This window comes from Cryptotermes secundus, unplaced genomic scaffold (genome assembly GCF_002891405.2).
Source record: "Cryptotermes secundus unplaced genomic scaffold, Csec_1.0 scaffold519, whole genome shotgun sequence".
Taxonomy (NCBI): Eukaryota; Metazoa; Arthropoda; class Insecta; order Blattodea; family Kalotermitidae; genus Cryptotermes; species Cryptotermes secundus.
Window position 1 is genome coordinate 677,369 of NW_019720169.1, and position 144,179 is coordinate 821,547.

At 37.9% G+C, this 144,179-nt stretch overlaps 11 protein-coding genes across 32 annotated transcripts in view; 6 read left to right on the plus strand and 5 right to left on the minus strand.

Moving 5' to 3' along the window:
- Positions 1-2,747: 2,747 nt before the first annotated feature.
- On the minus strand, positions 2,748-9,668 carry LOC111867657 (transcription termination factor 4, mitochondrial). Of its 5 annotated transcripts, none has more exons than XM_023857697.1 (3): positions 9,635-9,668; positions 5,931-6,695; positions 2,748-3,165 (listed from the first exon to the last, which is right to left on the minus strand). In XM_023857697.1, the coding sequence occupies exons 2-3, from the start codon at positions 6,686-6,688 to the stop codon at positions 2,925-2,927; spliced, it is 999 nt and encodes a 332-aa protein (XP_023713465.1). In that variant the 5' UTR covers positions 6,689-6,695; positions 9,635-9,668; the 3' UTR covers positions 2,748-2,924. The 5 variants fall into 5 exon arrangements, with proteins under 5 accessions (XP_023713465.1, XP_023713457.1, XP_023713482.1 ...); XM_023857689.1 differs by having other exon boundaries at positions 9,568-9,667; XM_023857714.2 differs by lacking the exon at positions 9,635-9,668 and adding an exon at positions 9,459-9,544.
- A 57-nt stretch (positions 9,669-9,725) lies between these two features.
- On the plus strand, positions 9,726-11,955 carry LOC111867676 (RNA-binding protein 7). Its single transcript, XM_023857727.2, has 2 exons — positions 9,726-9,984; positions 10,086-11,955. The coding sequence occupies exons 1-2, from the start codon at positions 9,901-9,903 to the stop codon at positions 10,713-10,715; spliced, it is 714 nt and encodes a 237-aa protein (XP_023713495.1). The 5' UTR covers positions 9,726-9,900; the 3' UTR covers positions 10,716-11,955.
- An 8,174-nt stretch (positions 11,956-20,129) lies between these two features.
- Positions 20,130-36,792, plus strand: LOC111867437 (serine/threonine-protein kinase grp). 4 transcript variants are annotated; one of them, XM_023857317.2, is made up of 8 exons: positions 20,130-20,265; positions 20,861-21,002; positions 23,637-23,879; positions 25,840-25,958; positions 29,371-29,561; positions 34,586-34,900; positions 35,876-36,035; positions 36,148-36,792. In XM_023857317.2, the coding sequence occupies exons 3-6, from the start codon at positions 23,835-23,837 to the stop codon at positions 34,840-34,842; spliced, it is 612 nt and encodes a 203-aa protein (XP_023713085.1). In that variant the 5' UTR covers positions 20,130-20,265; positions 20,861-21,002; positions 23,637-23,834; the 3' UTR covers positions 34,843-34,900; positions 35,876-36,035; positions 36,148-36,792. The 4 variants fall into 4 exon arrangements, with proteins under 4 accessions (XP_023713085.1, XP_033608708.1, XP_023713075.1 ...); XM_033752817.1 differs by having other exon boundaries at positions 36,174-36,792; XM_023857307.2 differs by having other exon boundaries at positions 35,876-36,792.
- A 4,440-nt stretch (positions 36,793-41,232) lies between these two features.
- LOC111867652 (histone H2A) lies at positions 41,233-43,739 on the minus strand. Its single transcript, XM_023857675.2, has 3 exons — positions 43,566-43,739; positions 43,002-43,209; positions 41,233-41,625 (listed from the first exon to the last, which is right to left on the minus strand). Exons 1-3 carry the CDS (start codon positions 43,585-43,587, stop codon positions 41,436-41,438), a joined length of 420 nt encoding a protein of 139 aa, XP_023713443.1. The 5' UTR covers positions 43,588-43,739; the 3' UTR covers positions 41,233-41,435.
- Positions 43,740-43,920: 181 nt separating this feature from the next.
- Positions 43,921-65,188, plus strand: LOC111867623 (protein sly1 homolog). Its single transcript, XM_023857627.2, has 14 exons — positions 43,921-44,030; positions 44,196-44,355; positions 44,451-44,664; positions 46,747-46,834; positions 47,404-47,493; positions 48,481-48,707; positions 51,560-51,799; positions 54,529-54,664; positions 56,000-56,187; positions 57,878-57,957; positions 59,132-59,270; positions 61,878-62,087; positions 63,823-63,903; positions 64,381-65,188. Exons 1-14 carry the CDS (start codon positions 44,003-44,005, stop codon positions 64,408-64,410), a joined length of 1,911 nt encoding a protein of 636 aa, XP_023713395.1. The 5' UTR covers positions 43,921-44,002; the 3' UTR covers positions 64,411-65,188.
- Positions 64,463-72,963, plus strand: LOC111867628 (gametocyte-specific factor 1 homolog). 4 transcript variants are annotated; one of them, XM_023857656.2, is made up of 3 exons: positions 64,463-64,549; positions 70,618-71,010; positions 72,531-72,963. In XM_023857656.2, exons 2-3 carry the CDS (start codon positions 70,625-70,627, stop codon positions 72,874-72,876), a joined length of 732 nt encoding a protein of 243 aa, XP_023713424.1. In that variant the 5' UTR covers positions 64,463-64,549; positions 70,618-70,624; the 3' UTR covers positions 72,877-72,963. The 4 variants fall into 4 exon arrangements, with proteins under 4 accessions (XP_023713424.1, XP_023713415.1, XP_023713431.1 ...); XM_023857647.2 differs by lacking the exon at positions 64,463-64,549 and adding an exon at positions 66,452-66,530; XM_023857663.2 differs by lacking the exon at positions 64,463-64,549 and adding an exon at positions 66,885-66,984.
- Positions 72,964-84,782: 11,819 nt separating this feature from the next.
- LOC111867553 (pyridoxal kinase) lies at positions 84,783-92,299 on the minus strand. 2 transcript variants are annotated; one of them, XM_023857537.2, is made up of 7 exons: positions 92,206-92,299; positions 91,836-91,935; positions 90,818-90,961; positions 89,629-89,749; positions 88,016-88,164; positions 86,822-87,010; positions 84,783-85,393 (listed from the first exon to the last, which is right to left on the minus strand). In XM_023857537.2, exons 1-7 carry the CDS (start codon positions 92,293-92,295, stop codon positions 85,284-85,286), a joined length of 903 nt encoding a protein of 300 aa, XP_023713305.1. In that variant the 5' UTR covers positions 92,296-92,299; the 3' UTR covers positions 84,783-85,283. The 2 variants fall into 2 exon arrangements, with proteins under 2 accessions (XP_023713305.1, XP_023713309.1); XM_023857541.2 differs by lacking the exon at positions 92,206-92,299 and adding an exon at positions 92,073-92,173.
- Positions 91,844-116,964, plus strand: LOC111867498 (protein arginine N-methyltransferase 9). Of its 4 annotated transcripts, none has more exons than XM_023857441.2 (11): positions 91,844-91,968; positions 92,565-92,741; positions 98,479-98,605; positions 101,800-102,042; positions 107,193-107,360; positions 108,402-108,651; positions 109,082-109,224; positions 109,888-110,791; positions 111,613-111,908; positions 113,044-113,197; positions 115,399-116,964. In XM_023857441.2, exons 2-11 carry the CDS (start codon positions 92,576-92,578, stop codon positions 115,753-115,755), a joined length of 2,808 nt encoding a protein of 935 aa, XP_023713209.1. In that variant the 5' UTR covers positions 91,844-91,968; positions 92,565-92,575; the 3' UTR covers positions 115,756-116,964. The 4 variants fall into 4 exon arrangements, with proteins under 4 accessions (XP_023713209.1, XP_023713236.1, XP_023713226.1 ...); XM_023857458.2 differs by lacking the exon at positions 91,844-91,968 and adding an exon at positions 92,215-92,299; XM_023857449.1 differs by lacking the exon at positions 91,844-91,968 and adding an exon at positions 92,306-92,462.
- Positions 116,516-123,633, minus strand: LOC111867566. Its single transcript, XM_023857553.2, has 5 exons — positions 123,385-123,633; positions 122,035-122,156; positions 121,036-121,160; positions 117,747-117,823; positions 116,516-117,465 (listed from the first exon to the last, which is right to left on the minus strand). The coding sequence occupies exons 1-5, from the start codon at positions 123,575-123,577 to the stop codon at positions 117,347-117,349; spliced, it is 636 nt and encodes a 211-aa protein (XP_023713321.1). The 5' UTR covers positions 123,578-123,633; the 3' UTR covers positions 116,516-117,346.
- Positions 123,634-123,705: 72 nt separating this feature from the next.
- LOC111867518 (polycomb protein Sfmbt) overlaps positions 123,706-144,179 on the plus strand; it is a 47,634-nt gene continuing 27,160 nt past the window's right edge. The window contains exons 1-3 of one of the 6 annotated variants that reach the window (XM_033752765.1): positions 123,706-123,891; positions 124,253-124,382; positions 140,791-140,927. In XM_033752765.1, the coding sequence (XP_033608656.1) occupies positions 124,295-124,382; positions 140,791-140,927 (225 nt within the window). In that variant the 5' untranslated portion in view covers positions 123,706-123,891; positions 124,253-124,294. Of the gene's footprint in view, positions 123,982-124,252; positions 124,383-139,887; positions 139,950-140,182; positions 140,517-140,790; positions 140,928-144,179 lie in introns of those variants that run through there. The other 5 variants (XM_033752762.1, XM_033752758.1, XM_033752756.1 and 2 more) reach the window with 5 other exon arrangements.
- LOC111867532 (serine hydrolase-like protein) lies at positions 124,708-140,078 on the minus strand. 3 transcript variants are annotated; one of them, XM_023857526.2, is made up of 4 exons: positions 139,484-139,605; positions 137,524-137,661; positions 127,171-127,793; positions 124,708-126,040 (listed from the first exon to the last, which is right to left on the minus strand). In XM_023857526.2, the coding sequence occupies exons 2-4, from the start codon at positions 137,633-137,635 to the stop codon at positions 125,819-125,821; spliced, it is 957 nt and encodes a 318-aa protein (XP_023713294.1). In that variant the 5' UTR covers positions 137,636-137,661; positions 139,484-139,605; the 3' UTR covers positions 124,708-125,818. The 3 variants fall into 3 exon arrangements, with proteins under 3 accessions (XP_023713294.1, XP_023713286.1, XP_023713278.1); XM_023857518.2 differs by lacking the exons at positions 124,708-126,040; positions 127,171-127,793; positions 139,484-139,605 and adding exons at positions 132,812-133,858; positions 139,991-140,078; XM_023857510.2 differs by lacking the exons at positions 124,708-126,040; positions 127,171-127,793 and adding an exon at positions 132,812-133,858.

Here is a 144,179-nt window from a genome sequence, read left to right on the forward strand (position 1 = left end):
ACAACGAAATACTGACTTCTTTTTGCCAGATCTAGTCAATCCAGTGACATTTTTCTCTCTCTTTAAGAACTGCTTATAAGCTGCATCACAGTTTTAAGCATCAAATTTAGGAAAAAAAAATCATACAAATACATTATTTGAAATAATCTTCTTACTCATATTTTATGAGGATGTGTCTCCAGGTGTTAATAGTTGTCACTTCAGTTACATCTGTTGTTTTTTTTTAACTTCTGAATGGATTTTTTTTCTGTGGCTCTACAGCCCCAATTTGGGCCTAGGCCTACCTCATGAAACTCTCCGTTTCACTTCGGTTTACAAGATCTTGCACATTCGGTAGGACTCCTTGGGCGAGTGATCAGCTCGTCGCAAGGGCTCTACCTGTACACAAACGCAGAAAAACGCACACATACATCCATGCCCTGAGTGGGATTCGAACCCACGATCCCGGCTTCCGAGCGAGCGAAGACAGTGCATGCCTCTGAATGGCTTAGCCTCTTCTAAAGCAAAGTTGGAAAACAATGGTGACAAAGCACCTCCTTATTTTAGACCATTTTGAACGGGAATTTTATTAGACAAATATTTTACCTATATAGACTTAATAGATTTAAACACATTATAACAACCGTGACTAGTTTCATTGGTATACCAAACTCAAGGAGAATACTGTACAGTGCTTCTCTCCTGACTGCATCATAAGCTTTGGAGAAGTCTATGAATAGCTCATGTACTGCTTCATCATACTTCCATTTTCTCCAGTATTTGATGAACCCAAAAAATATAATCAGTATTGTATTTATGTCAAAACTCATGGTCCATATTTACATTTAATGATTTCAGATTCTTAAACTCAAACACACTCTCTTTTTTTGATGTGCAAAATATAAGGGCTATTTAAAGAAAATTATGTTCTTGCAACAAAACAACTGTCTTTGGAATTTCATGTACATAAAATTGTAGTACACTACTCAAACAAGTTACCTCAAAATAAATAATAATGAAAATACCGGAATAGCTCAGTCGGTATAGCGACTGGCTACGGGCTCGACGGGTTGGAGTTCGAGTACCGGTAGGGCCAAGAATTTTCACTTCTCCATGTCGTCCATACTGGCTCTGGGCTCCACCCAACATCCTATCCAACTGGTACCGTGGGCTCTTTCCCAAGGGGTAAACCGGCCGGGGCGTGAAACTGACCATTCACCTTCAACTAGTGCCGAGGTAAAGAAAACGTGGGTCTATACATTCACTCCCCCCATACGTCTTCATGGCATAGTACTTAATTAGTTAAGCACAGGGGTAACTCCCCCCCCCCCTTGGCACTACAGCCCCAGTGGGCCTAGGCCTACCTCCATCAACTTCTCCGTTCACTTCGGTTTTACTAGATCTTACACATTCGGTAGGACTCCTTGGGCGGGTGATCAGCTCGTCGCAAGGCCTCTACCTGTACACAAACACAGAAAAACGCACACACACAAACTAAACATCCATGCCCTGAGTGGGATTCGAACCCACGATCCCGGTTTCCAAGCGAGCGAAGACAGTACATGCCTCAGACCGCTCGGCTACCGTGACCGGCGGAATAACTTTACCTTACCTTTATATAATCGATACGTGTCCGTAGGGTGTACATTATTATGTTGGCACCTCAAAATAAATATTTACGGATGCAGATGTTGGTACACCAGGATCCGCAGCTCGTGGACACCTCAACAGTAATCACACAAACCCTCTGCCATCTAGCGGGAAAAGTATTAACCCGGTACGTTCGAATCGTTCGAATTTCCCGCCCGCGCATGAATCCCTAAGTCTGTTGGACTTTTTTCCCCCTTATTTATTTGGCATTCATAATTGCTACAAATGTAACACATCATTAAATACATCATTCTTGAAATCCTTTTGCTAAAGGATTCGAATTGTCGACAACATGTAATCACGCTTTACATGGTTAATCTACAATTAAAATATAACACACACTAATGAAACATAAATAATCAAATGAGGTACAATACGTAAATCGAAATGCATGCCAACCTTATGAGTTCATCAAGAGAATTTTAAGAGTATTACAATAAATCAAGAGTCCTACACATGGCCATGTCGACAGGCACAGCAATTTAAATACTGCAAGCAACCATTTGTTGTTTCCATTGCTGAATAGAGGCTTTGCTATGCTTACTACTGTCCCACTAAGAGGAACTCATACAGTGTATAGAATGGATATAGTACAAATAATTTTAGCCCATGTTTAAACTCTTTAGATCCATCTAATTTTCCTAATTCCAAATTCAGTCTCTTATACCCATACTGATAACAGTTTCTTAAAAGTTCAGAATAGAATGATGTTGACATAATGGTACACGACAGGCACAGCAGGCACTGGTGATGATACCCTGATTTTTACTAAGCACAGCTAAATTTCATATTGGAACTCTGGTATATATTTTGGCTACAGAGAATTCCCAATGCCCATTATTGGGCGGCAGATTTTCAGCATAACAAATATGGCTGGCACTATTCAAATTTGTTTTCATTCAGAAAACTTCAATTATACTTAAATTGCACGATTGGAACAAACGCCTACAATCACACAAAATACTTGTACCTTCAAGAAGGAAATAATTCCTGCATAGCATTCTGTGTAGGTTGCAGCGCAATTAATTTGTCTAATAATGTACTCACATTTCTAATATGGTTGCATGCCATGGACCATTAGTGCATCCCAATATCATTTACGAAAGGAAAGTTGTATATACTCATCCACAGAATATTTTAAGTTTTAATACCTGTCTTCTTGCCTTAGATACAAATTTCTGAGCAATGACACTATCTTCAAATCAGACATGTTACCATCAGTACAGTGGTGTGCCTTCATTTCTGAAAATTTATTGTATTACATTTTATGGTTGTTATTATTATACATAAAGCAATCATTCACCATCGTATAGTTCATCTTCATTTTCACTGTTATCTTCCATGTCTAGTTCTTCCTTGTACATTTCACGAAACACTTCAAGTTCTTCAAGTGTGAGGTCAGGGGCAACTTCTGAAATAAACATCTCATCACTAGTGTCTGTGATATGACTAAGACTTGGATTCTTGCTCCAGGGTTGCTGTCTTTGCTCCACTTTGGTTCCCTTGACCTTTCCTGGTGTCACATAAATACCAGCCCTGTACAAAACATAGATTACAAAATAAATACTGAAAATGTTTTTTTTCCATATAGGTAGAGAAATTTGTTAGCATAAACTTGTTAGGGAAATGGGGAGCAGAATTATAACAGAATTATCAGTGACATATGGCCATTCTTGAGTTCAGTAAAATTTTGTATGCTTGCTGGATGTGATATGAGATAAATATGGAAGTAAACCTTCCCACTTCAAGTGTACAGGTATTTAGAACACATTTCACAACTACTTAAGTACCTCTGGAAACTTTTATGTTAGGACATAAATGAGAATAGGTGATGTGGTCACGTGATACACTGCATGGTCGAAACTGTTTCAGATCTGTAAGGACATTTTAGAACATTCATAGAAATGAAGTCTGGTGGCGTTAAAATGAGAGTTTGCCGTGCAGTGAATGATTGTACTAAAGTGACATAACATTACACTTCTCAGAGGGGCTCAAAACTGACTGAAGTTCAGCGACATGCCATTCCATTCCTCAGTTGGGTCCAAAACTGAATTAAGTGACATGCTATCCTATTTCCCAGGAGGACCCAAAACTGACAGGCAGGCCAAAATCTGACTGAAGTAAAATTATACACTTTCCTATTTCTCATGTGGGCCCAAAAGCAACCAGAGAGGTTGCACTTCACACCCTGAAAACATATAGGGCAGTAAGGGCATAGCTCCATGCATCCATAACCTTGGCACTACATGGAGAGTGGTCAGCTGCATGTCCTGGCTACTTCAAGCCTCAGAAAAAATAGACCATATACGAGGGGGTACCCAAAAGAAACCGAACTTATTTTTTTTTTAACTTATTTATTCAAATTTTAAGCACAGACCTTCAATCCCCTTCAAAGTACTCTCCACTTACACTAATACACTTGTCTAGTCTTTTATTCTATTTTTCAAAACATTGTCTAGATTCATCTTTTGAGATGCTTGACAGCGCCTACGTCGTTTTTTTCCTCCACCTCAGCAACATCAGCAAAACGCTGAAAAAAAGTTTTGATCATTTCGGGACTCTTCTTTCAAAGCACAGCATGCTTCCACGCGACCTTGTTTTTGTTCAGCAGTCAGCAGTCGTGGCACGAATTTCGCAGCCACCCTTTTCATTCCCAAATCTTCTGTCAAAATTCGCTGAACTGAGCTCCAAGTCACTCCCGACAGCTCCATAATTTCTTCAATGGTCCCTCGTCGATCTTCCTTGATGATTTCACGAATTTTTTCAACATTTTCATGTGTTCGGGCCATTGCAAAAACAACGATCACACAGAACAGTTGTCCCTATAAACGCTGCCGAAACTAGTCCTTACCTTCTGAAGCAACGGTAGTCGGCTTATCGACTCAGGAATGTTAGCTCTATGCACTCATAGCGGCAAAACGCAGTACTACAAAAGCTCTGCCCACAAAAAGATTCGTTCGGTTTCTTTTGGGTACCCCATCGTATACTCATCGGTTATAAGGCTGGTTTGGTCTCAGAGCTGATATGGAAGGTGTGGAGAGCAGATAAATATTTTGCCCATTCCAGAAATTGAACCCCGACTGTTTGGTCACCCATTCTGTAGCTTAGTCTCTGTACCAACTGAGATATCCTGACTCCAAGGCACTGAATGGTAGCACACATAAATGGAAAAGGTCAAGGCATTACTCTAATGTTCTGAGATGCAGATGGTTGCTATTTATCAGCATCCTGCTACATGGAAAAGTAACCAGTGTGCGCCTTACTATGACCACATGCTAGAAACATAAAGGCTATTTATAAGAAACTTCCAAAACCAACCAAGCAAACTTTGTACTTCCAGACCGTAAAAAATAATATGTATAATATAAACTCCGTCATAAATGTAACACTTTATTGTAGTTCTTGTCCCCCCTCTTTTACACTACATGTTTGTTGTGTTGTGACGGTCAATAAAGAGTTGAACATTACAATTGATATAGTACCTTACATAACCCATAACACTGTACAATAAAACAACTTTTCATCTGCTGTTAAGAAAATGAGTGATTCTAATAAATTTGAATTTGTTGAATTTCAATTTCAGCTTGAATACTGAGTATCACCGACCACTTTCAAAGAAAAGCATAAAAATTTAACACACAGCAAGGCATGAGATAGATGGCCGGCTATGAAGTGCCAGTTTTGACCAATCACAGCACAACATGTTGACCTCCTGACAATTGTTGAGTGACCTATTAACCAACAGCTGCATTCTTACCACTCTCATAGCCAATGATTTATCAGTTGTTAAGACATTTTCATATTTTTAAAATAACTAATGTAGTTCTGCAAAATGAACTATGGATGAAAGAAAATTTTCAGTAAAATTTTCATAATCTGTGCATAATGTACTGAAATACATCAACTGTTACATCAACAAGAATATCAGTATTAAAGTAATCAATCAACTGCCATGTTTTCCATGGCACAGACTTCATTCCCATAGTTCATTCTTTCAGCATTTTTTAGTCTATAGGCTATTAGCAGTACTGCATTAACTGCAGAGGTTATTCGGTATGAAATACAATGACAATGATTATACACAATGAATTACAAAGGACAGGAGAGCAAGTGGTTCTTAAGGTAGTATCAGAAATCTGTTGAAAAAGACGCTGAGAAACTATGAAAATTTCTCATGGTATATGGTCTCTAGCCACAATTCAAACCAGGTCCTTCCAAAATGCATGTCAGATGCTTTACTGTTTTCAACGTAAAAAATGCTCTAGTATCTACATAACATAATGACTGTACATGATACAAACCTTTGTAAAAATATGTGCCTAGTCTGAATTTCGTCCAAACTACGATTGAACATATAACACTTAGTTAAGTTTTCCTTTTTTGTGTCAATTTTCATAACTTTTTCTACATAATCCAACTTTGCTTCCACATCTTTCCAGTTTGCAAAGAGAACACCAGGGCAGTTTTGTAGCAATTTTACAACATTTTTTCCGCGTGACTTCCCTAATGATAATAACAGTGGTATTCTGCGTGACAGTTCATTTCCAGTAACAGACAGAAAGTGAGGGCAAGCTGCCAGTAGATCCAACACATTGTCATATCCAAGTTGACAATTCATCCACTGTGCCATAGACAAATTTAATTCATTATTTTCCAGCAGTGTAAATAAATATGGATATGCAGCCACCATACTTAAGCAGTGTCTTTGTGTAAATCCGTACAATTTTAATTCCTTGAAACAGTTCTCCCATTGCAATGGTGATCTATTCAATAACTCTGGTGATATATCTAAAGCATTTATTACATCACTAGGTGTAACGCCTTCCTTCACAGTCATTTCTAGTAATGATACTACTCTGGGGTCTTCGAGCCTGTGGATAGTATCCTGCTCTGATGAGTTGCTAACAGCTGTACAGTAATATCTGTGTGATTCTCTTCCCATCATTGAGCTATATCCCAAAATTCTGTCCTTCCATTTTGTGGCATTTGTTCCATTTTGACATGAACAGGTCCTTCTCCATACCAGCAATACAAGTGATGCTCTCCTTAGGCTGTGCATATTTTATCTGGAAAATAACAAATAATTATATTCCTGTTATTGCATTAGCAAGTGTTAATTAGAGTCAGTGAGCAAAGGAATATCCTACATGAAATAAGAAAATGGAAGGCTAATTGGATTGGTCATATCTTGCACAGTAACTGCCTTCTAAAAGAAGTTATTGAAGGATAGATAGAGGGGAGGATAGAAGTGACCAGAAGATGTAAGAAGATGCTGGATGACCTTGGGGACAGAAGAGGATATTCTCATTTGAAGGAGAAAGCTCTAGATCACATTAAGTGGAGGAACTGTTTTGGAAGAGACTGTGGACCTGTCATCTGACAGATTACTGATGAATGAATGAATTGCATTAGCACCACGAAGCCTTCAATGAGGAAAAGACTCACCATCACCATAAGGTAGTGGCCTTGAGACAGGCTGATCGCAACTGTGTATAGGATTAAGAAACTGAAAAAGTGGCCAAGGTCTAGAAAAAAGGACTGGAGGGAGAGAGAGCTACCAGGACCATATCTTAATCAAGCTTCACCCTTCACAAGTATATTTCTCTTAGATCATTTTTGCCTACTTTCCTTATATGAACAAAATAAAATGATGTAATGTTGTATTTCACATTGCAGATATACACTGAGAGTAAGAGGCAATGACTCCCATAGTGGTGGAACTATGCGCGGTGTTAGAATTGGGACAGATAAAATAAATAATCTTAACAAGTTTTTAGTATATAAATATTTATTATAACTGTTGAACATTTTTAAATAGTTTTTAAATTTTACAATGACATAATGGCAAGCAATGAAATAGATTAACATAAATGGAGCACCTGATGATGGCACTATAGTGAAGAAACATGTTGTGAAATAACAAGCGAAACTGAGTGCACTAAAAGACGGACACTGCATACATATCATGGACGAAAATAAAATGAGCTTCAAGAGATCACCTTTCCATCTGAATGTCTGTGTATCCCCTGCTAACTCCAGAACACCAGAATAGTGGAGCCAAAAGAGACAACCATTACAGTACCATGTAAATGTGTGACATGACACCAATAAGCTGGAACAGTGCAGCAAGCAGACCTCAAGTTGAAACATGTGGATGGACATATACACATCTGCAGTCATGGATGCGCATTGTGTAAAGAATGCATAATAATAAGTTAAAGAAATATTTTCTTGCAAGTTCTTGCTCAACACTCATTCATACACAAACCACAGTCACGGGAAAGGAAGTGAAAGGGTTAATAATAGTTCCATTATCTTTGCCATTTGACATTAATTTCATCACAATCTATTTTCTTTCCTTCTCTAAGTCTTAAACACAATCATAAGCATCAGTATATGACAGTTTATAATGCGCTGTTCTGTATACAATATTTCAGAATTCTAAAGCAAAAATTTCTGGTGACAATTAAATAGGTCAGTTGGTATAGCAACGGCCTACAGTCTGGAAGGCCTGGATTCGATTCTTGACGCGCAAGAGATTTTTCTCTTCTCCACAGCATCCAGACTAGCTCTGGGGCCCAACCAGCCTCCTATCTAACAGGTACGAAGGGCTCTTTATTGGGTGGGGTTAAAGTGGCTGGGTTGTGAGGCTGACCACTCACCTCCAACTAGTGCTGAAGTCAAGAATGATGGAACTAAAACTCATCTCTCCCACACAACTTCATGGTGTGGTATTTAATTAATTAAGCACAAGGCAACTTTTACCTTTACCTTATACTTAAATGTTAGAAACATGTTCTGTAGCCACACAGCTTAAAACATACCACTTCTTACATGCAAAACAATTCCTGTGAAGAGGGATGTTATTAATATAGTATTTAAAGCAACACATGAGAAAAATGTGATTACCTTAATTTACAGCAGTATAATAAAACTGAACATGCTCACAGGACGCTTTTACAGGCTAAACAAAAAATATTTTTGTTTGTTACTTTGTTACAGTACTTTTTCAGGAAATGAAAGTGAAGTGTTGAGGCCTTGTAGCACAGGCCCATAACATCAGGGTTAAACTAGTCAGAGTTTGCAAAGATACAAGGAAAATTTCTCTCAAGACTGAGGAAAGGTTTTCAACAAAAATTTGTCAGAATTACCGGGTTCTTGGACTTTGTCCACTGTCCAATATTACAGAAACTAGAGAACACATTTCAGAAACTGGATCTCTTTCCATCATCAGGTGACAGCAGTAAGAAACCTACTCTGCTGGGTCCCTTAGAAAGAGCTAACCTTGTTTATCTAGTTTCTAGAATAGGAGATGTTGGACAAAGTCCAAAAACCCAGTAATTCTGAGTATTATACACCATCACCCTCTAGAATCTACAACAAAATATATTTATTAATTATGAAAATAACCGGTGGCTGCATGTAGCCACAAATAATAATCATTGCATGATATAATCCCAGTCAGTTAATGATGATCCCAATGCTGAGTCAAACAGATCACTGGTAACAAAAAAAACTAATATTTTGGTAATTCTCGGTTCTCATTTAATGGTGATATTCAACATTTCTTCCTGGCATAATCAAACATGGTAACATAAATATACCATCATCACTTTTCTTTTCAGTTCATCATACACAATCTCTAATCCATACCAAGTTACCTAACCTTGAGCGGTGTCTTCGCGCCCGACAATATTATTCTCTAGTGCTACACCAACCTGCTTGGTCCCTAGTGAATATGTCTTTAAATCATTTATCGTTAATTATAAGGATAATATGAATAATGGAAAAATAGTCACTTCGGTATGTGAAACACAAAATGAACATACTATATGCAGTCTTGTACTATGGGCACCTCTGTACGTAAACACGGACCCTCATAGGCTGTAACCATTTTCCAACTAAATTTTGAACTTTAAAAATGAATTCCCTGCTTACCACTCCTTATTTAACTTATTTAGTTGATCTGAGATATCTCCAATGTCTGCAGACATCTACCACTTACTTTAATGACCAACTAAACAGTGGCCCTAACGCCCTACACTGCCCTACACATAACCTGGCAACCCATATGTAAACGTTCGCTTGTAGTTTAGCGGGCGGTGACAGGGAAGAGTGTTTTCCATTTCGCGTTGAGCCATTTAACAATGTGCCGACAACTGCCCTGGGTTCTGCGAAGCTGATCGAGTTCTTGTATTAACGTGTTGATCTTTCATCAAAAATCAGATCATCAGCACTCGTCATAAGTTGGTTTGTCTGTTTTATTTTGCAATGGAAAGAGATTGTAGAACGGTCTGGTGTGGCAATCTGTCGGAGAAAGTTACAGAACCGTTGTTGTACGAGCTGTTTCTTCAGGTACGTTGAATTTCATGATAGTTTGCAGTAATCGTAAATATTGCGATTGCATATTATTAAAATGGAAAATATTGATTAAGCTTTTGTTTTCATTTTTCTAGGCTGGTCCACTGGAAAACGTACGAATACCGAAGGACAGGGATGGAAGACAACGCAACTTTGGCTTCGTTACTTTCAGACATGAGTGTTCAGTGCCCTATTCTGTAGCATTATTTGAAGGAACAGATTTGTTCAACAAGATTTTAATTTTGCAATCAAAAAATGGTACAAACAGTGATGCTCCCCAGAGGGAGGTTGACTTGAATAATTCTTATGCATATGAAAGACAACGTACCCAGTCTGTTCCAATCAATTTTGGAAGTACTTCAGCTGCACCTGCAGGACCAGATTACAATATGTTATTCCATCTCGGACAGCAGATGTTAATTCCAGGGTCTTTGGGTTCAGTGCCGTTCCAGCTGAATCACTATAATTTTACTTCAGACAACAGTCCACCTGTGTATAGAAGTCAGATGAACAGTTCATACTATTTAGGTGGAAATCTTGAAAAAGTGTCCAGAACTAGCTATAACCGTGGGCGCAACAGAAATCACCCTTATGCTCATGGTGGTGGGTCTAGAGGTTATGAAGACAGTCACAGAAGTAAGTCAGATGCTAGCAAATTGCGTGATCACCATCGTGACCATCATGACAGTGAACGTCAGGCGAGTGGCAGAAGACGACGCCGCTAAGGAAAGCATGCATTTCAGAACGTCAAAAGAAATTATAATTAAACTACACTGAAAATAATATGCAAAGCATAGGTACATATTTGAATTGGGGTTTACAAAATATTGTTGATGAAATATTCCAGTTTTATAACTCACTCATTCACCTCCATATTTAACGCAACTGAAAACTGTTCACGGTCCCTCTTTAATTTCAAATAACATTAAAAACACATGAATTGCTAAATGTTTCGGCCTTACTTGGCCATCTTCAGGCAATGGTTCACTTTTTAGAAACCATCACACTACACTAGCTCCTAAGTCAATATATTTCCATGCTGTTGCATGTCATTCACACTAAAAAGTGTTTGTTTGAGAATAAAACTCTCAATTTGGGGTTACTTTCCTTTTGCGGTGTCCATGTTTGTGCTCCTTCGTGTGTAGTGTTGTTATGTATGCTGTACTGGCTTGTAGGTTTTTCCATTCTGTTAGACTAGTTATGTTGTCAAGTGGTTCATGTGTGTGTGTAGTATCTGCACTGATAATAACACTACATCGACATTCTTATGAACTGCACAAATAATACACATAATTCCCACACTGAAAATGGAATGCAGTGAAACTAAATCCAGCAACAAGAAGCACTCTCAAGCAAATATCTTTTAAATGAATGGATGATGATCACAATGAAAATAACATTAAGATATTAATTTTAATTCCAAGTTTAATTAATTTTAATTAGGAAATATGGTGTTACCCATTATACATAACTTTGACATACATTGCAACAGTGTTAGCAAGACAACACTCGCTGATGACAGTATATGGCCAAAACATGTACTGAGGAAGAAGGGTTACTAGATAATAGTTTTGCATTTAAGAGGAAATATGTATGTACAAAAGATATATTAATGCAACAGGATTCTGAAATACAATAAAACAGAACATAATGTGGCGCAAACCATGTAGCTGTTTGTAAATCACAGTTGCAGACTATGAGTCTTGTCAGTTTTTTTTTAAAATAGCAACAGGGAAATACAATCTTATGTATTCAGGAGTATGCATGTGAAGAAACTATTATGGCTAGCGATACTGTCCTCAATTTAAACATACTGATGTGGATATTTTTTCATAATTCTAAGATTCTGCAGTATGTTTTTGATATCTTGTCATGGATGATTGTATGGTTTCAGTTTTTGGAGTTCCACATAGGTCATGTAGGAGTCAAACTTTCAGTAATAAATTGATTCTTCAGCTGCTCTAATTGCAATTGCTTACCATGTATTTGAGGAGCTGGAATAGCACAGTTGGTAGAGTGACTGGCTATGGGCTGGACGGCTGAGGGGTCAGAGTTCTAGTCCTGGTAGGGTTAAGAATTTTCTCTTCTCCACATCTTCCAGACTGGCTCTGGGGCCCACCCAGCCTCCTGTTCAATGGGTATCAGGGGCTCTTTCCCTGGCAGTAAAGCAGCCGGGGTGTGAAGCTGACGAGTCACATCCAACTAGTGCCGAGGTCAAGAAAATGTGGATCTATACATCCACTCCTCAGTATGTCTTCATGGTGTAGCGCTTAATTAGTTAAGCACAGGGACAACTATGCGTTTTAGTTTTATTGTGTATTTGCTTATATAATCTTTTTGCCTTAATTAAGTATGAATTTTTTCCTGTGGTGCAGTTCCATATTGACTTCTCTCTGTATGTTATGTTCTGTGACTGGGATGTCATGTATTTTGTTTGTGTGAAGAGGCAGCATATTTGCTATAGTGACTGGCTATGGGCTGGATGACTGAGGGATCAGATTTTGAGTCCTGGTACGGTCAAGAATTTTGTCTTCTCCACATTGTCTGCGCCAGCTCTGGGTGCATATCGAGGGCTCTTTCTCCAGTAAAGTGTAAAGGGTAAAGTGGCCGGGATGTGAAGCTGACCCCTCACCTCCAGCTGGTGCCGAAGGCCCGAAAATATGGATTTATACATCCACTCCCCTATATGCCTTCATGGGGTACTGCTTAATTAGTTAAGCACATGGAAGGTAAAGAGTAAATTGAAGATACTGGGGTCCACATTTTATGGATATATACTAGATAGTCCAACAGTCCAAGAGATTTTATGTTATTTATTAAAATCTTAAATTGTGACAACAGAAAATCTACATTTGGCAGAGATTTCCAGGCATTATAGTCAATTCTATGTTTATGTTCTACAGGTGGATCTTGAAATTTACATTTGAGATCTAACATGTCAGAGAGATTTGTTTTGGATAAAAAAACGTATGTCCTCAATGTTCATCATGTAAAATTTCGGTAATCAATGTTGCAGAGTTTAAACAATAAATATTTAGCTGTGAGATTTTATTATTTTCCAATTTATTATTATGTGAAATTATAAAATAGATTTTTCCTTGTTTGTAGCAATGATAGAAAGTGAACATACTATACACAGAACTGGGCATATTGCATCTGTGGTTATTATTTCTGTATTCATTATAAGTCACTGCAATTCAAGTAAATATTTATTATCTTTAGAAAAGCCCATTCTAAGCACAGCATACTTATAGTTTTACATGCATTACTTTATCTTTAGAACTTAACTTGTCTTAACTGATTTGTAATTTTAACATGATACTTCCTCTCTTGGGGGCATGTTGTAGCATAGTTGGTTGAGGCACTATGCTACAAGCCGGAAGATCACGGGTTGAAATCCCAATGAAGTCATTGGAATTTTTTCAATTGACCTAATCCTTCCAGCCACATTATGGCCCGGGGGTCGACTAAGCCTCTAACAGAAATGAGTACCAGGAATATTCTTGGGGGTAAAGGGTGGCCAGCAGGTAGGGCTGACAACCTTGCTGCCATCTGTGAGCTGAATGTCTATAAAATGTGCGAACCTCAACATCTCACAACCCTATGGGTCTCCACGGCCTGTTACAGGGATACCTTCACTTTTTTTTTTGCTTTTACTTCCCCTCTCGTGTTATCATCTTTCTAAGACATTGTGAGTGGTTGCAATGGTTGAGATTTAGTTTGTGTTGGTGTATGTTAGATCTGATAACTGAATTAACCGATGTATCAAGGGATTAGGTTTATTTCTTTTTCTTTCTGTGAAACTAATCTCCCATTTTGTTAAATTTGGGATCTTGTTTGCTCCATGTGATTTGGAATTTTAAAATTATTCCTTATTTCTAAGATTGTTCTTATTTATTTTTAAGAACAAATGTAGAATATCAAAGTACACAGATTGAGGTACTCTTTCTCTCTGCAAATGCTGCATAGCTTGGTAAAAAGATGATAAAAATGAAGGGTTACCCAACCATTATTGCCTGTAATATTTATCTTAATAAATGAACAAACCACAAGGAAGGAAGTAAGCTCAGTGCATAGCAATACGGAGACTGCAGATCATGTTGTTGAGTGCAGTAAAGTAAATTAAAGGTATCCCTGTAACAAGCTGTGGATGCCCATAGGGTTGTAAGATGTTGTGGTTCCCATATTTTCTAGACAGTCAGCTCAAAGATGGTGGCAAGGTTGTTAGCCGTACCCCCAAGAATATTTCAAGAATACTCCTGGTACTCATTTCTGTTAAAAGGCTAAGTCAACCACAGAGCCATAGTGTGGCTGGAAGGATTAGGTCAATTGAAAAAATCCAGTGACCTCATCGGGACTTGAACCTGTGACCTTCCGGCTTGCAGCATAGTGTCTCAACCAACAAAACTACCGTGTGCCCCCTTGAGTGCAGTATAAAACTAATTTGTATTGCTAAATAATTCTTTCGAGTAATATGTGATTAAGTCCTACATGATCCTTCCAGTTCTCACAATTCATTATCAACTTTACACTTTGTCACAATGAATTGTACAATATATCTTTGATATGTAAATCTGTGTAGTCAGTCTAAATATGAGTCTTTTGGGGGGGGGGGGTAATTCTGTAAGGTAGTAACACCACAATCATTGTGCTCTGAATACCTTCAGAAGAATATAAATAAACTATTATCCCTCATATGTATTTTGAACACATGGAACCCTTTTCATTATAAAGTTAGTGCTTGCACTTTCGCTATTAAAAGGGGAAGAAAAGTAAAGTAGTTAATGGTTGCTGTCAACATGTGAAACCATTGTTTCCATGTCACTTTGACCCTGCTTCTTTGTAATGGAAACTAATGTCTTCAAGTGTACCTTAACTGTATCCGTTAAACCAGTGGTTCTTATACTGTGTATCACAAAACTCCAATTCCAAAATCAGATTTCCTAAGAAGGCTTTTGAACTAATATGACCAATTTGGAAATTATATTTTTATATTCTGTGTGTAGTTAATAAGCTACATCAATAAGAGTGCTGTGTTTAAGGATGTAATGTAATATTGTCTGGTGAAACCTCACTGACATTCCAGCAGTGCTGAAACATCAGTCATCTTCTGCCAAACTCTTCATAGTTACCACTATTAGAACTTCAAATAAGTGAAACATTATTATTTTACGAGCCATATCCTTACACTGTAATATTTCTTTTTCATTGGCGCTACAGCCCTCATTTGGGCCTAGGCCTACCTCCATGAAACTCTCCGTTTCACTTCGGTTTACTAGGTCTTAGACATACAGTAGGACTCCTTGGGCGGGTGATCAGCTCATCGCAAGGCCTCTGCCTGTACACAAACACAGAAAAATGCACACAAACATCCATGCCCTGAGTGGGATTCGAACCCACGATCCTGGCTTCCGAGCGAGCGAAGACAGTGCATGCCACACCGTAATATACAGGTTATCATTTCATTATCTTGTTTACTTTGATGTTGTATGGAGCAGTAGATGTACTACTACTGCCAATGGCTCTACAGCACAGTTTAGTTCCTGCCTGCTTTCAGGACATGTCTTGTTTAGATTCTCAACTTTGTGAAAATTTTCACAGGATGAGGATGTCTGCTGGATGGCTACAGATTTTCCCATAGCCAAATTAACCTGTTTTAAGGTGCTGGACACTCGCACTTCACCTTATTCCCATCTGCTACACTCAATCCTGCTCTCATGGCCACCTCTTTGAGGTAGGGAGTTCTCATTTTCTGGCAGAGCCTGCTTCGCAAGAGGGCATTTCTCACAAAGTAGATGTGACCTTAAATTTCAGGTACATTTAGCATCGTTGCAGTGTCATTTAGATAATTAATGGTATACCAGAGAAAAATGAAGGATTTTGTGGAGTAAAGTAAAGTTTATATACTTACACATTATTCAGAAATTTGGTACATTTTACAACAAATTCTATATTAATTTCTTTTATGTGTTTCGTGGTACCATCACAATATAACTTTGCCCAAGGTATTGTGATTGTAAAGAGGTTGAGAACCACAGTGTTAAACTAGACTATACACTATAGGCATCAGTGAAAAGAAAAGGTAAAACTATCCTTTTAAGAGACCATGGAAGCCCACTGGATCGTGAAATTTCGAGGCTCCTACATTTTTCTAGACAGTCGGATCACAGATGGGGGTGGTGATGTCAGCCTTAACCGCTGGCTGCCCTTTACCCTGAGGAAGATTCTTGGTACTCATTTTTGTTAAAGGCTGAGTTGACCCCAGGATCATAGTGTGGCTGGAAGGTTAGGTCAATTGAAAAATCCAATGACCTCATTGAGAATCAAACCTGTGACCTACTGGCTTGTAGCATAGTGCCTCAACCAAATGTGCTACTGCTTGCTCCTAAATATAATATAGATAAAGGATCAGAGCCGATTGTTTGTAATTTGCTATTATTTCATAAAATGCTAATGTCATTGATAGCACACTCATACTTTACTATGAGCTACAGCTCATTTTAAGTATACAGTTTTGAAACTTATAACAGGACAAGACAAACATGAGTCTTGTACTAAAGTAGATAAATTAGGAAACACTGGTCTTGTTTGCTGAATAGACAAATTGTTTATGAAGAATGCATATCTGTAAAACTATGAAAGGAAGTCTGAAATTGTGTGCAAATTGGACCATATTTTGGACAGAGCAAGCATGTCCCAGGGAAGTTCCCACATACTGTCTCAGAGCTCATGCAAATGGTTCTGAAGATCGTAAGAAGATGGTGCAGGGCTAAGGAACTATGTGTCAGTCCTGTCAAGAAGAACTTGTGCTCTTCACCAGCAGAAAGAAGGCACACAGAAACTGTTCTGCTAGGTAAGGTAATAGGTCATAGCAGGTCCCTGAAGTCTCTGGGGTTATCCTAGTTGGTACGCTGACTTGGAGGGAACATTTGAAATAAAGGTTCAGTAAAGTTTACTCTTTCTTCTGGTTATGTTGTAGGTCCCTTATAAAACCTGGAGTCTTAAAACCAAGGCTTTAAACAGATGCAATATGGCATACATGTTTATGTGTGCAGCTGTCATGTTGTGGCTGAGGGCTGGTCTGGACATAGTTAGGGCTGAACTTGGTCACATGTAGAGGCTGGCATGTATCACTGGATGTGTGTGTAGCTAATACAGCTATCAGATTTTCATTTGTCTCTCCCAACTTCATTTCATTCACTGAGAAAAGAATCTCAGCTTGCAGGCTCAAGGACACAGTTAGTGGTCTGGTAGGGGTTCACATGTAGGTCGAGCCTGCATCGTTGTTTGGCCAGTGAAATCAGACACTGTTTTTCAGATGAATTGGAAAGAATTATAATAATTACTGCTTTTCAGACTCCTTTAAAGTGGAAATCTATCACCTGAATACTGGTTATCAACTTGGTATATGACACTTCTTTCCAGAGGACTAGTCTGGTATACAGATGGGTGAAAGCTGGCTGGCAGGTCTGGGGCAGGGGTTTCATTTTTTGCAACATCATTTGAGCCTCCCCATAGTATCACCATATCGTCTCTAGTTAGGGAATTAACTTCCTGTTTGCACAGTTGCACATATATTGTATTCTTGCTCCTGTCATCACAGTGCCCCTTACCTAAAATTTCCTGTCCACTCGGTTCAATAATTTGGGTGCATATTCTTTTATATGACTATCTCCCATTAAAATGATTTTATTTTTCCTTAATTCCTTTCTATTTCTATTTATCCGTTTCGTATTTATTCCTTCTAACTGCTTCTGTTGATCACAGTCGCTGGCTATTTCGCTTAGCACTGCACACTGGTTTAAAATTGTAGTTATTTGTTGTGGTTTACCCGCATCATTCCTCGTGTTAAATTTCAATTTCTTGTTGTCTTTTACTATCTGCAATTCATTACTCCTTATATTTCCATTCATATTATACTGATCTGCATTCGTATGATCTCGAGTCGTACTTATGTTAGCATCTCGCTGTATCAGATACATACTTACTTATGGAGCTGAGCCCTTCTGGAGGAGCCGCCAATTCTGCAGCTACTGAAGAATTTCCCAGTATTTTATGGAACCCGAAGGTTCATTACCATTATATTGGGTTTTTGGACTTTATCCATCGTCCTGGTTTTTAAGATAACTAATAAAAACACGACGTTTCGGAAACTGGATCTGTTTCCGTCCTCAGGTGAAGGAAAACACCTATTCTGTTGGGTCCGTTAGAAAGAGCTAGCCTCAATCACTGGACAAACGGATGTCTTCATGTTTTGTGACATCGGTTTGTCCAGTGATTGAGGCTAGCTCTTTCTAACGGACCCAACAGAATAGGTGTTTTCCTTCACCTGAGGACGGAAACAGATCCAGTTTCCGAAACGTCGTGTTTTTATTAGTTATCTTAAAATCCAGGACGATGGATAAAGTCCAAAAACCCAATATATCAGTGTGTTATACACCATCGTCAGAATCCTATAGTAACTACTTGTTCATTACCGTGTTCACAAGAGCCCTCCACTGGTCTCTATCCTGAGCCAGATCAGTCTCATCCATACCATCCCGTCCTATCTCTCTAAGATCCAGTTTAATATTGTCCACCCACCTTGGATCAGATACATATATGTCTTTAATAATTTTATTATCTTGTTAGCTGAACTAAGTTCATGATGTGGTCTTCCTATTCTCTTTCGAGATTCAAGCATTGTATACAATTGTTATTCGTATTCCACTTGCCCGTTAAAACATTATTTTCAAGCGACCCATCATACACTGCTATACCACTCTCTGCCATGATAGCATAAATAAATAAATTAATAAATCCTACTTCAGTTAGTACAAAGATAACAGTATCTTTATATCCTTCAGAGCATAAGAACCGATAAGAACCATCACACATTGAGGATGGAATTTGTTATCTGCAACCATCCCAAGTCCTGCCATAGCTTCTGTACCAGAAAAACCTTTCATGAGTATTTGACTCAAAGGTACAGTGCTTACAGAATGATAAATAAGCATCTGTTTGATGATGCAGACACCAGATAATACCCAAAATGGAATAACTGAGACTAACTACAAGTATGATGCATTGAAGATCTGTACTGGGGCCACCTTGAATGGAATATTCATTGGATTGGCTTCAGTATAAATGTATAAAAGAGAATATGACAATCATATTATATTCTCACCAGGATCAGTTATAGGCCATGGTCCTAATAAATAGATTGATATGGCTGAAAGATAACAACCACTGCCTGAATTGCTGTCAGAAATCTGCAACACCACTAGGCTTCAACTGCGTTTCTCCATTTTAGAACAAAATAAAGTTACTCCACAACATAGTAGTAGCCAGAACTACCCATGACAATATGGCCATTGCATGTTGACACAAAAAGCATTCATAAAATAATTTGTTTTTATCCTCAGTTCTATGAATACCAGTTCCCTTAGAAAAAATACTTCAGGGACCAAGGATCAGCCTATTTTGACAAAACTTTCAATTAAGTAGTGAATATATTTTTCAAATATATGCATGTTACTTTCCACACAAGAAGTGGTTAATATTTATGGCTGTAATACAAATAACTTCAGATAGTGACCTCAACATGTTCAGCCAAACACTCAACAATAAGAGATCTGAAAGTTTGTGACGTTGGTATATTGCTACAAGTATTATATTTTTGGACATTATCCATCGTCTGTCTATTGGACCCAACTGAGTAGGTTTTACCTGAGGATGGGGACAGAATCCAGTCTCCAAAACGTTGTGTTTTCAAAAAGGAACGTGACGGTTTTTATAAAATAGATAAGACGATGGATAATGTCCAAAAATACTATAATACTTGTGATAAACAATATATTGATTGCATTGACTTTAGTAGGCCATCCCAGCTGGTTTGAAAAACAGTCAATTTATACTACTGAAGTCATGCTGTATATATTTATCAGAGTGAGAAATTAGTATTTTCGCACATTCTGTAGACCAATACCAATTTTCTTCGTACTTTGAACACAAACAATATGCTCGACATATTCTAGTTTTTTTTAAGCGTTTACGACTTAGTTTGTTATCTCATAGCCAACTTTCTAGTAAAGTCTTTGACTCCAAGTGTTACAAGAGTCGCCATTTTGCTGGCCTCGGCGCCAAAAAGGTGTAGAGAGTGTAACGGTCGTGTCGTACTGTCGTGAAGCTCGACACGAATTTTGGCTTTCTTGTACCTTCGTTATTATTTTTGCGGGAATAATAACATAGAAGAATTAGAAAAGAATAACTGAACACATAAAGGCAAGAATTTAGGTAATTAGTACATTAATTTATTAGTAAAATTGTATAATGCCCTGAGGCATCTCTTACCCTCTTCTGTCCTAGAAAATCGCGGTATTCATTGTCTTGACAACTACGTGTTTGATGTGACAGCTGACGCTTTCTAGACCATATTTTTAGTCGAGTATCCTATTTATTTGAGTTAAATTACTATAGTATTTGTAAAAGGCGATGTATCTTCATTAATTCGTTGTATTCATGATGCAGCCGAATAGGCCTGTATGTTAATAAAGGGAGTTATAAAAGCGTAACTTTGAACTTTATTTTCGTCCATAACTGAAGTGAATACAATTAGACATGTCAAAAAATAATAGCGAATACATCACATGCCAAAGTCACTTAAAATTTACACAGGGATTTATCTCTATAATATAAAAACCGTTATAAGGAACATAACTAAAAAATACACAAGACCAAACTTGGGCAGTAAAGGTAAATGCCGATATTTTTACCCTGTTTTCTGCCGGTGAATATTGAATGATTTATGAATGAAGTATTCTGGATTACGGTAGTTTGGCTTTAGAGTTAAAAGTTCTAGTACTGGAATTTCTCTGTGTTTCTTTCACAGGTGACCATAAAATCTTTTGGTGGCTAGTGCACCTCTGTACAATATATCAGTACAGGAAGAGGAAACGGATATTTCATACCATCCTGGATTTTGTGGCTTTTTGGAAATTTGTCTAAACCCTGGTTGAAGGTGCTTATGGAAAGTAAGTACTGGATTCATTTCATTTGGCATTCATAATTTCTACAACAGCAACTCTCGGAACAAGTCACATCATTAAATACATCATTCTTGAAATCCTTTTGCCCATATTCATAAAGGATTAGAATTTGTCAACAATGTATAATCTTGCTTTACATGGTTAACATATTAAAATATAACACACTGTCAAACTAGATAAATAGTCAGATTAGGTACAATATATAAATCAAAATGCAAGCCAACCTTATTAGTTCATCAGGATAATTTTTAAGAGTGTTCAATAACTGAAGAGTCCAACATATGACCATGTCAGTCACCAAACACATTAAGATTCTGCAAGCAACCATTTGTTGCAGTTGTTGTAGGCATGAGCAGTTGGTAAAAGGGAATTTGTAAAAAAATGTAGTTGGCTTATGCAGTATGTGTGTGAGGAAGCGGTTACTTAGTGAAATAGTGATACTGTGCAGCATGTATAAAGGCATGTTTTCAGGAAAATATATTGAAAGCCCCTATTTAGTGCAAAGTTCAGTAAAATACGTGCAGCATTTACTGTGTTTTGGACGAAATGTAGGCAACCTGTTACTTCCAGTAGTTAGCAAAAATGTATTCTGTAGTAAGACTTGACTTCACATGACATTTTCACTCAGCAGTTTTTCAGGCATGCTGTTCATGGACATATCACTTGGATGTTATGAATATGGCTAGTTTTTCCCTGTGTAGTAATAGAAAACACATCAGATAGAGTAATAAGCACACACTTAAGGCCATGTAACTAGGAAAACATGTTAAGACAGTGCATGGTATATAACATTTATTATAAACTCACTACACCAATCTTCGGAAATATATGTGTGTGTATATATATATAATATTACTGAGAGAGGTGGGGTTGTATTTACAGTTAAGCCAGAGAGAAAATCTGCCATGGACTCAGGAAACTCTCACAGTTATACCTGACAGATTTGAAGAGGAATATTGCATTTGTCATGTTTATATTCTATGGCCTGAATTTGAGCTATCTGGCTTACGTATTTGTACCATCACATTGCAATTCATTGTAGCTATACTTTGCTTTGAAAATTGAAGTCAATTTTAATACACATACATATATTTCACAAATCCAAAATACAATGGACATGAAACTGGTCACAAGCATAACAAACAAACAAAACAGAAAGACAATACAAAGCTAAACAAATGCTGTAACCAATTATTTATTGTATGCTCCAAAAGTTCAATAATATCCTTTTGTGGTTGTGTTGCAGTGTAGATTAAAAATAGTGATATTTTTATAGGTAAAGTTGTCCCTGTGAGGAACTAATTAAGCACTATGCCCTGAAGGCATATGGGGAAGTAGATGTCTGTATTTATGTTTTCTTGACTTTCACACTGGAGGAAAGCAGTGCCCTATGTATTTCCAGGGTATTTCATGACACTTAAAGTAGCTAGACCAGAAAGCGCCGATTGAATGGGTAGGTGAACAGTAATTTGGAAAGGATTAGGAAGGAAGCAGTAGTGGCCCAAATGAGGTACAATCCCAGAATTTTCCTGGAGGCACAGAAACCATGGCAGGATATCTGATTCCCTGGTTAAGATTTGAGTTGACAACTTCAGACCACAGGTTATGAGCATTACCACTATGTCAACCCATTTAGCTCCTGTATGGAAATATTTGAGAAAAAGTTTGTAGGTAATGTAGACAAGGTTGGAAATTTCTTTTTGCAGCACACCGCATTGCCAGGCTTCAGACATAATATTTTGTCCAAAATTCACATAGCGTTACTGTGCTTATGATGTATGTTTTTCCTGCCGCCGCCCCCCCCCTCCCGGTTATAAATTTTGGACCTCAGGATTGTAAATTTTTATGAATATCTCGTTTGAAAACTGTTTGAACCTAGTAGAAAAATACTTACCTTTGATTATTTGCTTGTCAAGACAGGCTGCCCTGTAGTGGCAGAAATCCTTTGACTCACCTCCACATGGGGTAACATTTAAGTTTCTGAAATGATGTATGATAATAAATTTTCAAAGAAAAATGCAGCTTTCATTATTTTTTTTTAAATATATAATGTGAAATATCAATGTCAACAATTAAACACAATACCAACATGAGACTTAAAGGTTATATTTGTCAGATTTAATGCATAAAATATCTACTTAAGTAACATGCTTCCAGAAAATAAAAGAACAGTAATAATCATAATAGGAATTGGATTAGCTTAGTTGGTATAGCGACTGGGCTATGGGCTGGATGGCTGTGGAGTTAGGGTTTAGTTCCTGGCATGTCCAGACTGGCTCTGAGGCCTACCCATCATGAAGCTGACCACTCACCTCCATCTAAAGCCAAGGTTAAGAGTAGTGGGGCTATACTTCCCCTTCCCCATATGTCTTCATGGTGTGGTCCTTAATTAGTTAATTTCAATAATCATGATAGATTGTAGGATAAGAGATCTGTGCAATAAAGTGAGTGCTCAGTCTTCTTAATTTTTATTTCTTATATATATTAAAACCTGGAATTTAAAGAAAAACTGATTTGGATTTCAGTGTACAGTGCAGCAGATTGTCTTACACATTCTCCCCTTAAGATGGAAAGGAATTAAACCTTTTAAGTTCATTGCTATTTTTTTGCACATAACAGGGTGAAATTGCTGACACACAGAAGTTCAGGAGAGCAAGTCGCATTGAAAGTGAACAAGTTGGAGAAACATTCAGATGCACGAAGCAACGTATATAAATAGGTGTGCATACTGCTAGTTCATCGGAACTCTAGCCATAGTAGAGGGCTCATACCATCTCTCGCGGAACTGGGGGAGCAGTCTTATCAGCTTACATCAGCATGGGTACTACCAGTTTGGAATGTAACGTCTTGGAGTGTGGTCAGGTGTGTAGCACATTGTGTTGCTTGTTAGTTGGTACCAGTCATAGCGATTGTATTACATGGTGTTCGTGTCACTATCATGGCACACCGGCAATCGCACGGAACAATTGATAGTGAGGCCAGGGAAGTAATAGTTAATATTGTAGAGAAGTGCGATGTGGTAAACATTTGTTATTGCTGCTCCCAAAAGCTACGGAACGTGCTGCTGTGTATGCTGGGGTATCTTACGCCACAGTAAAGGACATCAGAAAGGAGGACAAGAAACGAAAGGAAAACGACATCAACAGACAGCTGCAGGCACCAGGGGACAAGAGAAGACAGATTTCTCGCAGTGTTGTGTGTGTAGACTTTGATAAATGCGTTATTAGAAATGAAATTCACAATTTCTATATACAGGAGAAATGAGTGCCCACCCTATCAAACTGACATAAATCAATAACCTGGATGTAACATTTTTTCACATGATCTGTTACACACAAGAATGGCTGAATGTTTGGAATCTGTAATTTCTTATGTTTAGGATGCTAAAGTAAATATATTGACTTCTCATGGATCTGCAGTTACCTGCATATCTTCCTTTGGTTTTTGATGGTGTCTTTCTGAGGGAGGAAATGTGTACAGTGTATTCTCAATTACCTGTGCATGGGTTGTCCGGTTTGTGACTTATCCATGTACATGTTAGGTGTATTGACAGACAACTTTGTAGAGCACCTGTTCCTCATCCATTCTGTATGTGTGAAACAGCTAGAGAACAGCCGGACGGATTTACATTAATTCTGATATTCGAGAGTTTTGCAGAAAGGAAGTTTTCAAGCTATTTCAGCTCACCATTAGATCAGGCAGTTTTAATGAGCACCTCACACGAAGACCTGCAGGTGTGTCTGTGTATCCTATGAAATATTTTTTGAAGGGAAAATGTTTTGACCAGAAGTAGTCAAGAAAAATTAAACATGCAGATAGTCACATCTCTTGAGCACATTTGCAAAGTCTCTATCTAGGTGCAGATCTCGTAAGGGGTTGAATATACTGACTGAGGTTGATGGTACAATTAACCTGTAAAAACTTTCTTTAGCATTCTAGCAACTGACACAGAATCAACTTAGATCCATGTGGCAGGGTCAGAACAGTCCAGTATTTGGGTTATTGTTTCAATCCTGGCAAAAACAAAGGGTTTTCCTCTTCGCAACTGCCCAGGTGGTACATATGGGGGATGGGGGAGGGGGTTGTGTGGAGGTAAAGCAGGGCTGAAGCTGATCATTCATTTCCATCTAATGTAGAAATTAAGAATTCCTGAAGCTGTACCTCCACTCACCCATGTCTTTATGAAGTGTAGGGCAACTTCTGGCTATGCCAACATGTCGTACAGCAATTGTACAAGATTGAGACAGAGTGTTGCATCATAGTGCTGGCTTCATTTTGGGAGGTCCTGTCTTCAGTTCCAGTGTCATAAGTGGGTATCCTGAGGGTTCTCCTCAGTCCTTCCAGGCTGATGTTGGGTAGTGCCTTGAACTAGACGGACCACTTTCATATCCTGTCAAATTCACTTTCTGTCTTATGTGCAGTGAAGTTATATAATGAAGTAAAATTATTTAATTTTCCTCCCCGCCCACAATTTTTAGTGTCTGATTTTTTCTTATGGAGATTGCCTCAAATTCAAATGAGTGTATAGAAATCTTATATTTGGTTTTCAGGTACTGCTTTCTTATATATATGCTGGTGTTTATTACTTTCAGTATCAATACAGTGTACGTTAATACAGAATTCAGTCATCGTTTTTCAAGTTTGTCTCATTTTACATCTGCCATAGCTTATAGAAACCCCATAACAGTTGTGAATTTCACTCATACTCTTTGGTCCTCATATTTGTTCATTCATGATACAGGAATTTGGCAGTTGTTGGTTTTCTGACGTATTTGTGCTTGTGTCTGGAACAGGTATTAACAGCAGTTCAATTTATTTTTAGGAACAGACATTGACAAAGCGTTGTGGGACATTCGCATATATGGCCCCAGAGGTCTTGATGCCGCCATACCATGGCGAACCAGCCAATTTGTGGTCATGTGGTATCAATGTTAACTGGAAGTGAGTACCATTTTAGGTATCTGTAGGACTACTTGGTGGGGGTTGTAAGTGCACTGTTACATGCATGTGGTGCCCAACATATTTTAATAGCCATAAGCATGGTATGACACATTTATCTAGTTCTTGCTCTTATCCTGAAATGTGTATTCAGTCTGTTCAGAATAGCTTATCTCTATAATGAACACAATGGGTTCTAGTGACATGTCCCTTGTTTCTTTGTGCTTTTTATCTCTGCTTTACAAATGCTAGCTAACATCAAAACTATTACAGTTATAAAAGGTGCTACAATGTAGGAACCATGTGACTTTTTTTTTTTATTTTCAATGTATTCCAAATATTTCGTTAAGTTTTGTTTATACCAAGATGGGGCCAACCACTTATTCTGCTGTTTATTTATATGGTTATAATAATAATAATAATGTCCCATCACTTGGGAATCCCAGAGCTCTTAAGGAGAGAGAGAGAGACAGGATTTTGCCAGATGATTGTAAATTGAAAACTTGCAGAGAGAGCTACACGTGATCCCTAAAAAGGCGTACTAGGACTGTTTCCAGAAGTGGCAGAGGTATTGGGAGCGGTGCATCACTGCAGGAGGGGAGTACTCTGAAGGTGATAAGGCTCACTCAGTTGAAGGCATGTCCAAAAAAATAGTTCTGAAAATTTTGAAGAGACCACATATGCAGATCACTCTACTTCTCTCATAACTGTTGTGTATAAGAAAGCAAGACTTATCCCTATGCATGCCACAAGCCAATTAGAACATTGCAGTACATACATATGTTAAAAATTGTCACAGTGGAAGAGATTGGCTTGATGTTAATCACTTCATGTAACATTTCTATCAATAGATAGTATCAGATGTTTTGAGAGAGAAAAAAAAAACAAGCTTTCAGACTGTTATACCTGGGGCCATTTGAAGGTAATCAGAGTAGGAAGTATTGTGTGTGTTCCTTACATCAGCATTTATAACGAAACAGCCTTGACCTTTCTAGCACATAGTCCTGTGGCAGGGCTTGGCAGTAAAAGCGTTTACTTATGAAAGATAATACTGTAATTACTTTGCTTGTAAAGCAGCTGTAGAGAAATAAGTAGAATATGTAGGAACAGAATGTTGGTATTACATTCATAGAACCCTCAGACATTTAGATTCCACTGAGAACGTGATAGGTATGGAAAATCTTGTGCAAGACATGGCTTAAATGAATACTATTAATGTATGTTATACAAAACTCATTAATGATATTGTGTTATTGAATTTTTAATTAATAGTCTTTTATAAAACTGTATAAATTGTATAAGGTTTGCCATTGCTTTTACTACTAAAATTAACTTATTTATTATATTGTATATGTTTATCAGTATTTTATTACAAATGTGTATGCTATTCGATGACAACTGTAATTCTTAGTTGTGACTGTAACTAGGATGATCTCCACATCCGCATGAGAGTGTACTCTTGACAGGATTTATGGAAGGTGAATAAATAAAATGAAATAGCAAGACAGTTTCACAGTCCCATATTGCAGCATGGAACAGTAGCCTAACTAGCTCCAATCTGAAGAAATCTTATACAGAGGCTGTTGATTTTGGATCATTGAAATTTAATGTTAAATGAGGGAAAATATTAAATTGAAAAAAAAAACGTTAAATGGGGGTTTCACTGTACAGTGAAACCCTCATTTAATGCGTCTTTGGGGATCAATGGATTTTGAACACTATTGAGGAAGATAGTAGAAGGAGGAAATTTGATACTGAAATGATTGACTTGTTATCATTGAAGTTCAATGTTAAATAAGGGAAACCCTTAAATTGAGGAATCCTAATTACTGTACTGTATTGAAAGTTTGGAGCGTGTTTTGTGTAAATAGCATTTCAAATTTCCGTTGAGGTTATATGCACAATTTTGAGGATAGCAAGTGAGAGCAGTGGTCCTCTCTTTGGTATCCTAGCTGTAGGTTATGTTGGCTGTTCCTAAAGCTAGTGTACCAAAGTCAGGAACAGTGTTCCTTTCATAACTGGCAGCGGCATCACAGCATGAAGGAATGTTGCACAGTTGCACATTGTGGCTGTATTGGTGTTATATGCACAGTAGCTTTCTTTTTGTATAATTGTGTTCAGGGAAGTTGGTAAGTGTTTAGCTCAGTTTTGTTTGTGCTGGGAATGGACTTTCCTAGATCCCTATTTGCCTATGAAAAATAAATGTTACACATATTATCTCGTGTTGTCATTGGTTTTGTATAATTGCTAAACCTGTCAAGGCATGTTCACTATTGTACAGGGCACCATCTGGCTTTATGTCTCTCTCTTTAAAAGCATGAAAAAACTTGGCCACTGAATGAATTTTCATTAAATTTTATATATCAGAGATCTACTAAAATTTATTTTCACTTTCCAGTTTTGGTAGAAACCAGACCAAGATACCGTTACTTTATGTTAGAGGTCTACATGTTTCTCTGCATGACTTGAGCATAACTGTAAATATTTATCAGAGTGAAAAAGGAAAATTTAAACACAGCCAAGAAAAAGAAACATGTTCTGTATTCAGAATATTTCTGCCATTTGCGAGATAGCTGAAGAATATGGATGCTAGGGACAATTCAAAATAGTACAATGATATCATTTCAAGTGTTGCATGCATGCTGGGCATAACAGTGTTGTCCGACTTTGAGCTTTTCCATTTGGAAGCTGAATCCGAAGACATCACTGAATATTTCTTAATACTACAAAATATCACTACTTAATATAGTTGTACTGGTGTGCCCATACAGAGAAATCTGAACCACAGTTTGTGGAACAGCTTTTATTTTCATGGTTTTTACTTACACTTAAAAGACTGTAGGTTCTTGCACTCACTTGTTTTGCCTCTATAATCTTTGGAACCAGCTTTGTTTTACCATGGTTACTGAAAAATATACGATGGTTACATACTCGTCTTAGTCCCAGTCCTCTTCTTACCGGTATAAGGAACATGACTTGGACCCAAAGCCTGTGCACGTGACAGAATTAAAAGTTTGCCCTTCATATTTACAGAAATCTATTATTATTCCTTCTTAAAAGAGATCATAATGGACAGATATTATGAAGTTTGTGTGGGTGTATGTAATCAGTATTTATATTGTCCATTGATATCACTATTAGACATACATTTGGAGTGGACTGAATGCTGTATCTCAAAATGACTTATGAAAACTTCTTGGATGGAAATTTTCCAGTAGCAGAGTTCATCTCTCACATGTCCTCATCGTACGTGCATAGCCAGAAAGTAAAGTTTTCTTCCTTTCAGGGTCTGAACATGAGAGGCTGTCACGTCACTTTATGGAGACGCAAACTTGGCAATTTGTTAAAGATGGCCTGAAGAGATATATGAAGTTCAAGGAAAGTAACGTAATGTAAATGTTTTATTTTGTTTCAGGTTTACCATGGGATGTAAAGAATACGTGGCATGGAAGGATGGTAAAGCACGACATCTAGAACTATTTATAGAGTTGGGCCATTTGGCCATGGACTTGATACAGAAGATACTTGTACGCATCCCATCTCGCCATGCAAAATTTAGGGCAATTAAGGATCATCAGTGGTGTAACATGTGTTTTGACAAATTAGGTAAGTCCACTAGAATGTATTTAAGTATCTTAATTTTGGATTGTAAGGGGGGGTTACTTTAAATTGCTGATCTTGTAAGATGATAGAGTGTTATTTGGACCAGATTCCAGAGTTTCGTGTTGCATTAATTGGGGCAGATATTCATTAGAATGGACTCCCCCCCCACATTAGCAGCTGAATGCCTTAACTGTGCATAGGAAGGGCATTCAGAATGAACTCTTAGATATCAGTGGTTAGTAAAACTATGTTACTTATGTATAATTTGCCTTCAGAAGTTGTAAAATTTCATTGCTACATTGGGGAATGTGGTTGTGTACTAGTGAATGTGTTGATATACGAGGGGGTACCCAAAAGAAACCGAACTTATTTTTTTTAAACTTATTTATTCAAATTTTAAGCACAAACCTTCAATCCCCTTCAAAGTACTCTCCACTTACACTGATGCACTTGTCTAGTCTTTTATTCCATTTTTCAAAACATTGTCTAAAGTCATCTTTTGAGATGCTTGACAGCGCCTCCGTCATTTTTTCCTTCACCTCAGCAACATCAGTAAAACGCTTTCCTTTCATGTCTCTTTTCATTTGAGGAAACAAAAAAAAAGTTTTGATCATTTCGGGACTCTTCTTTCAAAGCACAGCATGCTTCCACGCGACCTTGTTTTTGTTCAGCAGTCAGCAGTCATGGCATGAATTTCGCAGCCTCCCTTTTCATTCCCAAATCTTCTGTCAAAATTCGCTGAACTGAGCTCCAAGTCACTCCCGACAGCTCCACAATTTCTTCAATGGTCCGTCGTCGATCTTCCTTGATGATTTCACGAATTTTTTCAACATTTTCATGTGTTCGGGCCATGGAAGGACGACCAGAACGAGGTTTGTCATCAATTGACATTTCACCATTTTTGAAACGGGAAAACCACTCAAACACTTGAGTTTTCCCCATAGCATCGTCCTTGTACGCCGTTTTTAACATTTCAAGAGTTTCTGTTCCACTTTTCCCGAGCAAAAAGCAGAATTTCACCTCTGCATGCTGTTCACGAAAATCAGCCATTGCAAAAACGATCACACAAAACAGTTGTCACTATAAACTCTGCTGAAACTAGTCCTTACCTTCTGAAGCAACGGTAGTCGGCTTATCGACTCAGGAATGTTAGCTCTATGCGCTCATAGCGGCAAAACGCGGTACTACAAAAGCTCTGCCCACAAAAAAAATAGTTCGGTTTCTTTTGGGTACCCCATCGTACTTTCTTTTCTCCCCTTGTTCTTGTGTAGATACAAGGCATTATATTTTCCTTACTTAAACTGAAGTCAAGAGTTCCACATTCTTGTGCATAAAACTTAGATTCCAGTCATGTCATAATGTTGCTTTGTATTTAAGAAGCTGTGTTGTGATAATGAAACAGATGTTAAAAATGAAAGGAAAATTAATTAATCATATATCATGGGATCCCATCTGTTGTTCTTATGTTTAAAATGAATTCCTCATTTTGTGCCCAGTTTCAAATGTTTATTATTTTGATCAGCTGGTAATGATTTATTTTGAGGAATTAGTGTTTATATCTGAAGTCAGTAAAAAAGCTATCCCTGTAACAGGCCATGGAGGCCCATAGGGTTGTGAGATGTTGAGGGTCCCACATTATCTAGACAATCAGCTCGCAGATGGCGGTAAGGTTGTCAGCCTTATGCACAGACCACCCTTTACCCACCCCCAGGAAGATTCCTGGTACTCATTTCTGCTAGAGGCTGAGTGAGCCTCAGGGCCATAGTGCGGCTGGAAGGATTAGGTCAGTTTAAGAAATCCACCTCATTGGGACTCAAACCCCTGACCTTCTGGTTTGTAGCATAGTGCCTCAACCAACTACGCTACCACCTGTGTGAAGTTAGTAATCTTGATAAATTTTCTCACATTAATATTTTCCTCAGCTTAATATTCAAATCCATTGCTCCACAAAGAAACCAAGAGTCTCAGTAATATCGTATTTCTTTGTAGTTGAACTGTCCTAAATGTTGCTTAAGTTTACTTTGTAACAGCATTGGGAACACCTCTGTGGTCTAGTGGTCAGAGTTCCTTGCTACAGATCCTGAGGTCCCAGGTTCGATTCCCGGCGCTACCAGATTTTCTGAGAAGTAGTGGGCCTGGAATGGGGTCCACTCAGCATCTTGAGGATAAATGAGGATCTATTTTAAGGAAATAGCGGCTCCAGTCTAGAAAAACGAGATTAACGGCGTTTGGGATTTATTGTGCTGACCATTTGACACCCGTTATCCACAAAAGTTGGCACTTACTTCGCCGACAAGCAGCGGTCTCTCAGTCGGTATAGTTTGCTTGCAGAGTACAGCCCATGGAATTTTCTTTTGTGGGGGGGGGGCATTTGGCAATTTTTTCTTGTGTATGTATTGACTTTTAAGTGTTCAGTTTCTTAACCACAGATATTATCTGTTTTCTTAGTCAGGTACTGAGTGACTCTGAGGAATATTGACACTCAGAGCCACTTGGTATCAGTCTATGGAGACAGAATTTGCGCCATTACTTTATAGTAGGGCATGCAGGTCATCTTCAAAGCATTTGTCTTTTCTTTGGTGATGTAGCCGTATGATTGCTGTAGAAGGTCATAAAGCTAGATTACCAAAGCAAAGACATTGGCTAAATCAGCATTGGAAGAGGATTGATTTAGAGCAGTGAAACATGACAAAGCTGGAGAAGAGAGATGATGCTGCTGTTGTCCTCTCTTTGGTGATCTAGCTGTATGAGTGTGAATTAACATCATAAAGCTAAATTACCGAAGTCAGGAAAACAGTGTAGTCTGCAGATCATTCAGTTCACTTAATATATTGGTATCTGGTAATTCATTGACTTATGAAGAAAGGGCCTTCAAAACCAAATAATGAGGTTGGCTGTGAGGTTCTCACAATGGTGACATTGAAGATTAAAATCTTATGGTTAGTAATGCTGTATAGCCCAGAGAAAGCCAAACGTTTTGGAGGAACATAGAACCTCCATCTTCAGGGTTGAAGAGAAAGCAGAGCAGCCCCTCCCCTCTTTATTCTTCTTTAGAAAGGGGACAATGCTGCATCCATTCCTGGTTCATATGTTTAGTTCTCAGTGCCTCTGTCCCCAAGGTAGAATGGGTCATCCAAGCTGCAATCTTAAGCAACGATAGCCAGAAAATCCCCAGATAACAGAATAAAATTTAATACAACCAAATGAATTAATACAGTAGAATACAATAGAAATACAAACTCTACTTATGATGCCCCAAAACTGACATCGTGTAGTTTTGGGGATCCCTTGTTGTCAACAGCCAGGAGGGAAGAAAATGCCAAAACAAATCTAAATTTTGGGGAGGAAAAAATCTCGAGGTAGAATTCCACCCACCTACCACGTCGATGGCAGGCCACTCCCTCTTACAAAATCCTCACAAGGAATACAAGCACACACTGTTTGGAAAAGTCAAACCAGCCCCCAAAAGAAATATATATGGGGCAATACAAAACCCCAGGCAAGTAAAGTAAAACAATCCTTAAAAACTCCTAAACAGCGATGCTCTAATTCAGCCATGTCAAAGAAAGGGGACACTAGCACTCCACAGCCAGTAGGAGAAAAATGAAACGAAATTTGGACCAACAAAAACTAAACAGAATTTCACTACCTCCCTCGCATACTGCTTGTAATGGAGTAGTCTCCGTCCTCTTTTTCCCTCGCTAGACTAAGCATGCTAGAAACAGTTGGAGGGGAGGGGGATCACATTCTAGAACTCTAGAACACTGAAGGAAGGGTGAAAAGGGGAGGGGGATAGGAAGAGGCTGCTGAAGCAAGCCATCAGTAGTAAGCATTGCTCCAATAATAGCCGATATAGGACACAGACTTGTAAGTCATTCCTCTGAAACTTTGGGCTTTCTCACAACAACTTGGCATTAACCCAGAAGAATGTCCTGTGCCCATCAAATAAGGATCTTTGAGAAAGAACTCAGAGCTTGAAGAAGAAATATTCAGTAGCCTAAACATACGAGAATATTGCAGATGTGAAGATATGTTTTATATATATATATAAAGAGGTACATGTGCATGTGATGGCATACATGAAGCAGCACTGCGGTGCTGTTTGCCTCATTGTTTCATTTGTCACTCTAAGCTGTGGAGCCTGTAAGGTGGCTTAAGGCATAACATGCATTGAAAGGTTCCTAGCACATAATCTGTTGTTTATATAGATGTACTAGCACCTATGCACATACTCAAATGTCTTCCACATAACGCTGCATGTTTGCAACATGATGGTGAGGTATTGTTTTAAAACATAATACTCAGTGAAGTCATTCTTGTGTTCCCAGTTTTATTCTAGCACAATATATGCTGTTTTAAATTTCCTTGTGAAGGTCTTAACTTCATGTTCATATCTGTGTCTTAAACAGATTTAATTGTAGGAATGCACATGAACTCTGTCAGTACCAACATTCCTTCAGTGGTTAGGGAAGTATAACAGTTCAAGGGAGGTGTGGAAGGGTTGACCAGTGAGACTTCTGTCTGAGCCCTATGTACATTTCTGATAAACCTGTAGGAGTGATGTAAAAAAAAAACTCCGTGGTTTTAGTCCACAAGCGAACTATACCGACCAGCAACCGCTGCTTGTCTGTGAAGTTAGTGCCAACTTTAGCGGATAGAGGGTGTCATGTGGTCAGCGCAACGGATCCCCACGGCCATTAATCTTGGTTTTCTAGATCGGAGCCGCCATTTCCTTGAAATAGCTCCTCATTTATCCTCACAAGGCTGAGTGGACCCCTTTCCAGACCCTCCACTTCTCAGAAAATCTGGTACTGCCGTGAATCGAACCCGGCAGGAACTCTGACCACTAGACCACAGAGGCGGTCATAGTAGTGATGTATGTTTTTTAAAATGTTAGAGGGGAACAATCAGTGTGTTAAGATTTTACAGCTTCTGTCCTCTCACATAACTCTCTCCAGTTATTCTTATCATAAGTGACTGCAAGATTTTAATATTGAACATACTTCATTGAGAGAATTGTGTTTCAGGATCACCAAAGATGGGCATTGATTCACCAAAAGATGAGCAGCATAACAAGCGCTTTTGCTCTGGGAGCGAAGTATCTACAGTCTCTGCCCATAGCGCAGCACATGATAGCTGTGCTTTGGATGACTCAGTGGCCAGACTGAGTAGATCTCAGCCACAACCAAGTTTAGAGCAGCACAGTATACTAGTTGAGTGTTGCTGCAGCTATGCAGGAAGAAAAGGGGATATTGTCATTTTCACAGCCAGTGCACCTGAATGATGTGGTGCTGAATTCACAGCTTCATGCTACTCAGCCATCTACACGGACTTCCAGTCAGGTATGTAGTGCTAAGCAGAACTGAATCTGATAAATTTGTTTTTAGAAATGGGTTGAAGTNNNCCCCCCCCCCCCAGAATACTTTCCAAAACTTGGTGCGACGCATGACATGCTTCTGTGTATGTACAAACTATGAGGAAATGATTGAAAAAAAATGGCGTAATCATCGATTTTCACTGATTGCTTGGGCATGCCTGGTGTGCATACAGTTCTCTCCTGTGTCTTACTGAAACACCGGATGCTTAACCATTGTCACTGTTACTTAATGCACAAAGAAACCTGTAGACTTCTCCATCCCTGTGTGCAGCCATCTTGCTTGAAAACAGAGCATGTTTCTTTTCTCATATCTTGCTGTCTACTGGGATTTTTTGGTGTCATTTTGGCACTTTGATTTGCATGTTCATTCAGAACTTTGGTGAGAATAAATTTTACAGATTTGTATTTCAGTATCCTGTTGCAATTGTTCACATTAGCGTCCATTTGTCCACAATCTGTCTAAATTGCAACACTTTTTATTCTACACTTCGATACACTCTTTTTCCAGATACTAGAGTCTTGAAAAAGAGATGAATCTGAACTTTTCCCAAAACCACCAATGTCTACTGATGTAAAGCAGTAGTTAGAATCACAAACAGCTAGTACAACAATTGAAAAAAAAAATTGTAGTTATAGAACACTGAGCCACTTTGCTCTGGTTTTATGATTGCTCCTAAGCAATTTGTAAAGTTTTGCATACTTGTAAAAATCTAAAGCAATCTGAATCCAGTTTTCTTTGGTTGGTTGTGGCATACAGCTATCCTGTAAGTAATCTCAAATCTTGTTGCAAACATCTTGTATAATTGAACTTAATGTTGCTATACCAATCCTGTAGCTAGAGTGCGTCCAGTTGCAAGGTATCTGAAATGAAGAATTGTATACTATTGTACATTCCTAAAAGTTTGTTAAATAAGTAAAGCATTTTACATTTTAATTTCAGCGACAGCTCTGCAAAAGAAATGGAAGAATTTGAGGCTCAGGTTTGTCCGAAAAATTCAAAGAATGAAGGGCAAAAAATCTGGTTCGGGCAGAGAGCCGAAGTCAGAATACACATATTTTGATATCCTTTTGTTCTTGAAACCAGTTGTAACGAACAAAGAGTAAGTGATAATGAAATAATGGAAGTACTGAATACTCTATTTGCTTCATAAACATATCATTTTTCATAGTAAGTGTATTATTAATTCTTTTGCATGTGCTCTCATTTCTTAGAACTACTACTAATATTTCCGATTCAGAAGCACATGAAGAAGTTGAAGAGGAACAAGGTGCTACTTCTACAGAGCTTAGATCAACCCCCTCCCGAAAGGAAAGAAAAAAAAAAAGGATGGAAACAGATGGACAGTGGACAGTGTGTGCCAAGTCATTTCTGAAAGTCTCCGGAGAAAAGCAGTTATGGAGCAAAGAATTCAGGAAGAGTTAGGCGGTGACGAAGACAGACATTTTCTACTCTCTCTCTTATCCTCTCGACAAAAAAAGTGCCTGAGAATATGAAAATGCTTATGAGAACTGAGATTATGCAAGTTGTGATGATGTATATGCAATCTCCCGTTCTACCACCTATCCCGCATACTCATAATCCCTATCAAATTGGACATCATGGCCCACTATACCTCCTAATGAGTATTATACTGGCCCTTCTCACTCTCTTGCCACCCTTCGTCCAGTACACGGTTTTCCACAACCCCATTTCCCTCAGTCCTCTGATGCAACTCCTCCATATTCTGTCGCTGATCTGAGTCCCTCAACCAACACATCGAGCATTATGGAGCGTGAACTTGGTCACTAATTTGTTTCAGAAAGACATAATATAAAATGTAAAGGGACCTATTCTGTTTTCAGAAAAGAATAAAAACACTGATGTAAGTTTTTTTTTCTTTCCCCATTATACATAGCATGAAGGTTTGGATTTCCCCTACCTTAACGTCACTGCTTTTCTCTCCACAGCAGGGATATATCTCATGTTCATGTCTCTCTGATGGAGTGAGAACCTCAAAATGTTGTGTAATTCATCGAAAGACGATATGGACATTCTGAAGTAATTAAAAAATTTTCTTCGTCCTCCCGTAGCTTATGAAACAATATAAAAGTACCCTTCTTCTAATCTCGAGCTAATTATAGGATGAACCTATAAGGTTCGATTACTTTTTGTTTTTCTTATTAATTGCTGGGATTAATAAAATTGCAGCTTCTTCTGGTTCAAGCATGGCTACACTACGCACTACACTGAACTGCTGTCATGCTTTCGGTTATAATTCACTGTTACACACACACACACACACACACACACACTAGTCCTCTCCTGGTAATGCAATTAAAACACAGGAACTAGCACTTCCATTCACTTCAAATATTACACATAAATAAAATCTTCAAATCACACTAAATCCTCACAAGCTGATCACCTGTATCTGTACTCCTAGTTCCAATTAGCTCTTTTCGCCTGCTTCCACCGCTGTTATCTTTTGTAACAAGTAACTACCTTATAAGTGTTCTCATAACTCTTGTCACTCTATCTCACTACTTCCAGTTATAATTCACTCTGAACTTAGAGCTCAAAGCTCTCGTTATATAGCTGTGGCATGGGCCGCATAGGAATCAGTTTTATGGTTGCATAAGGAAGACCACAGAGCGAATGAGTTGTGGTAGGTACCTTGCCAGCCCATTGGCACGCTATTACCTAGCAATGAGCTATAGGCATTTGTTCACTGAGATGCAGCTTCTATTGTTGCAAAATATTCTGTGTTTACAGAGCTGCTGACTGGCAATGCATTGATCAAATCTGTTTATATATATATATATATAATGTGATGTGCTATATGCTGTCCATTGCTTCGCAACAGCTGCAACAGAAATGCACACTTCAGTGATAACGAATACATGGAAATTGTTGAGTTCCCACAGTGACGAATTGAATACCAACAGACCATCGCGTGGGAATATCCGTAACAACAGATGAAACCAAACACTTCTACAAGGTGTTCTGTACTGAGTAAGGCTAGCATTTCCTAAGCAATGGATTGTTTGTTGCATAACAATGGATGAAATTAACCCTTCAATAAGGTGTTCCCTATTCTGTCCGAACGCTGGATATATAAGGGTGTAGCTTCGGCGAGAATTCAGCATCACAAGTTGTCTTCGCAGGAGTGTTCCAGAGTGTACTAACGGTGTAATACTGCTCTAAGTGAATAATTGTATGAGTGTGTGTACAGGTAAGAGTCCAATATAAGAATTTGTTCTGATCCGAAGACCCACGTAATTTATTTGTGTCGAGTCACACAGCCGACACGTTACACTGGTGTCAGAAGTGGGATAGATCGCATTCTTAAAAAGACTTATTGGACCACATCGAATATAATACCACTACATTATGGATATGGAAAACATGGAACTCCTGAGAGCCATGAAAGAAATGCTGGATGCCAGAGCTATACTCGTATATCCAGCGTTCGAACGGAGTAGGGAAGACCTTATCAAAGGGTTAATTTCATCTGTTATTATGGAGTGAGTAGTCACTCATCTGGTGAAGAAATTTCCTATGTGTGACTCAAAGGTTAATTCCCTTTTTAACAAGGGCCTATCACTGGATCATCCTCAAGTCAGTTGAATCCAGCCCCATTTACATATTCCATTTCTTTAAGACCTAATTGAATTTGGTCTCAGAACTTTATTACTGTGAGGCACCTTTGAGGAGGGGAAGTGAAGGGAAACAGGACAGCAGAGTAACTCTTATGAGCCACTACAATGCAGAAACCAGCTGTAGCAGTGAACTGAACTGTCCCCTCACATCTGCTGTAAGAGATTCTGGACTTGTCCTTTCCACATATGAAACCTGTCTTCCACACATGTGCCATAACATTTTACTCGAGCTCTACCATCAGTTCTCAAGTGTGTGTACATTTTATTCTCCCATATGTGCTGTATCCAGCACATCTGATTTTTACTATTTTTAACCCTGATAGTAATTGGTGAAGAGTATACAGTATGTCATTTTCTCCAGCCTACTGTATTATTTCCCATGCCCAAATATTTGTCTTATTTTCAAATTTCACAACTATATCCATATATGTACAGGTGTCTCACTATTATGTGTCATTTTACTGGATGATTTTTGGACATCAGAATAAGTAAAAGAGTTCATATGAATATGTACACCGAAGGCCTTCCTCAAGTTACAGCTATTCTGATATCACTGTCCATTGTCACACCTTAAATACTTAACAAGTTAAATGATTTGTGTAAAAGAAAACAAAAGACCTAACTCCCAGCAAGTGGTGGTTGCTCGGTCAGTATAGTTCGCTTGCGGACTTGAGCCACGGAGTTCGGTTTTTTTAGGTGCTTGCAATTGGCTACATGTTAATGTACACAGAGCTCCTTTCTACTATGGACTGAACTGGCACAGACCTTGGGTTTCAAATATTCCCACACAAAATTGAGCTGATTCAAGTTGGGTGTGCATGTAGGCCAGGAAACTGAAGCTCCACACCCACAACCAATCAAGTGTCCAGGATCATTCTTACAGCCACTGATACACTTTTATGACGTGTAGCATTGTAACATGTGAAGATGCATGTTATAGTTCACAAATGTTAGAAGTGAGGTAATTGTTGCCACTAATGTGATGGTCTATGAGGCATCATGTGTCACAAAATGCACTCCAAACATCTTTTTTTTTTTTTTTTCAAAATATGACAAGCTGACGTTTTCTAGTGGTTGGAACCTTTTAAAGATTACCCTCATGGTGTATATTCACACAAACGTTCTTTAATTATTCTGATATCCAGAATCATCCTGTAAAACATGGCATGAACTTGAGATCCTACATATTACCTGAATCTTTAAGCATGATTTACATCAAACTACTACTCCAGAATCCAAATGACTGCAGATTACTGTTACATGGTACCTAGAACTGCCACACAGTGAGGGTTTAACCTCTTGGCATCAACTTTCAGTGTTCACAGTAATAGGTAAAGTTATCCCGGTGCTTAACTAATTAAGCACTATGCCATTTTACATATGTGATAGAAAGGACATCATGTGATGGAGGGACATCTACGTAGGCCACTTAGAGAGAGATTAAGAATACCAGGCATCTAGAAGGGCACCAATCTGCAGTGAACATTACACTAGCTATCCATATCATTATTCTAAGGCCACGCCATAGCTTAAGCGATTAGTCACTGGCTTCCCACCACTGCGATCTGGGCAAGTGGGATTTGTGATGGACAAAGTGGCGCTGGGGCAGGTTTCCTCCGAGTACTTCGGTTTCCCCTGCCAATCTTCATTCCATCAAATTCTCCACAAATAAGAATATCTAACTAATTCTAAATTGTAATCAACTGTAAACAATTGTAAATTTTAATCTTACTCATATATTAAATTGTTAATATTCAGAATTAACTTGACTTGTCCTATATCATGTACAATGATCTTAAGTGACGAAATAAATCAATCAATCAATCATGAAGGCATACGGGGGAATGGATGTAGAGATCCACATTTTCTTGACCTCAGCACTAACTGGAGGTGAATACAATTAACAATTTATATCACAGCTTTCAAAGCTTGACTCAGTTCTGCATGTACTGGAAGTTTTTATAGTGTTCAGATTGACACTAGCAAATACCAGTGTTTCGGAGGAACATACATTCTCCTTAAGGGTTGATATGTTGAGGTTGGATTGGCCCAGGTGTAAAAAGTGGTGGCTGAGTCCAAAGGAGGAGGTATATAAAATGAGCTTGAACTCAGCCATTGGGAATGGTGTATAGGAAAACAACCCCTTTAAAGGACATGCTGTTTTTTTTGTCACAAGTGGGAAATTGATTTGTGTACATATATATAGAATGGGTTAAGAATAATAGCTTTTTGCAGTGCAGCCAGTGGATGCAGCCATTTTTTGTTTCTTTCATCCAGTATAAAACACCAAACTTGTCACACATTTTCCCATCAACTTTCAATCCTGATGCTAAAACACCATGGGAATACTGGCAGACATGTTTTTAGAGGAAAAGAAAGTACTGGACATAGCCAAGTTGTTATAAAAAATTTCCATCTATAAACAATAGTTTGCAGGTATAACCATATCAAGCATCTGGGCATGTTAACCATCTTTTCTCATAAAATCCACCTTCTTGCCCTTTCACAAAGGAAAAACAGGCTACACAGGATTCACACACCAAGAGTCAGTAATAAAAATATAATTTGACCTTCATAAAAGCATAGGTTACCTTATTTGGGAGTAGAGATACATACTGTGACTTAAAAAGTACAATCTTCACAATGAACAAAATAACAATATTTGTAATTTTCATATTTTATTGAGAAAAGGAAAAACAAACAGTACACAAACTCTTGTAACTGAAACTGTTTGGAATATTCATTCAGTCATACTGTTCATGATTAAGCACTTTCATAGAAAAGGCTGAAAACACTCTATCCATATTCATACAACTGATAAATCCTGATAATGTAACAAAGGGATAATATGAAAAATGCTTTTAATATTCCTGTGATTGTGATTTGGATTTTCCACCCTTGCTTGGGACAGGAGCTTGGCCAGTCTTTTTGGGTAACAGCACAGCCTGGATATTTGGTAACACTCCACCCTGGGCAATGGTTACTCCAGACAATAATTTATTAAGTTCTTCATCATTGCGAATGGCAAGCTGAAGATGGCGTGGTATAATCCTGGTAACAGAAAACATGGCAAGGTACTGTTAAAAAGAGAAAGGTGATAGGTCACTCATTATACGAAGCCTCAGACAAGATGGATATTTGAGGCTCATTAGGGAAAATTCCAAATTATGAGTATGAGGGGTGAGCCATAAAAACCGACCCTCACACTGCTACCTTCAATGGTCTATTGTGCTTCCCCTTTGGATTAACCCTTTATTAATCCTACACTTCGAATGAAATGTAGGACTTTGTTTATGGGGGCGCCACAAAAGTCACTTAGTTTAATGAAGAACTGACCCAGGGGGTGATATCTCAGGTAAGCTATAGCCTCACAATCACATAAGATGTGTGTGGCTGATTCATCTTCTTGTAGGCACTTTTCACAAGTTGGGTCCTCTGTCAAATTCCAAATTAAGTTCAGCTTTAGATTGCTCAACAGCTGCACTGGGCTTTAAATGACAACAGTTGTTCTCAAATTAATCTGTCTTAACAACCTGTGATGATACCACAAATATGTAAAGGTAAGGTAAAACTATCCTTGTAGGAGGCAGTGGAGACCCATACGGTTGGCAGACGTTGAGGCTCCCATATTTTCTAGACAATTGGCTCACAGATGGCGGTGAGCTTGTCAGCCTTACATGCCAGCCACCCTTTACCTCCCATAAGATTCCTGGTACTCATTTCTGAATGGACTCAAGGGCCACAGTGTGGCTGGAAGGATTAGGTCAATTGAAAAAATTCAACGATCCCATTGGGAATTGTACCCACAACCTCCCAGCTTGTACCATAGTGGCTCAACCATGCTACCATGTGCCCCACCACAAATACATACAAATTTTCAATCTAAACATGCAGACACAGTCTATGCACAAAGAATGCTTCTTATGCTTGTAGATATGGTCCAGAGAACTTCTACCCATGAATCAAGCATTAAACAAGAACACCACTGGGGCCCAAAACAGCAGAATGCATGCAAAATAATGACATAGCAAAAGCTTTTTTTATAAACCTTCTCTAGTCTCACTAACCCAAAAAGGAATATATGCAACTATATAAAAAATTCTTATCCTTAATTTTTGTGGCACATAGTAGAAGGAAAAAATGTTCACCTATAGCACAAATTAATGAAATCTCAAAACATCAAATTAAAAGAAAATATAATCTGAATGTCTTACAGTGCAATGAAAATTAACAAGGGAAAATAACTACATTCACCTACTAAATAATCTCCTCAGGATTTTTACTGCAAATACACAAATTACGTGCTCCAGAAAGTAAATCTAATACTTCACATATTAAAAAAAAGAACCAGAATATGAACTTGCATATGGTACATCCCCATACCAGAACAAATTTATCACTTCAGATTAAACACTGTCAAACCATACCTCGTTTTCTTATTGTCTCTTGCAGCATTTCCTGCCAATTCCAAAACTTCAGCAGCCAAATATTCCATAACAGCTGCCAAATAAACTGGTGCACCAGCACCTACTCGTTCTGCATAATTCCCCTTCCGTAGCAATCTATGGATTCTCCCAACAGGAAATTGAAGCCCAGCACGACTGGAGCGGGACTTCGCCTTTCCCTTTGATTTACCTATGCATTTAAAAAATGCACTTTAAAAATGCTTTTCTAGGATTTCGGCTGTTATACACAGTAGCACCCATCTGCCTCCCTTTCTGGAATTTTTAAACGAATCCTCGGAAAGAGCCAGGCACTCCTCCCCAGGAATATTTTGAAAACCCAAATTAAAAGAACGAAATACACAAAACAGTGATATTACCCTTCTACCCTGAATACAAATGGCGGCCCGTGAAAATATTTTTCAGCACCTTAAACACAAGTTATTTGTTTGAAAATTCTTTGGCCGTCCCCTTTGGAAAGTCTTGGGGCCGCGCTCTACAAACCATTGCTTAATTCTGCCATAATCAAGTTGTATTAATTTAACTTACCACCTTTTCCTCGACCAGACATCTTACGAATTTAATAAATGCTGTAGTGAAGAAAATCAAAACTTCTGTAAGCTCTTAACTTGCTGACGCTACAACACTCAAATATCCAGCAGCAGCTCCTTTTCCGCGGGAAAGAGCACTCGCAGCCCTCGCAGCACGAATCTCTAACCAACTGCGGTCAGAAGTCGGTTAAATATTCAGCCAATGACATTCAAGCACAATTCAAAGCATGTTTATGAATTCGCCAACCAGATAATGAACTGTGATTGTCCTGCTCCCTGCTGGTAGGCACTTTTCGAAAGAATCGACTCCGCAAGTGATTCTACTAATCGATTCTATCGAACAATGTCGTAAATGTACGTACACGTCATCTACGTCATTCTATGTAGATTCAATGAAATAGCAATTGCTTGGTGTGAGAGGAGGTTATTATAAACATGGTGACATTAAGAGAAAAACAGATAGGTAAGAAATTATTGCAGCAAAAATTTTAACAAGACGTTGTACTTTAAGCAATTCATTACCTATTTAATAATTTCATATGTGAATTAGCAAGAAAATCAACATAACCTTACCTGTCAGGAATGTCTCATGTCTCTTACATATGTTTACAAGATTTCTTTGTGACAGGTGCATTGAAACAAATGCTGAATCTTAATCAGCCACAGACTAAAACATTAGCAGGAGAACCAGTGTGGAAGATATTAATTTATGATCGCTGTGGTCAAGATATTATATCTCCATTGGTTTCAATTAAAGAGCTGCGAGAACTGGGAGTAACATTACACGTGTAAGTAAGATTTCAGAAATTCAGTTGTGCTGCAGTAAGCCTTGCACATTATTAATTGTACAAATCAGTGTCACTGAGATCCATATTGTTTACAGACAACTTCATTCAGACCGAGATCCAATCCCTGATGTCCCAGCAGTGTATTTCTGTCTTCCAACAGAAGAAAATTTGGGTCGTATTGGACAGGACTTACAGAATAATCTGTATGATACTTACCATCTAAATTTCATCTCTCCCATATCAAGACAGAGGCTTGAAGATTTGGCAGCTGCAGCACTGCAAGCAAATTGTGTGTCACAGATACAGAAGGTAATAGTTTTTAGTTTTTGTATAATGCAGAGTGTAGTGATGACACTGTAATTTATATTGAACAGACTTGCTTGAATCCTGATGTCTTTTAAGCACATTTATTAGCTGTCTAAAGCTGATGATAATTAATATTATCTAGTTATCATTATGCAATTAAGCAGTGTAAAAGTGTCATTATATTCTATAAGGTGTAATACAAGGGGATTATTAGTCTGACAGACAGTGGGTTTCTAATCTTACCAGCATACTATAAAAATTTGCTTTAACTCCATGATAGACTGAAGGAGGCCTCATAACTCAAGGTTGAAAGTTACAGAAAAGCGGTAGACACTGTGAGATCTGAGGTGAATATGAAGGAGATTGTCTTTTGGAATGTGATGCTATATGTTTGCTAGATAGTTAACCAGTGTTTTTAAGTGGCCTCCGTAGTCTAGGGGTAACGTTCCCACCTCATGACTCAAGGTATGCGGGTTCAAATCTGGCGGAAGTCGTGGAATTTTTAAGGGCGGAAAAATTCAGGGAACAAGTCCTCCGGGGGGGGACTTTAAGCTGTGGGTCCCGTGTCATAGATTTACGGCACGTAAAAGATCCTCATGTCTCTAGGAGACCTCTGAGCTAAATTAGGCAGAAAGTTCCTGCCCAAGTAGTTTCCAGTGCCTCTGATAGATGGGGGAAGTATCAGGTACCGAGGATACCTCGTTGGCTGAATGGGGCTGATAGCACGCACCAGTACCGGTAGGGTATGGCAACTGGTAGAATATCAAAGGGGGACGTGCAATAGACTATTAGTTGCGGTGCATGGGGAAACCCACCCCCTCTAATAATAATAATAATAATAATAATAATAATAATAATAATAATAACCAGTGTTTTGGAGGAATCTGCTGCCCCCATCTTTACAACACCTTGCCTTGAAAAGGAACAACAAATACATAAATATGGCATATATAGTTGGTCAAACACTTTTCTGTCTGCTACATGAATGAAACAGGATATTCATACGTTTACCTGTTTGTCCCTAGATACCATGGTGATCCAATTCTGACACAATTAGATACGTTATTAGTAAAATTATGTTATGATAATGTTGTTAGACAATAACAAACCCAAAAGAAATATTTTTCAAAAGACACATTTCTTTGTTTTTATGTCTGTCATTGGTTCTGTTAAATGGAATATAAAAGTAATACGCAAATCACTGACCCACCGTGAACTTTAATTTCAGGGTGATTTCTTGACAACTAAAAGAATGTTATTATTTTATTAACCTATTGTGGAAACAGTGTTTTTGTTCAGCTACAGATGTTTAGGCCTCACTCAGGATGGGCTTGGCTCTTTCAACGGGATCAAGTATGGACAATGGACTCAGTAGTCGTCTGAGTTCTTGGGATCACAGAACATTGTCCCATCTAAGTCAGTACAGATATGAATAAGAAGTGTGTATAGACTGTGATGCTTCTGATAATTTTCAGCAAAGTATGAATATCTGTTTGTGTATAAACAAATCTAATAGTGGGATACTTTATGAGGTCACATTCACATTATCTCCACTTAACCTGTTCAGTATTAAATTTTTCTGTCACAGATTTACCTAATATGCCATTTTTGGGGAACCTAACCTCACATATGACAAGGGTTTACTTTATATGGTTGATTACACAGCACTCTATATGACATATACGAGTATTTATACATGTATGTAAGATTTGAGGCTTTCACAGCGGTGACTATGAAGAAAACAGTCTTCTGGGATTTGGCACCGTGTATATGTGGTGTTAACCGACGTTTCGGAGGAATGTATCGCCTCCATCTTCAGGGTATATTTCCACACAGTCTGCTTTTACCGGTTCTCACGGTCTCTTCGCTTGCAGATTTCTTATATTTTTTCTTCTACCCTGAAGATGGAGGCGATACGTTCCTCCGAAACGTCGGTTAACACCACATATACACGATGCCAAATCCCAGAAGACTGCTTTCTTCATTTATACATGTATATTGTGATTTTCATTAAAAGTGCACAAGTTATCAGCAGTTGTGGACCTAAAAAGATAAGCTGTACTAATATATGTCTGTTATTTATAGGTTTTTGATCAGTACCTGAATTTCATTTCCTTGGAGGATGATATGTTTATCCTGAAACATCAAAATAGTGAAGCCATCTCATATTATGGTTAGTTGCACCTGAATAATAAGTGATAATATGAATAAAAGTGCTGATGACATGCAGACAAGGCAATACATGGAGAGTTTTGACAGGATCTGACTCAATTTCCCACATAAGCATTTAATTCATGTATGTCACTTGTAATTGGTCATGATATGTTAGCCAGTAAAGTGAATAACTAAGCAAGTTGGCCCAAGCAGGAAGACTTTTCACTTGTATTCAGAAGTTGCCTCGTTTGATTTGCAAATGGTACACTGACTATCTGGGCTGAGGATTTTCGTGGTTCTCCTCAGTCCCTCTAGGAAATTTCCAGGATACTGCTACAATTTATGTCATGATCACTTCCTTCCAAATCCTTTCCAACTCATTGTTTGTGAAGCTGACCAGTCACGTTTTGTCCTTCTGATTTTCTTCTCTGATGTATTCAAAGATCGTAAATGTGTCATCTGTACCATCCCCATCTGGGAAGTAAGCAGCTGAACATAATTATTTTTGTGTGTTAATGCTGTGTACAAGATGTTGTTCTGTGTGTTTAATTGATATAAGATACATATTTTTGTCATCATTTGTTTCAGCAATAAACCGGGGTGAAATTAAGGACACAGAAATGGAGACCATTATGGACACAATAGTTGACAGCTTATTCTCAGTATTTGCAACATTAGGTATGTATTTTCTTTATCTAGTATTAACCTGTCCATTGGAGACTTACAAGTAGAAATGATTCATACCATGTCCTGGGCGAAGAAAGAGCAACGTCATACCTCATGGCCTGTATACCATAATGGAATTTGTTTGCATGCTTCAGGTAGTGTTCACTATTATATACAGAAGTTATGTAAATTAATTTATTGATCTTGATTCTGTAATTTTGACAGGAATTTATAGCATGTTGTATAGAAATTCATATGGTTGGAATGTGGTGAGAGTTGTAGTAAAGTAAGGAAGTCCATGAAATTTCAGAATGCCTCCCTGGCACATGTGGGATCACTGCTCTATTGTGTCATATAAACATATAACTGTTAAATTAAGCTGTAGAAGGCCATTTTATTTTTAGGCATAATAATACAAGAATGGTGGATAGTTTGCTTGGATATGTATATATATATATATTGTAGCACAAACTAATTCCTACAAAATCTTCACCTTGAAGTGGCTGATATATCTGTATGATACATTTCTTTAAACATCTTATTACAGTGAATTGTTAGCTATATCAATTCTACTTACAAGAAGCAGCAATTAATATTATAGTTTCTGGGATATGATGCTGTACAGTTTGGTAGATAGGTATCAGCGTTTTTGAGGAAACTGTTGCCTTCATCTTCAGTATAGAAGAATGAGTTACTTTACTACCCTAAAGATGGGAGCATCATATTACTCCAAAACATTTGTGCGTAGCCGCAAAACATATGGTGTAACATCCCAGAAGACTGCAATTTTAATTTTCATTACCATGGAAACTAGTCTCACAAGAAGCAGCAACTGTAGTGAAATGAAGGAAAGGTATTTGGAAGGAAACTGTAAAGTGACAGTTGAGTGAAGCCAACCATTGTAATTAATAACAAGCCGTTATGTAACAAAGGAGACTACACATTCTATAAGAAAGGTTTGTGGGCCACATGCATCCTCTTTAAGATCCAATTTTTCAGGTACTGTTCCGGTGATTAGGAGTCCTCGTGGTAATGCTGCTGAGATGGTTGCAGAGAAACTGGACAAAAAATTACGTGAGAATCTGAGAGACACTCGTAACAGCCTGTTCCTCATGGATGCTGCATCTCAAAGTGGGGGGCATTTTAATTTTCAGCGGCCAGTACTTATTGTCCTGGATCGCAATGTTGATATGGCAACACCCCTTCATCACACATGGACATACCAGGTACAACCAAGAAGACCATACATAATCTGAACACACCACCACAAAAATGTCAAGTCTGTTATATAGGATTTGAGGTTCTCACAGCAGTGTTTGTGAAGAGTACTGTCTTCTGGTATATAATGCTGTGTAGTCTGTTGAAAGTAAACTGATGTTTCGGAGGACAAATATCGCCTCCATCTTCAGGGTTGAAGATCAAGCTGAGCAAGAAACCAGCTTGAAAGCAGGTGACAAGCAGACCAGACGATGACACCTAACAGTGACTTACTCTTTGACACTGAATTTGGAGACGATATGTGTGTTCCTAATCATTGGCTGACTTTCACGGGACTACATGGTATTATATCCCAGAATATAGTGGTCTTCTATTTGTGGGCACTTTGTCTATTAAATATTCCTCAGTAAGTAGACAATGTTCAACATTTTTGCAGGTTAATGAATTAAAGATTTTCATAAATTATTTTGGAGATATTAATATCATATAAGAAACATGCAGGAGTGGAATAATAGAAATTATTTGCTTCTTGTTCAGTTGTGTGTCCTTAAAATGTTATCCCATTGGCCTGTTTAATTTTCCAGTAATCTGCAAGTCAGTGAATGGAATGTTGAATTAATGTTACCAGAACTCTTAGGCTAAGGGCACACGAAAGAAACTGGCAACCACAACGGAACCATGATTTCCAAGAATTGTTATCAGTCTGAGTTGAACACATGTTCGTGAATGGAGCAGCGCAAATTGAGGAAACGGCAACGCAGCATGCAAGAAAACTGAGAAACTCAGTTTCCAGGCAACGGAACATGACAATCTTCTCACAGTTGCGTTGCCCTGTGGTTTCCTAGTATGAGCTGTTTTGTAACACCCTTCAGTGATACATTGTCTGTTAAGATGGCCCAAAATGTTGACAAGGTTGCTAATTTTGTTCCTGTGCAGTTAATTGAGCAAGAGCATGTCATGTGTGACAAATGCCACCCAGACTACGCTAGGCGGGACAAAATAGATTTGGCTTGGGAAAAGATTTCTCATGAGATGAAAGTGTCTGGTATGTGTGTATATGTGTGTGTGTATATATATATATATATATATATGTTATAGGGGGGCACAGTACCATGGTTGAGGCACTATGCTACTAACCGGGAGGTCGCAGGTTCAAGTCCCGATGAGGTCATTGGATTTTTTCAGTTGACCTAATCCTTCCAGCCTCACTATGACCCTGGGGTTGACTCAGCTTCTACCAGAAATCAGTACCAGGAATTAATTAAATAATTTTCCTGGGGAGTAAAGCACGGTTGGTGCATAAGGCTGACAACCTTACCGCCATCTTTGAGCTGATTGTCTAGATAATGTGGACCCTCAATGTCTCACAACCCTATGGGCCTTCATGGCCTGTTACAGGGATACCTTTACTTTTTTTTTATATATGTTACAACGAGAACTTATAATATGATCAAAATACAGAATATGTCTGCTAAAACAATGTAGACAAGTACTACAGTATGACCCGTGCTTTGTGATACAAGTCAGCATTTGGGTTGGTCCTCGTCCTTTACAATTGTCAGCCACATTTAATTAATATAACTCACTGAGATGGAATTGCTCCTGCTAGTGATAATAAGTAATCAGCCAGCTGATTTCAAAGGCGTTGTGTTCTTGACAATTTTTGCCTTCTATCATCATTTTGATTATAGCAAACAGTGTAAAGAAAAAGACGTTTAGCAGTGGTATTGTATTTGTTTTGATACTGCAGAATTTGGATGTCAATAAAAAAATAAACCTTCCTTACCCCAGAGTAATCAGTAGTATTTCTTCTCCTGACACAGCTGCATGGAAATTTGTCTTCGAATTTGAGGTCCAACAAGATCCACTAATAAGGAAAAACTTCTAGTGCCCATTCTGTAAAATGATTTGAACAGTTCTCGATCCTGATTAAGTTCTTTTGAAATATTATAAGCACCTGAGTTTAAATTGTCACGAAAGAAGGGATGCACCCAGTGTTTCCTTTTCTCTTCTTATGCCATCATAACCACTAGCAAAGCATTACAGGATCAGTATTATTATCTGACATTGCAGACGAGAAGTACACAAAATTGGCAGGCAAACACACCCACTTGAGATGATGTGAGCAACTAATTGAACATAAGTTTCCTTGGTGTGCACCTCCTAACCTGGAAATCAGTTGCCTGCTTGAAATTGGCGACATTTCTCAGAAATCGTGGTTGCCAGTTTCCTTGATGTACCCTCGGCCTTATATCTCTTCAAAGACAGATTGTTGACATGTCTGAAATGAACCTTAGAGGTGGTTGTTTGGGAACTAGAAAAGATTGTGTTATGGACAATGATTAAATTTTAATGTATGAAGTTTTATGACTGATATGTAAAGACAGTATCCACTACAGCAGTGGAACATAACTGTTATAAAGTGAACAAAGCACATATAGCATGGATTGAAGGAAGTAAACTGAAATTAAAGTGGGGAATATAGAAAGAGCCCTCTTGAAAGATTAATATATAGGCAGAAAGATAATATTGGGATATCTTGCAGAAACTCAGAATAGGAACAAGTGCTGGGATTTTATTTCAGCTGTGATAAACAGTTAAGCTTTGTATATCTCCTGTAAATGAAGTTAAAAATCAGCCAAAGACATGTCTTTGGGATTAGAAAGAAACCAGATTTTTAGTAGCCATGCAAATAATCTATCATTATTAATGCTTATGACAAGTCTTTGCTCTAAATGTATTGTTCAGAGAAGACACAAGCAAAGACACCTCAAAATGAAGCCTTTTCAGGGGTTCCCTTAGTAAGGTTCACTTCAGGTATTACTCTTAACCTGTTATACGATACTGTTGTCTCTTGCAGGCATTAGCACATGATGTTTTGGATTTGACTCTTAATCGAGTAGTGGTTGAAGAGAATGTAGGTCGTTCTCCAGCCGGTGGTGCCAAAATGAAAACTCGTGCCTGTGACCTGGATTCACGAGACAGGTTCTGGATGGCCCACAAAGGTAGTCCATTTCCCACTGTAGCAGAAGCTATACAGGAAGAGTTGGAACAGTACAGATCATCAGAAGAGGAAGTGAAGAGACTGAAAGCATCAATGGTGGGTGACATGTTACCATTTCACATTTGCGTATGCCCTGCCCTCTGTTATTGTGGGATTGTAAGACATAATTTTTGCTGCTGTGTATATTAGCAGTCAGTTTGTAGTGGTTATGAATAGGAGCACTAGGTGGCAGCAATAAACTGCACTAGCTTAAATTAATATTGCAAAGTCCACCTTTGCCAGAAGAGTTCTTCCTTTGCCTCCAGACAGAAGAACCACTTAATTCATGTTGCTATTTTATCAAATCTTTCAATATAGCTGTCTTTCCCGAACCCTTCAAGTTATAGAGATTTAGCATTTTTGTTACAGAGTTCGTTTATATGGACACACATGCTACATGTGTACAGAAATTGTTTTTCATTGAGTAAATTTTATATTTCAAATAAAATAATGATGTTGATAACCACAGTAATTTCCTGCTGAAATTCATTGGACTTCTTTATAGTGTAAAATACAAAAAGTCAATAATTAAGTTACAAATGGATGTAGAACTTAAACAAATAAGAGTAGTGATTTCAAAAATGCTTTTATTTCTCAACGTAATCTCCCTGTACATTCAGGCACTTGTCCCATTGTTTCACAAGCCCCCTGAAAACCAACAGCATAAAATTCTTTGGGCTGCTCTCGGAACCAGGTGATGACTGGGATCATGAAGGCATACTGCTCACGGCATTCCAGCCTCAAGGACAAACCGTAAATGCTGACTCCTACTGTAACATCCTTGGGAAACTTCGTAAGGCCATTCAGTGGAAGCGACCAAGACTCCTCACCAAAAGCGCGTTGCTCTTTCATGAAAACATGCGTCCCCATACTGCCAACAAGACAAATGAGACGCTGCAAAATTTCAAGTTGGAAGTCCTTGATCATCCTCCATATAGCCCCGACCTTGTTCCAAGCGATTTCCATTTGTTTGGCCCTCTGAAACATCTCTCGACTGAACATTTTCCCGACAATGAAGCTGTAGAAAGGGAAGTCACCAAGTGGTTCCGACAGCAGCCCAAAGAATTTTATGCTGCTGGTTTTCAGGGGCTTGCAAAAGGATGGGACAAGTGCCTCAATGTACAGGGAGATTATGTTGAGAAATGAAAGCATTTTTCAAATCAGTACTCTTTATTTGTTTAAGTTCTATATCCATTTGTAACTTACTTATTGACTTACCCTCGCATGTACACTTTTCTTTATATAGTGTGGTATGGGAGTTGGTAACTGCTTGAAATTTATAAACCCATAGTCAGACTCTTTTCAGAAATGTTGTAGTACGAGTATAACAGTGTGTCCATTTTATTGTTCATTTTTCATAAGAATGAAAATTGATTGGAAGAAGTTGTTGTTTTTGTGATGAATGTGTTGTTGTTTTTGTGATGAATGTGTTATTACAACTGTTTTTTCATGCAAAGTACTCTTCATGATGTGACCACTGTTAGCACACTGTTTGAAAACAAACATTATTAGCTACAGCCTATGGGATAACACTAAAAGGACCATTGGGTACAGTAGAGTCTGCCAAGTCGTTACTGATAATTTCCACCCTTTGGATCTGTTTTAAATGTTTATTTACATTTTAAAGTATACATTGCAAAGTGAAAGTTATATATTATGTCTTCAATTTTTAGCACGATTTTTATGCTGCTGTACTTATATAATGATACCAGGTGTGTTCAGTCTGTCCACTACTATTATATTCTACAAATTTTAAACATTTACAAGCCAGGATAGCTCAGTCGGTATTGTGACTGAGCTACAGGCTGGGCAGCTGTGGAATTTGGGTTTGGTTCCCAGTAGTGGCAAGAGATAATATCCAGACTGGCTCAGGGGGCTACCCAGCCTCCTATACAATGGGTACCGGGAGCTGCTGTTTCTCCGGGGTATAGCAGCAGGGGCGTGAAGCTGACCACTCACCTACATCTAGTTGCGGAGGTTAAGAATGGTGGAACTATGCCTCCACCCCCATACGTCTTCATGGCATGGTGCTTAATAGGTTATGCCCAGAGATAATTTTTCTTTCTTATGCTCTAATATTATTGTCATATGTAGGATGATACATGTGATGAAACAATGGGTTCTAGTTTGGATGATTGGATTTATTAACACTTTGATTATGCACACACTCATAATCACACTTAAATACAGGCAGTACAGCGCTATTGCTGATTTATGCACTTTTGCAGTTCACGGTTGCACACGCACTAGGATTCCGTCTTCCACTAGTTGGCTCCTAGCAACAGGTCTCAACACAAAACTATCACTTCAAATCACTACAAATGTTACACAAAAAATCTTCCAGTCACACTTTACATCCTCACAGACCAACCTCCTGTATTCTTCTGCGATCCTGGCTCCAATTCACGTGGTTCCACCACTACTATTTCTCTCTTGTAACTGACTCAGAGAGCGCACTCCAAGAATGACTAACTGAACCATGACACTCACTTATATAGCTGAGGGACAGACAACACATCATCATAAACAAATGTCACGTGATAGCTACCCACTGTTGTTGTCTGATGTCACCGGCCGCACAGGAAACATGTCACATGACAGCCACATACTGTCGTGTCGTCGCAGCAGGCGTGTTGCATAGTAACATCCCATCAGCAAACATAGAAAACCCTGTTCCTATACTGTTGGCCACATTTGTGTTGCGGGCGTTATCTAGCAATGGGTCTACACGCCACATTATGTTCATATAATTAAAACTCTGAAAGTAATTATTTCTCTTCTGATAGGGGATTGACAATGAGAGTGATGCAGCATTTTCCATGGTAACAGACAACACTGCTCGTCTCACATCAGCTGTCAATTCTCTGCCTCAGCTTCTCGATAAGAAGAGACTTATTGACATGCATACGACTGTTGCATCTGGTGAAATACACTTTTATTTTTTCATGTAGTTTTTACAAACAAAATTATAACAAGTCTTATTTTGCTAAAATTATAGGATCATAAGAATCACATAGGTTGAAAGAAACTCTTAATTTTGTCTTTGGGCTTAATGTTTTATACACATATTTCAGTTTTGAAGGCAAAAATTTGACATTATATATGTGGCTACCCCTCCTAATCTTCATACATTTCTTGTCAATTCAGAACAATCCATTATGCTACCACTATTCAAGGATTTCATCAACCACAATATTAAGCCATAGAAGAGATTGTTGAATTTGTTTAAAATTTGAAGAAGGATTTGTTTAAACTTAAAAAAAATTTAGTTTTGAAGGGATTTATTTTTCAGTTGATGTCTTATAGGCTTTCTCACCATTTAGTGTTTAACCCTGAAGAAGGAAGGACCATGTTCCTCTGAAACATTGGTCTCTGCATACTGGACTATATGATATTAAACCAGGCAGACCAGTCTGAAAACTTAAAGCAGTTTACTTCTGTTCTGAAATGTTTTCATTTATGTATGGGGTCAGTGATTGTTTTCATGGCAGTGAAGATTCATATTGTGGTCTTCTGGTTATGGCACCATGCAGTGTGCAGCGTAGGTATCAGTGTTTCAGAAGGGCATACTGCCTAGAGGTGGACAATTAATTAACACATTCAGGACTGGGGGGGCCAATTGGCCCTCTACGTTTCTATAGCATTGCAGACCGGGCGGGCCAATTGGCCCTTTTCTGACATGTTATATTGCAACTGACTATATCTCGTTGTGTGGCCACGTTGCATCATAACTACTGCGTAGTTGACCTCAGGAATGTTTGCTAGCTTAGCCAGTAACATGATCGCGCTCATTTCCTGTCACACCCTAAAGAAAAACAACCGGTCTGCAATGTGTTAATTTTAATATTCTGAGTGTAAAGAAGTAAATATATTGTTTTTGTAGATGTAAAGCAGGGCAGTTACGACTAGTAGACTGTCAAATGTAAATTTCTGCTGTTGCTAGCTTTGTGTTATTACTTTACTTTAATATGTATTGATGTTCTTCTGTTATCATGCCATATTAAAATGTAGAGGAGTCCCTGATATTAAGTTCTGTAGCCCAGAAACTTAAGGGGACATGAATCATAAAAATATGTGAATTGTGCAGCTGTAAAAACCAAATGAGCCAAGAATGAGAGATTACTGACATATGAATCCTAGCTGCCATACCAGCCATTGACAGAACTCTAACCATTAATGATTCTATCTGAACATTTATTAATGTTCATGTGTACCAAGGAATGGTTTGTCAGTATGTCATGTGTTTTATTTTAATAGCAATCCTGAATTATATCAAATCTCGTAGACTGGACACACTGTTTGAGTTTGAGGAGAAGGTGATGAGTAAAGCTGCCAACCTGGACCGCAGCATCATGGAGCTTCTAACAGATTCAGATGCTGGTAACCCAGAAGACAAGATGAGACTGTTTCTAATTTTCTATATATGTTCACATTCTGTGTCAAAGGTATGAACTGTATGTTTTATTATAATTATTATATTTTAACATAAAGTAGAGGATGTACAAGTTTATGGGCATAAAAACTGAGGCAGTCAAATGATAATTTCATGTCTTGTCCATAGTTAATTTTCTTGTATACATACAAAAGTAAGGGGCACGCGGTAGCATAGTTGGTTGAGGCACTATGCTACAAGCCAGAAGGTTGCGGGTTCAAGTCCCGGTGAGATTATTGGATTTTTTCAGTTGACCTAATCCTTCAAGCTGCACTCTCTCTTTCCCTGCCTGTGTATCATATAAAGGGCGCTCAGCTACTGGTAACATAATCTGCTTGCAGTTAGGGTCGCCTGTTACAATGGGCCCCCATTTCATATTTCTCAGTTAAAAGGGTTCCCTCCTATATTATTAACATAGTCTATATAGCGACTGGTTACGTGCTGGATGACTGAGATGTTGGAGTTTGAGTCCGGGTAGGGTAAAGAATTTTCTCTTCTCCAAATCATCTAGACCAGCTCTGGGGTCCACAGAACCTCCTATCCAATGGGTACTGGGGCTCTGTCCCCGGGCATGAAGCGGCAGGGGTGTAGAGCTGACCACTCACCTCCATATAGTGCCGAGTTCAAGAAAATGTTGATCTATACAGCCACTCATACATATGCGTTCATGACATAGTGCTTAATTTGTTGAGCACAGGGACAACTTTACTTTTACCTTTATACTATTCAGTTTTAATTGTCCCAACCTTATTATCCCACTGTGGGGCACTTGACAGATATAAGAAAAATCCCTTTTAGTGAGACAGCGGTTTATATGGGACTTTAATAGCCAAGAAAGCAATATCCTTAAAACAAATATTGTTGTGATAAACAGACATTGACGTTTAATAGATGTGAATATGGGGACTATGTGGTAGGTGCTGGCATGCAAAGTGAACCAATGGAAGTGATGAAATAGATGATTGAAAACTTGTGTAGATGGCACACAAAACCATAGAAGGTAACGTGATGAAACTTAAGAGCTGTCTTTGCGTTCTTCCATCTGGACGTGGCCTGACCTACCTTCACCTGTGACTATCCTGAGTCATGAATCGTTAATATTGATGTCTCACCTATGCCTGAGTATCCAAAGTGGACTGCTTCCTTCATGTTTTTTAATCAGAATTCTTCATTTTCCATCCCTTCCATGTATGCAACCTGCTCTGTCCATCTAATCCTCCCTAATCCCTCAAGCTGGAATCCTGAGTATGTCCTTACTAGGCTGTGAGGTTCACTGACATTTAAAGACCACTGCAATGTAGCACTAGTGGGCGTTTAAATGCTGGCTTGAGGGGTTAATTTTGTTCACCCTATTAATATCAGATGAAAAATAAAAAATTACAAAACTCTTCTTGCAGTTCTTTCCTCACTTTTATGTACAATTAATTAACCTTTCTGTTTTTAGATAGTTGAGAAGACAAAAGGTTTGTTACTGAATGGCAGCAAATGTTCCCCAGTTTTGTCTTAATGTTTTTGTTATTTTGATTCATAACTGTTGTTCCCAAATATAGAACACCTATCTTTTTTGTCCTTATCCATAATTAAAACATTAAACTGGATACCTCCCACTTGCTGTGATTCTTGAATGTCATAGTCATGATACTTCTTTCATTTATTAATGATTAATGCCAAGATTTCACATTTTGCATGTTTTGTGGTTATAGGATGAGCTCGACCGCTATGCTACTGCTCTGCAAAATGCTGGTTGTGACCTTCAACCACTGTCTTATATCAAGAGGTGGAAGTAAGTATGGAATATGATGAAAACCGCACGTAAGGTTTATTTTGGGAATAGAAGATCTGAACATTATAAACATTTAAATTATTAACCTGGTATCATTGAAACTAAACAATAAATGAAAGAAAACCTAAAACATTAAATGGAGGCAATGTAAGAGTGGAGCTAAAGCTCTGAAATTATGCATAATTGGGTTACCAAAGCAAAGAGTTGTCAAGTTTTAACATGTTGCTTGAAGGTGAGTTATGTAGTAAGTGGGTGCAGCATTTTGTTTGTGTGTACCGTGTGTATACTGTGGGTACTAATAATATTGTGAAGTGGATATGTAAAGTAATATACTGTATAAAGTAAATTGTTTATGAACAAAGCAGTCTTCNTGTGATTGACTCTTTATGTGTTATTTGCAGGAGATGGCGTTAAACATCGACCTCAACGTATCATTCCATAACATGTAGGACTAGAAAGAACTATGAAATTGGGGGAAGTAGATGGTACAAAAACTTACATGACATATGATGAGACATATCAATGAATTATTTCCCTGTTTAAGAGAATAGTATTTGTTAAAATGAGAAATTTAGAAGTGCTTATATAAATACTCCTTTCTAAGTTAATATAATTTTTACATATATGTAACAAAGTGAAGACCTGTGTATCGGATTCTGTGGGTATAGTCATTAGGCATTCAACCATTATATTACAATTTTTTAAACTGAAAGGTTCCATCACCATTACAAGATCTTATGTTTTAGCTGTGTTCTGAGCTGGTTCACATCTTTGGAACCTGTTTCCTTAAGATTAATTGTAATACTGTCTTTCTAACTGTAGTTCTTTCAAGGGGTCTTTTCCTACAAGGTTTTGCAACTGAAGTTTGTACTATATCCTCTGTGTGTTCCTTTCATTCATGACAGTTAAACTAGCAAAATTTAATCACTGTGAGAATGCTGAGTAAACAGTACAATCTCTGAAGCCTCTCTTTGTGTAATTTTATACTTTTTTCTCATAGTTCATCTCATGTAGATCTGTACATTCTCCCAAACAGTGTTATTGATACTTGATATGTTCTTCCCTCACAGCAAAAGTGTTTGGCACCTATATGAAATGAATGCAGATATATGTATTTTAATATTTCTGTTATATGAAACAGTGTCATTTCAGCAATTTACAAAAATTGTTTCAGAGCATATGCCAAGATGGCGGCATCATCAAACCAGTATGTTGGAGGTGGAACCAAGACAGTCGGAATGTTCTCAAAGCTGGTTTCTCAGGGTTCATCCTTTGTTATGGAGGGGGTAAAGAACTTGGTTATCAAGAGACATGTGAGTAGTATATTTTGTTTTTGGATGTACAGCAATCATTGTATACACACACACATGCACGCATGCATGTACACATGCACTCACAAAGTATTGTGACGTGGATGGTGCAACGGAAAGTAGGGGTCACGTGAACTCTGCAGTCTTGCAAGTGACGTCACATACCCCCACTCCTTCCATCAGTGCACAACGCTCGGTAAACACCCCCTCCCCAGTGGTGACGTAACAGAGGAGCAACTGTGTGAGGCAACCAATGCCGCGGTGACATAACAAGGGATACTGCAGTTACCACAGCAGTTAACAACACAGTGCTGCTAGGCAACCTGTAAACACGGTGTCACGCAACAGCGGCACCTATCACGTAACTGTTTTCTGTGTTGTTCGTGCTGAGGCTGAATAAGGAGCAGCAAACACTATTCAGTAGTGAGGATTGAGCCAGTTACGAGTGAGTGAGTTACTAGTGAGTAATGATTAACCAGTCAGTTTCAATCTAGCAGTCGCCGAGTCGGGTTGTATAGAGTGAATGGCAGTGTCTACAGCAGGAGAAGTATTTGTGATACTGCCAATGGCAGGAATTGTGAAATTGTAAATTGTGTAATTGTGAGAGCGAGTGTTCAGTAAATTCACTATATCAAGGCGTGAAGTTATTTGTCACGTTATGCACCAAACATGTGACAGTATATATACAGGGGTTTTTATTTGTTTATGTCTTTACTTTTTTGGGGGGGGGGATCGTAGCGGGGTCCCCACTTAATGTTTCTTGATTTAATGTTCTGTTTCAGTTATAGGTCAAGATAAAGGTAAAAAAGTAAATAATAGTGTATCATAGCATCTGTTACTCATGACTTTTTTATTCCTCTTAGATGAGGTCATATCCTGAAAATCTAACTTACTGATGGAAGCACATCAGTTTCATCAGCAATTTTAAAGCCACCTGAAAATGGCCAATTTTGGTCAAAGCATGAAGTGTGCATACACCAGTGATGTAGAAGAGATTTTAACATTTAAAACTTTTAAAGGTTTAAAAGCAACTTGCATTTGAGACAGCTACAAACTAACAGGGATAAAAAAGTAATATTATCTCTGTACTTAATTATACATAATTAGGCACTATGCCATAAAGGCATGAGGAAGTGGAGGGATAGCTCCACCATTTATAACCTTGGCAATAGATGGAGGTGAGTTAGCTTCACATGCCTGCTGCTTTACCCCCAGGTACAGATCCCGAAGTACCAATTAGATAGGAAGCTGAGTGGGTCCCAGAGCCAGTCTGGACTTGTGGAGAGGAGAGAACCTCTTACCACTGCTGGGAACTAACCATCATCCAGCCCATAACTTAGTCGCCATACCAACTGAGATATCCCAGCTAATTCGATTTATGTGTCAAAAATGTGTTATGCTTCCCCTTTTCCTTCTCCCTGTTAACTGTTCAAATTAATAGTTTCCTAGACATGAAAGATAAGGCTAAAGTTGTATCTGTACTTAACTGAGCAAGTGTAACGCTATGAAGTTGCGTAGGAGAATGAGGTCTAATTCCTCCACTCGTTCTTATCACTGATACTAGACAAAACAAAGTCCAGTTCATGTTTAAACCATTTTATCCGTGGAGAAAAAGATCTTTATAGCTGGTCATTGGATGAGGTGGGCCCCAAAGTCAGTCTGGACATGATGATGAGAAAAATCCCTACCATTGCTGGAAATCAAACTGCAGTTGTCCATCTTAGAGCCAATAACAAGTACTATATAACTTTATTTTTCTGTCACAACACAACAACTAAGGGGTATCAAGGTCAATCCTTAGTTGTTGTGTTGTGAGGGAAAAATAAAGTTATATATTGTAACACAACAGGATGCATGAAATGAAGATAATAAGTACTATTTTTAGTCTTTCTCATATCCTTAATCCTACTGCTGTGATATTTGACAGAAGTAAAACAAGCCTCCATTGATGTTTTAGCATCCTTCTGCTCGTCGTTTAGTATCAAATGTTACTAGTTCCACTTTCCACCATTCGTAAAAAAACACACAGCACAACACAGCAGGAAGAACAACCCACCACTTGGAATATGCATGCACATAGAGGGAACCATACATTAAAAAAATTAATAACTGACTCTACAACAACAGAAGCAGAGCAGTTTTCCTCAACTGTAATTTTAAACAGCTGATGATGACCATAATGTTCAAAGTAGTGAAAAAACTTTAAAAAATTAAAAGGTATATGATGTGCTAAACTTTGAAAATGAATAAATAACTTTTAGTAAGTTTTATAGAATGATGTGTTGCATGTGCGATGGTAGAACCAGTAACATTTGATACTACGCATCCATTACCTTATAGTGCGACATGTTACTGCGTCAACATCAGAACATAATCTTATTTCGCTGCATAATTTGACTCCATTCACTGAGCTATGAAAATACATTTTTATTGCTCTTTCTCACATTTTTACCTCTAAAAAATTGCACTAGTTTATGAAAATGGTGAGTAAATAATATGCAGTGAAAGAGTGAAATTGTAATTTTACTGTAGATGAAAAAGTCAGAAGGTTTGTGTATTCTGTTACCATATTGATACGAAATTAACATTGCTCCATTTTCCCACTCATAGAATTTACCAGTGACAAGAATTGTTGATGAAATAATGGAAATGAAGACTTCACAAGAAACAGAGGATTATCGATATTTTGATCCCAAACAGCTGCGAGTAACAGACAGTTCCCAGATTCCCCGCAACCGGACTCCATTCCAAGAAGCTATTGTATTCATGGTTGGTGGTGGAAATTACATTGAATATCAAAATCTGGTTGATTATACGAAGGTAAGTTTAACAAGTCCAAGCTCCACTTGAAATAAAGAAGTTTAATGATATTTCATATTTAATAATAGGAGTTCCAACAGTGATAGGACATTTAATGGGAGGACACTCTGCTGATGGACACAAATAACAACATAAATGAAATAAATAGATGCTTTGTTCAGCATTGTTTTTTTACATTTTTGAGAATGCCACTCTAAAAGATAAGGTAAAGTTTGTAACTGTCCTCTTCCTTTTTTCTCCTCCTCCATCTACTCTACAGTTGGGCACCACATGATCTTATAACCACGTCAAAAATATCGGGAGTGGTGTGAGGATATAAACAGGAATAATGTTTAGGGTGCGAGCATGGGGATTCCACTCAGGGCTTAATGAGCCTTGCTCCGATGAGAGGTTCTTTCCAAAGAAGTTCCTGGACCACGCTCTACTATACTTCTTTTGGCTTGTTTTGGACTTCATCCATCGTCTGGTATGTAAAAGACAAAAGACCACGATGTTTCGGAGACTGGATCTGTCTCCATCTTCAGGTGGGTGGGGAAGGTCCAGTGATTGAGACTAGCTCTTTCTAACGGGCCCAACTAAGTAGGTTTATCCTTCCCCACCCACCTGAAGACCGAGACAGATCCAGTCTCTAAAACGTCGTCGTCTTTTGTCTTTTACATACCAGACGATGGATGAAGTCCAAAACAAGCCAAAAGAAGTACAGTATACACCGTCAGAATCCTTTCAAGTCCACACTCTGCCTGTATAATGATGAACTTAATTTGCTTTTTTGACAGCACTACACAATATTATACAATAGTCCTTTTAGGCAATATTTAGTTACTCTACTTCACAACTGTATGGTTGTCCACTGGCCATACACAACGATACTACTCAATCCATTGAATACCATGATTACAGTGATTACACTGAATGCTATTATTATTACTACGTGTACACACTCTGATCTTCACTATCCAAAATCAGCCTTTAAATACTCTCGAATGACATGATACATCCATAACCTTCCGCATCAAGATCTTTCTTGAAGCTTTTACACCATTCTACAGTTTGAGAATGTTCTGGAAGTTACTTTAATTGGGCTGGTCGGAGGAGTGACTGATACACGTACTATGCCCGCTATTATGGGATTGTCTCAAGTTGCAGTAGTCCTTATTCCTTGCTACCAGTTCTCAGAATAGTCACAGCAAAACTGAGTATAAGTCACCTTTAGTACAAAATTGGTATTAAGTTCTCAGTATTAATAAAAATTAAAATTTATATTATAGTTGGTAATATTATAAATGAAACCAGTAGGTAATGATCAGACAAGTGCTTAATTGACCCTCTGCTGCGATACTTGACTGGAGTCAAACAAGAATTCATTGCCTTATAGTGCGTGGTGTCTCTGTCTGTCTTTTTTTTTTTTTAATTTTACCTAATTCTTCCAGCCACAATATGGCCCTGGGGTCAACTCAGCTTCTAACAGAAATGAGTATCAGGAATATTCCTGGGGGTAAAGGGTGGAAGGTGTGTAAGGCTGACAACCTTACCACTATCTGTGAGCCAATTGTCTAGAAGATGTGGGAGCCTCAACCTCTCACACCCCTATGGGCCTTCACAGCCTGTTACAGGGACAGCTTTACATTTTTATAATGTTCCATGTTCAGAAAAATGAAAAATCCTACAAGTGTTCCTTACTTGGTGTAGGGACTTGAACAGTTTTTGTTTGATGCATGTTCTCTTTCTTATTTAGGGAAAAGCCGGTGGACCAACCAGTAAGAGAGTTATTTATGGTGCATCGACATTAAATAATGCAAAACAATTCCTTCAGCAAGTAAGTGTCATGTTTTATTTAGCTTATTTACGAATATTTCTGGTGAAGCTTAAGTTCTATACTTGGCTGTAATCTTCAAAGATGTCGCTCAGTATTAAATTAGTTATGGGCTATAGGAATTTTGGAATGATAGTTGTTCATCTTAGAGTGCTAATATACTCTTCATGCAGGGCTACCGAAAGAAATGAATCCCAGTTTCATTATGTTTTCAACGTTAAACCTGGGCACCAAACTTCCCCAGTCACTTTTTATTGTTACATTTCACTATCTCTTAGAGTCAGCAATAACAAATTATGTCAGCAGTGGCGAAAATATTATTGTATCTGAAGGTTATATAGCATTCTTAGTAAGCAGTTTATGATTATACTTATAAAGCAAGTGAAATGCATGGCAAATTTTCATATACTGTATACCTACAGTCTGTGGATGCTTGCATGGAAAGGTTTGAAATGTTGACTTTCTTCTCTCCTTTTGCAGCTCTCTCTGTTGGGGCAAGAACTTCAATGACTTGAGCATCAGCTATGTGTAAAGATAATGTATTCTAAGGGAACTGCATTAAAAGAAATGTGTACAGCCCAAGAAATGTAATGTTGTCAACTTGAGAGTCCTATCATAATATCACATGATGTTACTGCCTGAAATATAAGTAAGGTTTGTTGCTGTAGTGTCAGAGGCATGTGAACATTCCAAATGTAACATGGAAGAATACAGTACTTTGTTATTCATTACAGACATTAGTCATAGTAGGCATTAAACGCTAGTGACACAAACCGTGCTCACAATGAGATTCTTGTTAATATTTAATTCAAGAACTGCTGCATTTTGTCTATGTCCCAAAGTTGAAATAATTAAATAATGGTTACAGCAGTTGTTTTGCCAATATTTCCATTTACTTGTAAAACAGTCCAAGAAAAAACTTGACTTGAAAGTATTTTAACCTCATAGAGATAAAACAAAAAGAGAAAAATCATTGGCAAATTTCTCTTCTTATACTTTTGTTATGGTTAGAGTAGACTTGATTTATAGCTTGGAGAATACACATATAAATACATATATAGTTTGGCAGGGACAGTGAGAAGGCCAAGAAGAAGGTGTGAGGATAATGTTCACGTACTCCTTAGATAAATACATTTTGGTAGCACGAACTGAACTTTATAGTCTGGTAAGTACGAATGTTTCGGGTGAATGATGAGAAAAGCCAAATGTGTGTATTTGGGAAATTCCCATCTTTTTTTCTCTTACCTACGTAACAGCAAAAATTAAATCAACTGTTATCCTGTGTTTTCACATCTCTATTATTCTTACTGCAAAAATATATCAGATGTCTGGATGAAAGTTATCCAAAATAAATAATTTATATCTCAGAAAGTAACTGTCAGACACGTATCCAGTTTATGTCATTGGAAAGGAAAACCATATAAGTTTTTTTTCCTTGCCCAGCTTACACGTATGTGCTGCCACATTTCTGCCACCATGTTAGGAATTACTGGGAGATAGATCAGCAGAAGTTGAACAGCCTCTTGGCCTCCTAGGTCGCCAGATTTAACCCAACTGAATTTTTTCTTGTGGGGTTATGTAAAGAATATTGTCTACCAGGTTAAGATCAATGACCTGCAACACCCAAAAGCCCACATAAGTGACACTGTGGCTATTGTAACACAAAACATGCCTCAAGCAACGTGAAACGATGTCAAATATCATCTGGATATTTGTCATGCCATCATGGGACTCCACGTTGAAGTTCACTGAGAAAGTTATATACTCAGAAAAAACTTTTATAGCTTCCCTATGTAACGGTGTAACCCATAAATGTGTATAATAAAAGCTTTTTGAGATATAATTACTTTATTTTGGATACCTTTCATCTTGACATTATGTACTTCTGGCTAAAACCATCATAATGGCAAGGTATGAAAATACAGAACAGTTTTGATGCTGAACATCAAGTTTGTAGATGTGGGCAGTAAGGATCACTTTCTCTGTCCAGTATATTTGACTCAGATCATCATCATTAACCAGCTATTACACCCATTATTTTTGGATCTGGTAAAGGAGACAAGGAAAGTTCTTTAATTGGAGATACCTGGTCAAGCATTTCGTGGAGCAACAAATAACTAACTTTATGGAGCTGAGCCCTTGAGAAACCATGCCATCATGCAGCTATTCAAGAACTTTCAAGCAGCAGTGTCCATTGCATTTCGGTTAGGTGCTGTATTGATGTAAATGAACAATTAATACTTTAGAGGCACAGGTGAGAAACTTTCACCCCCTAGATATTGATAATAAACCCAGTTCCAAAAAGAAACTTTTGCAGTACAAGAGAGCAGGTTGGAAAATCATATATTGCTATTCCCGTGAATTATGGTTTCGCGGTGGTGGGAGAACAGTATGCAAAAGCCGCTGCTGTGACAGCACGTCTAATTTTATACAATTGCAACAGCTGTGGTGAAATCGAACAGTGGTGAACAGTAATGCTTTTGTGACGTCACGGCGGCCATGTTGCCCATGGGCTGATAAATGTCTGTGCAGAGTAATTTGAGGTTTAGTTCGCAGAGAGGTAGAGAAGTGTTGGAATAGGAAGATCTTAGTGTGGTTTCTCCTGTGGTGAAATACAGGGATTTCTTAAGGTAAAAATTATTACTGGTGTTGGTTTTCCGTATTTGTGCCTTTATTTCTATCTACAAGACGTTGAAAGCAAACTGTAAATATTAAGGTGAAGTAGCTATCCATATAATGAGTAGAATTGATGTTTTTAATATGGTTAATGTAGTTTTACCGAAGGGGAGTTGAAGCCATGTTGGAACATAATTTAAGTTCAATCAGTTTATTTGTTCCGAGAATTCATATTTGGAGATACAACCTCCGGATATAAAACAAGTCAATTACTACATATTAATATAACATACATGAGTCCACAATACTATGAAATTTAATTACCTAGAATCTCGGTTACAACGTTTCGTAACTGATAATACGCAGAGATGACGTCATTACTTTCACTGACGAAAGGAATGACTACCCAAACAAGAATGGAAAACGTGTATATACAGAACTACGAAGCACGTTCTTCAAGTTCATTAAGTATGTTTAAAAAATGGGAATAATAAGATGCATGTTAGTGAAATTCGGCCATTCAGGTACTAGCAAAATTTGTGGAAGCTTGGGATGCATACATCTCATAGAGAGTATGAAAACGAACTAAATTTAATATTCAAAAATATAAATGAATGGTTCAAGGCTAACTTACCGACATTGAATTGCGATAAACCGTATTTTATGCATTTCTCTACCAAGCATAGTAATACAATGGACATACCTATTATTTATAGTAACAGTCAAATTTGAGTTGATATAATTGTAACAGTCAAATTGCTACAACCACAGATAATAAGTTCTTGGGTCTGATGATTGATAATACCCTATCATGGAAAGGACACATTGACAGGCTTATGTCCAAACTGGGTTAAGTAGTATATGCAGGTTGGGCTATGCAGTGTCACTGGTTCTGTTGTTATGTGCGCGTATTTAGGGTGTTGCTTAGAATGGGTCTACATATCACAATACTAATGGGGCACATAAAAATAACGATAATGACACACTTATATTAATAGGGCTAAACGAAACACAAAAGAAAAAGGTAGCGCAAGAAAAGAATAAGAGTGATGTTCTCAAGTAAATGTATTTTACTGTGAACAGTGAAAATGGAAGAACATTGTAATATTTTATCTTAAGAACTAATGCACTGTAGCAATTTCAGAAAATGAACAGTTGCCTGAGGATGGCCAAGTAAGGCCAAAACATGTAGCAGTTTAATTGTAATTTTAATATTATTTCAAATTAAATAGAAATTGTAAATAAAGTAGCATTAAAGGCAGAAGTAAGTGTGTAAAGTGATAACATCAATGCAACAGGATGCTGAAATTCAGCATTATTAATTGCAATTGTTAATGTATCAATGAAAAGAATTCAGAACAGCTAGGAACATTCAGAATGCCAGTGTACACAGAATGCATGTGAAAAATGTGTACAGTCAACTCTCGATTATCCGGGCTAATGGTGGGGATGGAAGTCACGGTTAATCGAAAACCCGGTTAAGCCAAATTTTATTATACGGGCTGGACGACTGTGAAGGGTCGGAGTTCGAGTCCCGGTAGGGTCAAGAATTTTAACTTCTCCAAATCGTCCAGACCGGCTCTGGGGTCCATCCAACCTCCTATCCAATGGGTACCGGGGGCTCTTTCCCCGGGGGTAAAGCGGCCGGGGCGTGAAGCTGACCACTCACCTCCAACTAGTGCCGAGGTCAAGAAAATTTGGATCTATACATCCACTCCCCCACACGCCTTAATGGCGTAGGGCTTAATTCGTTGAGCAGAGGAACAACTTTACCTTTTACCTTTTAATACCTTCATAATACTATAGACCTACCTGTATTTAAATTTATTCATCCTCATTTCTATGTCATCTCATGGCCTATTTAATACTTTCTTTACATTACACTCAGTATGAATTAGTTATTTCAATCACTGTTCAACAACATCCAGCACTTTTTACGGTCACACTTAACACTTAAAATAATTTAATACTGTCTTTTGCTTTTTCGCGGCATTTTCCTTTTTACGGATATCCGTACGAAGCCTACGTAATATTAGCTTGTCACTTAATAAACTGTCCTCTTCACTCTCAAGATAGTCTAGTAAGGATTCCAAATGATTAAGCGCAGCACCATGTGATACTTTCTTACTGGCAACACTGTCCACCTCTTCCTCATTCTCACTTTCTTCCCGCTCTTCTGGCTGCACCCCCATTGAAGTTACGATTTCGTCACTGCTTAACATTTCGAAGCCCGGTTCACACGAGTCACAGTTAAACCACTCTCTTATATTTTCCTCGTTGACTTCTTCACCACCATGAACTTGGTTAGCCACTTTTGTCAATTTTATGGCTATCTCATTTTCACTGAATCCAGTGAATCCATGGATTTCGTCATCTTCATTAGTGATGAAAGGCATCAGTTTCTTCCATGAATTTTTCAATACAGATGGCTTTACTGTATCCCACGCTGTTGAAATCTCGTATATGGCATCTAATACTGAAAAGGACTTCCAGAAACACGTCAGATCATTGCCTTCATCGATGTACTTTTGTAGCAAATTTGATCTGTAGATTCTCTTCATACTTGAGATAACTCCTTGATCCATTGGTTGGATAAGTGCGGTAACATTAGCGGGAAAATATTTCACAAAAATATTTCCATCATCTGACCTCAGGAGACTTTCGTTAGGATGTGAGGGCGCATTGTCAATGAGGAGCACAGCTTTCTCAGGTAGGCCTTGGGATTTTAGATGGTCACGAACTTGAGGCACGAATTTAAAATCAAACCATTCTTTAAATATCGCTCTATTCATCCAAGCTACTTTCTGGTTAAAATAATGGATAGGCAGACTTGAAGCTACTGTTCCTTTAAAAGAGCGTGGTCTTTTCGCTTTGCCGATAACTACTGGTATTAGTTTGTGTGTTCCTGATGCATTAGAACAGCACAAGACTGTCAATCTCTCCTTACTGGATTTGTGACCTGGAGCCTGTCTTTCATTTTGAAATGCCAATGTTCTGGTTGGCAAGCATTTCCAATAAAGACCCGTTTCATCGGCATTATAGATTTGTTCTGGCAGCAGATTTTCACTTTTCACAAAACTATCAAAATTGGTGCAAAATTGATCTGATGCTGACAAGTCCCCTGACAATTTCTCACCTTGAATACTGATTTCTCGTATTCCATGACGCTGCTTGAAACGTGTTAGCCAACCGGAAGAAGCGTCAAAACTCCCTTCTAGTTCAAGTGCTTCGAAAAAATATTTAGCTTGTTTAGCACAAACTGGTCCTGTTATTGTTGTTCCCTGTGCCCTTAGTTGATTAAACCAGGTCAGCATCGCTTTGTCGAGATCATCGTATGTTGATTTCTTCATGGTTTTTCTCTTCTTCATTCCGCTTGAATTAGAAGACGAAGCAAAGGAAATTAACTCATTCTTTTGTTTTTTCAAATCACGAACAGTTTGTTCTCCAATACCGTATTGCATTGCTAATTGTTTAACTACAGCTCCTTTTTCCAGCTGATTGATAATTTCAAGTTTCTGTTGAATACTTAACACAACACGCTTCCTTTTAAACCCCGACATTTTGCTAACGCACTTGAAGATCTATATTAAGAAACTGATACTTACTTTCACAATGCACTCTCACACTGAGATGGTACCGTTAAATAACCTGGGGCGGTGTATTTGTCCTTGAAACTTTCCAAAAATTCTTGCATTCTTTCACCCCCACCCTAGAACATTGTGTTCGCATAACGGGACGAAATAATGCAGAGCTCGGTTCACACTAGTGCGAAAATAGTGTTAAACTCACCATGTGAAACAAAAGTGAATGAATATTAAACAACATATAAACTTAAAAAAAAAAGCCCCGGTTAAGCCGCAAACCGGTTAATCCGCCCCCGGATAATCGAGAGTTGACTGTACTTCCATACAGATTGCACTTATCCAATCTCATTATATTGTAAGCATATACGAGTATCTTATCATTGTCACATACCTTCACTTTTACATGATATATATATATATATATGAGTATTATGTATGTACAGAGATAGGTTTATTGTGTTTCTGGAAGCAAAGGACTTGCACATCATTTAATAGACGTGTGTTTTTAACTTTGCAGGTCAGAAATGCCGATAGAAGATCCTATTGTGCAGTGTCAGTATGATCCAAGCCATAGTGTTCTTAAATCTAGACTGCAGATGCATCTAGTTAAATGTAGCAGGAATCATCCATTGGCAAATAAGGCTATTTGCCCATTCAATGCTGTACATCATGTCGATAAACCAAATTACCAATATCATATCAATAACTGTCCAGACCGACGTGTCATAGAAGGATATAAATATGAACTTGAAGATTCTGAACATGGCGATTTGGCAGAAACTCCATACCATCAGCCTTCCATTCCCCCAGATGAAGACACCTGGGAAGCAGAAACCCCAGTCCCAATGTATAACCCCCAGCAATATGCGGAAGCAGCACCTGTTTTACGCAAGCAATCAGTAGCACCAAAGTAAGTGGACAACTTGAACCTAAGAAAATGTGTTATTTTATAAGAAGTCAAATAATTACATATAATCATGATGAAAAGCTGGAAGCACATACATCAGATGCATAAATAAACATAGAGCATTTATATAGAAAGAACAACCCCCATTTTCACATCTTGGTTGGTTAGAAAAGCAGACCTTTGAGAGGTTCATCCTAGCAGTATCAGCTTAGGCACATGCTAAATCATTTGTCATTGATGATGATTTCAGTTATGTTCCACCTCTGAAGTATAATACATAGAATATTTTTACTGTGTAGACCAGGTCCAGGGCTCTGTGCTTCATGGCGACCAGTACACTGCTTGCCATGAGGCGCATGCAAATTTTGCCAATGAATCAGTATGCCTGATAGCTGATAACATTTGGAATGAAGGGTGAGCAGTGTGGTTCATGCATGGGAGTTTGTCTATGATTTATCAGCAGTTATCAGCTCCATTAGCTGTTTGTTTTCAGTTAAATCAGTGAGCAGTGTCGTACATCATGGTGCAATATACTTTAGAGCAACATGTATTTCTGTGTGTCACCAATGTGAAATACCAATCTTCTAGAAAGTGTCCGTGAAAATTTTTACGTAAATTTTGTGATGAAAAGTTCCCAGCCAATAAGCAATTCATAATTTGCTTAATAAACTTAGAACAACAATACTCTTAATAGACAAGAAAAAAAGAACATAAGCATTGAGGTCTTACTGGGGAGAAGTTAGATAACATAGGGGCCAGACTTGAACATACACCTAGAAAACAACATAAACGTCTAGCTCAAGAGACTGGAGTGTAAAAGTCTAGTGCAAGAACGGCAACACAGTTGCTGAAGCCATCCAGTGAAAGTGGTTGTCTGGTGTGCCATAAGTGCAAGAAGGATTGTTGTACCTGTTTTTTAATGAAACAATTAATTGCGAAAAATATCTTGTGTGTAGAGAGGACAACATATACACCACCACCTGTGATCTGTGAATTGTAACTACTTCATTCCGAATGTTATCAGCCATCAGGCATGATGATTTGTCAGCAAAATTTGTATGCGCCTCATGGCAAGCATCGCACTGGTTGCTGTGAAGTGCAGAGCCATGGACCCAATCTACACAGTAAAACCATTCCCTGCAGTCTGCTTGTACCAGTTCTCACGGTCTCTTCGCTTGTGGATTTCTTATTTTCCTTCTTCCCTGAAGATGGAGGTGATACGTTCCTCTGAAACGTCGGTTAACACCACATCTACATGATGCCACATCCCAGAAGACTGCTTTCTTCATAGTCACCACCGTGAAAACCTCAAATCTTACAAAAGTTTTATTGTTGCAGCCAGTGTACTTGGTTGTTTGTTATATTTTATTACTCAGTTGTTGCTTTTCAGCCCTCTGTAGTTCATCAGAGGAGTCTGCCATTTATACACATAATCTTCTTCATTGGAGGTTGTCTTTGCTGATATACTCAGGTGTGTTTAGATTGAAGATTTTGATTTTTTTGTGTTTATATGTTGTGTACAGATCTGAGAAGAGAGCATTCAGCATGAGAGAAAGGCAGCGCATACAGAATTTAAAGGAAGGAATTACAGAGGATCATCCTTCTGCAGCTTCCAGCTCCCAATCTGGATCTTCAGTCACTGTAGATGGCATTGCACCATTGCGCTTGCCACGTGAGACTTCGCAAGCTCTGCGATTGCTGGATCCCAGCATGGGTCTAGGCCGTGGGATAATTCCTCACAGGACAGAGGAAGCCACACCTGGACACTCATCACTTGCAGAGCATTCTGGTCTGGGACTTGGACGAGGTGCATCTGTTAACGTTGAACTTCCCATGCCAATTGGGATTGGAAGAGGAAAGCCTCTGTAAATTAGTAGTCATGAAAGGCCGCGCCATAGCTCAAGCAGTTAGTTGCTGGCTTCCCACTGCGGCACACCGGGTTCAAACCCGGGTCTGGTCAAGTGGGATTTGTGGTGGACAAAGTGGCGCTGGGGTAGGTTTTCTCCGAGTACTTCGGTTTCCCCTGCCAATCTTCATTCCACCAATTCCATAATCACCCAGGGCAGGCACAATAGACTTGAAAGGATTCTGACAATGGTGTATGCTGTACAGAACTATTAGGCTTATTTATGTCTTCTATATACCAGACGATGGATAGAATCCAAAATATGCCTAATAGTTCTGTACAGGTACAATAGGCCAAATCAGTGGCCGCCGTGCCAAGTGGACCCAACTGGACTCCACCCCCNTCAGGCATGATGATTTGTCAGCAAAATTTGTATGCGCCTCATGGCAAGCATCGCACTGGTTGCTGTGAAGTGCAGAGCCATGGACCCAATCTACACAGTAAAACCATTCCCTGCAGTCTGCTTGTACCAGTTCTCACGGTCTCTTCGCTTGTGGATTTCTTATTTTCCTTCTTCCCTGAAGATGGAGGTGATACGTTCCTCTGAAACGTCGGTTAACACCACATCTACATGATGCCACATCCCAGAAGACTGCTTTCTTCATAGTCACCACCGTGAAAACCTCAAATCTTACAAAAGTTTTATTGTTGCAGCCAGTGTACTTGGTTGTTTGTTATATTTTATTACTCAGTTGTTGCTTTTCAGCCCTCTGTAGTTCATCAGAGGAGTCTGCCATTTATACACATAATCTTCTTCATTGGAGGTTGTCTTTGCTGATATACTCAGGTGTGTTTAGATTGAAGATTTTGATTTTTTTGTGTTTATATGTTGTGTACAGATCTGAGAAGAGAGCATTCAGCATGAGAGAAAGGCAGCGCATACAGAATTTAAAGGAAGGAATTACAGAGGATCATCCTTCTGCAGCTTCCAGCTCCCAATCTGGATCTTCAGTCACTGTAGATGGCATTGCACCATTGCGCTTGCCACGTGAGACTTCGCAAGCTCTGCGATTGCTGGATCCCAGCATGGGTCTAGGCCGTGGGATAATTCCTCACAGGACAGAGGAAGCCACACCTGGACACTCATCACTTGCAGAGCATTCTGGTCTGGGACTTGGACGAGGTGCATCTGTTAACGTTGAACTTCCCATGCCAATTGGGATTGGAAGAGGAAAGCCTCTGTAAATTAGTAGTCATGAAAGGCCGCGCCATAGCTCAAGCAGTTAGTTGCTGGCTTCCCACTGCGGCACACCGGGTTCAAACCCGGGTCTGGTCAAGTGGGATTTGTGGTGGACAAAGTGGCGCTGGGGTAGGTTTTCTCCGAGTACTTCGGTTTCCCCTGCCAATCTTCATTCCACCAATTCCATAATCACCCAGGGCAGGCACAATAGACTTGAAAGGATTCTGACAATGGTGTATGCTGTACAGAACTATTAGGCTTATTTATGTCTTCTATATACCAGACGATGGATAGAATCCAAAATATGCCTAATAGTTCTGTACAGGTACAATAGGCCAAATCAGTGGCCGCCGTGCCAAGTGGACCCAACTGGACTCCACCCCCGACTATGTGAATTAAAAAAAAAGTCACGAACTCTCTCTTACGTTATGTACAGAGTATTCTAAAAAGGCAAATTGCTATCGGGTGCATCATGTTTGTGGTTAGTACACTGTAGTGACAACTTGGGGGGGGGGTTATTGGTATGATGTGGTAATTCAAGAAGTGTTACATGGCAATTATAAGAAGAAATTATTACTAATTGTGTTTCATGTACCCAAAAATAACGAAGGCCTTCACAGCGATACAGGTCATTCGGAATATTTTTAAGAATTCACATAAAATTGTTTTATTTTGCAGTGAATCTGAATCTCCCTTGGAACTTTATGATTGAAATGCGTGTGTAATTAGTGCATTGTTTAATGATATTTTATATTGTGACCCCATTTAGGTCTGGAGATTTCATGAGTGTTACGTTAATTAAGATCTAAAAGTTTGTGGCAGTGGTACATTAATACAAATATTATGTTTTTGGACATTATCCATTGTCCTGTCTTTAGCTATACGGTTCTGGTTATATTTCAAAACACAACGTTTCAGAGACTGCAGTCTGTCTCTGTCTTCAGGTCAAACATACTCAGTTGAGCCAAATCAACAGAGCTACTCCCTATCTCTGGAGCTCTCTGCTAGCTCTCTCGATTGGGCCTAGCTGGGTTTCAGGACTTTTTCCATCGTTCAGAATTCTGGGTAATAGAGGACATGACATTTTGGAAACTGGATCTATTTCTGGATCTGATATTACATGTCTTCAAAATTTTTCCCGTTTCTTCGCATTGGTGCTCATGCACTTGGTTTTGTCAACTAGGTTTCTAACACAAATTTCTAGTTCCTTCTCTATTCTAGTTCCACACATCTGCGTGTATGGTGTGTTAGCTCCCACTGAACTAGCCTAGTCTTATATGTTGAAATAGCTGGGTAAATCTGACAGGAGTTGTCCAATGATTGAGATTAGCTCTTTCTAAGAGGCCCAACTGAGTAGGATGCAAATGGGTATTTACAGTCAAAACTATCAATGGAAGGATTGTTAGATATAAAGCTAGATTAGTGGCTCGGGGTTTCAAGTAGATTCATGGGGTGGACTACACAGAGACATTTAGTCCAGTAGTTCACAAGAAAATGATCAGGACACTTCTAGTTTTCTTCATTGCCTCTAAGTGTAGATGTCCAAGTCTACTGCACCACGTTGCCAATGAAACCAACGGTGCTTTCTTCTTCCTGTCATATGCCTCCTTGATGTCGTCCACGGTGGTGCTACCCAGCGTTATATAATACAGCCTTGACACTCTGTGAGCTTGGAATATCATCTCATTACTAGGGACCAGATTTTTATGCCCTAATAACCCTTTAAATATGTATGCATTTATGCATGAAAACTTCCGAAATATGCACTAAAATATGCATATAAAATTTGTACCAAATATTAAAATTGATTTTACATTATTTTAAGATCAACAAATCAATATTTAAGTTCATTTTATGCAATCACTGAATGTTTCACTTGCAATAAAATGCTATACTTAAATACAAATCATGCAACAAAACCAACATATTTCATTACAAATTTAAAAAGACCAATGGTACTCGCATTTAGCTCTCCGAACATTCAACTTCTCTTCTGTGGCAGTTCACAATTACTAAATGTTTTAGATATTTCATAGTTAGTAGAGTCCTGTTGTCTTGTAAGATGTCTTTATAGTGGGTTAAAACTTCTTTCCACCTCACAGGAACTTAGGGGCACGTGTACAAAAGCCGCTATTTGCTCCACTGTTAGTCATTTTTTACTTGGCAGTTCAGTACGTTTACTGGCTAAAATTGTACACACACGACCATGAGTGAAAATTTGAACATAAAATTAAAAAATATATATTATAAACATTTTAAAAATGAAATATGCAGTATAAATAGAAATCTTCGAAAATATGATGCTTATTCATAAAACGGGCAAAATATGCATTTATATGCACCATCAAACCATGTCCAAAATTTAAGAAATGAAGTAATTCATACATATATCCAAATGAGCATACTTTCTGGTTGTAAGAAAGAAATATGCATTTGCATTAAAATCCGGTCACTACTCATTACACATGATTTTCGATGTACCTTCCTGCGTCACAATCTTAAGTCCCTTTTCTTCAATCTGGCCTTGAGAAATTAGATTATCTTGTAGCTCTGGGACATAAAACACATCTTTTTAACTCGATATCATTTCCTCTGCATTCTTGGGACATTTCGAGCGCTATCCTTCCCTTTCCTGCAATTTTTAAAGGGGCTTCATCACCTACTACTACCTCTCCATTTATGCTTGCAAAGTTGTGCATGGGATCCTTCCTGTTTGTCATATGATCAGATGCTCCACTTTCGAGCAGCCATACACTCCCATTGTTTGTTATATTCTTCTTAGTACATAGTGGTATATGCTCCCTAGTTACTACAGATGCACTGGCCCTCTCCTTCTCACCTTTGGTTTCCACGTCTTTACTCGTCCTTTCACAGTTTTTCTCCTCTCTGTTACGGCTCCTTCCAACTGCCTGGGACAATTGTATGAGCCCACATGCATAGCACCAAAACCGCTACTTGGTACGCTCATACTGCTTACCTCCTCGGGGTCTGAATTTCCCTTTGTCCTGATAGCTGTATTGACTTTGGCAGTTCTCTTCTGCATCTTTCGTCTCTTTGAGTAATTTCTCTTCACTTTAAGCTTCTCTGGTCTCATTGCAGTGTTGTATGTCGTTGATCAGTTCGTCACTTACAGTTCTAATGATGTAAGATTTTCTTTGGCTCTCTTTCTTATCTCTGTTTGTGATAATTACGCTTCTCTTGTGTCTTCATATCCAGCGATTGCCTCCCAACATTCACATAATAAAAGTTCTGACTTCACATGTGCCATCCACCCATTATAATTGTGTCGTGTTAGTTTTGGTATCGTAAAAGTTTTCTCCTCTTGGTTACTCGCACCGCAGTATATACTTCGTTCCGCTATCTTGACTGGATCTCTTCAACAGATTCCTCCCTCTCGCGCCTAACAATTTTCCACCAAAAAAAAAAAGAACTCCCACATGAGTTGCTGAACAAGCTCGACCATTTCACACAACACACTTCAGGACATAATATTTGCTGCCTGGGCCCGTAACCTGTTAATTTATTATGATGTAAAACTTTGTTTTTTGTATTTGTATGAAGAGGTATCAGGTAAACAAACTAGGATGCTACATGGCTGCTATGTGACTGTTTATTTCACTACAGTATGCCGACTCACAGAGCGAAGCACTACTTACTCCCAATCAGTCATACCAACATAACACAATTTGAATCTAAATTTCATCCTTTTAACACTTTTGCAGTGGTGCATGTGCCGTGTTGACCATCACAGTATTTCAGCGTTAAGTGGCCTTTTATTTTGAACCAGCCTGTTACACAGGAATTATGTCCACTGCAGTTATACTTCCAGGCTTTGAGTTATTAATCAACCTGAGGGTCACTGCTAGTTTGCAAGGAGCATGTAGGAATCATATGGAACTCACATCTTAGACGTGGTTGGCTGAAAGATTTCTTCTGTTCTCATAAATGCTGATTCCATTAGTTTCTTGGTTATGCTGTTTCATCATCATTATGGCTGATTTCTGCTTTATTCCATTGCACTGAGTGGTTCTCCATCCAGGAGTGTCCCACTCTTGTGAACTTCGATCCCATTTTTGTGTTGCATATGTTTTTCTTGATTCCGGTGTGAAGTGGCCTTCATATCTCTACTGTCCTACACCTGCGTGAGAAACTGTAAGCAGTTCTGTGATTCTTGTGTCTCATATTTTGTTTTGTTCTTTGTGTGTTCTGTATCATTGTTAATCATCTGAATGATATTAGTACCCCGAATTGTACTCACCTCCGGCTAGTGCTGAGGTCAAGAAAATATGGATCTATACAGCCACACTCCCATATGCCTTCTTGGCATAGTGTTTAATTAGTTAAGCACAGGGACAGTTTTACTTTACCCCTCAGATGCATGTGCCTTTCATGGTTTCTTGATTAGTGGCGCTCTGTTTCTGGCCGTTGCAAATGACTTTGTTTATGAAGTTTGGTCAGGATTTACTCATGAGACTCAAGGGATTACTTGTTTCTTAAAGCTCTTGGTGCATATAGTTGTTACCCCGTTCTCTAAGTTTTTGATCAGATCTTTGTACTATACTGGTTTTTCCTTTGTTATTTATTGATGATGGCAGTAACAGTACTATATAGCATCAGTGATAGAATGATTAATGCATATGGAGCAGTTTGTGAAATGAAAACTGGAAGGGGAAACAAAGTATGTGGAGAAAACCAGCCTCAGCATGATATTGTCCACCTCAAATCCCACATGACCTGACCTGGGATCAAACCCGGGCTGCAGTGGTAAGCTGGTGACAAACTGTTAAGAGCTGTGGCACAGCTGTGTCAGGTATATTAATGTGTGTCATCTGTGCATTGATTGCTGGGTTGGTGCAGTGTGTAGTCCTTCAGGATTTCATTGCTGCTGAGTGGCCACCAGACATGTAGAAGTGTTACATTTAAAAATCTCCTGTTCCCCTGATGAAAAACTGTTACTTCTCAAAATATGGTTGCAACACTTGTAGTGCCAGATTTAAAAACTCTATTTATTGGTGATAAATTTTAAATATATCCGAGATAGTGGAAAGTGTCCAACATAATATTGGTGTAATGAATCTGCCATTGCCATGAACCTTACTGGAATTACTGGTGTTCTTTTGTTGTACTAAACTTCTCAAAATGTGGTTGCAACACTTGTAGTGCCAGATTTAAAAACTCTATTCCTTGGTCATAAATTTTAAATATATCCGAGATAGTGGACAGTGTCCAACATAATATTGGTGTGATGAATCTGCCATTGCCATGAACCTTACTGGAATTACTGGTGTTCTTTTGTTGTACTAACAGGCCTTCCAGGCCAGGGCACACCCAACACTGATCCTGTGCTTTGAAGCTTGTCTTAGATCTCATGAACGGCTGCCCACTTGGATCCTTGTATTTAAACTGTTTAGGCTAACATTCATTGTTTCATACAGTGTTTTAAATATAAAGATTCTTTCTTGCATATTAATTTTTCTACCCATTCTGACAACACAACACAGAGCACATACAACACTGGTAGTAGTTACAAAAACATGGTGCTACACAGACAACTTACATAAGAGAAAGTAGTGCTAACAACAGTAGGTGACTTATGTACATCCTGTTACATGATTTTGAAAAATAATAATGTAAAGTGTACAGAGATTCATGCACCTCCTCATACAATAGCTTGGCAGATATCAGCATGTGTGTATGTGTACTCTTCACAGTCACATGTATTTTTTAACAGTGAAATGTTTTACATATTCTTCGTTATATTTAGTTTGTATTTTGGTGCTGAAATGTGTATTTTATTTTAAAGTTCTGTGATAAGAAAGTGTACTGTCTTCTGGGATGTGACACTTCGTAGTGCAGTAAACTGTTACCAACGCTGGGAATTATCTGTCCACCATGAGCCATATCCCAGAAGACAGTAATACTCATAATCACTGCTGTGAGAACTTAAAATCTCGCTTAAGTGATACGAGTTTGGTTTCAAGCTTTAACATTTTTTTAGCTTGATAATTTATTTTAAGTCTTCAGTATGAGTTTCTGATCGGTGAACTCTTTTTACCTGTTGACAGTTGCTATTGACAAGCATGCTACCTGCATAGGATTATACAGACATCTAAGTCCCTGTTTGTCATGGCAATAACCATTAATACCTATGAAAACTCTGTTATTCAGATCCTGCTCTAGAATGGTGATATATATATATATATATATATATGCTGAACTATTATTGTTGCATTTTGTTAACTTTAAAATGCAGAATTTCTTCATGAATGTGTTTCTATTGCTAAGATTAAAGAAAATCTTCAATTTGTTCTGTCTGGTTAAGTTCTCAAAACCATTGTTTCCGAATGTAACTCTGTAACATGATCTATCTTTCAAAAATTAATTTGTCCTGTTGTTCTGTATTTTGTTAATTAACAGTGAAATACAGTTTATAATATTTCTTTATAAAATGAGATTTTATTTTACATATAGTAGTTAACCATCATTAGCATCAGCAGGAAATGTCTAGGAGAGGGAAATTTTTTACCAGGAAGCATGTTGTACATATAAGGAATTAAATTTTGGCAAATATAATGGAAGATATTGAAGAACTGGAATTAAATATATGGAAACAAATGACTGGAACATTTATAAAGGTGCTGTGGCATTATAAACTGAAGAGTGGAAGATACCAGGAACTTTCAACATAGTTTTAATTTTTGTAACTGGAATGAACGCCGGTCACGGTAGCCGAGCGGTCTAAGGCATGCACTGTCTTCGCTCGCTCAGAAGCCGGGATCGTGGGTTCGAATCCCACTCAGGGCATCGATGTTTGTGTGCGTTTTTCTGTGTTTGTCTACAGGTAGAGGCCTTGCGACGAGCTCATCGTTTGCCCAAGGAGTCGTACCGTATGTGTAAGATCTAGTAAACCGAAGTGAAACGGAGAGTTTCATGGAGGTAGGCCTAGGCCCAAAATGGGGCTGTAGCGCCACAGGGAGGGGAAAAAAAATGGAATGAACAGGTGATCATCTTGCAGTTTTTTTTCTTCAGTCTTTTCAGTTAACAACATGATTTGCTTTGTGATATATTATTGTGGCACATTTGATGAACACAAGAACTGTGGAGGCAAAGAAACCATTGCCAAGTAACGGTGGTGTAACATGCAACAGTGGCTTAACTATTGGAAGCAGTGTTTTCTGTGCGATCCATGCCGAGACTATATTATGAGGACCAGCTGTCATTACGAGAGTCTAACCCATGTGGAGGCGGGGTCAAATACCACCACTGTGACCTGTAAGTCATAGGAAGCGACGAAAAGGGAAGTCTCAGAAATGAGAGTAAAATATGGTCACAAGTCCCAAGGGACTTGGACCCCGAGAAGGACTACACTGGTGAGAGGGCCAGCAGCATATACAAAAGACAGACCCATTCTCTCGTCAGAGAGGGTATCCCACAAAATCAAGACCATAACTGTCAAACAGTAATAAATATCTGGTTATGAGTCCCAAATGGGGCTCGACACCAAGACATACTGACTGACTGTCAGTTGCAATATGACTTTGACTTATGAGTCTTGAGATGGCAGAAGAGTAGCAGGCTGGTAAGAGATGGCGAGGACGTGGGCCTGGGAGCAGAGGAACATTGACTGTTGGTAGATGTTACCAAGCAGTGCAGCAAAGACTGTGACTGAGTACAGTAGTCTTTGTGAGACAGTGACTTGTAAGGTGCAGTCATGACTTGTGTGTTAAAGCATCCAGTAAATCCAATTACCAATCCAGACTGCACCTATAGTCACACCAAGTCACGTGACATTATGCTAATTAAGATTTATATGGAATTCATGTTATTTTATTGCAACTAAGTTTATATGACTAAGAACTACACCTGGGGAGGAGGCAAATACATTTATTGACAACACAGCCGTTTTGTAAGATATTTGCTTAGAAAATCAGGATGTATATTATTTTCAGAGACACAAGGATGCATGCCATGTATAGAGTGCTTTTTGAAAATGTATCTTTAGTGATATACTTAAGATCTTAATGTTTATAGTTCCAGACAGTAATGCCTGTACTCATTGTCATAATTGATATGCACTCAACTCTCGATTATCCGGGATAATGGTGAGGATGGAAATCACGATTAATCGAAAACCCGGTTAAGACAAATTTTATTAAAAGTAGTACTGCAGTACTGTATCTTCATAATACTATAGGCCTACCTGTATTTAAATTTATTCAACCTCATGTTTATGTCATCTCATGGCCTATTTAATACTTTTACATTACACTGAAGTATGAATTAGTTATTTCAATCACAGTGTTCAACAACATCCAACACTTTTTACGAATATTCACACTTAACACTTAAAAATATTTAATATTGTGATTTGCTTTTTCATGGCATTTTCCTTTTTACGGATATCCGTACAAAGCCTACGTAATATTAGCTTGTCACTTAATAAACTGTTCTCTTCGCTCTCAAGATAGTCTAGTAAGGATTCCAAATGATTAAGAGCAGCACCATGTGATATTTTCTTACTCGCAGTACTGTCCACCTCTTCCTCATTCTCACTTTCTTCCCGCTCTTTGGGCTGCACCCCCACCAAACTTACGATTTCGTCACTGCTTAACATTTCGAAGCCCGGCTCACACAAGTCACAGTCAAACCACTCTCTTATATTTTTCTCATTGACTTCTTCACCACCATGAACTTGGTTAGCCAATTTTGTCAATTCTATGGCTATCTCATTTTCACTTAATCCAGTGAATCCATGCATTTCATCATTTTCATTAGTGATGAAAGGCATCAGTTGCTTCCATGAATTTTTCAATACAGATGGCTTTACTGTATCCCACGCTGTTGAAATCTCATATATGGCATCTAACATTGAAAAAGACTTCCACAAACACGTCAGATCATTGCCTCCATCGATGTACTTTTGTAGCAAATTTGATCTGTAGATTCTCTTCATACTTGAGATAACTCCTTGATCCATTGGTTGGATAAGTGCGGTAACATTAGGAGGAAAATATTTCCATCATCTGACCTCAGGAGACTTTCGTTAGGATGTGAGGGCGCATTGTCAATGAGGAGCACAGCTTTCTCAGGTAGGCCTTGGGATTTTAGATGGTCACGAACTTGAGGCACGAATTTAAAATCAAACCATTCTTTAAATATCGCTCTATTCATCCAAGCTACTTTCTGGTTAAAATAATGGATAGGCAGACTTGAAGCTACTGTTCCTTTAAAAGAGTGTGGTCTTTTCGCTTTGCCGATAAGTACTAGTTTTAGTTTCTGTGTTCCTGATGCATTAGAACAGCACAAGGCTGTCAATCTCTCCTTACTGGATTTGGGACCTGGAGTCTGTCTTTCGTTTTGAAATGCCAAAGTTCTGGTTGGCAAGCATTTCCAATAAAGACCCGTTTCATCGGCATTATAGATTTGTTCTGGCAGCAGATTTTCACTTTTCACAAAACTATCAAAATTGGTGCAAAATTGATCTGATGCTGACAAGTCCCCTGACAATTTCTCACCTTGAATACTGATTTCTCGTATTCCATGACGCTGCTTGAAACGTGTTAGCCAACCGGAAGAAGCGTCAAAACTCCCTTCTAGTTCAAGTGCTTCGAAAAAANTGTTTTTCTCTTCTTCATTCCGCTTGAATTAGAAGACACAGCAAAGGAAATTCATTGATTCTTTTGTTTTTTCAAATCGCGAACAGTTTGTTCTCCAATACCGTATTGCATTGCTAATTGTTTAACTACACCTATTTTTTCCAACTGATTGATAATTTCAAGTTTCTGTTGAATACTTAACACAACACCCTTCCTTTTACACCCTGACATTTTGCTAATGCACTTGAAGACCGATACAAAGAGACTAACAGGGACGGTGTATCTGTCTGTGAAACTTTCCACAAATCCTTGCATTCTTTCACCCCTACCCTAGAACATTGTGTTAGCATAACAGGACTAAAAAATGCAGAGCTCGGTTCACACTAGTGCGAAAATAGTGTTAAACTCACCATGTGAAACAAAAGTGAATGAATATTAAACAACATATAAGCCTGAAAAAAGCCCCGGTTAAGCCGCAAACCGGTTTATCCACCCCCGGATAATCGAGAGTTGAGTGTATATCAGTCAGAGGTCTCCTGAGGAATGGCTTTTCTTACACTAAATGGGCAATGTGGAACATCAAGAAATCTTTCATCTTACAACACTTTTGTTATATTTTAGCGTCCTGTTGCACTGATTTAAGTCCATGATTTATTTGATCCGTCTTGCAGTGCATACACTCATTTATCTCCTTCTCTCCCTCGCACTACATGTTTCGGCATAATAATGCCATCTTCAGGTGCTTACTTATCCACGTCAAACCAGTTCATTGCATGCCATGTTCACACATTAAAATAACTAAAATATGTATCTATTATATACATTGTCAAACGTTAAAAATATTAAAATTGTTCAGGATACCACATCGCTACGTCGTAGCGATAAGTAAGTAAGTGGATAAGTAAGCACCTGAAGATGGCATTATTATACCGAAACATGTAGTGCGAGGGAGAGAAGGAGATAAATGAGTGTATGCACTGCAAGACGGATCAAATAAATCATGGACTTACAACACTTTGTTGAATGTAATTGTGATAAAATGATTTCTTTACATATGTAGTCCTTTGCCAAGTGAAATAGAAACTCAAACATGTTATGGGAAATTTATAATCATATTTATTTTTAATTGCTGCATTATTACATCTGTTTATGTTAATAAATGTTTATGATTACATATGTACAAAATCTTTTTCATGATATTTACAATAGGGAATTCTAGGCCAGTCAAATAACAAACTCTTGCTCTTCTGTTGGGGCCTGACCTCTTGAATGAGCATTTTTCTGGACTTATAGTATAAAAGGTTTTAACTAAACGAAAATGGATTGGTTGTGTCATATGATGCTGTACAAGTTAGAACAGAAGTGTACATGATATTACAATTCATAATTGGGGTACCCACTATTATAATAATTTTCTGAAACAGTACAATCAGTGTTTGGTGTATGTTCATTAAAGGTTAATTCATACTGTTACTGTTAACACCAATGGAATGATGTGAGTAACACATTGGAAGACTTCGTCTGGTGTGAGCAAACCTTCAGTGAAGGCTTAGTCGGCTTACATGGGTAGGTGGGCTCGCATCCAGTTGCACACTTAGCGCTCTTCTGCTTCTATGGTGATCTGTGGGTTCTCAATATCAGCCTTACTCTGGATGAGTTGTAATTCCATTAGAGCAAACCCTGGGTCACTGGATTTACTTCTTTCTGCGCAGGCATAAATATTCAATGTTACTTTACAGGGCAAACTGTCATCTCATGCCTGCCAGCAATTCCTGTTTTCCTTGAATAACCCTGGTGGTGAACAAAGCAGTCTTCTGGGATTTGGCACCGTGTATATGTGGTGTTAACTGACGTTTCAGAGGAACGTTCCTCCGAAGCGTCGGTTAACACCACATATACACGGTGCCAAATCCCAGAAGACTGCTTTCTACATAGTCACCGCTGTGAAAGCCTCAAATCTTACAACCCTGGTAGTGTTTGCTGTGTCCCTATTTACCATTTAACAAAGGTACACTTTTTTTATGGAACTAGCTTATATGATTGGAAGTCATTGTGCTTTTTTTAATCACCTTTTTCAATGAGACCTCAAGGTTGATGTAACACTGGCACCATTCAGGTAAAGTGCCTAAACACCACACTTAGACATGGAGGCTTATAGAGGACCAGTATCCACAGCGAAAGAGCCCCATTACTCAGCAGAGAGAAGACTGGACTGATCACAGTTAAATCTCGATGAGGCAAAGAGAAGAATTATACCCCTAAAGGGAAGCAGATTCTGGTTAGCCAGTCCCTTTACTGATTGGGCTAATGTAGAATACTGAAATTCTGTACAATAATATGCACTCACAAAACATCTGACTGCTGCTAAAAATGGCTAAGGTAAGGTAAAGTGTTCCTTGTACATAACTAAGTACTGTGCTATGAAAGCATATGGGAAATTGTATGTATAGATCCACGTTTTCTTGACCTCAGCATTAATTGGAAATGCATTGTCAGCATCACATCCCAGCCACTTTACCCCAGGGGAAAGAGCCCCCAGTGTCCATTTGATAGGAGGCTGGGTGTGCCCCAGAAGTGGTCTGGATGACTTGGAGAAAATTCTTGACCCTACCAGGACTCAAAACTCCAAACCCTCCATCATCCAGCCTGTAGCCAGACGCTATACCAACTGTGCTATCCCGGCCCCAAAAATGGCTAATGTGATAATTACTTGATATATTTATTTTGACAAATTTATAAATCATTATAGTCTAGTATTGAGAGAATGATAATAGGCTGAGATTGTGGAGTGGATTCATATGGCTCAGGAGATGGCCCAGCGGTAGGCTCTTGTGAACACTAATGGCCTTCAGTTTCTGTTAAAGGCAAGGATTTTTTTTTTTTACTGTTAGCTTCTCAAAGACTTCTGTGTGTGGAGTTGTCAAGTGAATGATGTGCAACTGAAAATCATTTATAAAGAAAACATTTCATTTGCTGGAAACAGTCCAACAGCGTTATTCAAATGAAACAGAGTGAAAAAATTAATTTAAATTATTCATAGAAGTAGGTATATACATGGCAGTAAAGATAGCTTTCTTGTTAGGCATTTTATTTTGTAGTATGTCAGGATATTTGATTAAAATGTAGTAATACCTTTGGCATAGTGGAGGGTTCTCTTGAGAACAGCCTGTAGTGTGGCAATAATTTTTTCAAGTGATGGTTTCAGTTTGTTGTTGGTATGCCACATCCATGCAAGTAACAAAGCAGCAAACAGATCACCTGTTCCAGTGAATGTATGTGGTAGCTTTGGAATATGGATGGTTAAATCTGTTTTCTTGCCTCCTGTGTAACAAATATATACAGGGTGTCCAGATGAAAGATATCCAAAATAAAAAATGTATATCTCAGAAACTGTCATACACGTATCCAGTTTATGTTATCGGAAAGGAAAACTCTGAAAGTTTTTTTTTTCATGCCTGGCTAATGCACAAGCACCGCCACAGTTCTGCCACCATGTTAGGAATCACCTGGACAGAGAGATAGCTAGGAGATGGGTCGGCAGAGATGAACCAATCGCTTGGCCTCCTAGGTTGCCAGATTTAACCCCAGTGGATTTTTCTTGTGGGGTTATGTGCAGAACATTGTCTACCAGGTTATGATCAATGACCTTCAACATCTGAAAGCCCACATAAGGGACGATGTGGCTATGGTAACACCAAACATGCTTCAAGCCTGGATATCTGTCATGCCAGCAAGGGAGCCCACATTGAAATTTATTGAGAAAGTTACATATGCAGAAAAAACTTTGATAGTTTCCCTTTGTAATAGTGTAACTCATTAATGTGTATAATAAATTCTTTCTGAGATATAATGATTTTATTTTCGATACCTTTCACCCGGACACTCTATATTAGAACTGAAACATAAGCAGTAAATTAAAATTTTGAAGCCGTGGTTCATTTTCTTCTATCAATAATCAAGGTGGTATGCCAGTACTGTATTCATCTCTGTTCTGACACATTCTCCTCCTACACCAGGGCAAGTATTTGTCTGCACTAAATATTGTGAACAAGAACTGTACAAGAAATGAAACTCATTTTATATGCAGCTCAGTTTTTCCACAAGTCATAGAGTTTTCTGGATGATTAAAGTACAGGGAGTGTTTCTTATTTCTGATGATGAAATGAAGCTGCCTCCAAGCTGGATTTATATACCTGTGTGTAAATAAATGTATATTTAATTAAAATATAATTGAATATGATGTTACAACTGTTACTTTATTACAATTTAAACTTTGTTTCCTTTGAGATAACTAAATAAATGGAAGCAAAACACCAGGACTATTACCAATTCTGCTACTGGCCAGTGCTAGAAGATTCTCATCGTCTCCCAGATCCGTGGATGAAAGCACTACAGTTCGGCAGCCTTTCTGGTGTAAATGTTCAATAGCTTCCCATGCATCATCTACAGATTTAATCTGCTTCCCGATTAACAATCTGCAATAGCAGTTCCTGATTTTAAAATATGTATAATTGAGCTATAGAAAAAGTGCCTAAGCAGCAGGCCATGAAGGCACAGAGAATAAATAAAACTTTTGGCATTCTTGATAGCATGAAAGTTAGAGATCATTAATATAAAGACCTGGCCACTTTACTCCTAATGGACTGCTCTCTGTGCTGGTTGGAACTTGCACTCAATTCTGAACATGGTAGTTAGATCTTATATTACTACATTTAAGGATTTAACCTCTGCCTTCCGTTCTATGGCCAGTTACTTAGTGACTGAGCTATTACAGTGTATATCATAAACTGTTTCTCAATTTGCAGTAAATGATAACTTAGCAGTAAGAATTACTGTGTACAAGAGATAAAGTACTTTCACAAATTTTGCACATGATTAACTGCTGTGTGAGTTTGTGGACTGGTTTCAACTGACACAGAACATGGGCCAGTCGCAGCCTCATGTGAAGATTAATTGGCCTTCAATCCCATAAAAGGCAAGGTATTTCTTGACTAGCTTGTTGACTGCTTCTTACATAAGACTGTGCTCTGTGCAGTTAATTAATTAGGAGATTATGTTGGTGACAAAATCCACCAGATTATAATTAGGTGAAATTAAAAAATATTAAGATTACTATGGCAATATGGAGAAACCTCAATAATGCAAGCCTCGTAAACCCTAATATTGCTCACTTAAGTCTACCTTTCTCTCAAACATTTTCATGGTCACAAATGTGTTTTAAATTTTGAATAGTGGTATGTAACAGAAATTCAGTGAACAGGAAACAAGTAACCTTCAGCATTGTGTAGACATTAAATATTTGTTAGTGATACTCTGCTGCAGTGTTTTTAATATTTTATTTAGGTAACGTAGTTGGTTGAGGCACTATGCTACAAGCTGGAAGGTTGCAGATTCAAGTCCCAATGAGGTAATTGGATTTTTTCAATTTACCTAATCCTTCTGGCTGCACTATGGCCCTGGGGTCAACTCAGCCTCTAACAGAAATGAGTACCAGGAATTAATTAAATAATTTTCCTGGGGAGTAAAGCGCAGACAGCGTGTAAGGCTGACAACTTTACCGCCATCTTTGAGCTGACTGTCTAGATAATGTGGGACCCTCAACGTCTCACAACCCTATGGGCCTTCATGGCCTGTTACAGGGATAGCTTTACTTTCACTTGGTTCTCATGTGGTTTTTGTTGCATAACCCAGATAATAGATAAATCTGGACTATTCTCCATTCAGTACATTTGAGACTAGCAAAATTTTACTGTAATAACAACACTGACAATATTGAGCAGGCTGGCTCAGACAGATGGTTCCTATAATTTGATACCATATGGTCTGAGCTATTGAAATCATCATGAATTCATAAACAAAATAATGGCCATAACAGCAGTAATGTGTCACTAATATTTATGGAAATGAGCAACTGTATGTGTCATTACCAGTGTACTTACTCAAGTTCAAACTGATTAGGTGTAATAAAATCTGCAAGCGGCAAGATTGTGTCCTTGTATATCCCTAACAGTTCCTTTGGCACATACATCCTGCCATTGTCTCCCATCACAGGATCACATACTGCAAAATGTTATATAACCTTTTATCCACTTTCATATACACACAAAAAAAAAGTGTTAACATTTTTCTTCTGGATATAGGGGATTTTAAATCTGTTGGTAGTATGGGGCTGGCAGCTGGATTTTAACTCTTGAGGTACTGGTACTGAAAAAAATACCATAGTGAATTCAGCTAGTAGGACTGTAGGCATGTGTTGCACATTTGTATAACTCATGGCCACTAAAGGTTAAAAAGCATCACCAATAAGAGTTCATTCTGAAATTCAAAACCATTACAACTTGATTTTAATACTGCTAGTAGACACACATATCACTGTACATATTACAAATATAAGTTACAGTGAACATTCCATTCATTTTCCAAGCCATTTTCAATTTTGCTTAAAATAATTCATATAATAACAATAACAACACTTTCAAAGTTCTATCATACAGATCATATTGAATATCATGATCAGTAGTATTAAGTATTTCTCCATATTAAATGTTCATGAAGTTTTTATGTCTTGGATTTGTTAAACTAGGTTATTGACTGGCAGGTTATTTAATGACACTGCTATCATCATAAAGGTTATTTAACATAAACCCGAATGATTATGAATGTTGGATTTGGAAAGGTGCAAGTTCATGGTCATATCTGTTTTTAGGTACTGGAAAGACCAATGGGCAAGACTGAAGAACCTATTAGGATAGCCAGTCCCCTGTATGAAGTATACATATATAAAACTGTTTTTACTTAAAATGGACTTGCTATGTCTCAGGGGGTTAGGTTTTGGTTTTTTGCTGCATAGGTCTGGACTCAATGTAAATGAAACTTCCTCCCTGAGTATTTCATACTTCTGTACCAATTCTCATTCCACTGTTTAGTAATCATGTCACCATGGCAGATGACACATGACAATATAAGTTCTTAGGGCAAGCCTCACCTTTGATGCTACATTCAGAGTAAGAAAGCTTAGTTTTTAATTAGAATATTGAATTGTTCTAATGTAAGTACATGTTTCTCCAAAACTGCATAACTGAAAACAAATAGTCCATTTATACTTGATAGATATAAATCAATTCTTACCATAAACAAGATCAGGGTTAACTTGGCGCAGTTGTTTCACCACTTCAGCAATATACCTCAAGAAGCTTGCTGACCCTATGTAGCCTGTTAGTAGGTGTGTATAATAATCTAGTCCATTATGATGCAATCCATCCATAAGGTCTTCTGTATCATGGAATAAAGCATAATCAGATTACATGTATAAAGTTTAGGCTCTTAAGATCCTGTGCAGATTAATATGCAGAAATTGAGCAGCCAAAGTGCAGCAGATATGACAAGATTTGTGGAAAGGTGTGTCAACTGAATTACAATACTGCTGGCTCAAAAAAATTATGAAGTGTCGGGAACTTCTTGTAAAAAAAATTTGTTACACAATACTTAAGGTCAGGGAAAGGAAAATTTCATGGCGTTTGTGCCTTTGTGACCCTTGTTATAAGAGAATGACAACTGTATATGGTTTGTGTGGCTCACTGTTTTATAGCTTTCATATTCCCTATGCCTGCTAAATATAAACAAAATAACTACTGAAATATTTCACATTGTTGTACCTCAACAGAAATTTGTTTATATAGTTGAATCACTTATTGCCTCACTGTGAAAACCGAAGTTCTATTGGAATGTAATTCTACAAATCATAATTTTTATACCAAACTTAATAACTGTAAGTTAATAATCCTTACACATAACCTCATTTCACAAGCTTTGACTGTTTTAATTGTTACTATGCCAGGTTTGGACATACTGTGCCAACATTTATGGAGACTGAAAAAAAGCATTAGATATGAAAATGGGTTGGCTGGCAGAGTAAACTATTCTACGACATAACCTTAACACATCTTGGAATAGTTATCCTGAAGGGAAAAATGGGGAGGGATTTCTATCCTAGGGGCAAAAATGCAAACATAATTGGAAATAAAAGCGGCGTAATTAATGGGCACACACAAACTTTCTATTAAAAATATGAAAATCAAATGCATTTTTCTTCCAACACTTTTCATATGAAGTTTCTTTGTTTTCCTCCGGAAACTTTCGGTCTTACCAAGTTCCTTTTCATTCAGAACCTGACCCTTCCAGTAACCGTAGCCAGTGTGGTTCGAAAATTGTACAGAATTGATCGTGTCAACTTCAAATCCCAATACCTGAAAGATTTCGCAAGGAAACGTATTAAAATGGTATTGACAGAAATTTCAGTGTCTTCATAAAAGTACATAAATATAATATATAAAAATCTGACGCGAATATAAGTTAAATCAGATCAATATAGTTTCGTTCGCACTCGATATTTTATACTCGACCACATAACCTCACTTGTTACATGATCATAATAAGTGTGGTTGAAAATCGATAATTATACACAAGCACAGGCAGAATTTTTCACCCAGATACTGTCATTGAAATGCAATCTTTACCTGTAGTGGGAAAGTTGCACTTTTATTACCAACGTATCCTGAAACTACGTGACTCTGAATTGATAAAACTCGTTGCCTTTTCTCTGCCATTTTGGTAACAACGAAAGTTGCGAAACTCATTTTTATTGTGGAATTACAACTTATCAGATAAGAACTGATAAGAACTTCCAGTGACATAACCGTTTAATGTTAATTATCGTATAGACACATCAATAACACTTTCCAGATGTGGCAAATACATTATTAAGATGTCTATGGTAGCTTAGGTTACAATATTGATTATCAGATGGATTACAGTTCTTATATTGTTGATGTATGAGAATGACTTCTAATAAAAATATCCTTTATTCTGTTTTAAGTTCTGAAGATAATGAAACCTGAAGCATGCTTAGAAGTAGCCAAGAGATCTCGGAAACAGGCGGAGGCGTATTTGGAAAGGGGTAATGCTGGTCGTGCATTTGCACATTTCCTGCTGGCCCTCAAGCTGTGCCCATCTTGGAAAGTAGAACTGAGCCAGCATTTCACATCAGCACTGTGTAAGAAGCATAATTATTAACTAGGATAACAGCAAAGTCACATGGGTACACCCAGATTTTATTCCAGACATCCAGGTTATAAATCTGTTGATACCTAGTAGATTCTGAAGGGTTCTGATGATGGTGTATGACACTCAGAAGTACTGGGTTTGTGGCCTTTTTCCATCGTTGGGTATTTTAGAAACCTGAAGACAGAAACAGGTCCAGTTTCCGAAACATATTTTCAAGTTTCTGAAATACCGGACAATGGAAAAAATCCAAAAGCTGAGCATTTCTGACTGTTCAATCAGTTTCAGATTTTACAAATAAGGTATGCCATATTCATCAGCTTGATTTAGAGTAGTTTTTTGTTTTAGTAAATATAATGAAAAAACAGAGATATAGTTACATATAAATGTGACTTGCAAACTTGTATACATTTTGGAATTTATCTGCATACAGTATTAAATATATGAATAAGTATCATTAAATCTACCATCCATTAATAGTAAGTGTCAAGCAGGTTACTCCAGCAGCGATATACATTATATGGATTCAAGTGGTATCAGTTTTGAATATTGAATGGTGAACTGGCCATTCTGGCTGAGATTTGTTGTGACTTTCCTCAGGCCTTCCAAGCAAATGAAGGGTTAATTCCTTGAAACAGGCCGTGATTGCTTCCTTCAGTATCCTATTCAGTTTGGTGTGAATAATGGCCTTACATCTCATTCATTTCTGTATAAATTTTGGAGTTACATAGCCTCACGAAAATCTTGAAGTCAATCCAAAATAAATTATTGTACTTCATACTGTTATTCTACCTGATAGTGGTAACATAACTCAATCAGTCTGGTGGAAATTTCTTCATATTCTCGCAATATACCATATATACTGAGTTTATTTCATTATTCCTTCAGTTACCCCAGCCAAAAAAAAAAAACAAAAACAAAAAAAACAGCTTTTTCTAATTTCTTTATTTTATTCTACATCATCACAATAGGAAGTATGGACACACCATACATTCATCGTTTCGACTCATTAAGCCATCATCAAGTATGAATTTTTTACATTCACCTGTATTCATCTGCTAGTATTCCTACGTTGGCCAGTGTACACATATTGGGATACTGTTTTTTTAGTAGTATGTAATGCCGTTATATATAAAAATGTGTGTTCACCTCTAAGATCAGATATTAATTGTTAGAATGTTAAAACTAAATTAAATTAAACATATGTAAAACGTTTTCTTGTGTTTTGTCTGGATGTAGTAGTAGTGTGTAGATGTCTTTTCTACTAATATATATCTTCAGGGTTCTTCCTAGTCTTGTGTTCATGTAGTGTGTGTTTTGTTGGCCTGTAAGTGTGTGATTACGTTTTATCCTTGTTTGTGTTCCTTGTATTAGGGATAAGTGTTGTGTCTTGTTATGTGATGAGACAAGACACAACACTTCTCTTCATTTCTGCTTTCCAATTTACATCTTTTTCCAGGAATCTTCCCCGTCTTGTGTTTCCCTCCCATGACACATCCATTTGTCTAGTCTGTGCTATATACCCTTGATGATATTTATAAATAAGCACTATGTGGCTGATAATCATTCCTTGTATTACACAATGCATAATGACATCATTATAAATCAGCTCTGTGACTTTCATTGCCTCCAGATATTGTAAAGGTAGTGCCAAGGTCAAGAATGGTAGAGCTATACCTCCACTCCACAGAACATCTTCTTGGTGTGGTGCTTAACTGGGAACAGCTTTATCTTTTAATGGTAGTTGAAGTAGGCTTGTATAAGAAGTTTACATAACTTAATTATCTTTGGCCATAAATGTGTGGCTGTTGTCTCTAGTTGACAGTGAAACCTGTTTAATCCACTGAGAGAAAATGGGTTCAGAAGCTTACAAGTACTTGAAACAATTGTGGGACAATAGATTATTCATTATATTTATGTAACTGTTGGATTTTGAATTTTGTGGTTTCTGCTGTTGCATAGAGCAAGTGGAGCTAAATATGGACCGTGTATAAATGATCTTTACAGCTTTAATATATGAGTATTATTACACAGGATATGTTTAAAACATTGTTGCAGAAGACAGTCATATAATTTAGTTAGGTAAATTTCACTTAAGTTCATAAAGTTTAATGTGATCATTGTAATTGACTTGGACAATGTCAATCAGTACTCAACCTCTACCATACTTTTCTAATAGTATTGTCATGTGTCTGCTAGGCAACACAACAAGAAATTGTGTGGGTTCTTGGATTTGAACAAATACCTTTATTGGACAGTCACTTTTACACTCACACTTAACAGTTATTCTCCACTTATAATGTTCCTTAGATGTTCCTTCTCCAATGTTACAACATTTCTGCTCTAGTCAGATAGGAACCCTTCTGTTCTAGTGGGATAAGAACTCTTTCCTGCTAACACTGAATACAAACTCCACTCTTCTAATGTCAAATACAAACTGAACTCGTGTCTGACTGACATTGAACTCTTCGGACTCAATAGGGAATACCTTGTTGAAGGTTACACACAACTTGTGTGTAACGGTGGGAACTCCACTGTCAGATTTTCGTTTCTAGGGCAACAATTTTCTAGGCTTCACTGCCTAGGAATTGCTAGTTGTTGTATAGCAATGGATGTGTTCCAGTTCCTAGCCATTGTTGCAGGAACATTGGTTGTTGCCTAGGAAATCAACCGTGGTCTTTTAATCCATTCTGTATTTGTTGCAGCTTGCCACATTATTATGGTCAGATACTCTGACTCTTAATGCGCGCATTAAGCTCACCTATCATTGACAGCAAGCAGTGTGACAGACATCATCACAGTGACTTGAGAAGATTTTTTTTTTAAATGAGATCTGGTGATCTGGAGAACCAATTCGTAGGACCCACAAACCCATTCTGTCAATTAGGAAGTATTTCTCCTGATCACAACCTAATTTTGTTATGGGAATCGGAAAGTTCACTACATCCTCAGATTTTGGTATTTATACATTCCTCCAGTATATCAAGATGATTTGAACCACCAGAGATTCATTGAAAAAGACAGAAACATAAACATTTTTCTTCTCATACTGCAGTGAGCACATTAATCTTATAACTGTGCTTTGTATGTTGAAATGATTCATGTGGACATTCACTCCCCATAGTCTCACGCTTTGCTGATTGACTCTACCTGACATGGAATGTTGAATTTGCACTGAGAACAAGCCTTTATCAAGATGATATCATAACATGTCCAGAATTTGAACTAATGCCAACTCAGTGCTACATGTAACGTCCTGAGTTGAACTTTCGGATGGTCCTCGTTTCTTTTTGCTTATCCTTGATATTATTCATGTAGAACATGTACAGACTCACCATATAATTATAAGATTTATAGTGTGTTACTGAACTTTGTCTGCAAAACACTTTCTTATCTTTATAATAGTAATACAAATGTAAAGCCCCATGAAGATAGATAACTTGTAAACTTTCAGGAACAGAAATAAATGCAGTTTTCATATGTTATACAGATAACATTTGCATGAATTCGAGCCCTTTATTTTATGGAAACAACATTACTCAAATATTTAAAAAACATAAATCATTGGTTTAAAGCTAATTTATTGACACTAAATTTTGATAAAACATATTTTATACAATTTTTTACTAAGAATAGCTATCCAGTGGATATGCATTTTCACTATGGTAACAGTCAGATTGCTAAATCTTCTAGTACCAAATTTCTTGGATTAATTATTGACAATATGTTGTCATGAAAAGGACATGCCTATTGCTAGAATGCAATGGACTATGGAATAAATACTCAGGAAAAAGGTGCTATTACTGTTATGATACAGGTGTATTATATATTAAGAAAATAGATTTTATATTACTATATTAAGGATCTTGGTGGTCTTTGATCGTATATGTAATTTTATATGTTATTTTGATATATGGAATGTATTGCTGTACAGTAGTTTTGTTGTATTGAATATTTAAATTTTGACGATGATGACTATCTGATTATGTATGTATATTTATATGCTATATTGTATTATTGACTTGTTCTATATCTGAGGCAGATGCCTCTATGGATTTTTTTGGAACTATAAATAAATGAATGAATGAATGTCGACTGGCTTATGTCTAAATTAGGTTCAGCCTATTATGCAATCAGGGCTGTTAAACCTTATATGTCACAGGAAAGAATAAGAATGAGTTCTCATATTTTCATTCTGTTATGATCTATAGTATACTTTTCTGGGGAATGCTCCCCATAGTATTCATATTCTTAGGCTACAGAAAAGGGTAATTACAATTATTACTTGTTATAGAAGTAGAGACTCTTGCAAGGAATTGTTTATGAAACTGAAAGTTTTTCCCCCCCAATCACGGTACATATTTTCTCTCTTGTTATTTGTTGTTAAAACAGAGAACAGTTTAAATCAAGCTCTGAGATCCATAGCATTAATACGAGACACGATAACAATTTTCATTATCCAATATGTAATTTAACAGTATTTCAAAGAGGAACATATTTTGGAATCAAGGTTTTTAATAATCTTCTTTCTAGCATAAAGAACTTAGCTCATGACACAAAACATTTTAGATTTGCTTTAAAATGATTTCTACTTTTAAATTCATTTTACTCATTGGAAGAATATTTTAATTTTAGTATTAATTAACAATCTTGGTCTGTTATACACTAGACGCCTAGTAGCATATTTTCATGTTTGATTATTGTAGTCTTGTTTCATATTAGTATGTTGCATGCTTTTACATATATATTTTATAACTTTGATTTGTTTTCATTCTGATCCATCACACTAACACTACACTATGTAGAATTGTATATATTGTGCATTGCAAACATTGTATTTATATGTATTTTAACACTCAAAACACCCATTGTGATAGTAGTTTCCAAAAAGTAACGATGTCCCTCTGATGATGGTCTATAGGGACAGAAACATGTAAGGGTGTTAAGTTTTCAAGTAGTAAAAACTTCAATAGTCACACTGGACAGAGTTGTTTTGTCTTTGTATTTTATAACTGTTTAATGATTTGCTCATTGTGATTTGTCGTGGATAACATGTGTAATTGTTGTGGATTAAGTATAATTAATTTTTATCTATAGAATTGATGGAACTTGTCTTGTTGTCTTTGACTGTTTCTATATCCACTGTTCTTTTTTAATTTTAATTTAATTTAATTTAATTTATTCTTATATTCAAGTAGGTCCAATTACAGGGCAAGAAACAAGTCTTCCAGCCATGTAAGGATCCATGGCATGTAAATAAATGAATGAATAAATAAATAAATAAATAAAATCAACAGCAGCCCATTCTCCTACAATGTACAATGATGTATATGTTTTCACAGTTTTGTTGTGTGTGTGTTGTGTTGTGTTATGATGCTGTTGGCTAACTAACTCCTTGGAGCAGAATGTTTCCTGAAAAGCTAATATTTACTCAGCTACAAAAGAAATTCCAAGCATTTTATGGAACTTGAATGTTCATTACAGTGCTCACAAGAGCACACCACTGGTCCTATCGTGAACTAGATGAATCTAATCCACACCCTTCAGTCCTATTGTTTTAAGATCCATTTTTAATATTATTCTTCCATTTATGTGTAAGTCTTCGAAGTGGCAGGGTAAAAGAGTGTATGTTTAAATTTCTAGACCAGGAAAATGTTAAAGCTAGGTGAATGAGAATATGGCAAATTCTGATAATAGAATCTCATATCTTCTCTTGTTTGTTTAATTAGGTTCATGGGGAGAAACATTAGATCAACAGCAGCGATACAAAGATCTCTTTAATTGCTATGAACAAGCTTTAGAAGTCTTTCCAAACAGTGAAGAAGTGCTCAACAACCTTGGAACTCATCTCTACAGGTTAGGAAAGAGCAGCTGATTGAGTGCTAAGCAGATACAGTGCAGTTGTTTTCTTTTTAACTGGTCAGATAACTCAGTACGTATTGCTCTACAGATCATTTGAGCCACTTTATTGCATTGATTCATTATTTTATTAGTGCAGCATGAGTGAATTTAATTTTTCAGTTTGGGAAAGAACACTCAAGTACCATTTTCATACACACAGAAAATGCAGAATAAGACCACATGTAATATTTAACTTAATCATAAATTTGGAGGCTATAAACAGTGGGCTGAAACCAGGTTTTCTGTGGGATGTTAAAGAGATAACAGTGGAACACATGAAGTTGGTAAGTCTGGTAGCTGATTTGAAAAGAAACAGGCTCTTACATTCAGGTATATTTGTTGTAAGTATTGGAGAGGAACTTATTGTTGCAAACCTGAGACATGTTTATGTTAGATGTTCTTCAAATACCAACACCTCTTTTGTTGATGTTAGCTCAAAGTTGGATGCCCCATATATAGTGCAAAATGATACAGCTGTAGCAAGTGATATTCACTGTATGTTAAGAGATGTGAGTCAACGTATTGCAGAATTTATCTGCATAGAAACTGATAATAATGAACCAAGTGAGTTGGAGAATGGAAGTAATTTAGAAGCCATGAAGTATAAACTGGTTTCAGAACCATATATCAATTTAAGATGTAAGACAGAAGACAAAAGAGGAACCAATAATACCAGTATTCTTCATTTGTCAGAGATAGGAATTGCTAATTTATGTCTTGCTGATGAAGAAGCTAAAGGACTGAGGTACAAGTTGGGTTGTTTGAAGGAGCGTGGAACTTCAGTTACACAGATAGATGTTCTTGAAACATCTGTTGATCCAGTCCAAGACTTGAAGGATGAAAATGAAATGTATTTTGATCTGAACCCTGACAAGAATTGGTGTGTTCCTACATTGTTGGGTGTTTTTCTTGGTTACCCTGTCATATATTGGTATAAAGTGACACCAAAAAGAAATGATGGAGAAACTTGTCTCTCCTTGGTACCTCTTACTGTTTTCAAAATTAATGTTGAAATTGGGGATGGATATCCTAGACGGAACAGAGGCCATGATTTGTATTCATTCAGTGTACCAAGGGATGCCCTTTTGCATCTTGAACACAAAGTGCAGCTTTGGTTTAAGGATTTGTTGGTGGTTGTAAAGTCAGAAAAAGGAATTTTCAAGAATGTGAAATTATTGAAAGAAACTGTTGTGTTGCCTTCAGTGGTACTGTAGTTATTACCAGTACAATCCTGTCTGCACATTATAGTCAATAGAAGTTACAATTTATTGTAAAACAGAAATACAATAAAGTGTCATGCAGCAACGTGTTATCCTGTATCATATAGCACTCCTTATATCCTTTCTACAGCACTGAAATATATTTCTTGTATTTGGGAGGTATTAGGTCCAAATCCTAAACAGGGATAGGCTTTTCTGGCAGATATTCTAGGGTTTCAGCAGCCTTTACAGATGTCAGGATAATGCTTTAAAATGTGCAATGACTGCTTCTTCAATATTGCTCATAATTCATAATCATCCTTCCATATCTTATTTCATCACCATAATCTTTGTAGTTTATATATCATAAAATAAATTAATAAACAAAATGAACATTCAGTGTGACCAAATCCAGAAAGCTGAAAAGTATAAATGTTGTAAATGTTTCTCACCAAATCATATTTGCTCCATTTTGAAAAACATTTTATTGCTGGAGCCAGACTTACACTGGTGTTCTGAGGTTGCATGTTTATGTGGATATTTGCAATCCCATCATGTATTCTATGATTGGCTCCATAAATTATCTCTGTGACAAATATAAACCATTTGCTTTTACTAACATAATAGGACATAGTAAAATTAAAGGGGCAATGCTACTTCTAACTTAGTAAAATGTACTAAAGTTGCAGTTCAGATTTAAATAACTTGAAAGAACTTGTCCTAGTGTTTTAAATGCAGCTGACAGTGAATTGATTTCTGGATCACTCATGCTCTTCTTGTATGCTTTTTGGTATATACCATGGTATCATAGTCTCACTATGGCTCAAAAATAAATTACTATTACACTTGCCCCCTTTGTGAGGAGAATGATGACAAAGATAATCACAAGAACAGAAGTGATGAAAATGGCAACAGAGATGACGACGATAATGATAGAAACAATATGAATAAAACAAATGAATAATCTGTCTTCGAGAATGCCTGTTGGCAGCTGTTGGGCCTGTTGGTAACAATAATGTCTCACTATTTATGAATGCAAACTGTGAGAAATTATGCTGAATTTGTTATTCTGTATAATGCAAACCAGATAAATCTTCAGAATGAACAAGAGGTAGTTGCACTTATAGGAGGACAGATGACTGAGGCTACTATCGGCTGTAAAGATCAATGCTCATCGCAGGGGGCTATGTATCAAGTATTTAATCCTTTGTGTGCCACTAACAAATTAAATTGGCTTGGTCATGACCAAAGAGATCAGACTGATAATAATCACTTAGTACAGGGTTTCTGTCAATAGATGGCATATAGCTATGTTCAGAGGAAGGATTAGACTTGCATGTTATCTGCACCTGTAGTCATTTGAAGGTAATCTGTGAAAATATTGTGTGTTTTCTGTGCAACTGCATTTATCCTGAAGCAGCCTCAGCATTTCTGATAGGAATTTCTGTTTGGTTCTGTTGTTGGGCTTGGCAGTCAGAGGATTAATACTGATATAGAAGTATCATACACCAGTCAGTGGTATGCATTCATGCCAATGATACTGAAAGCTATGGCCACAGTAAGCATTATTACAGTGTTTCCAGAGAAGCCTGCATTTGAGAAGGGAGTTCTTGCTGTACGTAGAGATGGATATAGTCACCGCATTTGTCATATAGTCAGTCTCTTTCTGTTCACAGTTCTGGCAACATTATTTAAATGTATCATGAGCTGAAGACTTCTGAGGCACGACATTTTATAGTCTGGTAGATGTTTACTAATGTTTCAGAGGAATATCATTGTCTCTCATTTACCACATTACATGACATCTCTTCCCAGAAGACAGAATTCTTCACAATCACTGTAGTGAAAACTTCAAATCTCATATCTTATGATGAACCCAGTTTCCTTCTTGTTTCTCTGGAATTCATGTACTGCACTGTGGGCAGTATGACTTATTTGAATGGTTTACAGATGGGGGCATGTGACAGAAGCATGTAATTATTTCCGACGTGCTGTAGCATGCAACCCTGGGTTTCTTCCTGCAAGACGTAACTTTCAGGGGTCATGCAATTTGCTGGTGGAAAGATGGCATTTTCGTATGCTTAATGACAGTGTTCGGAATGATGCATATCGGGCAGCAATTACCAGGAGAATTCTTCAGCAGGGATCTTATTCATCTGTGTTGGACATTGGAACAGGCACAGGTATTCTCAGGTCAGTGATCTGCTTATTGTACTGTATGTTCACTGTGAGTTCAGTCTTGGCATAATACATTGTATGTGCTTGGCAGTTGCTGTCATAGGTCAGTTAATGAAGCATTATATTTTGGCTATACATGCAGTTAAAGATATAGTGTCACTATTCAAGATACATATCTTTGCATGTTTTGGAGTTCTGCAAAAACACAATTAGGCAAATAAACAGAATGACCCAGGATATTCAGAATTACTGGGTTTTCAGACTCTGTCCGTTGTCCAGTATTCTTAAAACTAGAAAAAACAACATTTCAGAAGCTGGACATGTTTCCAAAACGTTGTGTTCTCTAGTTTTTAGAATATCAGACAATGGACAGAGTCTGAAAGCCTAGTAATTCTGAGTGTTATGCACCACTGTTAGAACCCTTTAGAATCAACCAAGCATATGTTTATTACTTTAAAATATTGAGATAAAGGTAAAAGGGAAACCAATTATCAATAGAACCTCCGTCGAGTGTAACAATATATATTCTTGTCACCATTTTCTCACATTTGCCTTACATGTTTCGGCTCACAAAGAGCCATCATCAGAGGCAACCACTACAAAAACATGGAAACACTTGCACTGCTCAACAATCACAATATACAGTTTTTTGTTGGAAGATGTTACACGTATCGGAGCGTAAAACACAACAACATCCAGTACCCCGAGTGCGGGTATCCCATTTGCATTTAAAATATCACCCACAAAGCGGGTCGTTAATGTTAAAATTAAAGTTAAAACCGTCCAAGTAAAATATTCAGGTTCCNTCAAATGGGATACCTGCACTCGGGGTACTGGATGTTGTTGTGTTTTACGCTCCGATACGTGTAACATCTTCCACAAAAAACTGTATATTGTGATTGTTGAGCAGTGCAAGTGTTTCCATGTTTTTGTTGTGGTTGCCTCTGATGATGGCTCTTTGTGAGCCGAAACATGTAAGGCAAATGTGAGAAAATGGTGACAAGAATATATATTGTTACACTCGACGGAGGTTCTATTGATAATTGGTGATTGATAGTGTAACGGACCAAAATGAAACAATTCAAAATAGTAAAAGGGAAAAGCTGTCCTGTGCTTAATTAGTCAGTCACTGAGCCATGAAAACATATAAGGAAATGAGGTATAGCTCAAACATTCTTGACTTGGGCACTAGATGGAGGTGAGTGGTCAGCTTTGCATCCTGGCCACTTTACCCCCTGGCACCCATTGGATAGGAGGCTCGGTGGGCCCTAGAGCTGGTCTGAATGCTGTGCAGAAGAGAAAAATCTTTTGCCCCTGCTGAAAATCGAACCTTAGCCATCCAGCTCATAGCTTATCATCAAACTGACTTAAGGGATGAATAATTACAGTTTAATTTGGGAAATAACCTGTTTTTATTTCTGATAATTTCTTCTGTGTATAAACACTTTCACTTTCACTTTATTTTAAATTCCATAGATCCTTTCAGGTCATGCATGCCATAGGATATAGAACATGTCAAAATACATAAACACATATATAAAAACAATGGACCCATCAACATGCAATACAGTCACAATACAAAATTTGTACATAAAATATTCAAATATGATCAAATTTATGCAGATATATGATTATCGTTGTCACAATCATAAATTGATACAAAAGACCTATTCATAATATAGAAGTTTGATGCAATTATCTCCATCACATAACTACAGATACTTAATTTAACAGTCCAAATATAATACATTTCATCAGGATTTAAAAATTAGAATATATAATAAAAATTCAGTATATACAATCAGTTATCTATCATCCATTGTTTAAATTGAAGGAAGGTACATAACTGGAAATATTAACTTATTTGTCCTTTATTTAACAGTGCTGTCAGAGACTGGGACTGTACACAGTCAAATGATTGGGTGGTAGTGAATACTGAATTGCAAAGGATATGAATGGAAGTGGTTATGGTACTGTGGGGATTTGTCGTTACTCCAATGACAACCCACTTCTTCGGAAAGTTTGTAGGTCCTGAAAAGGACCGTTGGCTGCTGAGATGTTTGGCCGGTGAAGTAGCCCTACGTATGCCGGTTGAAAGAGATGTTGGTTGCAGTGTGTTGACTAATGTTGCGGCAGCTGAGTTGGTTGCCTAGCCGCAATGCGGCAGTTGCCAGGAGTTGCCTGGTTGCTGGAAGACATTTGCTTGTGGAGCGTGGTCGCAGGAGTGGAGAGGCGGTAGCTATGCCAGTTGCCCAGTGAGTCGGGTATGACCACCAGCGAATCAAGGTGGCTGAGTTGCCCAGTGAGTCGGGTGTGACTGCCAGACAGCCGAGGCAGTCGTGCCTGGCACAGCGAAGTGCTGATGCGTTCGAAGACCGAGCACTCTGTACGAAGTGTGCTGGCTGGCTGCTTGATGTTGACTGAATGTGTCTCAGTGCATCTCAGTGCTGCTGGGTTGGAGCTGTGCCTTTTTATACAAAGCGTGATGGAGGAGCGAAAATTTGCTGAGCGCTGATTGGCTAGCACGCCTAATGATGTGGATGCGGGCTAGCAGCAAGTGCTGTATAAATGCGAACGTTGGAGGCAATTTGATTGGTTAGCGCGCATGATGGTGAAAAGTGAGTTGAATCGTGAGCGTTGTAGAAATAGCGTGATATGTGGGATGTTCCCACAGTACTATCCTGGTGGGACTGAGAAAAACCACAAAAGACTTCAGTCCTATCCAAGTTTCGAACCAATCACCATCAAGAGAGAAATTAAGTGTATGGCTTGAGCCGGTGTGGCCCTATATCTGGACACAATAATTATCTTCAAGCTACAGGATAGGTCTGGCTTTGTTGAATCAGCATTATCAGAAGTAACAGTGAGGGGATGGCTGGGTGCTGCAAATCATGTTAAAGATGGAGGAAGAATGCAAGAGCTGAGTGATCTGACCACTAACATGGTAGAATGGATAATCATGGTCATTGAAAAGGAAACTTTTAGCATTTAGCTTGAGTACAAATATTATGTTTTTGGACATTATCCATCGTCTTGTCTTTATTTAAAAACACCGTCCTGTTTATGTCTTTCTTTTTTTAATGCTAGTGGGGCGGGACTAAGTCCCTTGTACTGCGGCCACTTCTGGCCTATTGTACCAGCCCCAGATGATAGGTGAGGGTGATTGTGGAGCAGTTGGTGGAATGAAGAGTACTAAACCTTATAATACAACACATAACAGATAGAAGCCGAAAGTAATAATAATAATTACCTTTTTTCACGTTGCAGGTTTACACAGAATATAAGAAAAATGACCCCCATAGTAGAAGAACCACATGCAAGTTTTAATTAAGACACATAAGACGAATAATCTTAACAAGTTTTAGTGTGTGTAAATTTATTATAGTTGACAAATACGCACTTTTGAAATACTTTTTAAATAATTTTATAGAGACATATAATGGCAAGCAATGCAAAAGATTAGCGTAATTAGGGCACCTGATTATGGCACTATGTTGCCGAAACATGTCGTGAAGTAACAGGTGAAATTGAGTGCACTACAAGACGGCCACTATATACATATCATGGATGGAATGAAGATTGGCAGGGGAAACCAAAGAACTCGGAGAAAACCTACCCCAGAGCCACTTTGTCCACCACAAATCCCACTTAATCAGATCTGGGATCGAACCCAGGCCGCTGTGTTGGGAAGCCAGCGACTAACCACTTGAGATATGGTGCAGCCATTTATTTGTCTTTATCTAAAAGCAGCGCCCTGTTTATTTTTCAAAACAACGTTTCAGAGACTGGATTCTATCTCCGTCTTCAGGTAGGGCCCAATCAATAGAGCTAGTCCCTATCTCCGGACACCTGTGTCAATGTCAAAAAGGGGTACATAAATCATACACAGCACAAACCACCTGCTTATTCTTCAGCTCCAAAGATATGTTCCCTTGAAACATCGGCTGTCTTTCATCAGACTGCATGGCGTTATATTCCAGAAGAGAGTACACTTCATAACCACTGCTGTGACAACCTCAAGCCCTACAACAATTATATTTACTGAGCAATATAGACCATTACATACAAAATTTCATAGAAATCTGTTCAGTAACTTTAGATTTGAGACATGGATAACCAACTGACAGACATACACTATGTGCAGTGAACAAATATAAATTAAGTAAGATTTGAGGCTTTCATGGCGTGACTATGAAGAAAGCAGTCTTCTGGGATTTGGCACCGTGTATAAGTGGTGTTAACCGACGTTACGGAGGAACGTATCGCCTCCATCTTCAGGGTAGAAGAAAAAGTATAAGAAATCTGCAAGCGACAAGACCGTGAGAACGGTAAAAGCAGACCACCACATATACATGGTGCCAAATCCCAGAAGACTGCTTTCTTCAAATATAAATTAATAATGAGTTCTCTGTGTTATAGATAGCTAGGTCCTATATCTAGAGATTCTTCTGATCTTAAAATTAAACAAAACTGGAAGATGTATGTATGAGTGTGATTTTGCTGAAACACAATTATGTAATATTTTGCAAAAGCAGCTCATCATAGGCATTTAAGTAAGGGACTTGTTTATTTATTTAATCTTCTGTTATCTGACTGGCAATAGGTGCAGTTTCAGACATCAGCTTCTGCTTCTAGAATTAACATTTTGATTAGATTTGTTTAGATTATAATTGGAATTGCTCAGTTGTGTTTATATTGTGATACAAGCTAATCATATACCGTCTGTGTATTCAAATTAGTTGGTTCTTGATTACATTAAGCGTAAATTATAATTTCTATGGTAACACTTAGTAGTATGAGAGAAGTGTACATAGCACTCATCAAGTCAATCAATCACTTTATTTGTTCCGAGAATCCATATTTGGTGATACAAACTCTGGCTAAAGAACAAGTCAGTAACTACATATTAATATAACATATATATTGTACATGAGTCAACTATACTATAAAACTCAGCTACCCAAAGATTTCATACCCATCTCAATCATACATCATCCAACTGGCAACAATTCAGTAACCAAAAGAAACTGTGTATCCCAAATTTATATATTTTTTAAGTCATTGGATTTAGAACACGTCACATACATTTATTAGCATTAAGTTTTGTAATATGAACACTGTCATTACAAAGTCAAGTATATTAATATCTGAGTTTTTGGTTGCAGTTTATTTGCTGTGGAGGCAGGAGCTGGCCAAGTGTTTGCTTGTGATTATTCCTCTACAATGATTCAGATCGCTTCTGATGTACTGTGTGCCAATGGAGCTTCAGACAAAGTCACTCTGATCAACAAGCTTTCTACTGATATAGTCATTCCAACAGATATGCCTGCAAGGTGATTTTTTCCCCATGCAATTATGTCCAGAATGCATACCAGATTGAATTTTTCAACAGGGAAGCAAGAAATAAAGCTTTTTTCCTTCTTAAAGCTGTAAACACTCTCTGACTCTGGGTTCTATTAATCTATCCACTGGTCGAAGCTCATTAATATATTAAAGCATGACTTTTTCTGGACATTGTCCACTGTCTTAAAATATTTCAAACATAATATATCACTAATTCCTCATGTTCTGTGTTTTAAATATCTCAAGGTGATGTGTGATGTAAAAAGAGCACTCATGATCATTGTAATACACTACCTTTAGAAATGTTAAACTTAACTTAAATATATTTACAGTTCAGATTTTGTAATATATTTGAGATGCTCAGTGCTAAAGTGGCCCAACCCACAAAATTATGTATTTTAAGGAAGGTGGCCTACAGAATATGCCAAATTTAGCCTACATTCATTTTTGTGAAACACCAGAAATGTTACATATGCATGTAGGAGTAATATAGGAGTGGGGAGAGGTTGCATATGTGAGGTAATATCCCATGACTTATTGCCTTGTAAACCATCACATAACTGATCACCTAGTGTCTTTTCTTGCCTCTACAATGTGAGTTATGATGTTGCCTGCGACTGATAATCTTGACAGATGCAAAAGTGGTGCCGTTATCCACTTTCTTTATGCTAAAAGCATGAGTTCTTCAGAAATCTGTCATGAACTATGCACATTTTATGGTCAAAGTGTAATGAGTGAAGGAACTGTAAGACAGTGGTGTAGAATGTTCAAAGATGGGTCGGCAAACAAATGTTCACAATGAAGAATGAAGTGGTCAGCCAGCCATCTGTAGTGAGTGGTGATTTTGTTCAAAGTGTTGACCAACAAATTTGTGAAAGACGGCACTTTACAATTTTAGAAGTTTTGTATGAATTTCCACAAATTTCATGTATGTGATGGCACATCATAGTGTGTTATATGATTATGTAAAATGTTACTGGAAGCTTTTTGGAACCTTTCCATATAAAAGCGTTTGTCTTTTCTTTTTCTAGAGTATCCCTTGTGGTGACAGAGACAGTGGATGCAGGCTTATTAGGTGAAGGTATATTGCAGTCTCTTATCCATGCTTGGGAACATCTGTTGTTACCTCCGGGATCTAAAGACCAAGTAGCAAATGTAGGGAAAGTGGTACCTGAAGCAGCCGGTATATGGATAGTTCCTATAGAATGCCTTCACATCGCAAGGAAATATCAGCTTCAAAAGTCAGACAAAACACAGCAGGATTTATCATACCTCGTACAGGTAATTGCATGATCTCTCTGAAAGTTAAAGATATACAGTGATGTGCTGTTTTACAACTTCAGGAAACCTTAAAAACTGAAAATATATATTAAATCTTCAAGAAATCAATGTCACTTTTATTTCTGGTATTGAGGCTCTCATTGTGAAGATTAATATCTTCTGAAATGTGATACCATGTGGTCTGGTAGATGTTTACCAATATTCCAGCCCTCTCTCCCTATATAAATACCACTTTTTCATACTTGGTTTACATTTGTGCCTGAATATGGAAGCAATATGTTTTTCTAAAACATCAGTGAACATCTTCAAAGTGCATGGTGTCACATCCCAGAAGACAAATTCTTCACTTCTTTCTTGTCTGTTGAGTTTGTGTTAGAATAAATATTTTGCTATAAAATTGGAATATATGAGATAATTGTTTCTGACACAGAAAGAATCAAGTTTGGCAGAACCTGAATTACAAGAAGTATGCAGTAACAGAAGGGAACTTGACCTAAGCAAGTTGGGGCTAACAGCTAAGCGTGATGAACCATATGACACCGAGGACTTAAACACAGTTCCTGAAGGCTACAAGTAATGTACTTACTTTAGTTTCTGTGTCAGCAATGAGTGTCTGATTTAGTCACCTGTTGATTATTTTCATGTAACTTATCTACATTACGCATTGTGATTTGGTATGCATTCAGAATTTCTTTTTGGAAAATATAAAAAATAACAAGAGTCCTCGAGAAACTAATATTTGCTACATTTTACAAAATTGAGTTGTAAATAAATTATGATGTTGATGTGAATACTGGTTCATTCACCAGCACATGTTTTCTTTCTAAGTAAATATTATCATGGCATTAGTTATGGCTCAGTTAGTATAGTGATGGACTACAGGCTGGACAGCCAAGGTTCGATTCCTGGTAGGGACAATATTTTTCTCTTCTCCACAACACGGAGGCCAGCTCTGAGGCCCACATAGCCTTCTATCCAGTGGGTACCAGGGTTAAAGCAACTGGGGTGTGAAGCTGATCACTAGCCTCCATCTAGTGCCAAGGTCAAGAATGGTGGAGCTATACCCCCACTCCCCCATATGTCTTCATGGCATAGTGCTTAATTAATTAAGGACAGTAAATTTTGTCATGTAGGCTTACACCGGCCTGCTTAATCATAGGAGTTCACTTTTATCTCCAGTAATGAAATTGTGGTCAGGGCCCTAAGCAGTCACAGACATACTTAATTTGTGTGCAGGTCCCTTGCATCACCATGCTGTGCTCTGCATATCAAATTCAGTGATTGCCAGGACATGGCTGCTTGGTTGCATGGACAGAAGTGTGTAGAACACTGCCTCACATGCACCCAGTCTGGTCAAGTTGATGCTATAGCAATGTGGTTTGATCTACACCTTGATGATGTCACCACCCTCTCATCTGCTCCTGGTGATGACAGTGACAGAGACAGAGTTTACAGAGCAGATTGTTGGGATCAAGCCATATTCCCTGTTGAGTCTCCCATCTGTGTTACATCAGGTCAGAAATTAAACATACATATTATGTGCCATGGTGGAAAAGTGTCAGTCGATGTCCATGATCAGCATAGAACAGAAGACGCACATACTATAAGCAAGTTACAGAATGCATTTTCTTCCAGTAAAATATCTACAATACAGAATGATTCCCAGTCTTCAAAAGATCTTCATAATAATGATCAGAAGAGCCCAGAAAATACTAGTAGCACTGCACAATCTGACAATGAGTCCTTCAAACACCTGCCATTAAATATTTCAGCAAATTCAAAAAGGAAAACTTCATGTCTTGACAACACTAATTGCAGGAAAATTACATCATACAGTTCAACAGGTAAACATTTGTTATGTGAACATAATGAAGAAGAAGAAGAAGAAATGGTATTAAAAGAAACAAAGGAAAAATATAAAGTGACATTAAATGATACCAATATGTTGGACAGTTTGGACATTTCAAGAAGTGAAAGTTCTTCAAATACATTGCTGCACAAAGTACCAGAGTCAGACATTATTGGTGGTACTCAAAGGTTAGATTGCAGTGCTGTGGTATCTCAAGGGGTTGTACAGTTTCTCAATGATGAACTGTGGATGGAAACATTAAAGAAGACTGCTGTAGTCCTGCATCAACAGGTAAAGCTTTTGGTAATTGTGTAAGTAGTTGAAAAGAGCAGTTTAAACAGTAGAGGGCTTCACTTGTTCCTTTATTTTCTTGGTACATGAATTTTTCTCTCTGATAATACTGTCTACAGTCAGTTGGCTATCATAAAATCTTCACATTTTGTTTTGATGCAAAAATGTGGATAATATATGTTCATGGAATCCACGCTGCTTTCATACTCTGTCACCATTAGTACCCTCATGGCAGATACTGCCACTTTTTAGTATAAGATTGTAAGATTCTGAACTTTATATTTTAGTATTTGAAAAATATGTGATTTTTTTTACCAGAAATTATGGAAGAATGTAAAATGACTAATGGCTAATGAAGCATTGCACATATATATATATATATATATATATATATATATATATATATTCAATTTTATATGCAAGTATATCACAGAAATACTTACATATTTTCTGTAAATAATGTTCTATGTTAGAAGTTGCAAATATGGCATCAGTATGTGATTTTAAGGTTATGCCTGGTAATTTTGAGGTAGGCCAATACTATATTAGTGGAAATTATACAAAGTAGATCAGTAAGTTATAATTATTAATTTGTAGTATATGCTAACTCTTCTATACTGATTTAAAATAAGAGTGCTCAGAACATTTTTTATAGATTTGGCTGTATGTAACCTAGATCAAGCCTTTCATGTTCGATTTATAGTGTAAAGTACAGTTTGTTTATAGCCACTGGGTAGGCAGTCTGTAAAAGGAAAATTGCATAATAGAGAAGCCATGTGTGTGAATTCATGTTTTCATACAGGTGAAGTTTTCTTTTACAGCTACATATTTCTTCAGTATTAGATCTTTCTCCATTCCCTGTACTTGGTTTACATTTGCTCATGAGTCATCCAGCCAGACTGATGTGTGTTGTGAGTTCAGTGGAAGACGAGTCAGCTATAAGGAAGGTTGCAGAGTTGAACGGTATTACTACAACACAGTTGCAGTGTGTAACTGATAAACAATTACAGGAAATACTGGAAGATGGCAATGCTCAGTTTGATGTAATTATGGCACACTTGGTGGATCTTACTGGTGAACTTAAGGAGACAGTCTTCGGCATGATACCAGCACTTAAGTATGAGTACATTCACTCCTCTTTTGTTAATGATTTACTTACATCATGGCTTTACAGTCACATAAGGACCTCGACTTCCCTTGTGATAGGTGCGCATTCTTTTGTATTATTTGTCTTTTCTTCCATCTCTTCACTTTCCTCTCTCATAAATTATTCATTCATATAACTTGTCATTATAATTTCCATAAATTATCTGTTTTTAGGTTTCTTAACATATATCGTTTTCTGTGGTCAGATTATTATTATTGGAGGGGGTGGGTTTCCCCATGCACTTAGAGCAGTTATTCGTCCATTGTGCGTCCCCCTTTAATTTCTACTGTCCCCATACCCTATCGGTAGACGGTGCATGCTATCAGCCCCGTTGAGCCAACGAGGTCGGCCCTCAGTACCTTGATACTTCCCCCATCTACCAGAGGCATTGGAAACTACTTGGGCGGGAAAGTTTTTACCTAATAATTTTGCTCAGAGGTCTCCTAGAGACATGAGGTTCTTTTACGTGCTGTAAATCTACGACACAGGACCCACGGCTTAAAGTCCCTCCCGGAGGACTTGTTCCCTGAATTTTTCCGCCCTTAAAAGTGGTCAGATTGTTAGCCCCCATGCACAGCCACTGACCAGGAAGATCAGGATTTCTTTCGTCTGACCCTTACCCATTGTTCTCTCTAGCATAGGTATCAGGAACTTATGATCCCACTAGCACAGCTCTCCACGTGATCAGTTTGCAGACCTCCATACAATATGAAGGTAGTACGCCAGATGAGAGTAGGCATGAACTTGCCTTGCTTGTTTGTATCGTGTGGTGTGTACTGTACAATGTCTAATATTTTTTGTTAAACCTGCTGAGTGGTCTTTCTGATTGGTCTTCTAACCCAGATTCTTTCAGCAGATAGTAATATAAAAAATGTATTTTACTGGATTAAATTGTTAATTTATTCAGTTAATTAATGATTCTATATTACCTGTATAAGTTAATTATGGAGCTAAGGCAGTATTACAATTGACATTCGAGAAACAGATTTTGATGACGTAAACTCTACTGATCTGGCTCAGCAAAATATTCAGTCACAAGTTTTTAATATGATGGCAATGAACACTTTTTTCTTTGTGTGTAATCCCACAACTCCTAATGTTCCAGGTCATCACTGGCCAAGGGTGGCATTCTCTTACCCCAGCATATCTCTGTGATGGGTCAGCTGCTGGAGTCTGATTGGTTGGTTCAGGTGTCACATGTTCAAACCAGTTCAAACACTTGTGGTTATGATATAGCTCCCTTCATCAACACATATCAGGTGTGTCATACTTTGGCTGATCCTTATGAATTTGAGTAACGTGCCCAGTCAGTGTTAAAAAAGTTGGAGGATCTTAGAAATATATTATAATCATTACCTCCATCTCCTGTAGAATTATTAAGTGCATTTGTGTTCTGAGGGTTGAGGGAAGCCACGAAATTGTCGGAACAGTTAGACCTCAGGAAAATTTGGGAACTTTGCAAATAAAAGAGACAGCACTTGTCTTTTATTATTGTTATGGATTTGTATTTGTTTTTAAATTGTCATCTGAGTTATATGACACCGTATAGTTCCACAGGTGGTTACCAACATTTCAGAGAAACATGATGCCTCTATCATATACCCTGAAAATGGAGACAGTTTAATCCTCTAAAGTGTTGGTAACCACCTTCAGGACATGTTGTCATAACTCAGAAGACCACAGGCTATTTTTAGCTCCATCACTTTACTGTCCCTGTGCAACTTGATCCATATATTAAAATCACACTTCAAAGGCTCTTTGTCTCTTGTATTTGTTATACCTCAGAAGTGAATCGCTAGACAGCGTGAATGCCAGTGATGAGCTTGGGATGGGACAGAGCACACAGTGATGGATGTGCACATGTGCATTTCCATTATTAAAAATATCTAGTGGTAGTAGTAACAAAGATGATCCAAGAATGTGGAATGGGTTTCATTTTCTATTACGAGGGGGTACCCAAAAGAAACCGAACTTATTTTTTTTAAACTTATTTATTTTAAGCAGAAACCTTCAATCCCCTTCAAAGTACTCTCCACTTACACTAATACACTTGTCTAGTCTTTTATTCCATTTTTCAAAACATTGTCTAAATTCATCTTTTGAGATGCTTGACAGCGCCTCCGTCGTTTTTTCCTTCACCTCAGCAACATCAGCAAAACGCTTTCCTTTCATGTCTCTTTTCATTCGAGGAAACAAAAAAAAGTTTTGATCATTTCGGGACTCTTCTTTCAAAGCACAGCATGCTTCCACGCGACCTTGTTTTTGTTCAGCAGTCAGCAGTCGTGGCACGAATTTCGCAGCCACCCTTTTCATTCCCAAATATTCTGTCAAAATTCGCTGAACTGAGCTCCAAGTCATTCCCGACAGCTCCACAATTTCTTCAATGGTCCATCGTCGATCTTCCTTGATGATTTCACGAATTTTTTCAACATTTTCATGTGTTCGGGCCGTGGAAGGACAACCAGAACGAGGTTTGTCATCAATTGACATTTCACCATTTTTGAAACGGGAAAACCACTCAAACACTTGAGTTTTCCACATAGCATCGTCCTTGTACACCGTTTTTAACATTTCAAGAGTTTCTGTTCCACTTTTCCCGAGCAAAAAGCAGAATTTCACCGCCGTACGCTGTTCACGAAAATCAGCCATTGCAAAAACGACGATCACACAAAACAGTTGTCACTATAAACTCTGTCAAAACTAGTCCTTACCTTCTGAAGCAACGGTAGTCGGCTTATCGACTCAGGAATGTTAGCTTTATGCGCTCATAGCTGCAAAACGCGGTACTACAAAAGCTCTGCCCACAAAAAAATTAGTTCGGTTTATTTTGGGTACCCCATCGTAGTATTTCAATGGTGAGATAGAACAAAATTTGGCTACACATGTTTTGTTGAGCCAGAAATATGCCACATTATTCCAGTTTTTAAATGAAATGGAACTGCATATGTGCACATGCATCAATCAGCCTGTGATCTGTCCCATCCCAAGCTTGTCACTGGTGTGCACACCATCTAGCAGTTCACTTCTGAAATATAACAGTATTATTTATTTAACACTACATGTTTTGGCCTAACTGGTCATCATCTGATTGTAGATGAAAACTGCTGCTCTGTTGTTATGCCGTTGTATTTTGCATTTTATGAGTAATATAAAATGCTTATAAAATATTTTATTTTTATGTTATTTTTTTACATTATCATGCTGTGGTTACTTTTGTTGTGCACAGTGTTGTGAGTCTGATATATTTTTTTTTTGGTGTGTTGGATTCTTTCCTTTGTGCTGTGTATAGCTGTCCTCACATCACAGGCTAAATTTTCACTGCCATAAAGACCTCAAATTTAATTCATGTACTGTCACCAAACTAACATTTGCAGTAATACAGCATTTACATTATAATAAACCAATAACAATTTCAGTGTCACCAACAGTTCTTACTTATATCTGCAAACTTCCATTGCAGGTGTCACAACATCTAGACCTTAATCTGTCAACTATTGCCACTGCTGTTCTAAGCAAGCCTGTTGAATTGCTGAAATTCAGCTTAGAAAGAACCACCTACCAGACTACACAAATTACAAGTACAATGGTTACACGTTCAGGAATGGTCAGTGCCATAGCATATTGGTACAACATCCATCTTCACAAGGACACTCCAGCCATCTGCACAGCTAATCCAAGTTCTCATGTGAATCAGGCAGCCATCTTGTTTCAACCTTATGTGTCTGTCTATGATGGGCAAATCATCAAGTTGTTACTCAGATTTCATCAGGGACTCATTCATGTGGAACTGGAGCATGGAGATGGAGACTCAAACTAGACTACATGACCCCCAGTAATTTCAGATGAATTTAAATATAACAGATGGTCACTGGTCTTCAAGGTATGATTGCCCATACTACTAGATTCTCTTTCCTTCCAATTACAAGCTTCTGATGATGCTGGCAGGTGGAGGACTGATAGTTTAAGAGGAAGAACTGAATTCAGTGATAAGGCTGGGGGAGGGAAGGGCTGTTGTTAACAATGTTTTGAGCAGGCAGACAGAGGAAGCATGCCAAATTAAAATCTGCCCTGATTTGGTCAGTCTTCAAATTGTTATTACGGGAGCCATAACAGCTTATCCGTATATCTCAGAAACCAAGTCTGTAAGAAGTGTATGACTGAAAAAGCTATTCATTAATTCTTTGTCATTTCTAATGCCATAGTTTGAAGAGTAAGTTCTCACAAGCAGCCAGAGAATCTCTATAGATCGTAACTGCATCATTCTATCTTTAGCATCCCCTAATAGGTAATAATTTTAGTCTGCAATGTGAAGCTTATGTTTGCTAAGATAATTCCATTGCCATTTGCACATGGGATACAGTTAGAAGATGAATTTTATGTAAATGCTTTGCCATATGGTTACATTCTGTGCTAAGTTTGAAAGCTATTATTAAGAGGGTTTACTGAACATTCTGATAGAAGAATAAAGGAATTTTAGAGAATTGGAAGACAAGCTAGAAAGAAAGAAAGACTTTCACAACTTATAATCTGAAATAAAATGACTGCTCGATAAATAGACAAATAAAGAAGCATCTTGGTAAATTTATGAAGTAAACTTTATTGGACAAATACTGAAACTGTTGTCATGCGGTGATTTTCATATATGTAACTGGAAGACTGTTCAGAGAGATCAAATTGTGCTCATATGAGCTAGGATGAATATTTACACAACTGTCCTCTTTGCATTATTGTATTTAAGTATGCTAAAAATACAATATTTTTACATCTGTACAAAAGAGAAATCTTATAATATTTGGGCCAAGACTTAATGCTGTATCTAAGTTATTTTATTCATTATTCTCTTTCTCCTTTGAGGTCATCTTCAATCTCTTATTCCCTCTTGCCAAAAATCTTACTATAACATTGGAAAGACAACATAAATTTGGTTTCTATCAGAATTTAATCGCTAGTTAACATCTTTAATAGCAAATATGTCAACAATTAGACACATGAGCTCCAAAAATTAAATAACTGGTGACTGGTAGCACTAATAACCACCAGCATCCTTCCAATCCATGGGACTTCTTTCAGTAGCCAATGTATACTTTAGTGTATACTGGAATAAAGAAAGATCTCTTGATGTGGCTTTTGACATGTGAGGCAAAACAAGGTTCAACTAATTGTGTTCCTAATCAAGATGATTATTTATGTGCCTCTCAATCTGTAACAAACCCTTTGGTAATGTGTAAGATGAAACTTAATTTGATACTGCATGAGCTAGAATGAGGAACCAACATCTACAGCAAAACTATTACAATACATAAAAATAAATCTTGAAAGATCATGGGTCTAAAGCAAATACAAACTACAAGACAGACACAAAGGTGAGTATATGTAAGCACTTCAGCTAGGGTAGTGGTTCCTAGCTGTTAATCTGACCACACTGCATGGGCGGCACTCTCAATTTCATCCCACACACGCTCAACATTGGCTTCTGTTGCTGGGTAGCAGAAGTACTTGCAGTAGTTCTTAACAGAATTAAAAACACCTAAAATTCAAGTTAAGGATGTATAATTATCTGCAGCTCCTTGACGCAGCCCTTGCTGTTCATGGTTTATTATCTGTTTTCTTTATTTACTGTTGTATTTTGGGGCTTGTTCAAATGAAACTCGTTCAACTGGCCTTGTTTAGTAGTAACATCATGAACGTATTTAATTTGAACAAACCTCACAGTTAAAAAGAAAATAAACAGGAAAGTCAGACCTTCCACTATAAGTGCCAATAATATCTGTCTAGACTTTCTGGTGTATTCCTGCCATTAAAGGATACTCCCTGCATGATTCGACAATGGTGCAGTGTAGTCCCATTTTAGTCCTGTAAGATTTTTGTAAAGCCTCAGCAGAGACCTGAAAAACAGAATGTGGATTAGTATGTCATCAGACTAATGAAAGTTATTAAAAAATAGTGTTATCTTTGTGGAAGAGTAGCTGGACACCCACCCTTTTCTTTTCTATGTCATCATCAATATGACAGGTATTAAATGGCATAGAATTGAATATAATGTCACAAGAAAATACAGTAGATGGCATACCCAGGATTAAAATGGTCCAGGAACAGGCTTTGTGGTGTGTGACAATTCTTACATGCTCCATAAAACTGGGTATTCCTATGTGATCAGAAATGTATCAACTGTTCTAGCAAAACTAGGGAGATGATCATACTGGGAGTGGTACCAACAGTTTGAAAAATTCACTCACTACTGCAAGATGATTTTGTAAACTGATGATTAGTAAATGGTTGATAATTTTACATGATTCCATGTTTGTAACATCTACCTTGTATTTTTGTATAGGTACAGTGTACTTCCACAACAGAAAGTAAGAAACGTGCAAATAAGGATGACCATTTCGCAGATGAGTGCAAAAGGGAAGGCCTTAAATTATTATTTGTATCCTCAGTATGGAAGAACAAAAGGGAAAACACACATGGTAGCACTGAAAACAGTTAAAGTTAAGATTGCAGTCTTTTGGGTGTGACATCTTGTAGTCTAACAGATAGGTACCAGCATTTTTTAAGACCATGCTACCTCCATCTTCAAGGAAGAAGTGACTTCTTCCACATCATAACCTCTACCAGGATGCAAAGCATCATATTCAGACCATAATTTTAATATTTGCTGTGAAAACCTCAAATCTTGTATATTAAAGGTAACTGAGGGATGCATTATTTGAAAACTTACACACAGGATGGGCATAAGTGACTTCTGCAATTTCAAAAATGCATCTGCACGCACATAGTTAATGACATTTTAAAATAATTAACAGACACTTTTTAGTGAATTAACTATATTTTAGTGTAGTTTAAGAAAGGACTGACTTTGTTGCATTACATATGAAATACTTTACAATTTAAAACATTTAGATATTAAACTGCTGTTGTCAAAGTTTATTTTACCACTTAGAGGCATTTGATATGTGAATTATTGGTAACTATAAAGAACAAGTTGATATTGTAGTTCCATCCACACATTCTCCAGCCAAGAGAACTTTTCTTTTACACAAACATGTTTTACAGAACTGTTTGTAAAATGCAGAAATGGATGGCCTACAGGGTTGATCTGCTTCAAATTCCATCCAAAGGGGTCGTTGCACTCATTTCACACATTCAGTTTTATTAAACCACGGAATACTTGCTTTCTGCAGAGGTGTCACCACTTTCTTCACTGCATTGCCCCTTATCACAAGTTACTGCAACTGCATGTGCACACCAAGGTTAAAAACTGACAGTTGTAATCTGATGTGGGAACATCCCACATACTATCACACTGTTTCGCCAATCAATGGACAACACTCACTCCTAAGTCAATAGCACATTGCTGTCAGCTCTCATATTTATACAGCACTCACTGTCCAGCTCACTTTTCACCATCTTGCGAGCTAACCAATCACATTGCTGCCACCACTCATATTTATACGGCACTTGATGCCCAGCTCACTCGTAATCATTACACGCGCTCACAATCGCAACTGCAAGTTTCGCTCCTCCATCAAGCATGGTATAAAAGGTGGAGCCCAAAGCTCGCAATCGTCAGTGACCACATCAGCCAGCCAGCCATCACACCTAGTCCAGAGCGATCGGACTTCGGAGTCATCGGCACTTCACTGCATCAGGGACGGCTGCCTCAGCTCTCCAGCGGTCATGCCAGACTCACTGGGCAACTGGCACAGCTGCCGCCACTCCAGTGACCGCGCTCCGCGACCAGATGTCTTCCAGCAACCGCGCTCCGTGACCAGGCAACTTCCGGCAACCGCCTACTACAGAGGAGCAAGAATCTGCCGGCACACTCGCGGTGGAATGAACAGTGAGGGCGAATCAGTGAGAATAGGCAAATAGCAAGCGCGTGTGGTGAACATTAATAACAACCCCACACTGATATATTATCTTGCCTGACTGTTTCATACTAATTTCTGAAATTGCAGAGATCATTTGTGCTCACCTTATATAAGGATTCGCTCAAGTGAAAATTATACATATTCATTCATTATTACTACAGGTAAGGTAAGGTAAGGTAAAGTTGTCCCTGTGCTCGACTATAGTCCATTCGTGGAGAAGAGACAGTCAGCATAAACATAGCAAGCCCCGAGTTACCACAGCTGACAGCAAGGAGTGGACAAAGCGCGCAGTTACTCAGTGTACTCACTGCATTCGGACGCACATTAACCTGCAATCAGACTGAAGAGTGAACTTTGGATGCCCCTGCAATGAAACACGCATCACATGATCGCTGCATGATTTCATTCAAAGAGCAAAGGAGATACCGCATGCATTTGTTTACGAGGACTCTCTCGTCTCCGCGAATGGACTGTAATTAAGCATTATGCCATGAGGACATATGAGGGAGTGGATGTATAGATCCACGTTTTCTTGATCTCAGCACTAGCTCGAGGTGAGTGGTCAGCTTCACACCCTGGTCGCTTTACCCCTTGAATAAGAGGCTGGGTGGGCCCCATAGCCCATCTGGATGACATGAAGAAGTGAAGATTCTTGACCTTACTGGGACTCTAATTCCAACCCCTTGGTCATCGAGCCCATAGCCAGTTGCTATACTGACTGCGATATCCAGTATTGCTATAGACTTTCCCTATATTTGATGAAATTGATGATTATGATGCTTATCATAACAGCATTCCCTCACAGCAGAACACTTTCACTACGCATGACTTGTTTGATATAATGTTTTTTGTAGGTTATTTATGTTTTTTGATATCAAGATTCTACAGCATGAGATGACAGGATGACAAGATTGATGCACTGGGACTGAGATTGAAGGAAGTGGTCATGGCCTAATCAAGAGACTGTTCTGACATTTGCCTGGTGAGGAAATCTGCAAAAACCCCCAGTCAGGATAGCTCACGTCCCAGCCAAGATATGAATCAAGCACTTCCTGAATACAAGATTGGAGCATTACCTCTAGACCAGCCTGTTTGGTAACTAATATTTATTCAGGCTATAGTACCTACAGGTGCAGTGATTTTATTTTGTTACAATCTGTGTAGATGGATGCCACTGTGTTAGTGACATCCACATGAAAGAAGTGTGAACCAAAGAAAATACACACTGATTTCTTTCGAGTATAGCTACATCTTCTTTACTTGGTTTTGTTTCCTCACTCAGATGATCTATTTCTTCTTTTAAACTCTGTACAACTGCACAGGTGTCATGAAGTTCTTTCCTCAGAATTTCCTGAAATGTAAAATGTAATGAAACCCATTAACAGTGCTTTATTCATACTGAGAGCCATACATAAGCAACGCAACTGTTTCCGAGACTTTGAGAGACTAATAGATTTCTGGTTCCTTGGTCAAAAATTTTATATGTAACTTACATTAAGGTAATATCTGTTATACTGCAAGCCAATATGAAGCATACATGGTGGATTACTGTGAAAGAGTGTGAAGTCAGAATGATGCATATTAAGAACGTAACCATGAGTGACGTCAACATATATGGATTGATAATTTTAAAATTACATTGACACTATTACCGAAGAATGTAGCTGATTTTTACCTCTAAATTAATTATTTTTATCTTGAAATATTAGTAGAGAAACTTTCTATTAGTATACTTTTACGGTAACATGCAATTTGGATTGTTAATAATCAGAGATATTTTTAATTGCTGACAGATTGCAGAACTGGTTTCTTTTTACTAATAATGTTGAACAATCAAAATCAGAGCAAGATATCCCCTGCATAACAAAAATGGCTTACAGGATAAGTTATTAACACTTCTAACATGGCTTACAGGATAAGTTATTAACACTTCTAACAATCAGGCATGAATGTCTCTATATGTTAAACCAAGAGCATGCTGTCCTCTAGATATTAAATTTAATCAGCTATTTAAAGTTTTGGGCCAATGAACTTCACAGTCTATGATCCTAAATATACAATGTTATGCAGAAACTTAAATAAGAAAAATGGATCATAAAAATCCCTTGCTTTGACAGCAAAAGTTAAGAAATTTGGCATGAGTTTCATCATCACAGTCTCACAGCCCCTTGTATCATATAATTGAATTGATTTTGTAAAGTATTAAAATCAGAATTAATATTTACCTCAGTTTCCTTTAGTCTGTCACATTCTTCCTTTTCTCGAAGATAGCGATTTTCATATTCAAACTTACTTATTTGCAATTCATTGAGGTGTTTCTTCAAATTAGTTACACTGCTATCAAGCTCTGAAATATGGAGAGCATGTATGACATTTCATTTATTTTGTTGTATCTTAGCATTCTGTTGCAGCTGGTATTACAATACATTTTCATTTGTTTACCATGCAAGTATATTAACTTCACTCAAAAACACTGTAAATACGAAAACACCAATCACGAAGAGCATGGAAGGCGCAGTTCCTTTGAATTTTGACACACCTGATGATGGTCAGGTGGGCCAAAACATGTAGTGCATTGACAAATTTTAAATCTTGATATTGTTGCATGGTGGATAGTCAACAATTGAAAATTAATTTAATTTATTTGTTATTTTGAAGTGACACTGTCTGGTACGTGATTAATAAAAATAACACTTCTATACGCAAATAATGAATGGTAAATCAGATGCCATGCCATGACTCAAGCGGTTAGCGGCTGGCTTCCCACCGCGGCAGCCCGGGTTTGATCCCGGGTCTGGTCAAGTGGGATATGTGGTGGACAAAGTGGCGCTGGGGTAGGTTTTCTTAGAGTACTTCAGTTTCCATTGCCAATCTTCATTCCACCAAATTCTTCATCATCATAATCACCTGGGGTAGGTACAATAGGCCAATCAGTGGCCGCCATGCCAAGTGGAACCAGCTTCACTCCAACCCTCATTAAGTGAATTAATCACATACAGCCAATGCAAAAGGTACTTCCCTATGTAAAGGCGATAGCCAGAAAAGCTGACAAGCCCATAGAAACAAAACTAAAATTAAATTTCTTGTATTTTCGTGTTGTCAGAAGAGAGGTAACTGAATGGTAACAAATATTCCCCAATTCGATATGCTAGTTCATAAAAATAATTTTTATTTTCATTAGCGGATATTTTGACTTTGCACAACGGTGAAGAGCTTACTGGTTATTTATTACATGTTGTGAGCTTGCCTTTTTATTATTATTATTATTATTTCTTCCTTATTCCATTACATCTATAGTAGGTAAAAGTCTTAGATACAGAATTGTGTCAATTTATCTTGCTAATACTCTTAAGCAATTGTCAGGAAGACTTATAAAATAAGACAATGTATGTTTACATCATAATACAATTTCAATGCATGAATATACACTTGGTTTTCAGTTTATTCCCAGCCCACATCTTTGGTCTACTAAGCATAAGAACCACGAATTCTGGGATCAGGGTTACCTGCTTAAAGCTTACTCGAATATGAAATAATACACAGCAAAATCTTGTAATATAATAACGATACATAACCTTTCATTTCATTCTCCCTTAGATTTTGAACGGCTTGCACACGATCACTCAAGCTAACAAAAAAACTAATTTCGGCGTCCTCTCCTTGCTTTTGCAATTTCAAATCTTCAACCTTTTCGATAAGATCGTATAACTCATCCTGCGTTCTTTTGCCTAGTTTATCCATATACCCTACATTTATTTCGTCTCCCATTTTTTAAAATTAAGAAGCATTTCAAACTTTAACCGCTTCAATGATACCAACTGGTTAGAAAGGAATAATCCTACAGAGGACTGATATGTTTCTACTGTGAGATTTAGGGCGAGGGCACACCAAGGAAACTAGCAACCGCAACGCAACTGCAATTTCCGAGAATTGTTAGCAGCCCGGGTTGAACACATGGTACTGAAATGGACCAGCGATGACTGAGAAAAAGGCAAAGTAGTAGCAAAAGCTGATCTTATTACCATTATTTACCCTTTCCTGAAGAATTCAGCATAAAGGACAGAAATTCGCTGAACATTGAGGTTACATTTCCAATTCTATTTTGAATGAGTCGTGCCTTTTATCTCAAAATATTCATGTTTTCCGCTTATACATTGTTTTAATAATGAAGAGTACGTAACACAGTTTTCCATTTTTGCTCAAGTAATCAGGAATCAGTGTTCTTGTTTGTGTTATCAAGCGATATGTACAAATTACTAAGTTTCAAAAAGAATACTATATACATATTCAGTATAGTTTTATTTGTTTTCTTGTATTACACATCAGAGCACCAAAAGTGAAGTTAAACATTAAAACTTTTATTGACAGTCATCAAAGATTTTGAGTTTGAAAGTTTATGGTTATTATAACAGTATGCTTAGAAACTTATGCTTGCTTTTACAGATAATGACACACACAGTGAACTGAGATGAGAAAGCATCACTTATGTGTATGATCACTGGAAAGAGTTTTCTGGATATATCACAGGAATGGAAATCCACAGAGACTGCTGACAGTCCCAAGAAATGTTCAGGCAAGATTACTGTAAATACTTATGAAGAATGGCACTTGTAGAGATAAGAATTGTGGAAAGTATTAAGTTTCAGTATGTACTTTCTTCACAGACCTGCACAAATATCTGGAATTTTAGCTGGACATGTTTTTTTTTTATGTAGGTAATATACTGAGCATGGGTCATTATGATACTTCAATTGATGAAATCTGTTACCCCTTTTGTGAAGAAGCTTGACACATATACCCCATACACAACTTCAGTATTTCAGAACCTCAACTCATGGTATTATTTGCAGTACAGGCTAGGACAGAATAATGTAATGGTAAAGTAATACTGCTGTATATTCTGTTTAGTACATAGTAAACTTCATATATTCTTTGAAATTAGTTACAAAGCTGTATTATGTAGCAAATAGCAAAATAAAGCTCTATAAACATTAACAAATTTGAGATAGAAACAAAATTACAAAACATCCCAGTTGACCGGTTAGCACCACTACTTCATTTCTGGAAGGCCACCAGTGCAAACAGTGTTCCAGACACCCCTCAGTAATAGGCGTCTCTAAATTAATTTAGTTCTGTCAGTAACATTCTATGTGGAACTGTAACATACTGAAATTTATCGCAGAATCTTCATAAATTTCTTGCAGAACTCTCTCCTCATAGCTATCACATATGAACACTTGTTCCAATCTTTATCTCACACATGGCATTTTGATACAGGAAATTCATGATCAGTTATTACACAGTTCGAGTAGAGTACAGTATCTGGAATTAAAGCAGTGTGGGAATTGGTATGCATGAATGGGTAGGCTGCTATATTAGCTTGCTTCACAGTAGCTGTTAAACAGTCTACTGGGGACCCCTCTCCCCAATTTTATGTTTTGGATTTAATGTTCCATGGTGATGACTGTGAAGAGTATGGGTTATAATACTGTGCAGTTCAGAAAAAACCGATGTTTTGCAGGAACATACACCTCCATCTTTGGGAACAAAGCTGAGTTAAGAGTAAGCCAAGCAAAAACCCAGCAGAAGCAGGTAACCTGCTTCAACCCTGATGTTGGAGGTGATATGTTCCTCCAAGCTGTCAGACTGATGTTAGGTTGATAAACCCAGAAGACTGTACTCATGTATGCATACCCTCCCTGTAAACCAGCACAGTGTGTAACTTCTCTCAGTTGTCTACATCGTACACCACTTATGCATGGGCAGCTGATGTCTTTTCAACAAGTAAAATGTGTGTTTATTATCAAACATTATCTGACTTGTCCTTGCTTAGCATGCCAGGCTGCCTTTGTGAATGAATTTCCTGTTTCTTGTACTTGACAGACTCTACCCCTATTTCATAAACATTTCCATGATACATGAAGTTCAGTGGACTGTGATTTCTTGATCAATCTCTATAACCATGCACAGGCATCTAAAATTCTGATTTATTTCAGCTGAAATTCATTATCACAGAGCGCACCTCTGATTAATTAAAAATTTGCCAATATATGGAGTAACTCTTTCTGGGTAATTCATGTACAAATCATGACTCCCCTCCACATCGATACGTTGAAAATTCTGTTTACTGTTGAATAGTTCAAAATCTGTCATCACATCATCTATTGTTCCTATCATCCTTGGAAGAGATGACAGAACTGCCAGAATGGGGCATTTTGCACCATTCAATATCTGGAAATTAGAAAAGATGTACATAATAAGAATTTCCAGTTGTTTTCAATAGATGCATGCTGAGTGTGTCAAAAGCGATACTCTTAAATTCTATCTTCTCTGTCTTCAAATTCCTGAAACGCACAACAAAAAAATCTAAATGATGCAAAGCCTTTATCTCTGTAATATGTAAAATTACCTTCTTTGCATTTACAACAACTTCTATTGAGATGTGGTTGTAACCCCAAGCTGAAAGGCTTGCAACTGTCAACAACTGCTTAATATATCTGCAGTATCTTCAGTATAATATTAATTTACCAGTTCCTTTGTATGGCCATGAAGCACCATCTCTTAGTTTGAGGTAAGCTCGTAAATTTAAAGTACATGTATATAGAACAGACAAATTAAAATTGCTTCAGGTTTCTTGATGTATGTGCAGACAGACATGACAAATATGGTAGGAACATTTTTGCAACCTTTCATTCTGAATGTGCAGAACAATGTGTGGGCCTATTATATTGTTTCATTTATTGAGCTGCATCTCAAAGTAAGAAAAAAAGCCATAAAAGTAAACATGTTTCAGCAGTTACCTTCCGTGAACATTAATGTTTCTTGACATTCCAGATGATTTACTTATACAAAATGCTATGAATGTACTGAATAGTTTTGGTTCATGGGTACACTGCAGAAAATTAATAACTTGAAGTTGTGAAATTCTAAAATTTAGTGGTACAGCAGAGAAAAATGAATAAACACAAGCAGACATGCAGTTTTTTGTTACTGAAAATTAGTTTGTCATTAAATTAGATTTGTATCTGAAGAGTTCTACCATCTGGGATATAATGCCATGTAGTCTGGTGAGTCAGTCAACGTTTCAAATGAATGTGTCATTTCCATCCTCATTGTCACAGAAGAGTGAGCCAAGCAAGAAACCATCAAGAAGCAGGCAGTAAGCAGGTTCTGCTTAGCTTATTTTTTGACCCTGAAGATGGAGGCAGTATGTTCCTTCAGAACGTCAGTTGACTTCCACCACACTACGTACAGTTACTTATAGTACAGAAGGCACAATTCTTTGTAGTCACCACTGAGAACCTGAAATCCGGCATATATTTTATTTAATTTCAGGTAATATTTGTTATAAATATACATACCAATTGCTGTTGCCTTTCATTCAGCAATGGCCGTAGACCACTTTTTAGACGCTGATCTGTTATGAAGCGAAATGTCCCATCATCATTCTTCATCAGGGAACGTCTTAGCAGAATTTTAGCCACTTCTTCTGTTATTTCGCTGTACCTATTGATCGTCACTCTGTCTAGAGCCTCTTTGTAACTGTAACTAGGACTCTTCTCCTTTGAAAACTTTTTTTCAATAGTCAAAACTTCTTCCATCATCATATTATTGTGTGAGAGATACATACCAGCATTCACATACATGGGACCAATAGTATCCAACAAAACCAGCTTCCTGACTTTCTCTGGCCACAAGCTACATAGGTACAGACCAAGGTGGCCACCAAGGCTGTGTCCTATATAACAACAGCTCTCCCACTGAAGCTGGTTCAGAACACGGACAAGGGCTAGTACATAATCCATGAAATCCAGAGGAAGCCCTTGTGGAAAATGTGATGAATAACCATGGCCAGGCAAATCAACACACACACAATAGAATATGGATGGAAGAAGAGGTATAAGGCCATCGAAGCTACCTGCATTGTCGAGGATGCCATGTACACACAGTACTGGCTGTCCACATGGATCACCCCAAGCTCTCCCTGAGGAAACAAATGTAAATATTTATACAACACCTGTTTCATTGTGCCTAAAGCAAAAAATTGTACACAAGTCATTTCAGAAAGAAATTTTCTGCCAAATTTAACACTTGTTTTCTTTTATAAAACCACATCTCTGTTATACATTTCATTTATGTTTCAGACCCCTGCAGTTGTATATTAAGGTGAGAAATGCACTGATTGCTGTAACAGATTTTCTTTCATCCAACTGGTTAAGTGCTTTTATGCAGATTTCTGAGAGATATACGTCATGCAACAGGGGCACGTGGTAGTGTAGTTGGTTGAGGCACTGTGCTACAAGCCGGAAGGTCGCGGGTTTGATTCCTGATGTCATTGGATATTTTCAATTTTCCTAATCCTTCCAGCTACATTATGTCCCTGGGGTCAACTCAGCCTCTTAACAGAAATGAGTACCAGGAATTTTTCTGGGGGTTAAAGGGCAGGCAGCGCATAAGGCAGACAACCTTACGGCCATCTCTGAGTCAACTGTCTAGAAGGTGTAGGAGCCTCAACGTCCCACAACCCTATAGGCCTTCACAGCCTGTTGCAGGGATAGCTTTACCTTTATATGTCATTCAATACCACCATCCACCCAATGCATTTCTCACTGCTCAAAGTGGCACCCCCATGTGCTCTTTTGTGACAGCTTTTTCTATAAATGTATTTGAGGACCTATTAGTGAAGCCTGGGACAGGTAAATTGTACACATTTTCATTAAAGAATAAGACATGAGAATGTAGGCATAAACCATGTTCATTGCTGGCCTGCTGTTTATGCAGTACCATCCCCTTTATAATGCCTACTATCATACTGCAATCTCAGTACTCAAGTTCTTGTAGACATGTACAGAAATCTGCTTTCTCACTAATGGAAATCAGTAACATAGCATAGCTAGCATAAAGAATTTGTGTGTTTTCCCCAAGGGCTTTTACATCCAGACATACCTACACAAAGTCAATTTAATTCCTGGTTAGGTTAGGAAAGAATGAAGCTATACCTAGGCCCCTGTATATCTTCATATCATAGTGCTTAATTAATTAAGCACAGGGACAACTTACTTTTCACCTTTTTCATTTCATGCATCCTGTTATGTTATAATATAAAACTTCTTTATTAAAACCGTCACAACACAACTATATTGTGACATGTTGCGCCAAGCCGAGCCCCCCCCCCACACACCAGCAGTGACGCGGCGGGTGAGTCAGCGCTCCCCTCCCCCTCCTTCGCACGGTAACGNGTAGCCGTTATTTGTAGATTGTTCAATAAACCAATTAACCATCTCTACGGCGTCTTCGGTAACGAAACACGTTACAATATCAAGGTCAGTGCCTAGTTTCGGCTACTCATAACCATCATCAGGCAAATATATGGCCAACATATATACACCATTGAACTGCAGTACTAGTAAAATTGGATACAATAATATTAATTATATAAAATACTTGACATAAAAATACAATAAATTAGATTATATAAAACAAAAGTTATAGTATAAAACAAGAATAAAATTCTTCGATTGATGCTTTACATCATCGAGTCAGTCGTTGGTTTTTGTAGTTTTGTTGCGTTCCCATGGACAAATTGGAGTATTCTATATTTCGTGTGTATATAAAAAAACTGTTATTGGAGGCTCATGATGTAGATGTAGTAATATTAATGTTAATCTGAAAATGATATGAAAGTAATAGTATTAAATTTTGTTGTAATTAGGGACTGGATTTTAATGCAAATGCGTATTTCTTTCTTGCAACCAGAAAGTATGCTTGTTTGGATATATGTATGAATTACTTCATTTCTTAAATTTTGGACATGGTTTGATGGTGCATATAAATGCATATTTTTCCTGTTTTATGAATAAGCATCACATTTTTGAAGATCTCTATTTATACTGCATATTCCTTTTAAAAATGTTTATCATATATATTTCTTAATTTTATGTTCAAATTTTCAGTCATGGTCATGCGTATACAATTTTTCTTTTCTGTATTAGAATATGTTGCATATTTGACTCAACATTACATCATCATTCATGTTTCTGATTCAATACTCAGGACGGGACTTCCCCAATCCCTCTACTCATAACTTGCCTCATCCGTGTACCGTCAAAGTGGCTGCAAAGAGATTAGTCGGAAGCGTTCACATGTAGCTGCTATCAACGTAATACTATTCAACCGATAAGGGACTTCACTTATTTATTTCCAAAGTCTCCATGAGGTTCGTTACACTTCTTCATTTGAATCTGGGGGCTATTCACATTAGTGGTGACTAGTCTGTAGTTAAGTTTTGTTTAGCTTTCTTTAGTCATGCCGAAAGTGAAAGTATGTCAGAAAACTAAATTACAGCTGTATCAGCGGGAGTTCGAAGGAGAGATGATAAGTACGGATAACGAAATTCTTTATTGCCGAGCATGTGAGAAAACGGTTGTAGAAAACACTTTAAAGTGCTTCAGCATTTGAACACTAATGTACACAAAGAGAATATTAAAATTAAATCCACAAAAAGTGCTCCTGTTCAAAAATTGCTTAGTGAATTTTCTAATAATAGTTTTTCACAGTTTTCCTTGATTTATGCGAAGCCTTTTTAGCAGCAGATATTCCGCTGTGGAAAATAACCAATCCTACTCTGAGAAACTTCATAGAGAAGTATACACAGTGCAAAGTGCCAGTAAATCTACTGTGCACAAAAATTATATGAAACAATGTTATGATCTTACAATTGAAAGCATTAGAGCTAAGATTAAAGATAATTTTGTGTGGGTATCAATCGATGAAACACAAGATTGTGAGGGACAGTTTATTGCAAATTGTATAGTTGGATCCCTTAATAAAGATGAACAGTCTACCCCATATCTTCTTGCAGTAGAGCAATTTGAAACCACAAATAGCTCCGCAGTTTCCGAACTTTTTATCAGTTCCATGAATTTACTATGGCCGAATGGCATTCAGTATGAGCACGTACTGCTCTTTGTGACTGATGCCGCAAGTTATATGATGAAAGCTGGTACTGCTCTTAAAGTTATATTTCCAAATATGACACATTTGACTTGCCTTGCCCATGGGTTGCACTGTGTTGCAGAAACAATTTGTGCAAATTTTCCACTTGTTGACAAGTTGGTGTCTTCTGTGAAGAAGGTATTTGTTAAAGCGCCATACAGAAAAGAAGCCTTTAAAGCAGTAGCACCGAGCGTTCCACTTCTGCCAGAACCAATTTTAATGCACTGGGGCACGTGGCTGTGTGCAGCAAGTTATTATACTGAACATTTAGAAACAGGAATGTCGTGAATACATTTGATCCCAAAGTGCAGCATCAATTCAAATTGCCCAAGATGTACTAAAAAATGCAGAACTAGAAACTAATCTTTTCTATATATCTGCTCACTTCTGTCATCTTCCATCTGCCATTTCCTCACTGGAGGCAAGCAATAGTAATACTACTTTGTATCAGTTGTTAAGTGTGTTCGAAACCACTGTTTCCAAACTGAATTCGGTTCCTGGAAAAGTTGAAGTAGTAAAGGAAAATTACACAGCTTACATAACTTTGTAAATTACACAGCATTCTTTCAAAAAATCCAGGATATGAACAGATATGTGAAATTGAGGAAATTTTAGCTGGTGAACATACTGAACTGCCAAGTAAAAAATCACTAACAGTGGAGCAAATAGTGGCTTTTGTACATGTGCCCCTAAGTTCCTGTGAGGTGGAAAGAAGTTTTTCCCGCTATAAGGACATCTTACAAGACAGTAGGAGGCGACTAACTATGGAAAACCTAAAACATTTAGTAATTGTGAACTGCAACAGAAGAGAAGTTGAAAATTTGGAGAGCTAAATATGAGTACCATTGGTTTTTTAAATTTGTAATGAAATATGTCGGCATATCTTATGCAGTAACTGCCTTCTAAAAGAAGTTATTGAAGGAAAGATAGAGGGGCGGATAGAAGTGACCAGAAGACGTGGAAGAAGACGTAAGAAGCTGCTGGATGACCTTGGGGACAGAAGAGGATATTCTCATTTGAAGGAGAAAACTCTAGATCACATCAAGTGGAGGAACTGTTTTGGAAGAGACTGTGGACCTGTCATCTTGGCAGATTACTGATGAATGAATGAATGAATGTAGGCTTTGTTGCATGATTTGTATTTAAGTATAGCTTTTTCTTGCAAGTGAATCATTCAGTGATTACATAAAATGAACTTAAATATTGATTTGTTGGTCCTAAAATAATGTAAAATCAATTTTAATATTTGGTATAAATTCTTATGTGCATATTTTAGTGCATATTTCGGAAGTTTTTCATGCATAAATGCATACATATTTAAGGGATTATTAGGGCATAAAAATCCGGTCCCTAGTTATAATCAACAATTGATTTTGGTATTGAAGATATAGTGTATTATTACTTATTGTTTAGTCAGTGCCTCATCTTACAAAGTATTGTCCATACTGTAGGGAATGTAAACAACTGATTTGGTGATGTAAGATTAAAGTCAATGCAAGGGAGGGAGGGGGAGGTAGCGATAAGGTGTATGCGGAAGTGGTGGTGGGGGGGAGGGGATATGACTGTATATTATGTTTTGTATATATCAATGATTACATCATATATAGGGTTAAACATTTCGGTAAAATTATCATTCAGTTGCAAATTTAGTTCGCTGATTTCATAAATGTGAAATCTTTCATATGTATCAAAGGTTCGGCTTTTCTTGCCGATATATAGAACTTCTAATGTTTTGTCTATCGTACTATATTCATGTGTGGTGTCCAATATATGGTGAGCAAATTTGGAGCTTTGTCTGTTATTTTTTGTCTCATATGTGTTATCTGAATCTGACCTTAAAGGTATGTCTGGTCTGTCCTACATATTTTAATGGACAGTCAGTACATTGTAGTTGGTAAACCCCACTAAGATCATACATATCATTTCTGTCATCATTTGGCAGAGCCAAAACTAGGCACTGACCTTGATATAGTTGTGTTGTGATGGTTTTAATAAAGAAGTTGTTACTTTTCACCATTAATGATTTATTTTCCTCATCCCCCCGGCTGTGTTTACTAGATAGCAATAATGTGTGTGACACTTCTTGGTACAGCACATGCAATAAAAAATAATTAAATAATACTAAATTGTATGTTTTAAACAAAGATAAGAGAACATCAAAACATATTCTACCATTTTACACATTTCACAAAGAGCTCCTTGGCTTACAAAGAAATGTGGCCACTAGGGGGGCAAGTCTCTCTGGAAAGTTCAGATGTACATCATGATCACCATCAACAACATAGTGCTTGAGGTAGGAACAGTGTTTTGTTAGAGCAGTCAACACAGCTTCATTATCTGAACCCTTTTCTGTTCTCAGAGACTCTTTTCCAGTCACAATTAACAATTGGCATTTTACTTCACTTGCAACTTGAACAGCTTCCTCAATGTTAACTACTGGAAAGACAAAGAATTTAAGTCTGTTGTCTCTTGAGAACGTGTACAAATTGTCATGGCCTTCTACTTGTCTTAAGCCTCTTGAAGCTAATGCTTTGATTCCAGCTTCTGTCATTTTTGTTCCTCTGCTATGAGCCAATTTATGCAAAGCCTGGTCTAGGGTGTATGAGGGTTGGATAGTTCCAGCCCCAACTTTCTTCTCTAATTCAAGAAGTTTTTCTGCATAAGCCCTCAAAATATTTGAATGATAATGTCTAGGGTACATTGTGAAAGTAAGGGCATCGATAACAATTAGCTTCTCAACAAGATTGGGATATGAAGCAACAAAGTGAAGTCCCAAGAGGCCCCCCAAACTATGTCCCAAGTAATGGAATCGATACCATCCCAACTGGGAGATCACACGATGTAGACAGCCAGGCATATCTGTGAAGCGATACAGGATGCCTGGTGCCAATGGAGATGAATGTCCATGACCAGGCAAGTCCACACATACAACATACATTGGGCGTCCAACGAGCTGCAGCAGGAGGGGTATGAGTGTGTCGAATGTTGCTGCATTGTCTTCCACCCCATGAACAGCCAGAATAGGTTCACCACCAGGATCTCCCCACACTTTTGCTGAAAGGATTATAAAATGTTTTGGGAGTACTCGGTTTTTTTTTTTATGAACTGCTTCTATTCCAAGTTAATTATTTTCTTCTGTTGTAGCTTAATCATTTATTTTTGCCTGTTAACATTTCCAAAGAAGAGTCCAGAAGTCAGCCAAATTCTAATGTTCAAGGTAAACTTTTCATAACTGTAAATGTACAATTCTAAGATTTCATCTCATAAAAGATTAAAATTAGCATCTATGAAGAAATTAAGAACAAATTAAATTCAGGAAATGCATGCTCTCTTCCAAATCCTTATCTTCCCATCTCCTATCTAAATATATAAATATTAAAATGTACTTGACTGTAATTGTGCCTGTTTTGTAGGCATATGAGACATGGGTATTTCACTCTAAGGGAAGAATATACAAGTAACTTGACAGCATTTGAGAACAAAGTGCTGAAGAGGATATGTGGATCTTGGCAGGCTGAGATGGGCTGGGCATGCAGGATCCATCAAAGATGTGAGAAATGTATACAACATTTTTGTTGTAAGAGACCACCTGGAATACCTAGGCATACTGGGGGAATAATGTTAATGTTAAACTGGATCTTACAGAACAAGAATGTGATAAAATGCAGGTAACTTCTTGATTAGTTAAGCAACTATAAAACTTCTCAGAGACTTCATTCCATGGAGTTATTTAACCCATACCAGTATGAAGTGATGTAACTGTGACTGTGATACTGATTGCTGTACAGTATTATATACAAATGTATAACTACTAAATGAGTGGGGTACTTCTTTATTGCTAGTGGGGTGGGACTAAGTCCCTTGTACTGCGGCCACTTCTGATCTATTGTATCAGCCCCAGATGATAGGTGAGGGTGATTGTGGAGCAATTGGTGGAATGATGATTGGCAGGGAGAAAACCTGCTGCAGCGCCACTTTGTCCACCACAAATCCCACTTGACCAGACCTGGGATCAAACCCAGGCCACCATGGTGGGAAGCCAGTGACTAACTGCTTGAACTATGGTGTGGACCATCGGTATATGTATGTCATCTAGTGGTCATAGTTCCTGGCTACAGATCTAGAGGTCTGGGTTCGATTCCTGGCGATACCAGATTTTCTGGGAACTAGTGGGTCTGGAATGAGGTCCACTCAGCCTTGTGAGGATAATTGAGGAGCTATTTCAAGGAAGTAGTGGCTGCAGTCTAGAAAACCGAAATTAACGGCCTTGGGGATTCCTTGTGCTGACCACGTGACACTCTCTATCTGCTAAAGTTGGCACTAAGTTCACTGACAAGCAGGAGTCGCTCAGTCAGTATAGTTTGCTTGTGGACTAAAACCATGGAGTTTGTTTGTTTGGGATATCCATGCTTGCCATCTGTCTTGACAAATAGGAATTCTGTGACAGGTTGGGTTATGTTCAGATTGTATTATGTTCTGTGTTGGATTTATTAAAGCCTACAGATGAATATAATAATGAATTATGAAGTTCTGCAACAAGTTTAATTATAGAAACATATAGCTGCATGCTGACATTGCTATCAAATATACAGTCTTGTACAATGATCAAGACATCTTGTACATAAAATCCTTCCATGCTGTGTTTCCATTTGACTGTCCTAAACATCCTTTCTCATAGTGCACCTATGTTCATATTTCCATATATCCTAATCCAGTTAGCTTAGTAAAAAGTAAGTAAAGTTATCCCTGCACCAGGCCGTGAAGACCCATAGGGTTGTGAGATGTTGAGGGTCCCACATTATCTAGACAATCGGCTCAAAGATGGCAGTAAGGTTGTCAGCCTTACATGCCGGCCAAGCTTTACTCCCCAGGAAAATTATTTAATTCCTGGTACTCATTTCTAGAGGCTGAGTCAACCCCAGGGCCATAGTGCGGCTGGAAGGATTAGGTAAATTGAAAAAAATCCAATGACCTCATCGGGACTTGAACCTGCAATGTTGCGGCTTGCAGCATAGCCCCTCAACCAACTACGCTACTGCGTGCCCCCAGTTAGCTTAGTAGGATGATTTAAATGGTGTTACATTCCTGAATAAGGGGACAAAGTTGCTCATGTCTGTGACATTCTTTAAGTCATACGTGTCCCCTGGGTAGTGCAAAATGAGCAACAAACCTGGCAAAGCTTCCGAAAAGAAAAGTGCAAACTTCTTCAAGATGCAACAAAGCAAGAACTTGAGTTCTCTTGATGGGTTAAATGATCCCAAATGCAGCCATTGGAAACCAACCAACATTCCTGAATATGTTGGACAATTTTTTTCCCAAAATGGTTTGAGTGTAGATTCAGATGCTCCTGAACTACAGTTAATTCAAGACTTAACGCCATGTTTGATCTGCTATGAACATTTTTTCCATACCAGCATAAAAATATTAAAACAGACCATTTAAAAAAACAGCTGATACTTTTTAGCAAAGGCACCAAAATTTATGACTATATAAACTGCTTGATATAACACATGTGATTCCATATTTCAAAAGAATACAATTTGTAGTCTGTCCCTGTAACAAAGCTGCAAGGCAGAATCATCGCAGAAAGATCTATTTCAAGAAATACAGATGTTTTCAATTTGGAAAACTACAGACTGGTAATATTCAGCATATGATGGTTGTTACTTGTTATGGAATAAAGGTAAAATTGTCTCTGTACTTAATTCATTAAGCACATGTTACGAAGATGTTTGGAAAAATGGAGGTATAGCTCCACACATTCTTAACACTGGCACTAGATGTAGGTGAGTGGTCAGTTTTATGTGCCAGGGACAAGGCCCTCCACTGGATAGGAGGCTGGGTGGGCCCCAGGGACGGTCTGGATGCTTTGGAGAAGAGAACAATTCTCTTGCTCCTACCAGGTGGTTGTTATGGGACCATTCTTTGTGTAGAAAGACTTTGACAAAATGTGTCTCATAGGCAATGGGTACCATCAAACTGGAAGTGCACATGACATCATAAAGGAACTATTTTTTTAACAGTGTGTGAGGATATACATGGATTATTTTGACTATAGAACCTCTGTGTTCCTCCTAACAACACACACAAAGCCTTATCTTAATTGTTTAAAATAAATATTTTGAATGTTTTGTAGTAAGAAGAGTGGATGGTGAAGAATATGAGGTTAACATATGTACTACACTGAGTTTCTGCAGCTTGGGTTTATTTGTATGTGTATTAGAACTCCCTGGTCAGTAAGGGTGTTGGTCTATTAATATGGCTGTCATAATAAATAAGCAATACTTCAATGAAGCTTCTTGTAAGGGAAACCCAGGTTAAGAATGGGTGTCCTTTTAATAAGTAACAAGTAAAGGTATCCCTGTAACAGGCCGTGGAGGCCCATAGGGTTGTGAGATGTTGAGGTTCCCACATTTTCTATACAATTGGCTCATAGATGGCGGCAAGGTTGTCAGCCCTACGCACCAGCCACTCTTTACCCCTAAGAATATTCCAAAAATATTCCTGGCACTCATTTCTGTTAGAGGCTGATTCGACCCCAAGGCCATAGTGTGGCTGGAAGGATTAGGTCAATTGAAAGGGATCCAGTGACCTCATCGGGACTTTAACCTGCGACCTTCCAGCTTGTAGCATAGCGCCTCAACCAACTATGCTACCGCGTGCCCCTGTCCTTTTAGTATTTCCATCTAATATTAATCATCACTGGTTACTAATAATACCTGCAATGTGACCCCAGGGGACAGAGAATTTTAATTCTACAGTCTGATGTGTAGGCAGTGATTCAGTCTTCTGAGGAGACCGGAGATGTTGATAATCTTTGGTTTCTTCCATATCGTTATTGTGATGAGTAAAGATTCCTGGAAAATGAGGTGATTCAATTAACTTCATAGGTATGTCAACATTATACACTTACAAGTTATCAGTGACATGTTTTAAACCAACAAGTCATAAGTTCTGTGCTTCAGTTAGGAGTTTCTCTCATCCAAAGAGTTTAATGGTTGTTCTTCACTCCCCATCCAGATGTAAGAAAATATGATTACATGTATTCCTTGTTATATGTTAGTTTGAAAAATGTGATTTCATTTTAATACACTCAATAAATTTAGAATGATTCCAATTAATGAGAACTGCTTGCATGCTGATCAAAAAAAGGTAGGGGAAAGGAGTGTGAAGTATTGTGTTGGGGGTGCAGGAGGACGAAGGCAAGGGAAGAAGGGTAAATTTCACCCAGTAGTGCGGTCTCGTCTATGCATATCTGTTGCCTGAGAAATTGAAGGCTGGGAAATGACTAAAAGTGGATATTTTTAAATGAGTCACAACCAGCATATCCATCAAACGCCTCCATTGAAATGTTACAGTAACATCTATTGCCACCAATGCATAATTAAATACTGCTCATTTTTCCAACCAATCAAGTCACTTTCTCTACCATGCCAACCACCTGCTTCATATTCTTCAGCCATCTCCCCATGCAACTTAATGACTTCTCCTACTTGGCTATTTAGCACATATTCCCTGAAATCTGTGTGTTGTTTCTTTATTGGTATTATAAACTGCTTGTCATATAGACTATTTAACAATATTTAAATTTCTCCCCTTGCATTCCTCATCAACTGCCCACACAATACTTTACTTCTCTTCTTCCCACATCTATTGATCAGTCAGCAAGCAGTTCACATTAACCTTGTTAACATGTTCTTTAATGTTACAGGGAGCAGGACGGACAGAATGTTTCTGAATGTCTTGGGACAATTTGGGAAGTGTTTTTAACTCAGTGGCACAGCTTCTCTGTCCATACCATCCCCGTTCTTAGCAATGTCTAGCATTTTTTTCTTCAAAGTAAACATTAAAAATACTATTTATTAAGAAAAAACAACCCATAGCCAGATGGGAGGGCATATTCTCTTGAAGTTGAAAATAGGCCAATGGCCTGTACCCTCAATAAAGAAAAAGAAAATGATATAATCTATGTTAAGAGGAATACATATAGGGTTTTGTTGGGAATGCCAGGAAAGACACCAATAGGAAGATTTAAATGTCAATGGGAGGATAACCTTAAAATGGATTTTATGAGGAAAGGATGGGGTGGTATGGATTGGACTTGTCTGGTTCAGGATAGGGAGCAGTGGCAGGCTCTTGTGAATACAGTAATGAATATTTAGGTCCATGCAGAGGGCAATCCATAAAGTTAAAAATAAACATTTTTTTAGGTAAATCTCGGGCATTTTTATTGAGTCTTATGGGGAAATTATGCCCAATATATCTTCAGTCTCAAAGTTCGTTTTGGCGTAACTCGTAAATCGAGGACTATATGCATTAAAAAACTCGTATGACGTCAAAATCGTAAATTCTCAACCGTGCTCTTAAAAGCTAGGTCTGGCCCTGACATCCCAAACGTACCGTCTTGAAATTCCAAAGACGTAGGGAAATTATACATGATTAGGGGCAAAGTAGGGTAAATGATTGAGTTCACGTGTCACCTGACAACCTGAGATCGTTTCGTGAAAAATGTAAATATATGGAAATGAAGTACACAATTCACTAGGGCTGAAGTCTGAGCCTACAACTATATAAGAGTTCGTTTGGCGAAGAATTTAAGATGAACATAATGTAATAAAAATTATTGCCCCATTGATAGTATATAAATCCATGACACTACTAAATCTTACACGTACTTACACCGAATGAACCCCCTTTGTGGCCGTAATAAAATTAGCTTAAAGGACGAAAAAATTTTCTGTTCCAATCTGCATCCAACTTCAAAGAACTCCAGACCAGGGGGTGGAATCTTGAATTGGAGAAAGGGCAANTGTAAACAAGCGACATAATCAAACGTCATTTATCGCTATTCATGACGTTCATGACGCATACATTGCTCCTATTGGACAATACAGAAACCACATTTTGCAGACGTCGGTCCTATGCACGGATCACTAAATGAATTCGCTACGTATTCAAACTAGTACCGAGCCGTGTCGAGGTCAAGAAAATGTAAAACTATGTATCAGCTGCCCCTCAACGCCTTCACGCCATAGTGCTTAATTAGTTGAGTACAAGGACAACTTTAAGCGTTGTTACCAGATATGAGGTCGTCACTGTGACCTTTTGGGACGTGACTCTCTGCATCCTGTGAACTTTGGAAGAAGTGGGTCAGCCTGTTTCTCCAAAACGTTGGTTACCACTTACCAGGTTATACGGTATCACAACTCCGACTGCTTTTGCTTCCGGAGCCTAAAGATTAAATTTCCCTCAGACTCCATCCGTAACATCCGTAATGAGAAGAGCTGGTGGAAGTTTGAATGTATCCTCTGCTCACTACTATTATCAAGTATTTGTTAAACAACTTTTCAAGCAGATTATGATTAATATATTTTATTTACCCTCTTAGGTCGTAACACTAGCTACAAATTTTGATTTTTAGTCAATATTGCAGCTAACGTGGATAGTTGTAGGACTATGTTTCAGTACCTTATGACCAACGTGGTGATAGTGGAGGGCTTGTGGTGGAAGTTTGTGTAGCTATTGTTCAGTTTCGGTTTTTGCCGTTAAAATTCGTAATATTTATAACTAATTATATTTCATATACCTTATGACGATGCGTTTAATAGTATAAAGTGTGTTTTCTGCAAATATATTGCACCACAAATGATAACTTCTCTTTGGTTGCATTATTAAAGGAACTCCTTTGTCATGGAAATGGCGACTCGAGATGGTTCGTATTTTCTTAATAGATGTTATAGGCTGTGATTAGAGTGAAGAATTTTTATAATTGCGGTCATGTTGCAGTTTATATGTTTGGCGTTTCAGCCATCAAAATCGTGTTGCAATTTCTTTACTAATTTAGTGTCTATATGGTATATTATTTCCACTGTTTCACCATACCTTTGATTGTCATCACACATTTTGTTCTGATTGTAATAATTTTGTATGACGTTTTGCATATATCTTAGTGAATATTTAAGACAGTTTAATTGCCCTTGTTTTAGATTTAGGGATGATTTGGATGGGGGACATGCTTCTGTCCCATGAATCCAATGAAATGATGCTTGATTCTCAGTCTGGGAGCCCTCTATTCAACTACAGTCCACACTCACTGGAAGACACCAGGGGTCGTGTGCCTCTTGTAAGTGGGAATACTATGCCGTTGATAGTTGGATGGCCGTCTGGTTTGCAGTTGTGCTACAGTAAACAGTGATGTATCAGTAAAGCTGAGACTTAGCTTGAAGACTTTCAAGCTTTTGTATATAGTCTCATCATTTGCACTTAGTACCCATGTGTGCTTATTCCCAGCCTAATTTCTTTGCTTTTTGTGTTTTGCTTTGCTAGTTTCTCTTTAATATGCTTATATGCCATTACATGTGTACTTAATGAAAACGGTCCAGGGTTACGGGAAGCATGAGCAAGGTATAGTAGAATAAAACATATTTTGTGAATTCTGATCGTAATTTAGTTTGGTAGTGGGATTTGTATGGCCTTTAGATTATGATTCAATGCTTTTTGATGAGAAAATGCTTGGCAGTTTGCTACCTCATGTATAAAAATATTTGTGTAACATTATCCTTCTGTAGTAGAGAAGTTAGTTAAATATGGTTGTGACAGCAAAAATTACTTAATTTGAACAGCATATGCGCACATGCTGAATTTATATTCTGGCAGTTAACTACTACGTGTATTTTATTGATTTTCTTAGTAGACATTGTGATGTATGAGAGAGTGCAAGAGTCATGTCTCATCTGTTACAGATTGTAGCTGATGAGCAAAGAAATTGACTCATGTACTCTTTTTGTGGTGACTGGAACACACATGCAAGCAAAATAATTCCACATATGCTTTATTATTTATCAGAAAATGGCTGGAAACCTTTTGTGGTGCATAGGGAAGGGTGGAAAAATGTGATAAAAATACAGTTGTTTAGGTAGAGAATTTGTAAATCTGCGGGTGACCATTTATGCGGAATGAAAGGACCCTGCTTGAAATATGCAGTCTGTTCTCATGTCCCCCCTAGAGTAACTTCACAGCTAAATAAAACAGTTAAACTAAAACTTCAGAAATTTACAGTCTGTTCATTTCACAAATAAATTGTTAAATAATTGTTAATGGAAAAATGTCTGGTTTTTCCAGATATATGCAGGCCATGAAAACAGTGATGTATAGAAGTCAACACATTGTCTCTTTTGTTGAGTATTGTATTGTGTTCATGGAAAGTAATTACGTGATGAAATTGTGAAGTACAGATTTTCTTACAGTTTGTTGGAAGTAAATGAATAACCTTTGTTAAGTTAGTGTCTGTAGATTATAAATGTGGGGACACACGGTAGCATAGTTGGTTGAGGCACTATGCTGCAAGCTGGAAGGTTGCAGGATCAAATCCCGATAAGGTCATTGGATTTTCTCAATTTACCTAATCCTTCCAGCTGAACTGTGGCTCTGGGGTCAACTCAGCCTCAAACAAAAATGAGTACCAGAAGAGAGTAATCGTTAGTCACAACTGTGATATCTCACATACACTCCATTATGTTCACAGTTCCCAGCTACATATTTTCTCTCTCCACTTCCTGCAGCTAAAATGCTCCATTAAAAGGGAAAAAATTAGGAAGGCAACATGGTAAATTAGCTCTTTATAAAACAATTGAATTCTGACAATAAGGAAGGTTATTACAAGCAGTTATGCAACTTTTTTCTTTCTGAAAATGGTCAGTAAATAGCATTACTCCGAATGACGTGAATTTGGCAGTCTGGCTTCCATAAAGGTAAAAAGGTAAAGCTACCCCTGTGACAGGCTGTGGAGGCCCATAGGGTTGTGAGATATCAAACCTCCCACATTTTCTACACAGTCGGCTCACAGATGGCTGTGAGATTGTCAGCCTTACACACCGGCTGCCCCGTACCCCCAGGAAGATTCCTGGTACTCATTTCTGTTGGAGGCTAAGTCGACCTCAGGGCCATGGTGTGGCTGGAAGGTTTGGGTCATTTTGAAAAATCCATTTATCACATCATGAATCAAACCCATGACTTTTTGGCTTGTGGCATAGTGCCTTAATCAACCATGCTACTGCGTGCCCCCCAATCTGGCTTCAGTACTAAGCTTAGTTTCTTTTACGAGTAGCTTGGTCATTTCTTCTGCTTTTATTCTCTACAATATATTTCATGTATTGATGCTTTTGATGCATGCCATTCAAATGTACTATCTTGGTCTTGGCATATTTTTGAGAAAGAGTAACTTAATTGAGCTTGTTAAATACTGAGCAGTTTGTTTTTACATCATGCCTTGCAAGTGCTATTAAAATGCCATATTATTATCTATATTTCTATTCATATAAGTTAGCATTATTATTTGGGTGTATGTGGTGTGATCGGTTTTTGGTCTGGTTGCGATGTGACACTGTCGCAATTGAGGCAAATATCTTCTGCTGGGCGTTTATGGAGTAGAATTTTGTGAGTCATTTGCTGTTCATTTCAAAGTTGTCACTTGGAAGTAATGCCTTGGGAAGTTAGGTTGTGTATTGTGCTCTGTAGGATATGCATTTTATCATAAACTGGCAGATTTCAAACAATATTTCATATGCATGAAGATACTTCAAACTAGGCAAAACTGCTGCATAAACCTACTTGGTGTTACTTGGTTTTAGAGAGGAAACGTAGAGCAAAACTCAGACATTTCATTGGTTTTCCAAGTTCAAGGGAAAGCGGTGATAAGGGTTTAGGCTGGGTGTTTTTTATTCACTTGGTGGGGGGTGGGGTCCTACTGGGTCCCCTCGGCACGGCGGTCATTGATTGGCCTATCGTAGCCTGCCCCAGGTGATTATGATGATGGAGAATTTGGTGGAATGAAGATTGGCAAGGGAAACCAAAGTACTCGGAGAAAACCCGCCCCAGCGTCACTTTGTCCACCACAAATCCCACTTGACCAGACCCTGGATTGAACCCGGGCTGCTGCAGTGGGAAGCCAGCGACTAACCCCTTGAGCTATGGCGCGGCCGTTTAGGCTGTTCATCCATAAGCAAAACAGATGAAGATACAAGGAGTTCTGGGAAGAACAGATTGTCTGCTTTCTTTTGATGTGACACAGACTGCATAGAAAGTGATGCCTTCAGCAATTCTTTGTTGCTGCAGGAACGTCTTCCAATGGTGGGATACATAGGCAGACCCACATACACATACATCCAGCAATTCTTCTGTTGTATGTAATCACTGTCATGGGAACATGTTTACCTAGCCCTTGCCTACCAAAGAAAAGGGGGATTAACTTTGCCTATCAACAATAGGATACACATAAGCCGGGTCCAGACTTGTTGTGTATCCCTGTATCGTATCTCCGTTGCGTATCATCCAGTGCAACATGACAAAATTTTGTGTCCATGCTTGTTGTGTATCA

Coding starts and splice junctions, on each gene's coding strand:
- LOC111867652 (XM_023857675.2), bottom strand. CDS start 43,587: ATGTCTGGTCGAGGAAAAGGTG. Junction 43,210..43,565: donor GTCTGGTCGAGGAAAAGGTG/GTAAGTTAAATT, acceptor TTAAATGCATAG/GTAAATCAAAGGGAAAGGCG. Junction 41,626..43,001: donor AGAGACAATAAGAAAACGAG/GTATGGTTTGAC, acceptor TTCTGTTACCAG/GATTATACCACGCCATCTTC.
- LOC111867553 (XM_023857537.2), bottom strand. CDS start 92,295: ATGGCAGAGAAAAGGCAACGAGTTTTATCAATTCAGAGTCACGTAGTT. Junction 88,165..89,628: donor CCTAATCAGTTTGAACTTGA/GTAAGTACACTG, acceptor CTGCTATTGCAG/ATTGTTAATCGGGAAGCAGA. Junction 85,394..86,821: donor AACCCTCCACTATGCCAAAG/GTATTACTACAT, acceptor ATGCCTGCGCAG/AAAGAAGTAAATCCAGTGAC.
- LOC111867676 (XM_023857727.2), top strand. CDS start 9,901: ATGGAAAGAGATTGTAGAACGGTCTGGTGTGGCAATCTGTCGGAGAAA. Junction 9,985..10,085: donor TGTACGAGCTGTTTCTTCAG/GTACGTTGAATT, acceptor TCATTTTTCTAG/GCTGGTCCACTGGAAAACGT.
- LOC111867628 (XM_023857638.2), top strand. CDS start 67,012: ATGCATGTTAGTGAAATTCGGCCATTCAG. Junction 67,041..70,617: donor AGTGAAATTCGGCCATTCAG/GTACTAGCAAAA, acceptor TTAACTTTGCAG/GTCAGAAATGCCGATAGAAG. Junction 71,011..72,530: donor AAGCAATCAGTAGCACCAAA/GTAAGTGGACAA, acceptor TGTTGTGTACAG/ATCTGAGAAGAGAGCATTCA.
- LOC111867498 (XM_023857441.2), top strand. CDS start 92,576: ATGAAACCTGAAGCATGCTTAGAAGTAGCCAAGAGATCTCGGAAACAG. Junction 108,652..109,081: donor ATTTATCATACCTCGTACAG/GTAATTGCATGA, acceptor TTTCTGACACAG/AAAGAATCAAGTTTGGCAGA. Junction 111,909..113,043: donor GGCATGATACCAGCACTTAA/GTATGAGTACAT, acceptor CTAATGTTCCAG/GTCATCACTGGCCAAGGGTG.
- LOC111867437 (XM_023857307.2), top strand. CDS start 23,835: ATGGGTACTACCAGTTTGGAATGTAACGTCTTGGAGTGTGGTCAG. Junction 25,959..29,370: donor GGTATCAATGTTAACTGGAA/GTGAGTACCATT, acceptor ATTTTGTTTCAG/GTTTACCATGGGATGTAAAG. Junction 29,562..34,585: donor CATGTGTTTTGACAAATTAG/GTAAGTCCACTA, acceptor ATTGTGTTTCAG/GATCACCAAAGATGGGCATT.
- LOC111867657 (XM_023857697.1), bottom strand. CDS start 6,688: ATGCACAGCCTAAGGAGAGCATCACTTGTATTGCTGGTATGGAGAAGG. Junction 3,166..5,930: donor AGGCACATATTTTTACAAAG/GTTTGTATCATG, acceptor TGTTTTGTACAG/GGCTGGTATTTATGTGACAC.
- LOC111867566 (XM_023857553.2), bottom strand. CDS start 123,577: ATGGGAGACGAAATAAATGTAGGGTATATGGATAAACTAGGCAAAAGA. Junction 117,824..121,035: donor GCTATACTCGAAAGAAATCA/GTGTGTATTTTC, acceptor TCTGTTTTTCAG/GTCTCTGCTGAGGCTTTACA. Junction 117,466..117,746: donor ATTGTCGAATCATGCAGGGA/GTATCCTTTAAT, acceptor CTTGAATTTTAG/GTGTTTTTAATTCTGTTAAG.
- LOC111867532 (XM_023857518.2), bottom strand. CDS start 137,635: ATGGAAGAAACCAAAGATTATCAACATCTCCGGTCTCCTCAGAAGACT. Junction 133,859..137,523: donor CCCCTGGGGTCACATTGCAG/GTATTATTAGTA, acceptor TAATCCTTTCAG/CAAAAGTGTGGGGAGATCCT.
- LOC111867623 (XM_023857627.2), top strand. CDS start 44,003: ATGGTGACATTAAGAGAAAAACAGATAG. Junction 48,708..51,559: donor ATCACACATGGACATACCAG/GTACAACCAAGA, acceptor TGTCTCTTGCAG/GCATTAGCACATGATGTTTT. Junction 54,665..55,999: donor GCATACGACTGTTGCATCTG/GTGAAATACACT, acceptor TTATTTTAATAG/CAATCCTGAATTATATCAAA.